Here is a 144,179-nt window from a genome sequence, read left to right as displayed (position 1 = left end):
GACAAAGAAGGCACGACTTAAGTAGACTAGGTGAATGCTTGAATATGAAATAGAGTTTAATCTAAAAATGTGAGGTAAGCTTAATTTTCTTTGGAATTATTCTTTCCTGTGTCCTTCCGTAGACGGTGTGGTTCCCTTGTCTTTCCATTCTGTGACAGTGTAGGGCTGTGAAGACCGATAACCAATTATTATTCATTTATGATTATGCTTGTTTGTTTAAATATTAACGATATTTTATCCTTATTTTATCACCTAGAGCTCTGAAATGTTCCTGTTTTTCCTGGGTTTAATTCATTTTTAGTTGAAGATTATTGTTGTTTGCAGCTTTCTTTCTTTTTTTCCTTCCTTTTTGTTTCATTGCTGCATTTATATTAAAGTGATAGCTATCTTCAGCCACTTCGGCCACCTTGCATGGTTGGACAGTTGTCTCACGCAACGGTTGTAATTAATCCGCTTGATAAAATTGGAGACACGAACGACGAGAAGAGTAATGAGTGAGGGAGAGAAAGAGCAGGATAAGAAGAGAGGATAAGGGGTGAGGAGGGCGCTCGAGGCGTGCTAGAGTTACTGCACAATAACTCTAATACACAGTAACCCTAATATACAGTGACTCCAATTCACGCCATTGGCACCGCCATCGTCATTCTCATGCTGTCCCGCTTACAACGCATGCGCGGCTTGCGCGGGGTTGGTTAGATAGCCTCCAGAGGGGCGGAGTACGCTTGGCTAAAGAACAACGAAACGAAGGGGACGCACCGTCAGCGCTATGCTCAGTCGCCTGGGTGGTGGAGGCAGGGCAGTGGCTGCCTTCTGCTGCTGGCATGAACGATGCACACACGCGCGCTGTAAGCGCACCATAGCATTCCAGCAGAGCTGCTACTTGTATGATCCGGTCTCAGCAGTAAACGTCAAGCTAACGTTATCTTATATGTTACTTATAAGACTCGAGGTCTCCTGGCCTCGACGACCTCCCTACATCTTTGCTAGCTGCTTTCTCTCTAGTGCGTTGTAGCAGGGCCGCTCTCCCTTCTGCCCAGCAGCAGTCGCCTTGACTCCTGCATCACGCCAACATGTCGCACCCTTGTGTAGTCCGGACAGCGTCCGAGGAGTTCAAGCGCAACGTAAATTTGGCTATAGCTGTGAATGCTTTCCCCATCGGGTGGAGCTGCCTGTTTTTATTGCGATAGCAATTATATGGACAGTCCAGATGCATTTCTGTCGTCGCCGTCGCCGCGCTGTTCTGTATAAAGTCAAAGGGAGTGAAAGCGTGCGAGGGGAGCTGACGATCGCGGCTCAATATCGCCCGCGCAGAAAGGAGAGGTGCTGAAGGAAGCGCGCCGTCTTCCGTCGAGCGCAAGGCACCCAACATTGTGAGGTGACTGGGGGAGGGGAGGGACGGGAGCGGCGTTCCACTCCGGATGCAACTGCGTATGTGGCGGCTACACGCGGTCGGGCGCGGCCGTATCTTGCGAGCGATCTTCGTTGGGTGCAGAGTCTAGGTGCGCCGACCACCTGTAGCTTTGTGCGCGCTGTGTTTTCTCGGCGCTCACTTCGCACGCTGCTTCTGCCGCGCATGGTCACGTCAGCGCTTCGACAGTCAAGTGTCCGCGGTCATCGAGTGGGATGTGTTCATGTTTGCTGTTGGCGCTTACACCGTGGTTGTTAATTTAGTTAGCAAGCGAATCTTTACAAGTTGATACGTCCGACAAAAGTATCCTTACTTCGTATGGCTGTCTGCTGATTTGCTATCGCAATCGATGATTCGCCTTTCTGGTGAAACTGCGACTCTTTTATTGTGTTTCCTTCAGTCACCCTTATCATGACCGATTTGCCCATGGCCCATTATGGATGGGTACGTGTCATCTTTGAGGATCACCATCAGTAGGAGCTCTTTTTATTCTACATGCTGGTATATTAATAAATGGTTTGCGAGACAAGTGGCAAAGCAGAATATAAGAAAGCTGCACTTTAGCGCTACGTGTGGTAATACTGCACTGGAAATGGTACACAGATGGGGTGTGCCTCCCCCCTTCTCCCTGGAGCATGCACAAGCGCGTGGGTCTGTGCACGCACCTATACATACACACGCACACACGCACGCGTGCACACACGCGCGCGCGTGCGCGCGTCTTCCGCTTTGATCGACTTAGTTTGTCAATATATCATTGACTGCTATAGTAAACCGTATACCGCTTCAAAAGAAAATGATTTGTACTTTTCTATTAAACGCAAAGTTTATTTCCCAGTCCGGCACTGTCTTCTTTTTCTTATATAGTTGTATCGAGCTTCTTCGTGTTTGCTTTTAGCGCTCAATTAAACCAACCTTCTCATTTGCCCACTTTTAAACCGCTCGTGCGCTGAATGTTTAGCAAGGCGCACTTGTGCAAGCTGCACAGAATGGCCTGGAGAATACATCAGCCAGTAGTGGAAGCGCGAAACAATTGAAAGATACAACAGCACGCGACAATTTCAGTGCGGTAGCAGGAAATAATTTATTTATGTACATGTATTGTATATGGCGAGCACTCACAAGAAGCACGGACTGAGCATGGGTGTACAGAAGACGCAGACTTCATGCTCTCTGGGAGCCACGAGGAACACGCGGCACGTACGAGGTTCACAGGAAGAATTGGAGTCGCTGGACGGTCTGGTCGGTCGTTGTCCCTTTGCGACCTGCAGTAGTTGGCGTGGGAGAGACGACTCTAGACAGTCACAGAGAACACCGACTGGAACGGGCAGTACCCATTTAACCAGATGTATAGAAGTTTGTTTAATAAAATTCGCAGTAAGCAACAACGGTTCGTAGGAATTTGCGTCGGACAATTGTTACAGCGAAAGCTATGTTGCAGCCCTTCATAAAAATGTTTTAGGTGTCAATGAGTGCCGTAGTCCTTCTTACGATCAAAAAACTTTACGAGTAGAACACAGCACTGCTCGATCAAACATCCTCTGTGGTATGATGGTGGCTACCTTAGTTTGTCAAATTGTCTCACAGAGGTGAAGTGTTCGCGATTTTATTATAGTAAAATCTTTATTACGTTGAATATTTGTGTAAGCATGTTTGGGAAAACAGGTAAATTCCTAGGAAAATGGCACGCGAAAAATTAAAACTAATGAAATATTCCGCGCTGTCTTGAGAAACTCAATGCTTCCCTGCAATTACGGGTAGCTTCAAGACGGTAAAAAGCATGAAGGAAGCTTCGTCTCCACCTACTCCTTTTCCGACCACTACAGTCATATAAAGAAAGCCTGCAGCACACAGGGCGTATACTGTTTAAACATTAGCGCAAGCAATGTTAACGCACCGCGAGTAGTTAGTTCCATCACGAATCACAGTCGTGTACTAGAATAGAACACGTCGCTGCCTCAGCAGCAGAATGCCATGTAGTCGCCTCGGCCACCTCGGCGAGTGCTTATATAACGTATTCCAATTAGATGTTCCCTTACTGCTGAAAGGAACTTGCATTCGCGCAATGCGCAACAACGCTACTAACGAATATGTCCCTCGTTATGACGCCGCGAAATAACTTACCACCAGCAGCCGTCACGTTCCTAATCCTAATCGTTGAAAACAAAAGAAAAGAAAGATGCAATGAACAAAGTATGTATACAATGGATCCTGACTCAAGGAAACGAATCCGTCTCTGTACATCAGTGGCATCAATTACGATACGAGTGTCGAGATTTCTAGCCTAACTCAACCTCTAAACAAGAAGCAATTCGCACGTTTTTCTGCGCATTTACCAGAATTACATAAGTATACCATTGACATAATGATTTTCAGTGATCACGAATCCCAGCAATCTTAAATATCTCCTCAACATTATCTAGCCGAACGATGAAATATTCTATAAATTAGACGACGAACTATTTCAGCTTCAGTGCTTCGCGAAATCGGAACTTTCTCAAAAATGAGCGGCCCCCTATGACGTAGATCTCTCCGCCCCCGCAGTTCTTCACCCTGACTGTTTAAGATGCACCACATTCTACTGACCCTAAATAAAATATTTAAGGTTCCCAATAATGGGGCATGTGGTGTTACGTAAAACCAATGCTCCACGAAGTAATTTTTCATGACACCGTATCATAAAGGAAGCGCGCATATTATACGGCAGTTTTTATTTCTAGCGTATTGCTTCAAGTATAAACAAAAATAATACGGCCTCTTGGCTAAGAACAAAGTGTAATAAAATAAAACGTAAGGCGGCCCTGCTGCAACTAAGACCTCTCAGTTCAGGTACTTGAAGCTCGCCAATTTGCTACTGAGGTGCTGATGCAAATATCGGAATCTTTGACAAATAATGAGTGCTTGTGGCTCTTGATAAGCGTTATTTATTGGCTAAACTTCGACTTATGGTAATGCCGTCAGAACTAACCTCTACAGCAAGCAAATGGGCACATCATTGTTTGTTTTGTGACTTATTTGGCCTACCTGATAACGACGTGAACGACGTTTCCTGATAGTGTGCCTTCCTGTTTTAGAACTGTCGTCGCGTACTAGAATAGTCCAGCGCTCTGCCCGTAACCCTTTCGCGGGCTATTTATCAAACAGTGTTTGCATGCGATTCCTTATCATACCGCGGCACGGACGCTGCAAAGGAACTAATGGTGAGTACAACGAAAGTGGTTGGTTGCCGCAGTTATCCTCAGCAGCCCCCGGAAAGTGCACTGGAGCACGCGAGACGAACGTATTGCCCACAAGGAAACTACTTACGTCAAAAGGGCGTGTCTTAGACCGACCATTGGTCACTCATCGAAGTACGCCCAGACTTGGAATTAATCGGCTCGGCGTCAAAGGCATGGTCTCGGTGCCTGAAGATAATATCTTGAACAATGGTATAACTCGCAGCACGCTTAACATGATCGCGTGTTCACTGTAGATCCTATTTAAGAATGAGACTGAAGTGTGGGGATGATTGGTGGTGAGATTAGAACTAAAGACATACAAATTGGCATCCCTTTGAAGTATTTCATGCCCAGTGCCGGTGTATCTGCCTGTCGCTTTTGTTTTAGGTACCCGCCGCGGTTGCTCAGTGGCTATGGTGTTAGGCTGCTGAGCACGAGGTCGCAGGATCGAATCCCGGCCACGGCGGCCGCATTTCGATGGGGGCGAAAACACCCGTGTACTTAGATTTAGGTGCACGTTAAAGAACCCCAGGTGGTCGAAATTTCCGGAGTCCCCCACTACGGCGTGCCTCATAATCAGAAAGTGGTTTTGGCACGTAAAACCCCATATATTATTATTATTATTTGTTTTAGGAAATAAATGTTAACGTAACGGTGCTAAGCCAAACGTGGGTTAAAAAAATATCGCCTAATTGATTTTTGTCTACGTGAAGTTGGTTCCTGGGCTATGAGGAACAGTATGAGGAATGACTCCTGTTTATTTAGATTGGATGGGGCACCCTAACGCGGTAATGTGAGAAAACGTGCATCTGTTTGTGATAATAGAGAGTTTTAGAATAGGGGCCCCAATAATTTGGGGCCCCAAAGAGCCTTGCGGGTGTTAGCGTTGGGGCACGCAGGAGTGAAGAGCTTTAGAATAAGGCTTTGCGTTTGCGGATAGTGTCTTGCGCTGACAGTGCCACTACGGCGTCAAAGAAGTGCTATTAGAAATAATCAAATAAAATACAGCATTTTTTGATAGGAATAGTCGTCTTGACTTGCGGGTATTCGCGTTTAACTACAATTTATAGGTTATTCTGTAAGCAGCAAACAATTAGTTGCACTTAGTTTTGAGCAAACCAACTTTACGTGCCTTCACCAGCCAAGCTTAGTGGTGTTACGCCTACGAGCCATAAAATCCACTATCGGATTCGGAATCAGCGGCATCTAATGAATCAATCTTCATAACACACGCTAGTTGAGAGAAAGCGATAACCGCAGTCACTTCTCCTAGCTTCAGAACTTCACGCGTTACCACGAATCGAAACCAGTTTGGTGCTAGGTTAGCGCCGTCGCTTCGATGGGCGCCGCCATGTTCGCTGACGCAAAGCTTTTGGGGCCGCTATTTGGGCTCCCGCTAAATCGGTGAAATAGCGTTCCCAACGCAAAACCCAAACGCAGTTTGCATCTCGCGCATGTGCAATGGCTTCGACGCTATTTCTTTGGGGCCCCAAAACATTTGGGGCCACTATTCTAAAACTTTCAAATGTGTGTGTGTGTGTGTGTGTGTGTGTGTGTGTGTGTGTGTGTGTGTGTGTGTGTGTGTGTGTGTGTGTGTGTGTGTGTGTGTGAGTGAGTGAGTGCGTGCGTGCGTGCGTGCGTGCGTGAGCGTGTGTGTGTTAATGTCGAGATAAGCAACATACGATTAGTGCATTGGTGTAAGAAAAGCACGGACGAGATTGATAGAATCAGAATGATTGCAGGCGTAAGTAAATATACAGTATAATGATATAATGATAGAGGTTTTAAATACGAAAGATCGAGATCAGATAGGCGAAACGCTAGACAGCGATTGATGTAGTAAAACCTGATTAAATCAAGCAGGCTAGGGGAGTATTTGTCCCCACACCACTTCAAAAGGGATGCCAATAATAATAATAATAATAATAATAATAATAATAATAATAATAATAATAATAATAATAATAATAATAATAATAATAATAATAATAATAATAATAATAATAATAATAATCGTGCGGGCTCTTTGTCACTTTACCCCATAAAAATGCGAGTGCATAGCTGGTAAATAGAAAGGACGCGGGCGTCAGCACAAGCTTGCACGTACGGTGGTATTCGGAATGGTTGTCAGGTGAGAAAAGTTCTAGCCGTGGTGTCCGTGTCCACCGCCGATACCGTACGCGGGCACGTGCTTTCCGTTGGCCGAGTGGTAGGGTGCGGCGGCCGGCAGGCTCGTCTTGGTGCCGGGCTCGTTGGTCTTGACCATTGCGCGGAAGCCCCACTTGTCGGCCACGTAGTGCACCTGCCGGTGGCGGCCGTCGATGTCTCCCAGGTAGTAGGAACCGTGCACGGGGCCGTACGCGGAGCCGGTCTCGTGGCGGCCGTTAATGGCACCGTGGCCGTTGACGATGTCGTAGCCGAACCGGTAGTGTCCGTAGTCCTGTACAGACTCTTAATATAAGTATCTCTGAAGACAGAATTTCATTGTAGAGTAAGAAGAAAAGATGTAGAAAGTGCATGTAACTTACTGCAAGTCGCGCGAAAATTATTTGTATGTGTGGCCCCAAATCGTTTCACTGGTCATGAGAATGATAATAGCTCCGTTTTTGCGGATGATAAGGTGTTTTTACGCAGCGCGAGAAAGCATTTTTAACAGGCAGAGCCCAGAGAAAGGGCTAAAGGAACGTATGAGAAAGTTACTAAAATGCCTGCATGACTGGATACGCACACAGATCTGGTCTCTGTAAAATTTACTTTCATACAGGGCGAAACTGTATTTACTAAGCAGACACCTCTTGCGAACTTTTCCCTGTGTAATTGAAGACTTGAAATGTTACGAAAAGGAAGGACATAACAAACGCTTACTTACATCCTGTTTCCTGTACTGTTTGCTGTGGCCTCCGTGACCTCCGTGGCCTCCGTGGTAGCCTCCAAGAGCAACAGCCACCAAGGCAAAAAGAATCGTCGTGTTAAGCTGAAATTACAGTGGGACAGCCTTGAGTTGTACATCCAAGATTAGGTCAAAGTTGACTGTCATAAAGCACGTCCAGGGCCAAAAGCACCTGCCATTTTGGTCATATCATAAGAAGCCTTATGATATGACTAATAAAAATCGGGACCCTCGATTAACCCCCTCCCTGTCATTTTGGTGTCATACAGAATCAAACGCTTTGACTGCACGAGGCTAAGTGGACTACGAGTGAGTCACTCCTCGCCGATGTCGTTTCATTGAAGTCTTTATTCAGTATTTTAATATAGGAGGCCTCAAGGGCCTAATTTTAATACGACCATTTAAACATCTGGGCAGGAATGGACGAATCATTAGTGAAAAATATCGGCTCAAGTGGTCACACCATACGCCATGAATGGCAAAAGAATTCATTAAGAATAGGTAACGGAGAATCTGTATAGCAAATCTGTAAAAAGTGATCTTTATTTTTTTATGCAGGAATGGGCTTTGTTTGCCCTGCTGAGAGCAAAAAATCTGTTAAAGTCAACAAACTGAACGACGAGTGAGTAAGGAGAAGGACAACGAACTCATCTAAAACGGATGCCTGTAATTGAAATGGTACATATCTCACAAGAATGTTGTCACGATAATCTTATGTGATCCCGCATCCTAAGTATGCGCAAATAGGCAATTATGCTCTACGTGTGAACGCGGAAACCTTTACAAAGGTGCGCATTTTCAAATTTTTCTTGAAACCTGTATTTTTTGTTCCTAAATAATGGTATTTTGCTCTAAATTATGCTTTTATCAGGTCTAATGTAACAAGCGACCTAATGCTTACATCAATCGGAATGAAATTTGCAGGTGCCAAGAATATGTAACGGCGGCGCTAGGTGCCATTTCACCTCAGGCATAACATAACTGACATGCGCTGAAATTAAATGCACATTGCACCTCCACATATTGTAACATCGACGCTATTTTCAGATGTAACGAAGCAAAACAAAATATCCAATATCCACGTGGATCGATCTTCCCATTATTTATGCAAAGAGCGCCGCTTGCTTTAAATATTAGAAAATGTGCAACTAGATAAACGTTACCGTGTTTATAGTGTAGTGAAGCATCTTGGGGCTCTCCGCTTGTATTGTACTCCACTGTAACATACTTGAGCTACAGTATTGTTGGAAAGAAACCCGGACACAGCACAGTGTTCAAATCAAGAACAGGGAACAAGACTATAAATATTAGCCGGTAGTGTAGCCACTGAAAAGGCAGGAAGCAGCCAGAAAAGAAAATCGTGCACATGTCGAGAAATTTGCTTAAGTGGCAACCTCATGAAATTAATTTCCGATGCATCTTTCTTATGACGTCAGCGCGTCTATTTTTAGCTGGAGCTCTGACGTAAATGTGTCCCTTGAACATGCTTATTGACGTGGAATGGATGGCGTATCCATTTCCGCCTCCTTTATTCGGTAGCATTATGCTTAAATTATTCAGCCAGTGCGCTTTGGGAAAACACTGAAACGTTTGTTGCTGATAAACTACCTTACGATCCAAGATTCTTGAGCGCGCCAAATAGAATTCAATAAGGAGCATGCAAGTGTTCATGCGGTGATTTTTGTTTAGATTGTTGCCGCCAAAGGCTTCTGCTTCTTAATAACTTCACGCAATGTCAATTGCCAGTACTTTTGCTGTATTAATCGAGGTTGCGTAGCGTTTCAGACATCTGTGCCGAGACCTCTCCCTCCTTAAAAAAGAAAAACGCAGTACTTTGAATGAATTCTGGGGTAATACGTACCAAAACCGCGATTTGATTAAGAGGCACGCCGTAGTGGGAGATTCCGCATTAATGTTTACCACCAGGGGATCTTTAACGTGCCCCCAATGCACGGGACAAGGGCGGTTTTGCATTTAACCTTCATCGAAGAACGGGCACCATGGCCGGTATTTGATACCGCGTCCTCGTGCTTAGCAACGCAACATGCAGTACTTTGCTCGTCATCCTGATTAATGGATGTGTCCGGGGATACGTGACAGGACTCAAGGTACTTTTCGGAAACTAATGGTTCAGTAAGCTCATATATAGATCGGCCACCGAAAGCTGACTCATTGGGTGTGCCAAGTGCATTCAGCTCAACTGAAAAAGGGATGTAGCCTTTCTGCGTCGTGATCTGAAGTGGTGTGCCATCATCAACAGCTCATTTATGTCCACTGCCCAGGGTGAAGGCCTCTCCCTGCGATCGGCCATTACTCGCCTTACGCCAGTTTACCCCATCTTACGCCTGAAAGTTTCCCAATGTCATCGCGCAACCTAATTCTCTGCCGTCCTCGACGGCGCTTACCTTTTTTTGACACCCTTCCTGTGACTATATAATAGACCACAGGCTATCTGCTTTACGCATTACACGGCCTTCCCAGCTCCACGTCTTCTTAATGTCAACTAGGTATCAGCTACCCCCGTTTGCTCCCTCATCCGCACCGCTGTCTTGGCGGTTGGAACCCTACAATTCCATTGAATAATGTTGCCCGTCTCTGCCCGAGGTACAAGCTCGGTCAAATTAACGTGTAAATAAGGTTTCTCCGTCGAGGGCTTCTGTGCAGGCGTTATATACGTGTCGCCGCCCGTGCTGTTGCGCTTGAAGGCGACGTCACAACTGACGGGCTTGGGGATTTGCATCTGAACAGACTTTATCGACTTTAGTGTTGCTCTCACCGATCAATCAGCTTGGGAAGGACTTTGGTAAGGCACAAAAGTGCTGCAATTTATCCATGGCGAACTGCAAACGTTAGCGTAGGAAGGAGACTAAACATAAATTTGTGACAGCGCGATTTCACGGTCAGGTGCGCTTTGTAGTCTGCAGGTATTCCAGCGGGGATGTACGGCAACCTCGTTCCAACTGGCGGCACGGAAGTGCAGAGCTCGTCAACGTAGGCCCATTCTTGACAAGCTTTGCACTTGATCGGAGTAAACGAAGCTGGTCGCACTCCTGCAATGACCTACTAACAAAAGCAGAAGCCCATTCCAGGACGTCACCCTTTGCGCTTTGGACTCGAGTCGCCGAGAAGGAGTGCATTGTTTGGCAACCGTAAGGAAAATTCCTGCCTGCAATGCGGTGCGAGCCACGTATCTCGGCGGTGCCTTACGCGCTCTGTGCGGGCGGCGGAAGTGGTCGCGCCGCTGCGGAGGGCGGCCAAAAGCGTGCCTGCCTGCGCGGCGGTGCCCGTTCTCTCACCTGACTGACCATGCTTGCAATGTCCACAGTGGCTGGTGCGGATGAATTGGCACGGCGCGGTGCTCGGCTTTTATAGCTGCCCCAGCTGTTGCTTTCCCTTTCCAAAAGCCATTGAATCGTTACGAATTCTCGTTTGTCAGGTGCTGATTTCGGAAGACTGGCCAAGTCGCTCCTGCCAACCTCGCCCGGGCCACCTCCGCCGCCGCTATAGAGTGACGTCAGTGTCTGTACGCTTCTCAAAGAGACTTTCACAGAAATCGGGATCATTGGGCTTCTTATACATCTTGCTCTGGATTTGCTTCTTGAGCGGGCCCCTGTAGTTTTCAGGTTCTTTCCCAAATTGGTAGCAATCCATCGGCCTCTTCAAACACACGGCACATATATTTCCCGCAGAGTTGGCGGCGCTTGGCAGGAAAATGTTGCCACGCGAGTGATAAGAAAAATGTTGACAGCTGTTGAGAGAGAGAAAAAAAATAATGTTGGTTCTCGAAAGTAACGCAGTAAAGGCTTTCAGTCCAGGGCTCACTAATGGCGTTTTGCAGCGCTGTAATTATTTGGACGAATTAATGGAGCAATTATTTATTTATGCATGCATTACATGAACGAGTGGGGATACTTAAAGTCTTCAGGTCTGTACTGGGTCATGTATTTGCGCATACTGCTCAAAAGAAGCTCCGTAAACTGGTCTACTTGGTCATCAACATTGGTTTTGTCTGTGACTAGTGGCCACTAGGTGGTGTATAAGAAATCACATAAACCAACATAATCACCACGCTTGAAAGCAAAGCAAGATGATTAACTTATGGCACTTCAGCAATTCTACCTCACCGCTGGCTGACACAGAGGCTGTTATCTTAAGTGACGGATGAAACTTATCGGGGCGCACAAGGGAAATGTCAGAACGAGAGACATTTATAACTGGAGCTTTCTATAGGCAAAGGTCTAAGACGTTACTACGGGAATTGGCTATCAAGTTATGCTGATCAATCAATCAATCAATCAATCAATCAATCAATCAATCAATCAATCAATCAATCAATCAATCAATCAATCAATCAATCAATCAATCAACCATATGTTTAATTGATTCGTTAATTAATTATCGTTCCAAAGAACAACCCTAAGGTCTAAGTGCGCCAGCATTAGTATATAAAGAAAACTACAGGGTAATATAAGGAAACACACACACAGACACAGGCTGAAGAAAAATAACAATTAGGAAAAGAAGTGTGTACACTAAAGAAAGCGAAATGTAAACACAAAAGAAAAAAGAGTAGAAAAGCAGTTAATGAATGTGTAAAACTGAAAAACAACCCAAAGCTCGGAAAAGAACAATGACAGCCATTTATGAAAATTATCCAGATCATCCAAATACGCTTCATAAAGACTCATTATTCTATGGATAATAATAATAATAATAATAATAATAATAATAATAATAATAATAATAATAATAATAATAATAATAATAATAATAATAATAATAATAATAATAATAATAATAATAATAATAATAATAATAATTGATTGTAGCGTTGTACGGCTGAGAACAATGTTGAAGGTTTTATTCTAGGTCATGGCGACTGCATTCCAAGGGGTCATTCCAATGGGCTGGTTCCAAAAACACCAGTGTGTATTAAGGCGTTGGATGAGGAACCCTAAGTGATCAAAATGATCTTGGAGGCCCCAACCCATCATAAAGACACTCCCTTATAATCTACGTGCTGCTTTGAGATGTAAAGCCATGGCGATCATTTGCACAAGCCAACCCTCATGTATGTACCGCCCAATCGTAGCACAGCCGTATCCTAAATTTATCCCATGAGTAATGGGCCATTAAAATAAAGTCATGAAATGTGTTTTAAAAATTTTGTTACCATTGGGCGAACATAAAGCAAGCGTCTTCATCAAACCGCAATCTCTTTGGTGAACTACGCGCACCGTATCAGTATTGAAGTTCTTTGTAATTTTTCAGTGACATGGGATCCACTGGAAAATTATTTAATGGCTGACGAATTAGTTAATGGTGCATACCACAGTGTAGTGACGTCGAGCTCGTCGCTATTCGACCCAGCCTGGCTCGTCACCCGTCGGGCTACCCTTACACAACATACGGACTCCCGGACCGCGTGCCATCTTCCCCTGCAACATGTCCCGGACAGAGCCTTCTTGAGAAAGGACTGCTCGCTCTTACTCAAGCTGAGCATAGGATGTATGCGCACAGACCCGCTCTTCCGGCAGGGTCGGGCATACCTCTCCCGAATGGATTCACTGTCAAGCAGATGAGACCCTGGCTCACATTTTTCCAGAATGCTCAGATCACAACGCCTAAAGTAGCTGGAGACTTCTGAACGTCTTCGACTTCGCGGAGGACAACGAACTTTCCGCCCGCGTCTAGATCCACATGGCCTGTCGTCCCATTCTAAATCATAGTGTTGGATGAGCATTACCTCTTCCTGTCCGTGATGTTTCCTGCCGACGAGCTGGCCACGCGCCGCACTTACCTTTCCTCTTCCCCTTCTACTTTTTCTCTTTTCCTATATCCTTCCTTCAACACCGCGGTCAAAGTGTCCACCAGTGCGTGAGACACGTTACCCCGGTTTTTCCTTTCTATATAGCCACTTACTCCTCCCCCTCCTGTAGCATTTCTTCCTTGTGTCTTCTTGTCTCGTGGATATTGCGTTCGTGTTCGTCTGGGTAGTGCTTGAAATGTGGCATTAAAGAGGGAACTGCTTTGCACATACACAAGAACATCTCCAATTTGCGAACTCCTAGGAGCATTTGTTTTGCACTTTACCGCTTTACAAATGATATCACATTATTTTTTTCTAATCATTGCTTGCGGTATGATCAATGTTTTAAGCACAATTATCATGCTAGAGAAGATGAATAGTTGGTGACACCTATAGATTACCAATACATCCTTAATTGCAGTTGATAAAAAAAGAGAACGTGATCTCCTTCGCTTCGGCTCACGCAGCAGTGAGACGGCAACAGTTACGTCACTCATAGGCGTATGCTGATTACGTGACAGTTTCTTTCTTAGGCATTGCCGTTTCACTTTTTTCTGGATTAAATTTGTGGTAAACATTATACACCGTAGAATTGAACAAGCTCAAGAAGTAGCAATTCTCTAAGTAGTTGCAAAGTATTCGCATAATGGGGCTTCAAGACTACCATTAGTATCAAACGTGTCTCTATTTCGATCAATAAGTAAAATATACTAATCTTTATAATTGCTTGCCTAATTACTACCTCCTCGGTAATGCATGATGTACTACTTTGGCAGGTAGTAAAAGCCATCCCGAGGTTCTTATCTATCACATATTTTCTATATTTAAGAAATTTCGAAAGCACCTTCGGAAAAACTTTGTGCAGTAGAACTCTCAGCTTGTATAAGCCGAAGACAAGAAGAAGCGAAAAAAAAATTTGTTTTTAGGAAGACAAAGAGGTGAGCCCGAGCTCCTTGTGTGCTCTAACCTGCTATATTCGGCGTCTGGGGAAGGGACAAGGGGAACGAAAGAGGTGAGGGTGTATTTTAATGACAATTGAATAATGCCTCTTTAGCGCACGCGTTTAGAGCGACTGTATAGCGCACACAGGAACATCGCGTGCGAGTTCGCTAAAATACCCATCGTGTTTGCCCTGGGCCTTGATTGCACGTCATCTACAGCTGCTGTTATAAGCCACTAGCAGTTGCCTAGATCCGTAATTGATCGCTTACTGCGGCTCTGATGAGCAATTAGCTTTCATAAGTTACAGGTATCCGCACCAGACAAAGAATGACAGGGCAGTGGAGTTGGAACGTGAAATGTCGATAACTTCACACGCGAAGCTAAAGTAAAAATGGTGATTAATTGATTGGTATGGTATATTAAGGCAGAATTTTTCACTATGTTGGCTAGACTATCATTACACCTAAGTGTTATATTCCCGAGTCGATAATGAAGCAAGCAACCTAAGAATTGTGCATGCACTTGTGGCCCAATAGATACAACATCGGCTTGTTGTGCTTGGGAGGCCAAAGCTGGATCCCAACCTCGGGAACTTAATTTTTGTTGATGCGAAGCATTCCTTGCCTCATTGCTGGCACTTAGCGGTAGGTAAGTTCCTGTCTTGCCTCGCTCTCATAAAAAGAAAAAAAATGCCTGACCGAAGGCGGAATTGAACCTCCTCCGTCTAGCACAGCAGTCCGGTGCTCCAACCACTACAGCCACGACCGCACTTTTCTATGTCTTTAGTGCCAAATTTAACAAAACGTCCGCCAGCTTGTGTAAGGCTAGTTGAATTTATGAACTCTCAACAGGACGGAGGAAGACGAAGTGCTTCTCTTGCGGAACACATCTCGCCCGTCTCTGTGATTTTCCGGACTTCTCACCGCATTTGTGGGGTATACCGCTCCTCCATCGCGGTGATGGATGTACAACACCCCGAGGACCCTCCCGGTTCCCGTTCATCCGCGGACAGCGGTTCGAGGAAGTGAGGAAGCACATCGAGTGATAGCGAGGACACAGAGCTGTACTTCGCATCAGGTGACGAGTCCTCGGAAGACAGCTTTCGACTTCTGCAGTACCGCAAGGCCAAACGAAGAATTCTCAACGCATCTTCGGCGTCCAGCTCGAACACCGTGAAAACAGCGCCTCGGCGATGGCCTCACTCCATCCTGTTTGTGCCACAGAACGCTACTGACAAAATGCGCGTCCTCAACAGGCAAGTACTCTCCTTGTATGCAGAAAACACCGTGCCGAACGAGATCAAGGATATCAGGCTAAACACTAGGCGAAACATCCTGGCAATCGATGTGATGAAACCGAGCGCGCTGAACATACCACAACATGTAACGCAGTTGGCCAACATCAAGGTCCGTTCTATCGTGGCATCGAATGGTGCCACAATAATAGGAGTCATCTATGTCATTGACAATGAAATACCTTACGCAGACCTCCCAGTTCTAATAAAACCAGCAAGTGAACACAACGTCATTGTGCATGTTGGTCGCTTCGGCAACGCACGTTGTGCGAGGATAACGTTCAAAGGCGACTGCCTTCCATCCTACGTGAAGGTTGGCCACTTTCGCCACCCGGTTCGACCATTCATTCCAAGACCAATGCAATGCTTCAATTGTCAGAAGATTGGCCATGTGAAGGGTGTTTGCAGAAATTCCGCCGTGTGCCGTAGATGCGCCGAACCCCACTCAGAAGGCAACTGCAACGCAACCACGTTGAAGTGTGCTAACTGTCAGGGCCTCTTCACTGCGCCTCTTCCAAAGACTGTCCCCAGATCAAGAGAGAGATTACCATTCTTAAACAAATGGTGAGAGACAACTCTACCCACAAAGAGACCGCTGTGGAAGTGCGGCGAAGATGACGTTACCGTCTAAGGTCGTCACGACGGAAAATATCAACTTTTCAGGAAAAGTCAACACGTCAAGCAGCACTATCAGCGGAAATTTCCAGCACTTCAAACACCGATGTTGGAACGGAGAAAACTGCCAGATTTCTCTCTGCAAAAGAATGGCCGCCACTTGCGCGTACACGACCAGCAGAAGAGCTAGAGAAGAAGCCGCCACCACTACAGCACGGTGCTGTATCCGAGGAGTTGCGGAAAACAGATGAGCAAGTGATAGCTCTTATTAGGCCTTCATTCAATGCCATTGGCGTGTTGCTAAACAACATGCACACACCGTCTGCCAGAAGCGCACTTCAAGTACTGGACGCTTTGAGTCCGGTGCTGGCAACCCTTGAGTAGATCATGGCTCCCCAGCCACTCTCTTTTAGGGATGAGGTCCGACAAGCAGCTATTTTTCAGTGGAATGCCCGCGGACTCCGAGGGCGCATTTCGGATTTCCGTCGGTTCGTGTATGCCAAGATGTTCCTAACTTTACGAACGGACGAACACCGCTGCTGGCAGCTCAGATTCTAGGCCCGAGGCTGCAAGAATACCATCAAATCACGTGGACGCCGGGTCACGCGGGTCTGGAGGGGAACGAAAGGGCGAACGCCCTAGCTCGAGCGCTAATCAACCGAGCGGGGCAAGACCAATCGTCTCATCAATCCCCACCCTTTACCTTCATGCCCCTGCCATCCAATTATTGCGACCGACTGGAGATCCAGCGACTCAACCGCAGGATTTATCCCCCGCCTCACAAAAATCTCAGCACTGAAGATGCAGTAGCTCTCCGACTTATACAGACCAACACATTTCCAAACCTACACAGATACAGTAAAATGTTCCCACATACATATCGCGACATCTGCCCCTGGTGCGGCGACACACGCCCTACACTTTTTCACATCTATTGGGAGTGCGAGGGCAAACCTCAACACTTAAAGACACCTAGCACGTCATTTGAGCGGTGGGAGGTACAGCTGACCGGCGATACCCTGGCGGGACAAGAAGCTCTCGTCCAGCAAGTACGTCGAGCAGCCACGGCCAGTGGAGTCCTGGAATGAGGACCCCATCCACTCGACCTCAAGAGCAACCACCTCGGTGGTCCAAATAAATGTTTTTTCTCTCTCTCTCTCTCTTCCCATTATCATCATTTGCGAGCCAAACTTATCCAACACGATCAGGCTTTCTAGATACGAATCGTTATGTCGTCAACTGTTGTTGAAAACAGTAAGGTTTTGGTGTTTATTCGCCGTGACCTCACCTACATTCATCAGCCTGTACCACCTAGTGACGATAATCAATATATATGCCTAAACGTAACGAAAAAGAATTTGACCTTTACTTTTGTTGGCGCTTACCTATCTCCGTCAAGTCGATTTGATCACAAAAGACTACGAAACATCCTTTCCTCAGCTCCCAATCCCTGGGCCATTATTAGAGATTTCAACGCCCATCATACACTTTGGGGAAGTCCGAAGATCAACGCGAGAGGCAGAGCTCTGGTATCTTTCGCCTCCAGTGATGAACTTTGGCTGCTGAATGATGGAAGTCCTACGTTTCTACGTGGCTCCACATACAGCAGCTGTCTTGACTTGGCTTTCGTCTCACGAAGCCTTGACAGACGTGCTGGGTGGTTTGCGGACATAGAGACCCACGGAAGCGAGCATATCCCCACGTACGTCAAGATCAGAGGATTGTCCCCTTCCCAAATACGGGATACAATCCAAAGAGTGGACTGGACTAAATTTCAGTCTATCATGGAAGAACACTGCGACGCCAATCCATCTTTCGACTTGGAAGAGGCAATCAAGAACGCGGTGCAAGACACTATGCGTACTCTCACATGCTCTTCAAGACTGACGGAATTTGATGTGGAACTAGAATGATTTTGAGCAATCCGTTGACGTGCTGAACGAAGATACCGACGTAGGAAGACAATGGAGGATTTACGGACCGCCAGACGCACGCAAAAGAAGATTCAGCGCCGGTTAGACAAGCTCGAATCGCAACGTTGGACTGCCTTCTGTGAGTCGCTAGACCTACACAAGCCTTTATCGCAACTTTGGAGAATGGTGCGCGGTTTCCGGACAGTTCCCGGGCAAGGATTCCCATTCAAGGATCTTGCCCTCTCTCAAAAGAGATCGGAGACTGACGTGGCAGAGGATTTCTGCGCCAGATTATCTAGCCAACTCACAGCTACCAACATTCCATCACCTTCGAGTAGTTCTCCGCCACTACGTGATCACCGCATGGAGCTACCATTCTCAACCTATGAACTTAAGGCAGCATTAGCTTTTTGTGGCTGCACACCAGTGCTAGGACCTGACGGAATTTCCTACCGAGCTCTGTGTCACTTGAGCCAGTGAGCGAGAGGTGTTCTCCTTGAGTTGTACAATCAATCTTGGAGAGATGGCACGCTACCAGCAAGCTGGAAGACAAGTTGCCTTGTTCCACTGCTGAAGCCTGGCAAGTCGCCATTGGAACTCTCATCATATAGCCCGATCGCTTTGACAAGTTGTGTGGGCAAAGTATTGGAGAGGATGGTCCTAGGACGCCTGGAGTAGTACTTGGAGTACCACAACAGCTATCTGGATGCCAAGGCGGGCTTTCCACGTGGTCGATCATCGATCGATAACGTCGTCGACCTGGTCATCTACATTCAGCATGAGAAATGCCGTAAGCATCTCTGCGCTTCTCTGTTTCTCGACGTCAAAGAGGCGTATGACAACGTTACGCATGAAGCCATCCTCTCTGCTCTCGCAGAGATATAAGTGGGGGGTCGGATGTTTCAATGGAAACTGAGCTGTCTCCCCATGCGACCCTTTCTTGTAAACACCGAGGAAGGGCATACTTCTCTACATTATAGCTACCGCGGCGTCCCCCAGGGCGGTGTACATATCCCTGTGTTATTTATTCTAACTCTCATTGTTCTCCTTGAGCACGTGCCAAGCGCAGTCAGGTTATGAATGTGCGCGGATGACATCTGCATATGGACGTCTGCAGTAACACGCCCACAGTTGCGAGCAAGAACTCCGTAATCGAGGCCTGGAAATTTCCTCCGAGAAATGCACACTAGTGCCATTTACGCGCAAAGCCACGGCAAACTACAGCGTAATGATAAATGGCCAAATAATATCACGGGTTCGGTCGTACAAGTTTCTAGGTGTCATAATCGACAGGGATTTGTCATCGAGCCCTCACGTATCATACGTGAAAAAGCGGGTGACAGGCATCTGCCACCTGTTCAAGTTTTTCACTGGCAGGACCTGGGGAATGTCGACAAGTGCCATGTTACAATACTACTGGGTGCTTTTTATAGGCTTTCTGCGGTACAGCTTGCCAGCAATAACCAACACAGGTAAAACGAATCTACGCACAATACAATGTCTTCAGGCTCAAGCGCTCCGGATCTGTCTAGGCCTGCCGCAGAGTGCTTCAACAGTGGCTACGATAGCAATCGCTAGAGACCACCTTGTCAAGACCCATATTGAAATTGAAGTGCTCAGGACCCATATAAGGCATCTAGCCAGGACTCCTCGTCACCACTTTGCCTCTCTACTAGCGGACAGATCACGCACATATTTCAGCCAAACGATAACCGCATATCATGAATGATTGCCAGCTTGTTTCACTGCGGCTGCGAGACCTTCGATTTCTCCATGGTGCCTCGCTCAGCCAAAAATCAACCTCACTATACCTGACATGGCGAAAAAAGCTTATTTATCATCACCAGCCCTTCAACAGCTCACGTTACTATTTTTGTACGAGAACTACCGTGACTCTACGCATATCTACACTAATGGATCTGTCCTGCCAAACATCTCCGCGGCGGCAATCCTGATACCAGCGAAAGTTACAACAATCAAATTTAAGACGACTCACGCGACAACATCGATGGCAGCAGAGCTCGCAGCGCTATTTATTGCCCTTCATTTCATTGGTGATGAACCGCCACATTAGTGGACGGTATTCTGTGATTCAAAGGCGGCGCTACAGTCTCCACTGTCACCTTTAGGACGCGGGCCGCACGAACAGCTAATATTTCACATTATAGAGACATTACACCATAAAAGTGATACAGGCCATGAAATAACCTTCCAGTGGCTTCCAAGTCACTGCGGGATTATCGGCAATGAACAGGCCGATAAAGCTGCCCGCACAGCCCATACTGAGGAGCGCCACGTCCCAATTCCACTTTCTAGAACTGACGCAGCACGGAAACTCCGCCTGCTTGCTCGGCAGTGCACCACGTCGCACTGTAATGAGCCACATTTAAGAAATACGCAACTGTACTCCTTTGATCCCACATTATGTATTCGAGAGCCATCACAGCCTCGCCGTGGTGACGCCACGCTTTTATATCGACAGTGGTTGGGCTTTGCCTTTACCAAAGCCTATGCATTCCGCATAGGGATGACCGACACCGCAACATGTGACCACTGCGGCCATGAAGAATCGATTGACCATATTTTGTGCACCTGCCCGCAGTACAATCCACAGAGAGGATGCCTTCGCCACGAACTTGACCAGCTGGACGACCAACCGCTATCGGAAAAAATAATTTTACCCCATCGAAAGGACCTAGCGTCACAGAAGAAGGCCGTGCAATCACTATTACGCTTTTTGCGATCTACCGGCCTTTGTGAACGTCTTTAACTGGAACGCCTTTTGTGTGTGCGTGTCTCCATGTGTACGTATTTTTTTGTTTTTTGTTTTTTAACGCTTTCCTCTCTATCCTCTTTCTGACCCCTATCTGCCATCCCCAGTGTAGTGTAACGAACCGGAGACTGATATCTGGTTAACCTCCCTGCCTTTCCTCTTCATCTATCTCTCTCTCAACTGTGTAAGGGCATCCAATACTTGAAGCGCTTACTCTTCAACGCCTTCGTGTTTCAGCACATCTCTTAGTTTCGGGAAATTTTCAACAAAAAGAGCGTTAACCGATCATGCCTGAGGATCATCGTTTTGGAAATCCACATGTTACCTCCATATACTACATAGACCGAGAAGCATCATAAGGGAGGCTATTTCCTTGAACGAGGCGAAATCTTATGCCGTGCGCTTCTATTGGAAGGTCCTTCTGCAGTGTCCTTTGAAGGCCATCCCACTAGAAGACAGCGTCTAAACAGTCAAGGAAACCATGCTTTACGGTCTCTGGTTTCTTGCACAAAAGACAATTGACTACTCACGGCACAAACGTACCTCGTTATTCGAGCCAAGTTTTTACTGTCAGTGTATCCGTGCGAAGTTTAAAGAAAAGCGTTTTGACCCCTGCAGGCACTAACACATTTGTGACGCGTTTCAGAACATTCTTTCCTAATTATGCCTGATGAGTGTATCTATATATAGCCACCGGAAAGGTTGTGCCTGCCAGATCCTTTAAGGTGCGCTTCCTGGGCCCATTGCTTAAGTACTCAATATGAAAACCTGTTAATAAGAAACTGATAGGAAGACGCAACCTCGCATACGTAACGGGATACCCGATACGGACCGTTTTCTATGGTGGAGACTGCAGATTCTGGTGTGGCTACTGTCAGCATTACTTGTACGTATGTACGGATAAAAAAACTCGCCGATCTCTTAAGAACAAAAGCCTGCTCGTCACCTGTTTTAAGAACAAGTGACTTAATCCTAAACTCCCTGCCCTTACCTTACGAAAAAGATTAGTCCGCAATGTTCGTTCGTACTTGGAATTCCACACAGATGTTGCAAAAACTCTATGAAATCGCCGGTTATTGGTTCTTGTGTAATGCAGCTTCTTGGAGGACGTACCGTATTTTATCTATTAAGAAAACGTTTCATATTTTGGCTCGCGCAAATATTGGTAAATGTCGCCCCGCCCAGTCTAAAGCTTTTGTTCGCATTTCCTAGGTTCTGTGCGTCCAGAACTGCGTATTCGCTTTATACCCATCTAGTGGGACGCCCAGGTATGTGTTGGGTACTGTGCTTCCCAGCATGTTCTCAAAGAACATTGGCGACTTATGCCATGCAGCATACCATAATCCCAAACTCTTGTCCCTGTCCAAGAGGCTACCTGTTTGGTCATGTGCGGTCCGTGCGTGATCCACAGTGCCGCTATCACGCTTTTCCTGTCAGTGCATATGATTTCCACATCATCCGCATAGGATAGGACTCGTATGGACTCGCATAGTACTCGTATGTCACAGGACTGCAGCCTAAAACCTTTTAATATATCACTGTGAATTATTATTCTTATTATTATAATCAATGCGCTGTGAAAGCTCTTCATTCACAACCAGACTTGTCGTATAGTTTCGATACGCCATTCTGACTCCTTCGCATAATACATAACACAAGCCAACATGCTTCAATATTCCAAAAAGAATGTCATAAGACACCCGGTCGAAGGCTTTTATAAGCACTTTTATCATAGCTGCTCTTTTTAACTATGTGACACAACACTCCATAATACTCCTTGCCACGTGAATATTTGTAAAAAATGCTTCTACCTTTGATCCCGCAAGTCTGATGTGGGCCTACCATACACACGACACCTCGCAACCTAACAGCGAGAACTTTCAACGCCGACACTTTATCCATTTTGAGGGTAGCAGCCACGCACTGCTTCACCGAGTGTGTGTTGCTTCAGAACTGGCTTCACATTGTGAAAGATATGTTGCTAAACAAGTATCATTTAGTGACCACAGTTTGGTAGTTTTGGGGATAGGGTCCAAAAAGAAGAAGAAAATTGAACGGGGCCTTTGGAAGTTTAATATAAGTCTGCGAAAAAATGAGAGGTTCCTCGACAACATGAAGAGTGAAATCAAACATTTGGTTCGTCAGCAGAAGCAAGAAGAACTTGATGAATGAGAAAACTCTAAACCGAACATTAAGGTGAAAGTAATAGAAAGAGGTTGCCAGTTTTTAATGCGCATGGAAGAAAGGTGCTCGTGGTCCCACCTAGAAACTATAGTTCAAGGAGAAACAAGTAATATTGAGTCATGCATAAACGAAATAAAAGAAACAAAGGCGAAATTCGAAGATATAAAGGTAGACAAATACAAAGTTGCAATGGTTCGTGCTAGATCTTAGAAACTTCTTGTGGGTGAGACGCCGACAAAACGTGACCTCTCAGAAGAGAAAACTTATGGACTAGGCAACGAAATAGCCGAGATAGAACATGAAGGCACTGTAGCTCGAGAACAAAATGCAATTAAGCTAGCCTTTGTAGATTACTACAGAAATATCTTTACATATAGAAAGTCAGGATCCAAACTTTCACAGAGACTTCTTACCTGAAGTATCACAATTAGACAGCGAACAAACCATTTCATTGGAAAGAGAACTCGACGTCAAAGAGGGTTATAAACAACCTAAATAACGGAAAATTGCCTGGTCGAGACGGTTTAGCGGTTGCCTTTTACAGGGCAATTAAGACGCAATTCGCACTGACCCTGCAGCGTGTGTTCCCTGAAGCTTTTTAAAGAGGTCGATTACCATCCTCATTCGTACGAGCTCACACGGTGCTGATTCCGAAGCCTACTGACGAGGCTCAGCTTCGGTCAGTACAATGCTACCGGCCGATAACGTTAACAAATGTGGACTAGGCCACGATCGCACGCATGCTTCTCGCGTTCCAAAGGTTGCCGGCTCTTTGAAACACTCAGCGCGTGCACCACGTGCAACTTTCTCGTCTTCTTTCCTTGCGGCAGCTCGCGCTTTGAGGCGCTGTGTTAGACTGCACTCTATCCTGGACCGGCCTACTTTCCCTCGTACTTTCCTCGTAGTCGTTTACGCTACAGAAACTGTGCGACGCGGTACCAACTTCATAATTGTCCAAGTAAGTTAATTACTTTTTAACATTTCTTCCCTGGAATACAAATTCCATCGCCGTTTGATTATAAATCAGATGGCATAGTCATAGGTACGTACCATTGTACAACACGTAGTTGTTGAAGGCGTCACAATCCGCGTTTATCTCGTTTACGCCCGTCCACTACCCATGTAGAACCCAACAATCGTCATGTCGTAAGCTTCCGTTTAACGGCCCGTATATAAATCATGGGTTTGGTCCCATGCGATCGTCATCGACGTGGTCGTCGTCGTGGTGCGGTCGTCACACACACCAACGCTCCGAGTTCACAAACACAAATATTCAATTTACACCAACACATTGGTTCACCTGGTGATGGTTTTCAGAACCCAAAATAATTATGGGGAGCCAGGCAGCTGCAATATGCTTCGCAAAGCATGGATTCCCACAGGGGGTGGGACCTGCACGATTTTTTTTCAAAGAGGCTATACACGATGCTAGACAGAAAGTGCTTGGTATACGCCAAAGAATGCTTCGAATTAAAATCAACTGCACATGAATGAGCATAGCCCACCTGGCGAAATTTAATGCAGTGTTTGAAAACGCAATGAGTTTGAATGACCTTCCCCAGGCAGGTTGGCTACCACGGCCACGAAACGAAATTACAGGCAGCGTGTTTCATTATTGCTATATTTCCATTGCTCGCGCGTGTACAATGACCCGGTTATGTGCTGTTGCCGAATATTTGTTTTACAGTGCGTCAATCAAGGTAGAATTCCAAGTTTACAGTTTGTTTACGTCTTTTTTCTTGTGCATTAGTGCAAAACAGATGTGATTTTGCTGCGGAAGGAAGACGGCTACACCTATAGCACCGCGCACACAAAAATGCTGCTCACCAAGATACGCAAGATTAAATGATAATTATTGCACAGCGGCAGATAAATGGCCTGGACATTAACGTTGTCGCAAAATAATATTTAAGAAAGTCCCAAAGACCACCGGCGTCATAAAATGCTGAATGTTTTGTTTTTTAATGTTCAGACGTAAGTGTGTAAATAAATTTGTTTTTACCCTTGATGCACAAACAAGTCTGCTTGATTAATGATATAATGAAGCTGGCCTTACGTCCTGATCTTTTCTATTCTGTTAAAAGAAGGCCCAAATTATCTTCCTGGTTCATCCAACCTAATTTAAAAACGAATGCGAGCGCTGCACCTGCTCGGGCGCATTATAGGCTGTTATCATTACAAAAATAGACTTGACACAGTTACGCTCTGGTTGAGTCTTGAATATCTTGCGGGACCTCTCAAGATCGGGTTGAGTATCTCGGAATCACTACAGCACTATAGGAACAGCGACGATGTATTCCCGATCTAAGCAACTCCTAGTGGCGTATGACAACAACCACTGATGACGTAGAATTAGGGCACGCAGCATGCACGAGAAAGGTTCAAGCTAGAATGCACTTGCCAAGCAAACAAGAACAGAGAGTGCAAGATGTTACGAAACACCTCGAAGCTTTTCATCGCCGCTCACGAGCTGCATCCCGCGACTGTCCGCGCTACAGTAATGGGACTTGCTATCTCCACACAGCTCTCAACGCAGCGTCTAATAGCTGGGAATATGGAGCGATCACTCGATCGTCACTAGCCACGACAGTCCCCTAGCTGCGCAGGGCTAGCGCGTACACACTCCCCCCATATATATATATATATATATATATATATATGGAATGGACGGCCCCATGTTTGCAATAATAATCATAATCATAATAATAATAGTAATAATACCTATATATACATAGATGCGTGGATTCAGGTAAAACACACCACAGCTTCGTTCCTCGTCCTTCTTCACACAGTGGAAGTTCTGATGATTTTTTTCTTGCTGGAAACTGCCGATACCGGAGCGCATGTCGGTAAAAATGTTAAGATATGTTACGCGACCGTTTATGTATCTGAGCATGGCTGCCGGAAATGAGCGCCGGCCTATGAGATTCGTTGGCGGCGCTTCAAAGCTTGTCGCTACCTAAAAAAAGCAACAATTATCTAGAGACCTTAAGTAACGCTAAAGGCAATAAGGAACCACGGCGGGTTGTCCAAAGATCCAGAGCACGAACGTTTTATTACAGCGCATTGCTTAAACAAATTAGAGCCGAAAGTACGAGAGCGGCCACGCTGAAACAAGGGAATTTTAAACAAGGGAAGTTTAAACAAGAAAACGTGGAATAACGTTCTTTTTCCTTGTTTTACTTACAAAATAACACCACAGAATTGAACAGTAAGAGTAACTGTAATTTGAGAGATTTCTGTTTAATCTAGGGTTACATCATACGTCTCAAGTTCGCAATATTTGTTTTCTTTTAACACGACTAGCATTCTTTGCCTACTTCAGCCGTATGTAACCTATCTATCTATCTATCTATCTATCTATCTATCTATCTATCTATCTATCTATCTATCTATCTATCTATCTATCTATCTATCTATCTATCTATCTATCTATCTATCTATCTATCTATCTATCTATCTATCTATCTATCTATCTATCTATCTATCTATCTATCTATCTATCTATCTATCTATCTATCTATCTATCTATCTATCTATCTATCTATCTATCTATCTATCTATCTATCTATCTATCTATCTATCTATCTATCTATCTATCTATCTATCTATCTATCTATCTATCTATCTATCTATCTATCTATCTATCTATCTATCTATCTATCTATCTATCTATCTATCTATCTATCTATCTATCTATCTATCTATCTATCTATCTAATGTTTGCATGTAACCGTCTTCCCGCCTACGTCGCTCACTGTGTAGTTAGTGGTAGAATGGCTAACGCACTGGGGTGCTGTGCTGACGTATACAGGGTTCGAAACCAACGATCAGACCAACTTTGATCACTGAGTAGATGGCAATGTGTACATTGTACAATGCCACAATGCGTACAACGAACCTGTATCATGCCGACATGGGTCACTGTTGACTCGGGAGCGCTGCTCAAAGGAACGTTTTGACGCCGACTTCTAGTGCTGGGTATTTGCCACGCGGCCTGTGCTGTTCTAAAATGAACCTCTTTGATGCCAACTTGGGTCGCTGGGTAGGTGCCAGTAGGTGTGTGCCGCTCTGCAATGAACGCCCTTGACGACAACTTGGGTAGCCAGGTGCGTGCAACGGGGAATGTGCCGCTCTACAATACCGAGAAAGATGCCTTAAGTTTCTCCGATTCTGAGCGGAATCCAACCCAAGTCACAAGGTTACTTCACGGACAGCAACCCGACACATTAGCAGGCTGCGCCACAAATGCACTGGCAATGTGCCGCTCTTCAATCGACCTCTCGCCAACTTGGGTCACTCAGTGTGCGGCAAGCGAGGGAACCATTCTCGGCGCTCACAGGCACCGGCGCGCCATGTTTCTCGTCTCGGAGGCCACGCGCGGACTTTCTCCTCTTTCAATCTCCTTTCCCCCTTTCCCAATGGAGGGTAGCCTACCAGGCTCAGCCTGGTTAACCTCCCTGCCTTTCCCTCATGTCTTCGCTCTCTTTCTCTCTCGGCAGTGCCACTAAATGACGCAGCGCGTCAGGAAATAATTGCGAGAGAGTAGCCCGGTTGCCGCATGACGCGTTCGAATGCTCCGATGCGCCATGCATTTCGGAGAACTCGCGCAGGCTTCGTGGCGGCAGCGCTAGATGACGCGGAGTGTCATGAGGAAAGCGCGGGAGAGGAGTTCCCGCTGCCGTACACGCCACATACGTAACTCGTTTAGACGGTGGCATTACGTTGTGTCTCTATATTGATTCAGTGTTAGTGCATTGCCATCGACAATCATCGTAGGATGGGTTATGTTAGAATTTTTTGTGTTTGCACAAACAGAAGAGGGTGCAAACAGACAGAGACGTTTTGCGAGCACAGAACGCCTTCGCAGAAGAGCCCGATTAAAGTGTTTTGCTTTGGGAACAATCTGTTCGACAGCAGGTTTCCTTCTTTGATACCTGCTATGGTCCTTCATTGTCCTTCGTATTTTTGTGTGTGTATGTGTGTCAAAGAATGGTAAATGTTTGCAAGTGGCATTTCAAGGCCAGCCACAACAAAATTTCACTTTGGTTAAATTGATTTTAAATAAGTAGTATATAATGTTAAAGCAATCTTCACAAAGATGTACGGTTTCTAATTGCAGAATTTTTTATTAATAGGCTGCAAATATTCCCCTACGCAGACAGCGCGTGCAGGCTCGTCGTTAGCGGATGTGACACAAATTCCAACACGTCGGCTCCGAGATTTTTCAGCGCCACTTAATCATGGAGGTCATGGATGCCGGCCGGTACTCAACGCTCTGGCTCAAGCGTCATTTCTGGCGAGCGCTAATCGCTGTGCTTTATTCAATTTCATCATCAAAAGCATATTTTTTTGCAAAGTTTTTATGACGCATCCACTCCGATTTTTATATGCAAAATTTTGCACGCAGGCCGCGCTATATCTACATATAGGCTTCTTGCGCGGTCTTAAATTTCGTTGATATCGGTCATTAATTTGGCTACCGAGAGACGTGGCTACGCGACAGCTTTCAGTGCCATTTTATTCAAATACAGACGTATGAAGACCGACTTCTACGTCAAGGCGTCTTAAGAGGGGCTATGGGCCACTGACATCACCCTTTGCAGCACCACCGCGCTGACTGAGTGGCTATCGCATTCTGCTCCTGAGCTTGAGGTTACGAGTGCGATTTCCGGCCGCTATGGCCGCATTCCTACGGGCCAGAATGCAGAAACGCTCGTATGCTGAGCTTGTGTACGTTGAATATCCCCAGCTGGTTTAAGTTAATCCGGGACCCTGCACAACAGCGTCTGTTTTAGCCGCAACTTGTTTTGTGGTGCTAAATGCCCTAATTTATATCGCACTGCAACGCCTCTCTGCAGCACCCAAATGAGGTACTCATCGGAGTGTTTATTTTACCTCACCTTCCAAAACATGAGAGAGTGCAAGAGAGAAAGACAGAAAAAGAGAAGCGATTGGTTTAAAGGGAAGTGGACATGATGCTGACCACACTGCCCCTGTGTAGTGTGCGGCCGACACGTGAACATCAGTCAGAAATATGGGGAAGGGAGGAGAAGGACAGGACAGAGACAACGACATGCAGAAGAATAAGTGTAGTTGACGTATCTGCTCACAAAAGCTGATCGCCAGACGATAAAGGAGGTTAGTAAGGACGCGGAAGGCGACAAATTTCGCTACCGTGAATAGATTAGGTCAGAGCCGACATTCAAAGTTCAGACCGGAGTCCAGGCATCCAGAGCAGATATTCCACAATGTCGGAAGAAAGGCTATGCATGCGGTCGTCGAATGGCGGTTGGCGGGCTGCGGTGGACGTGGTGCAACAGACTCACATGTTCTAGCGTATCCGTCCACGTATACTGGTGGCACAAGCCCGTCGTGGTGTGACAAGAGTGGGAATCAGGATAAAATGGCGAACTCATTAACAACTCTACTTCGAGAAAGCTCGCTAAGCGCCCGTGGTTGGAAACAGGTGGCACTGCGGCCCGCACGCGTCTGCTGCTGCATACAAGCACGACACTTCGGATTACGGGTCAGCCTTGGTGAAGAGTTAACAAGCGTTCACCCATGGCAGTGGAGTTTGCGCAATTTTTTCCAAGAGTACTAGCAGGTTGATTTTTCACAAAATCACTTGGCGTTGTCTAAACATGTAAGTCAATCAGGGAATTATAAGTGCTTTGCTGTAATTGGAACCAATGATTCACTGCAGCCTGGCGATTTCATCAATCGTGTCAATGCAAGCAAGATTGCGCTGGATGCACATGTGCATCAATGAAACACAAAATATTTTCACGACGATAACGAGGTGATAAAATACAGCAAATAATTTATATGTTTGGTTTCTTTTTCTGTCATGCTCAATTAAGTTATACATATCAATTTATGATTTATATTAAGTGGTTAGTTAGTGGTTGCTGCGTTTGATATTTAACAGTAGTAGAGACATAAGTACAGGATTCCAACTAGAGTGAGAGCAGTTCTCTTTCTATAAACACTGTACTGCAGTGCGTGGAAGAAAATTCGTTGCAATGCTCACTGAAAGCTCGGCAAACGCGGTGGCTTTCGCACCCACGTGCTTTCAAGCGATCAAGTTTGAATTCAGTGGTTTCACCAATGTTACTGGGCCAAATAATACGTTATGCACTCCCAGGGCCGTTCCCTGGGTAAGCCTATATTACCATTGGACCACTCGCCATTCCACTAGCCCAGTTCGGAAAGTTGGTGAGAGCATCCTTGTGTTGTCTTCTATCTTTTTGTGTGTGTGAATGGAATGGCAGTGAATTACAAAGACAATCACGGTTTATGTTCACTTCGGTAATCATATATATGCTCACGCTTGGATGTAACCTCACAGGAATGTCGGTTTCTGACTGCGCCGTTATTCACCTCTAAGGACTTCCTTGCCTCCCACGCTAGACACTGATGTCCCCTGGTCAAAAAATATACTGAGCCATGGACAACGGTATTAAATTCTAGATGCGGTCATGGGTGAAAAAAAAATAACGCACTCCTTAGGCTTCCTGGCCTCGCCTTGGCGCTTTCAAGCACAGTGCAAAAACACTTTCTTTCGAGCGCGTGGCTTTCTCCCCTAAGGCCCTAAGTGGCCGTCTTGTCGCTTTCCGCACGACGAGCCATGACACTTATGCGTGGGCTCAGAAGCATGAACGGCGAAACAAAGAGCAAGTGCCTTCTGAATTATGGGTCTCATTCGCGCCCATTTCTATACCAGGTGGAGCCGTCGTTTAAAGCACATGTGCAAAACGCGCCGAGTGTCCCGGAAATCCGAGGACTCGCTCTGAAAAGCAAGAGTTGTGGTCTCCCCTCGGACGCCTTCTACGAGACCGCACAAATTCGGCGATAAAAGTCACGAAAGCCGGCGCCCGGACCGCTTTTGTTCAGCTGGCAACGGTTGACGGAGCGCCGCTTCAGACGACCGCCCAGTCCGGCGGCCGGTCCTCGCGTCAGAGAGTTGTTATACAAACACGGCCGCACTGCATTTATTTCTACTATGCCCCCCCCCCTTTCCTTCTTTCCTTAACCAGGAAGTGAGCGGCGCCTTCCGTTGCCGATCGCCTCAGATTCACCTGCGGTAGCAACGTGCCCGAACGCCGCTGTGTTCACAGTCCGCACCCATTTTGACGCGCATGCTATAGTTGATCGTATTTTGCTTATGTCGTTTCATAGGTGTCGGAAGGAAGCCCCAGCATACGCGCACGTACCTATCGGTATTCACGAACCACAGCATAAACTGCCCTTGTGGCAATGTTTACAAAGCACAGAAGTTTGCTGGCAAATGTACATTGCTGTCATTTTGATTGCGATGAAGTTTCAACTATGACACTGAGAGTTCTGGAGCTCTCGCACCTGCGCGTGGTAGGTGCTTCACGTTGGCGCTCTTGCCGCATGGGGAAAGTGCCCTAGCATTTTCACCATGAACTGTATAAAAACAGTTCTAAACCTAGAATCATGCTCGGCTTGTGTCTTTTCATAAAGCGTAAGGTCATGCATGTTACATACGATGCCTACCGGATCCGTCAATCTGTGACGTTTTCTTAAAACGTTATACGGTGTTTGCCAAATCAACAATCTGCCAACTATGCTATGAAGGTTCGCGACTCCTCTGAGTTAAGAGTACCATATACAAGATTTAGCTGCAAGTTTCGAGAGATGTTGAGCCCCAACAAGTTTTGCGAGGGCATGCTCACTGATGTTAAGGCGATGAACCTGTCCTTCTGCAAACTTGTTTGGTTCCGTCAGGTCAAGACAAACTCACACTCTGCCATTACGTTTCTAGAAGACCACCATACCTGAGTACTAGTCTATTAAGTGATCAGTCGGCTCATTTACTCCAAGGTTCACAATTTCTTGCAGTTTGGCACGGTGTGATCTGACGTGTCTTGCGCAAATCATATACGTTAAGCACATGCCGAGCCACATTAAAGAAAGTGACGTAGACGTACTGGTGTGAGCAAATTGTAAATGTATTTACACGTTTCACACATCAAGCGCAGACAGGAACATTACAATTCCACGGTATCACAAAAAACACAAAGTAGGTAACAGCAGCAAACAAAAGGAGGTGTTCCTAAGGTCCATTGTCGTTATGACATGGGCGAGCACATTGGATGTCTTCCTTTCTCCGCCTTGAAGATTACTTGTCATTGCTTCGTCAAAGAGCAGCTCGAAGGAAGAAAGAAGAAGGATGGAACTCAGAAGCAGGTCTGAAAAACAGGAATTCAATGATCTCGCACTGAATTGGCTGATTTACAATGTGGGAAGAGCAACTACATACATTTTCTTGCACAACACCTTACGTAAAAGCAAGACGCAGCTGAAAGAAGAAATGTCGCTGTAGAAAAATTTCCTGAAGCTAACCTTCTTCTGTGAGCAACGTCAGACTTCACAAGACGGAGCTACTTTGTGCAATGACGTAGCACATCTGTTTCGTAGTCAAGAGTTGAAAACATGTTTGTGAGAGACAAGTATTTCGCACTCAGATGTACAACCACTGGCAGAAATGCAAAGACGAGCCCTCGGCTGTGACCGGAAATTGCCGGCTGGTCAACGTTACTATAATTTTTTAGGCAGCGGCACATATTGCAAAATAGAATTGTTGTTCCCCTGGTCACGTAGAGGAACGTTTGGGATGAAAATATTAGAATGTAAGTACTTTTTAATACTTCAGCTAACTCAAATCTTGGTACTACAGTGCTTTGTTACATTAGTATTGCAAATTTATTCTTCTGCTTCGGAAAGGCTCTGCTTTTAATAAATACAAACAAACAAGCTGATAAACTTCGCACTGCATTGTGTGCGGAAGACGAGCATTCAGAAGTGACTGTCTCTACTTCTACAACACTTAAATTTTATTTTTGCCAAATATACAATACACTAGTCCCGTTAGCTATCTAATATTTGGACGCTAGAAATCAACTGCCTCTAAAAAGGAGAAAATATACTTAAACAAAGGAGGCACAGCCTTTAGTCTATAACTTTCTCAAGATTGAAAGTGTGGATTATATCGGAGGTTACTAAATTTCCTATTCTTTGTTGCAAGAGACCATGAAGCGTGCTTTTTAAAATTACATTTAGATCATGCTGCTAAATCTAAGCTCACTTTTTTTCATTTTTCTGTCGCATTTTCTTTTAAAAACTACAAGACCTAAATTTTTCTTACATTCAGCTTATAACATGCTGACTCAAGAATGCGCAATTGTCAAGAAAAAGCTGTTTGCTACCCTTTCCCGAGTGGCCATAACGCAGGCTTGACACCCTTAGAGAAAGTGATGAAGAGCAAGAAAAATGCAGTCGAAAAAGGTCGTCATTCAGTACTAAATAAGTTCTCCTTGTCTCTATAACCTCTCGCGGACTGACTAGAAAGTGAGCATTATTACGTGAGCTATGCTGATTAAAGAAGCAGTGGAAAAATAATAAAAAGACATAAACAGTGAAAAAAAAAACATTGATTTCATTTGGAAGCAACTAGTCAAAATAAAACTTCATTTTCTTGGGCATATTGGCTGCTGTAATTTTCAGAAAACAGAAGAACAGACTGCACAACAATCAGCTGCAGTTACAAGGTTTTTAGCGTCTATGCATGAATTTTTTTTTCATTTCTATGGCCTTCCATTTGTTCATTCCTTTCTCATGCGCAGGGTATAGTTAACCGAAACCTTCTGCTGTTGTCGTTAACCACACTGTTCTTTTTTTATTTTTTGCTTTGTTTTCTTTCTGCATCTAATCAGTGTGCCAAGGTAAATGTAAAAGTGTCTAGAAAGTAATCTGAAATCAACTTCGCAGCACCCACACGCATACTTACAGGGAACGCGGACGGGACAGCTCACAGCAACTTGAGAAAACATTGAAATATTGAAGGAACGACGATAATCTATCCGTAGAAGCCGTGGCCACCATAGCCACCGTAACCACCGTATCCGCCGTATCCGCCATATCCGCCGTATCCGCCATATCCGCCATATCCGCCGTATCCGCCGTATCCACCGTATCCGCGGCCATATCCACCGTATCCTCCGTAACCGCCGTGTCCGTAGGCAGGCACCGCCTTGCCGTGCGCCGAGTGGTAAGGAGCGGCCGCCGGCAAGCTGCTCTTGGTGCCTGGCTCGTTGGTCTTGACGACGGCGCGGAACCCGAGCTTGTCGGCCACGTAGTGCACCTGCCGGTGGCGGCCGTCGACGTCTCCCAGGTAGTAGGAACCGTGCACGGGGCCATATGCAGAGCCGGTCTCGTGGCGGCCGTTCACCGCGCCGTACCGGTTGACAATGTCGTAGCCGAAGCTGTAGTGGCCGTGGTCCTGAGAACAAGCACGGCACACAGCGTCGTCCGTCACTATGCTGTTATGCTAGCAGTGCTTGTGAGTCACTGAGATACTCCGCCGTACGTATGTAATATAGTGATTACTGCTTACTGAATGGGAGGATTAGTGGCGATGATATTATTCAACGTTAATTTTCGCACTGTGAACTAAAAAAAAAGGGGGGACAGAATGATATGAACTCCGTCCAACCGTGGGCATATATACAACACAGTAATGACGGCGCAATCGTCGCGCTGTTCAAAACACAATTGTACTTGATTTTAAATTGCGCGGGCTCTGGGAGGAAGTCAGGTATGACGTAGATGAGGGGCTTCGTCTTGCCTAGCATATATGTATATAAGAAAGAATGAACAAACGTTTTGTTTCCTGTAGGTCTTACTGGAACCACCATGGTGTCCGTAGCCACCGTAGCCTCCGGCGAAAGCTACGGCCGTTAGGGCCAGCACCACCGTCAACTGTAAAAAAAAAAAGAAGAGGAAGAAAAACAAATAGAGTAGAGCACAGGAACAGGTAATGCTGATCTCATATGAAATCTCGAGGTATGTTGTCGCATCAAGCTGCGTTCTAGAGCGTGCTGTAGGTGCGAACACGGGGACTTCGAATGACTACTAAAGAAATCAGATGCACGTAGGAAGCCACATATGTGGTGTAACGCTACTATGCATGCATTCATAACTATGCACTGGTGCTTGAACGTCGCTTAGCCGGATCTCGTGGGACTACCTGCCGGTGAGGCACCCGGTGGTTAGTCACTGCGAGACGTGTCGGCGAGGTGAAATCCCCAAAGTCCGCAATCCGCCACCGTTCCCAGCGGCGGAGGCGGAAAGCGAGCGCGCCCGGTTTGCGGCTCGACCCGACTCGAGGTGGCCGCCGGTGCCGTGCGGTGCCCAGCTTACCTGAGCGATCATGTTTGCAATGGCGAGTGCAGGTCAGGACTGATGGTTGTCAGCGAGGAGCATGCTTTTATAGCGCCGAGTCAAGCGAGAAGCGTGCTCTACAGAAACGCCCTGCTGTTTTGTTTCCAAAAGGGCCAGTTTCCAGTCGGCCCGGGTGCCATTCGCGAGGAATGCCGCCCTTCGTACAGCGTTTTCTGCGTCACTCCCAATCGAAGCCCAAGTCAGGTACACATAAGAAAAAAGTGCCACTTGACTGGCGGCCTTGGCTGACTTCGGCAACGCGGGCTGCAGCAGACTTGAATCGCAGCCTCATGCTCTGAAATCGGAGCCCTCTCCACGGCTTTTCTTTTCTTAGGTTGAGCGGTGGCTTTAGTTTTTCTTACGATAAAAAAAAACATCAGAAGAATAACGGTGGCCCTGCCACGTGCAGCCGTGTGGTTTTCATTGAGACCCGGCGCGCCTCTAAACTTATAGCTGCATTCATATATCTGGAGAACGCGTAGCTTTGGGCGTCGCGCCATTGTCTGAGGCAGCAACAATACTAAAAGAGACCGCAGTGGCAAGTTGCTGTTCGCGTCGAAACACAAACAAATTCCAAGGAAGCGAAAGTGATTGCCTGTTTGAATGCAGCGAGAGCTGCGAGGGCCATCATACACCGCACGAAATCGAAGAGCGAGCTCCGTCCAATGTCCAACGGACTTTGCCTACGCTCAGGCTCCGTGCGCGTCTGCTCGCGAGCGAGACGCTGAACCTGCGTGCTACCTGTGCCAGCAGGTGGGCACCGGGATGACACGTGCTTATAAAGCATATCCTGGAATAAGGCTTAGGAAGATGGAAAAGTAAAGACACATGAGGGAAAGGACACAATGCGAAGACACATAAAGCAAATTAAGACCAAGTAAAGACGAGGGAATAACCGACTATCTGTTGCTCTCACGTGATTAGAAAGCATAGTTTTTGGCTTATAAGTTCCACTTCTCAAAGTTGACGCAATCGCGGACGCAACTTATTTCGAGCTCTTAGAAACAGCTAGTGCATTAATTCGAGGAAGCAGTGTAAGGTCACGTGACGTATACTGGTTGAAAACGTTACGCACAACAGAGGGAAGATAAGAATGCGTTAGCGTCTAATCAAGATGCGGCATTAAAATAAAAAAGTGCTATTTTCGAACCTGCACTAGTAATAGGGCAGCTACTGTATTCCAGGGCCCACACTCACAAAAAGAAGTTTATACGCTAGAAGTGTTTGTAAGAGCAGCTGCCTGTGAATCATGGTGCTGGATTTGTATTATTGGTGAAGGCGGCCGGCCAATGACAATCAGTACTTGCGAACGGAAAGGTTTGAGAAATCAGCTGCAGTTCTCTTCACTAAAAAATTAAAAAAAATGAAATTATGGGGTTTTACGTGCCAAAACTACTTTCTGATTATGAAGCACGCCGTAGTGGGGGACTCCGGAAATTTCGACCACCTGGGGTTCTTTAACGTGCACCTAAATCTAAGTACACGGGTGTTTTCGCCCCCATCGAAATGCGGCCGCCGTGGCCGGGATTCGATCCCGCGACCTCGTGCCCAGCAGCCCAACACCATAGCCACTGAACAAACACGGCGGGTTTCGCTTCACTAAGAACTCAAGTATTCGTCTTCAATATTGGTCCTTGTCTCGCGCTCTGTACTTTATTGTAGGATATGCTACTAGACATAACAAGAGATGCTTGGACAATGTTATCAAACGAAAAGAATTGCTCTAATATAACGGTTCAACAACAAGGAAGATGGAAGCAATAACAACAAGGAAGAACACCTAGCAGTTTGCTCAACGCAACGTGGGAAAAGGAAACGCAAAAGACGAAAAAGATAAAATTCCACAATCGCAAGTGACAATTTTGGGAGAAGTAATACTTGAGCAGTTCTTTTATAGGTTTGTGTCATCAACGTGAACGAAGGGCTCTTATACTTGCCTGAAAAATTAATAAATGGCGAAAATGTCAGCCCACCTGCACTGCAGGGTTATCAACTGGTAGACGCCGGATATATATATATATATATATATATATATATATATATATATATATATATATATATACATGAAGAACCAAATCGCTTTAATGGACTGCAGACAATTCTGCCGGCGTGCTCGCAAGCGCCTACATATTTATTATTCTGCATAGAAAACGCGAGCGGGAGTAGGAAGGCCCTAACGGAAAAAATTCAAGAACATGGGATTTACAGGTGATATCATTGTGATGGTATTCATGAAAATAGGTCAGAAGTTGTCGATAAAGCCAATGTCTTGAAGGATTGAAAAAAATGAAATTAAGCTTGACGTTGCTTCGAAGGAGAAGGCATAGGATCTAGTATGCTTCCTAGATCTAGCAAATTTCGAGAAGCAGACCGAATTCTACTACGCCAACATGTCCTTCCGTGTCCTTAATCTAACGATTCCCCTACAAAATTGGTTCCACAGTTTCTAACGCACCACAGTCATCACACTAAGGGTAGGTGGTCAGTCCAAAACGGCACAGGTTGTAAATGCGGCGTTCAGACGACGCCGATGATATAATGCCTCAAGGTGGCGGGGAAGCTGATGTGGAAGTCTCGTTTTTAAGACAAGGTGAACTTAGTGGAGAAAGTTATGTTCATGAACCGACAGACTCCACAGGTGATACCTTTCCACGCGGGCGTATTTCTTTGCCATCGCTAACTAGCCTGCCATTGAACAGTATATTCAATTCCATTCAATTATATTCATCTACCAGAAAATATCCTGGCTGGACTCCTGGGCTAAAAGCTGCCAGAAAACAGCTTGACGGTGTTCAGGAGACCACAAATACATGGCGACATGTGGCAGGTCCACTGATAACAGATTCTTAAAAGCACCATACACGAAAGTTATTTACACAGATAGTAGAATATCGTTATGTATTAATTAAGAACGTGCAGTCTTAAGCAAAAAAGATTTGTCTGGAATTTCCTAACTGCAGACATTTGGGGGCAGCTAGATGCGTTTTTTATTTCCGTATATGCCGCAGTGAGGAATCTGTTCGAATATCGAAGTGGGGCCAGCGGCTGTGGTTATATGATGATTGTAAGCAATGTCTCGGGTTACTGGATGTTGGTTAATAATCCTGCTTATGTTACATATGCTCTATATAGGGCCATTCATGTGTTGACTTGCTGCATTTCATTATACGTTTGTATACCTCCCTGTGACCCCCCTTTAGGCATTAATAATAATAATCATCATCAGCCAATTTCTATGTCCACTGCAAAATGACGGCCTCTCCCTGTGATCTCAAATTGCCCCGGTCCTGCGCCAACTGATTGCAACTTGCGCCTGCAAATTTCCTAATTTCCACATCGCACCTAGTTTTCTGCCGTCCTCGACTGCGCTTCCCTTCTCTTGGCACCCACTCTGTAACTCCAATGGTCCACCGGTAATCCATCCTACGCATTACATGGCCTACCCAGCTCCATTTTTTCTCTTAATGTCAATTAGAAAATCGGCTGTCCCCGTTTGCTCTCTGCACCACCACCGTTCTCTTGCTGTCTCTTAACGTTACACCTAACATTTTTCGTTTCATCAATCTTTTCTTAACAATTTCCTTAACATTGTCAGCTCCTGACTGGAAGCTTACCATTATCGTTGAAAAAGAAGGTGTACAATCAGTGCATTTTACCGGTGCTGACACATGGGGCACATAATTGGAGACTGACAAAGAAGCTTGAGAACAAGTTAGGACCGCGCAAAAAGCGATTGAACGAAGAATGCTAGGCATAACGTTAAGAGACAAAAAGAAAGTGGTTTGCATCAGAGAGTAAACGGGTATAGCCGATATTCTAATTGACATTAAGAGGAATGCCAGGTCATGTAATGCGCACGTTATATAACCGTTGGACCATTAGGGTTCCAGAATGGCTACCAAGAGAAGGGAAGCGCAGTAGAGGACGCCAGAAGACTAGGTGGTGCCTGAAATTAGAAAATTCGCGGGTGGTAGTTGGAATCGGTTCGTGGTGGACAGGGCTAATTGGAGATCGCAGGGAGAGGCCTTCGTCCTGCAGTTGACATAAAGTAGGCTGATGATGATGATAACTTGTCCTCGAGCTTCTTTCTCAGCCTCCAAGTTTTTGCGCCATATATTAGCACCGGTAGAATGCAGTGTTAGTGCAATGATTTCGTTACAATGATTGTGGTAAGCTCCAGTCAGGATCTGATGTCTACCGTATGCACTCGAGCCCAGTTTTATTCTTCTGTTAATTTACTTCTCATATTCAGGCTCCCCTGTGAGTAACTGACCTAGATAAAAGTATTCCTTTGCAGATTTTAGAGGCTGACTGGTGATCCTGAACTCTTGTTCTCTTACCAGGCTATTGAAAATTATCTTCGTCTTCTGCATATTAATCTTCAACCCCGCTCTTACACTTTCTTTGTCAAGGTCCTCAATCATTTGTTATAATTTGTCCCCAGTGTTGCTGAACAAGACAATGTCACCTGTAAACCGAAAGTTGCTATGATATTTGCCGTTGATCCTTGCTCCTAAGCCTTCCCAGTTTAATACCTTGAATACTTATTTCAAGCATGCAGTGAATAGCATTGGAGAGATTGTGCCTCCTAGCCTGACCCCTTTCCTGATAGGTAACTTTCTACTTTTCTTGTGGAGAACCAAGGTAGCTGCGGAATCTTTGTAGATATTTCCAGAGATATTCATGTATGCCTCCTGTACTCCTTGATTACGTAATGCCTCTATGACTGCTAGTATCTCTACTGAATCAAGTGCCTCTTCGTAATCTATCAAAGCCATATAGAGAGGCTGACAGTAGTGTGCAGATTTCTCGGTTACCCGATTGATGAGATGGATATGATCCATTATAGATTATCCCTTCCTGAAGCCAGCCATGTTCTCTTTGTTGACTGAAGTCAAGTGTTGCGCTTATTCTATTGCAAATTATCTTGGTGAACATTTTATATAATACTAGGAACAAGCTAATGAACCTATTATTTTGAACTCTTTAACGTCTCCATTTTTGTGGATTAGTATAATGTTGGCATTCTTCCAGTTCTCTGGGACCCTTGAAGTCTTGAGACAGTTCGTATAAAAGGCCGCAAGCTTTTCGAGCATATCTCATTCATATTTGATTATATCGACTGTTATTCCATCTTCTGTCGCTTTTCCCCGGTTCATGTCTTGCAAGGCCCTTCTAACTTCATCGCTATTTATAAAAGTGACCTCTATATTCTGTTCATTACTACTTCGAATGTAGGTAGCGTGGCTGCATTGGCTACTTGATGATGATATTCCGTGATCCGTGGCTGCTTGATGAAGACATTACCCTACTTATCTTGCAGTACATACTTTTTAGCTTGTCTTATGCCAAGTTTTCTTCTCACTGATTTCATGCTGCGTCCATGTTTTACTGCTTCCTCAGTCTTCCTCTCGTTATAGTTGTGAACATGCCTTACTTTCTCCTTATTGATCAGTTTTGACTGACAGCTCCGTGAATTCCTTCTGATCTCTTGAGTTGGACATCTTTATGCTTTGTCGCTGCTTTATTAGGTCCTTCGTTATTTCGAAGAGCTTACCTACTGGTTGCTTTGGTGCCTTACCTTCCACTTCAATTGCTGCTTCTAAAGCCAGCCTAGATAAGATTTCATTCACTACCTCTATGTCGCCTTCATCTTTCTGTTCAAAAACTGCATATTTGTTTGCCTTAATTGGTCTTACTTCTGCTTTTACGTTTACTGCGTCTAGGTTGGCCTGTTTCTTCTTGACTAATTTTACTCTTTCTTTCTTCAGATTGAGGGAAATCCTAGATCTCACTAACCTATGATCACTGCACTTTACCCTACCTATCACTTCTACATCCTGCACTATGCTGGGGTGGGCAGAGAGTACGAAATCTATTTCGTTTCTTTTGGAAGTTAGCGCTCACTCTGTTTTCCGTTACCTTTCATTACCCCTCTCACCTTCCTTTTTGCTCTTTCTTAGCTGCGCTACAGGCTTAAAAATGTCATGACATACCAACTCGCCCTAACTGCCACGCTTTTCCTGAAGAAGGTATTCATTAGTCGGACTTTATTACTGTCTGCTAATTCTACCAACATCTCTTCTCTATAGTGTTCCTAGAATCGATGCCGTAGTTGCCAATTGCTTGTTCACCAGCCTGCTTTTTCCACACTTTTGCAATGAAGTCGCTCATGACTACAGTGTACTGAGATTGCACTTTTTTCATCGCTAATTCAACAACTTCCTAAAATTGTTCTATTTCATCATCATCGTGACTGGAGGTTGGAGCGTTATCTTGCACAACCTTTATTCTATACCTCCTATTCAGCTTTATTACGACTACTGCTACCCTCTCATTAACGCCGTAGAATTTATCAATGCTGCCCGCTATGTCCTTATGGACTACAAATCCTACCCCGTATTGTCTCTTATCTGGAAGTTCTTTGTAGCAGAGGGCGAGGCCGTTAGATAGTGCTGTATAAGCCTCAACAGTTCTTCTAACCTCACTCAGCTCAATAATATACCACGCAATGCTTGATAATTCCTCAAGAAGTCCTGCTAAGAGAGCTTCACTCGAGAGGGTTTGTGCGTTGAAGGTCGCCAGGTTCCGTCCAGGCATTGAGGGTGAAATAAATAAATAAATAAATAAATAAATAAACAAATAAATAAATAAAAAAAAATAAATAGAAATCCAGGCCAGTACTTAGCACCGCTCGCTAAGTATGCCACACTTAATTTGTGACGTCTCGACAGCTGCACGCGCGCATTACTGCCGGCTTTGCACATCCTCACTTACGAAAGTGGCGTTTCTATACCTGGTATCTCTTTTGCAATTTCATGCACACTGTGACGCGAAAGTCTGCACTCCACACACCTCAATTTTTCCGTAAGATATCTTCAAGTGGGTTAAGTCTGCCTATAATGCTATAAATAAAAGCGTGACCGATTGTGGGGTCGGACTTGTGTGTTTGATCATAGCAGACCGCTGCTCTCACCATCAAGCCAGGACCACATACAAGCTTCTGTCGTACCAACGTTGATCTTTTAAATTCCTGCCACTTCCTTGCCTTTGGAGTCGGCCCACGTTTTTCGTCAGACGGATACCTACAAAGTGTGTAATATCCACTTGTAATGATATGGCCACCAAAATTATGCAGGAACCATCGACAATAAGGGCCAATGTAAACGAATAGCCCTATTCTTCTTGGAAGCTAATTGTTTTATTAAAGGATGGATGGGCTCGAAGGCGTGTACGTATTCATTGAACTGGTGATATTTAGGTAACGTGAACACATCTGTAGCGGTAAGTGAACAGCACGTGTGTCTCGAAAAGTTAGAGTAGTTGGCGTTCGACGACGAAAGTGCCCCGCCATTGGTTTACGGGAGAACATGCGCGGCCTGTGCGTCGGCGGCGGTCCGGCCCCCACCAACCACCGGCCGCCGGCGGGAACGGGCGAAAGCGCCAGAAAAGAAAAACTATTAGGCGCTCGTCCCGTGTTCCTGCTTCCTCCTTGTGTCGTTCTTGCGCTATGTATCCCAGTTTACAAGAAAAAAAAAACTATTGGCCTTAATGGATGAATGAATGAATGCACTCGACGGCATGTACTTGGAATCATGTACATGTAAAGAAACTCCAGGTGGTCGAAACGTAGTGGTCCGGAGTCCCCCACTACGACGTCCGTCATAATCCCCACTCATCGCCGGCAGTTTGCTGGTATTTATGAGAAAAGGTCAGAAGTTTGCGATGTCACGTCGGGGGTGCCGCAGGAATCAGTCCTTGGGCTTTTGCTGTTTTTGATATTCATCAATAACTTCATCGAAGAATCGCCTGTTACAGCAAGGTTATTCGCAGATGACTGATTTACCAAACACTTTTAAGCAGCCTTCTTGAAAAGTAAACGAGTGTCACTTGTGGCAGATGTCGCTAAATCTTCAAAAGGCAATATGCATGACCATTACACCCACATAAGTGCCAACCGCACCTATTCACATACACATTGCTAAATGAACCACTGAGTCGAAGAACTTAGTACAAGCACACTGGAGTTACGATTAGGTCAGGCCTAAGTTGAACGCTACACATCAAAAAAGTAGTAGGAAAAAGCAATGAGAGATTGAAATATTTTTGGCATGTCCTTAAATTTGACTCCACGGCTTCAAAACAGATGCTTGTGATGCTTCAATGATGCTTCAGTGATGCTTCAATAAGATGCTTGTGAGCTCACTATTAGAGTATGCGTGCGACGTGTGGGACCCCTGTGAAAAAGACTCTGTGTCAATGTTAGTGAACCTGCAAACTCATGCACTAAGGTTCATTTTCTCGCAGTATCGGTGGCAAGATGCAGTAACATCACCTTATGTGGAATCGAACTTCCCCATACTTAGTGTTTGGATTAAGCAAAAACGGCTTCTTCTTTTCTTTTCGATCATCAAAGAGCTAGCCCTGCTCAATAATCTTCTGCATATAAATTAGACAAAATCTCGAATATACGCAATAAACAAAATAAGTGCGTTAAGAAATGCCGTCTTTTGCAAAGAGTGCTCCAAATACACTTTTTCACTCTCAACAACGCGTGATTGCAATTGTCTTCCAGCACACGCCTTGTGTAAGCGCAAACAGTTTTTCGCTCTTTCTGAATATTGGCAAGAGTAGGATGCGTAATTAGATTGCTCTATTTTCTTGTTCTGTTGTAGTGCGTACTGCATGTTGATTGATCATTGTTTTCCTACTCCGGCCTTGGTCCTGATTCGGACGGACAGTATTTGCAAATAAAATAGACGAATAAACAAATCAGATCGCTGTTATGGCACTTAAAACCCCTGCATTAACTTTTTTTTAAAGAGAACAACACGCACGGCGACACAATCACACGCAGCGCCCCACCCCTACTTTCTTTGAGCAAGGCAAGATGTTGAACGTGCACTTGCTGTCTCTTTCGCATGTTTGTGCACTCAAGTCCAACAACATTGGGAAAAAGGAACATTTCTTGCTCGTTCCGCTATGAATAACGTTTCCACCGTGTAGTTGCTGTTCATATATTGCACTGTTAATATTTCTTCCGCCCTCCGGCATTCTGTGCGCTAGACTCACGGTAATGCGTTTTAAAAACCTAGTATGCTGCTGACCTCGTTATGAGCAGCAAGCTGATCAGTGATTTTGCGTGTCTGGCAATGAAACACGGTTAATAGAGCGAGTTTCCTCTCGGCAAAGCTGTGCGTGTACATCACGCATGGATGCGTAGGACAAGCCGTTCAACGTTTCTTCTGACTTCATTCTCTCTCCCCCTGCCGCACAAGGGACCAAATTTTCTGGATATAACAATTACGATGTGTCCTAATTTTGTGGTCTTTGAGAGGGGAAAAATATAACTTACTCTTTGATACAGCCGCTGAATGACAATGTCTTTGCCTGTAGGAGTAGTCTGACTCTCGGACTTTATTATTTTTTCTGCAGTCGATGGTCAACTTGTAAGGCACAACAACTTCGCGCTTTTGTTAATTTACTTCGTGCTCTCTTAGTTTCATGAGCTCAGTTGAGATAGTCTGTACGAGCCCACAGTGGAGGTAGGAGTTTGCAACTGAAGGGAAGGAGAAATGTACATATACATGCATGCGCATATAGGCACGCCCTCAACGACGAACGAACGCTCAAAGTATAGTACCTGAATTTTTGGGACGCCAAGATATCGCGCCAGAACCTTCCGCTTTACCTACCTTAGCAAACTGAAATTTTCTTATAGATTACTTATGTTCAGAGGGATTAAGTGGTTGTGGCAATCTATTGAGAACAGGCTTAATAAATCAGGCATAATATATGTAAACATAACGGTAAATTGAAGAAAAAAGGAAGGCAGAATACAGGGTCTACTACAAGCGGCAAAGCACGCCCAACGAACATCAGTCTAAAAACGTATATAAATATAGTCGGGCTTTCAAGATGCCGCCAGGAATGGTGCCAGCGTAACGAAAGCCCCCAGAACCGGTAGGTACAAGCTGTTGCGAGGCAGTGCAGCAGCAACAAACAAAACTTTCGCCACCGTTTAATGGACTTCGGGAACGTGCTGGTTTCTCGGGCAGTACAAGAGGGCGCCAAGCTACTGGAGAAGCCTTACGGCCGAGCACAGGCATGACAGTAAAGAGAAATGCAGAACGAATGTACAGCATAATAAGTCCAGAACAGCTCTTTGAATGTAAGCTAGAGCGAATAGAAGTACTTGAATTACGTTCCGAAGACGATATACGCGTTTGAATACTTCCTCCTTCATTTACTAAGGCACACAAGCTATGACGCAGCGGTACCAAAGTGACAGGGCCATCTTCATTGGAAATCGATGAAGCTTCTTACAGCGAAGCTGTTTATGCGGACCCTGTGCCGTCACTGTCGGACTTCGCTAAAAGTATCATCATCAGCAATGGCTCGAGCGTCGTCGCCTTCTTCCACAGTTGGCTCCGTTGCCGCTCGTCATGCCAGTGTAGAATTCCACTTCTCTTCTGTCGTCGTAATGGGGAGGCCGCGTTTACGGGGGTATGAGCCATTGCTTAAGGGGGTATGAGCCCTTCATTGTCTTACCCGCAGAGGCTAGTCTGCATTGCGCTCAGACAATGCACCTACATAAACTGGTTGAACTTGACCAATGTCATAGGGTAATACAGATTCTACCACAGACAGGAAAATGTGGACCCGCAGCTGGCAGGTGAAGTCACTAGACTTCACAAACACCCTCTGACGACTTTAACAAAGGCTTGCCCAGAAGGTCGTACAGTGGATCCTGGTGAAGTTACGTTGGCATTGCTAAACGTCCTTTCTCTAAACAAGCACGCCGTCGACATGATTCACGATGAGGTTCTTCAGAAAGTCGATGTCACCTGCTTCACGGATGCGTGGAATGTCAACATATCACAATTTAATGGATATACTGCACTAATGCTAACGTGCAACCCAGATAGACCTGCTGGAGGAGAAGGGATCTACCTCACGCGCGCGCACAATAAAGAAAGAAGAGCACCGGGGAAAACCGTAAAAAAAAGCACTTCTAAAGCATCCTCACCACACGAAGCACGCAAAATCGAAAGTGAGGTGAAAGAATGGCGAAACAAAAGATTTGCAATATAGACTGCTTGCGAAGTTGGACTTGCATGGGGTAGCACTTGTTGTAACTAACACAGCTTTGCTTTTCGACCATCATCACCGCCTGGAAAAGGCGGTGATTTTTAAAGGGTTAGACCCTATAACGTAAAGCTATGCCAAACTTTTCTATTCGACTTCTGCAATCAGCTTCACGATTGGTCAAAAAATTTTCGGGCCACCCCCACTTCACCTGTCTGTTACACCATGTAACGAAAACCGCGGCAGTGGCAGTGTACCTTCCTCCTCTCTGTGGATTCGTGTATATATATATATATATATATATATATATATATATATATATATATATATATATATATATATATATATATATATATATATGTTCTCAGGATCCACAATAAAATCCTTGTTGAAAGTTAGCGCTTGTCTTGTCTCGACTTGTCCCTCGTCCTTACTGCAGTAGTTGCTTGTATCACAGTTATTTTTGAACACCACAAACTGCACAATATATATATGTGAGAATTCGACCCTATTGAACGCCAACAATGGAACGCAGCGACAGTGCTCACGGAAAATTGTTTACAGACCTTCTGAGATTGCGTCAAACATCCCCCAAAAGAAACTAAAGGACAAAAAAAAACCCAACAGGAAAGACTAAACTTCAATATTACTCCTCAAACTGGCTTTGCAGGGACATGAATGGAGCAGTGATAATTTATATGCGAGCGAATTTGTTAACTAAATCTAGCCCCATTGCTGAACCAGCGTTTCACGACTCTATGCGACGCCTTATAGGGCGCCATAGACGGCGCTATAATGATATCTGACGCGTGCACATTGCGTGTGGCAGATATTCGTGTCAACCCATGGTGGCATGTAGATCGACATGAGTACGCCGATGGTGGCATGACGACTAAAGAACAGAATTTAAATTATGGGGTCTTACGTGCCAAAACCACTATCTTATTATGAGGCATGCCGTAATAAGGGACTCCGGATTAATTTTATCCACTTGGGGTTCTTTAACATTAACCATATGCACGGTACATGCGCTCTTTCTTTTAGGCTCGTCGAAATGCAGCCGCCGTGGCCGGGATTCGATCCCACGACTCCGTGCTTAACAGCGCAACGCCATGGCCACTAAGCCACCATGGCCGGTGGCACGAAAACCACGACGTCTTAAGGATGATGAGAGGACTATCACAACCGAATGACGACGACGGTGACGTGAAGACGACCACGGCATCTCGATTTCGAACAAATGCAGGTGACGATGACAACGACATTGACAGCGACATGGCGACGGCACGATGACGCGACAAGGACAACGATAACGACGACGTTGAAGCGTGATTACAACGACGGCGAGATGATGAATACGATGGCATGAGGATGATGCAGTGACGATTAGCATGTCGATGACGGCTACAACTATATGGCATGACGACATTGACGCCATGATCACTGCGATGGCATGGCTAAGACGACGAAATCACGACGATGACGATGGCATGGTGACGAAAATGACAAGAATATGGCACGATGACGGCTGCATGATGCTGACACCATGACGGCGGTGGTATGACGACTCAAGTGCTGTCGCGGCAAAATGTTGCATATTACATACATGTGGTAACCATGAGTTAAAGCATGCACGTGTAGCATTTGTTTGTTGTGGTTAGACCAGATAAGGTACGTTAACAAGATGTTGGTTGAACAAAGTGCTTTGGCTTCGGGTGCCAACAAGTTCTTTGAGAAGCACTTCGCACGGAACGAGTTTGGAGCAGCGTGCAGCGCATAGCGATTGGATCCTCGTTACAAATGCTGTCACGCAACACAGCTTCTCATGCGCTCTCCACATCATTTTCGATAGATTGGGAGCAGTTTCCTGCACACACTCTAACACAGACACGCACCACAGGGCAGGCAGACCATTGTAAGCTAAGCACGTATGGATTCTCTTAGGGTGTTCCAGTCAGGCGTCCTACAGGAGCATGTGAAAAATGAGATCGGTGGTTAATATATAATTAATTGCGAAAGTCACTGCACACCAGCCACTTACATTTAGGCTTGTACTCATTACAAAAAAGAGTAACCGAGAACAATTAATTTATTCAAAAAGGTAATCGATTATAGTGACCAATTACTGCCCCACGAAAGTGCCAACGACGCTTTGTGAGCTTGCGACGCGTAGGGCTATATTCCAAGAATATGTGTCTCTAAAAGTGGTCTCCTGTCTGATCGGTTGAACACACTCCGCAGAACGTCGCGTTCAATGTCATAAAAGCTCACAAAAGCACAACACGTGCTGAATGAATGAATGAATGAATGAATGAATGAATGAATGAATGAATGAATGAATGAATGAATGAATGAATTCTGGGGTTTTACGGGCCAAAACCACGATTTTATTAGGAGGCATGCCGTAGTGGGGTACTCTAGATTAATTTTGGCCACCAAGGGATATTTCCGTGGCCCAGATGCACGGGAGACATTCGTTTTTGCATTTCGCCCCCAACAATATGCGGCCGCCGCGTCCGGGATTTTATCCCTTGATCTCGTGCTTAGCAGCGCAACACCATAGCCGCTAAGCCACCGTGGCGGGTACAACGTGTGCTCGATCACCTCTTCACAGTTGCACGAGTCACAGATAGGTGTGTTGGACATTCCAATAAGGAATTGGTAGGCTTTCGTAAAAGCCACCGCTAACGAAAGGCGACACAATAATGTTGCATCACGGTGGGAGAAGTGCGATGGAATCTGCAGCTTCAATGTAGGATCAAGCCAGTGGAGACAAGTTAACAGTTCGAGGAAAGCAGGGTGGTCGCTGCGGAGTACATAAATAGAGTATGTCGATAGTTGCTACGAGTCTAGAAGGTGACTCGACAGTTAGTGGCACTGCAAAAATAGGAAAGGCGGAGGTGCCGGAAGACGCTGCCTTAGCACTGGAAATAGCCTCCGCGGAGGCTATATCGTAGTCAGCGACTCCAAGACCGCCTTCAAAAATTATGCCAAAGGAAGAATCTCGTCGGAAGTGCTAAGAATTTTAACTAACTTTTGTAATGATTGATATGTTTGCATTATATGGGCACACCTCCCTCCCCGGAAAGAAATAGCGCACAACCTGGCTCGAGGTCTGACAGACCCAACAGGTCATACGCAAATACTGGGAAAGCAGAGAGACCGGATGACCAGCTTTAACGAGATCACCAAACGCTATAAATTGGGAAGGACCCGTTTGCCTCGGCACACTCCTCGCTAAGTAGACGGCAAGCGACGGCATGGGGCCTCTTACCAACAGATACATATCCGAACCCGGTGGCCTACCACCGCTACTACCCGGACCTTATAGGGATAGTTGTAGATTCTGTCAAGAAAAGGTGTACCTACAACATATGGCTTGGGCTTGCCCTCGGACACCCACACAGAATAAAACACATAAGACCAGAGAGCAGTGGGAGACCGTGTTGCTCAGCTCTGCAGCGGAAGACCAACTCAAGGCAATCCAGCAGGCTCAAGATGCCGCCAGGGCCCAAGGGCTCGAGGCCGTCATTTAGGTAGAGATGCCTAGGTGTCATAAACCTACTGTACTAAAATAAAGTTTATTCGTCCTCCTGCTCAACGAAGTTTCAGTCTTGGTTAAGGTGTTCTTCCGAGCGTGAAAGAAGCCCTCTAATACAAGCAAAGCTGCCGCACGACTGGCCGCTCGAGGCACTTTGCGTGTTTTCGCGGGCTTCTTTCATGTTCGGAAAACATTTTTATGTAGCTTGTATCGAGCAACAGTATCGGGAGTTTTTGGTGTTGCTCTACAATTTCCTCATCGACACCTTTAATCTAATTATAATATTTGTGAAGTTGAGTAATTGATGAAGACTAATGATCTAATTAGGCGTGATGGAAAGATAATAATCTGAGTATATCTCCAAGCGACGACAAAGAACATTAGCTTGGTTGTGTCCATCTGCGTGGCATTTGCATACTTTTTATGTTTTGCTCAAGTTACGTGACACACCCTGCATACTATACCGTAATACCTAACTTTAGGTAATTAATTAAATGTAATTCATTGCGTACAAGTTTGCGTTACATCTATGTATTAAGATTCGGACGTCTGTGCAAGGTGAATTATAAATAAAATGGCGCATTCGCTGTTTTGATGCCGCGAATTGGTATACAACGCTGCTCTTTACTAATAGAGAAAGGAATATAGGGAATGGCAGGGAGGTTCACCAAATGGGAATATTCTGTATGCCACTTTGCTCTGGGCGAGGGAGAAAAGGGGTGGATAAAAAGGTGTTAATTTGCGACTGCAATAAAATAGTGATTCCATTCTAGTTCCACTCCTTTCTGGGTTTTGTCAATAGTCCGAGCCTAAGTTTTCATCTGGATTCGTCGGTCGTGACCGGTGTATGGTAGGAAATAAATAGGCAATGAACTGAAAAGAATCCTTGTTCTGAGCTGGATGAATCTTCCTATAGACTCTTACGAATAGAAATAACGGGCAGCCGTCCGTGCATAAGTGGGCTTTATTCTTGGGGAGGTTGACAAACTGGGGTCTTGTTGGAAAACCGCGGATATGCTTCTTTTAGTACCATGTTATTTTTTTTTCTTGTAACATTCTTATTTATTTATTTGCTACGTGCTTTACAATTTAACCTACTCCCATATATTCGTAATTTGGCTAGCAAAACGTCGCCGCCATATTACGTGTTTAGGTCAACCTGATACACCAACTCTAAAAGAAATTTAACTGTCCAAAGCGCGTCGGGTTTGGTATAGTTGAGGTAGTATACAGCCCCAGATTGACGATGCTACACGTCATGGGCTCGCGATCCCGGAGGGTAGCGAGGAACAGCCCGGCCTCGAATTGGCAGTCGTGAGGTGGTCCTCCTTCCGCGCACACAGCGTAGAACGATTTAGTTTTGTTCGGCCCATTGATTACCGTCTCTTTCCACACGTTGCCTACATTGGCAGCCTCGAAACTTCTGTATACGTCATGAATGGTTATGTGGAAGAACGCCCTTTCAGTATATCTTGTTTCGTCTCCTGTTTCAGCCTATACTCCCCCGCGCTCCAGCAGAAAGGAGCGAGGACCATATTTAGGTTGCTTACATATCAGGCACAGGTTCACAAGTTTGAATAAGGGGGGTTGCTCATATATGCACTTATTGCAACATCCACACACAGGAGTCGACGTTGATTCATGATACTCGGCGCCCCTTTTTGCAGACTGTTTTTCTTTTTCTATTTCCAACACTGCCATTCCATAGCATGAAATTACCATGCGTATCCAGCTTTTCTGGACACAAGGGTTTAGTTCGCGTGAATGCCACCACGTGGCGTACTCACCTTAAACTTTTCAAACTTCCCGCGGTGACGCGTGATGACGTCAACCAAACAAAAATAAAAAAAGTAAAAGCTATCCCTGCGCATTGAACTTCGCCACAATGCTTGTCCCGCCGGCGTTATCAGTGTTCTTGATCAAGCGTATTCGCTCGTCGCCTGGAAATTGCTTGTCATCCAGCGTTTACTCGCGACGAGCAATTGTTGATTCTGGGCTTTTGATTCGGTTCTTTTTTTTTCTTCTCTTTTCCTTTTCTTTTTCATTTTTTTTTCATTCTACGGAGTAAAGAAGCTAGCCTAACCGTCAGAAGCACTTCGGGGCAGCCTTTCTTCAATCGGCATACATTGTTAACGTCCGAACATCGCACCGCGCCTACTAGAGACGCCGTCATGGATGGATTTTGATTTTCCCTTATCGAATTCGTTAAGGTGCACACAATTATTTCACTAGCGACTTTGCAATGCGCACTCATGGGCTATCGCTGCAGCTGCAAATCTAGATGTGCTTAAGTTTTAAGACATATACATGGATATGTCGGTTTTTCACCTTGACACAAAAGTCACGAAACAAGAGTTGAGCAAACTGTCCCTGTGTCGTCGCAGGGTGTGAGAGGGGGCTAGTTGGTATTCCATGCTAAAGTGACCAGCGCAAGAGTTGACACGGGACACTAAAGAGGCGACAAGGATAAGCGCAAACTTCCAACTGGGCGCTTGTCCTTGTAGCGTCTCTCTATTTTCTACTCTTGCGCTAGTCACTTTAGTCGCTAGTCACGCTAGTCGTCATCCGTTAGCATGCTATGGCCGAAGCTGCTCGCAATATTACGTCACATTTACTGGCCACCAGGACAGGTACACCCTTTTGTACGACATATACAGTACTTGCAGTTAGTTTCCAAAGTAGTCTCCTATGGCGGCTATCCACGTGCGTGAAGCAAGAACGCTATTTAAAATTATTGTGCAGTAATATATGTGGGATTTGTATGTTCTCCACATTGTCGACCATGTTGCCGTTCCGCCTTTATTATATAGCCGCAATGTAGACTAGCAGCTATCGAACGCCATAAAGGCTATCCACATATTCAACCCTTAATGACCATCGGTTACCTTCCCTCCTCATTACATGTCCTGCCCATGCCAATTTCTTTTTCTTGATTTCAACTAAGATGTCATTAACTCGCGTTTGTTCCCTCACCCAATCTGCTCTTTGCTTATCCCTTAACGTTACGCTCATCATTCTTCTGTAATAAAGAAGAAGAGCACAGGAACAAGGCCAGCCAGATCGTCTCTTCCATGCCTGCTGTGCCACCAGTGGGTACCCGGCGGCGATGGGAATCGAACCCACAGCCTCCCGCAGCCGAGGCGGGCGCTCTGCAACTAGGCCATGGCTGCGGTAATGAAGAATTGTAATGAAGAAGAGCACAGGAACAAGGCCTGTCTTCCATGCCTGCTGTGCAACTTCCTCCCGCACGAAAGCTTGGATTTGTGTGAGCAAGGAGGAACGATCAGAGAAGGCCGTCATGGAAGAGAGGGCCTCGTCAGCCACTGAGGGGCGCCTAGTCAACTCGCGCTGCCTCCTCAACTCGTCATAGCTTTGGCACAAGCTTACGAGCTCTGCTACAGTGCGCGTGCTCTTGGCTATCAACATTTGGAAAATGTCATCGGCGATGCCCTTCAAAATGTGCTTCAATTTGTCATTTTCCGGCATAGACGCATCCACACGTTTGCATAGGTCGAGAACCTCTTCAATATAACAGGTGAACATTTCACCGGGTTGTTGCGCTCGCTCTCGTAACCGCTGCTCGGCGCGCAACTTGTGGACGGCAGGGCGACCGAAAACTGCAGCGAAACTGGTCTTGAACGCGGACCAGGACTGAAAGTCGGCTTCGTGATTCTTAAACCACAGGTGAGCCACTCCCCGCTAGGTAGAATATGACGGCATTTAACTTGGTGGTATCATCCATCGATTGTGCAAGCTCACCCGTTCGTACGTAGCCAACCAGTCATTGACGTCCTGTTCGTCCGTACCGTTGAAAACCGCTGGATGGCGTTGCGGGACAGCGCCAGAGCAGGCAACGGGGGGTGGCGGCGGCGTCGGCTGGGTAGAGTCAGGCATGACGGGAGGCAGAGGCCGAGACCGGAGTTCCAGGGTGTAGATGTTCTTGAGTACCCCGAACCTCCACCAATTGTAATGGGTGCACCTAACAGGCAGGTGACGCAGAGCAGGAACAGCTGGTAGCTCGAACGGCTCACACTCGTGCCAAGCACTGGCGATCCGGCTGGCCCACTGGTTGCACAGCAGGCATGGAAGAGACGATCTGGCTGGCCTTGTTCCTGTGCTCTTCTTCTTCATTACACCTCTTTCAATAGCTCGTTGCCTCGTCCATAATTTAAGTAGAATCCTTTTCGTAAGCCTCCAAGTTTCTGCCCCGTAGGTGAGTACTGGTAAGACACAGCTATTATACACAGACTGGATTCCAAGGGAAGGGAAGTGTAGCAGGGGGCAGCAGAAAGTTAGGTGGGCGGAAGAGATTAAGAAGTTTGCAGGGACGACATGGCCAGAATTAGTAGGTGACCCGGGTTGTTGGAGAAGTATGGGAGAGGTCTTTGCCCTGCAGTGGGCGTAACCAGGCTGATGATGATGATGATGATGATGATGATGATGATGATGATGACATATTCAAGGACCTCACGCGCAACTCCTGACACTTAATTGTATTCAAGAGTTGTGCGACTGCCCAGGACATCCTTAACGAATGTTACATAACGCATTATGAGGTTTTACATGCCAAAACCACGATTTCATTATGAGGCACGCCGTAGTGGAGGATTCGGGAATAATTTAGACCACTTGGGATTTTTAACGCGCGCCTAACCCTAAGTACGCGGGTTTTCGCATTTCACACCCATTGAAATACGGCTGCCGTGGTTGGGATTCGATCCCGAGACCTCGTGATTAGCAGCCGAACCGAATACAAGCTAAGCAACTACGGAGGGAAAGGAATGTTGGCAGTAGGAGGAAGGTGACAGCCGGCCCGTGAGACAATTTGTTCCCATCCTCATTGCTGCAGAATGGGTAACATCTGTCCAAGAATGACACCGTAGAATGCACTGTATTCAATGTGATGGAGTCCGCGTCCAATATTTCAGACCCGAATCATACTGTAATTACTGACGACCAGGCATCTCGCTAATACGTGCCGTCGTTTAACAGCTGCTGAGCGTTGGCGTCGGCCACAGGACCTACTTGACCTTTGTTCAACACTTGCCGACATTCTCGCCTTATTTCGCACCATTGCGTTTCAGCTGAACTGCTTCAACAGCCGATTTATTTGTGTCAGAATTTGGCCACCCTGTCAACGTTATGGTTTCCTATTTTTAAGTCATCTTTTATATTTAGGCTAAGGCTGTCGTGAAATTTCCAGCGGCTTCACCTTTCCCAAAATGCCCGCATTTTTGTCGGCCTCTGTTAATATTTGGGAGGATTTTTAATAGACGTGGAAACCATTGCATGACCCCCTGACCAAGCTGCTCAAAAAGTCATTTTATATCCCTGCGGTTATGCGCAAGCTTCCGCCTTCTTGCCGTTCATCAACCTCGTGATTTCTCTGTCCCCTGTATTCCATTTTGACGACTCCATTCCCACGGAAGTTGGCGACGATATGTCCATGGGATTAAAGCCATTTAAATCAATTCTACTGTGGATACGACAGCCGCTTATGCTCACTGTGGATGGAAATGTTGCGCTAATGAGCGCCATTCTGAAGCATCTAAATTGATAGTCACAAAATTATGCGGATCCCACGTATGTGCGAATCGATGTAAGCAAAGCTTTCTGTGTTTGTTGTCATTGTTAAACGTAATCTCCACAGAGTAGTCAGGCACCCTCTAATGAAATGCTGTCAATGTTTGCCTGATTACGCCCACCATTGTGATGCAGATAAACGTAACTCCAACTCATTTTCTCAGAAATAAACGCTGAATGAAACACTGACGTCATCCTGAACAAGATGAACAAGCGCCCTAGTGCTCGATCTTATGCCCCTATTCGTTAGCTTATATTCGTGATTTAGTTATTTGGAAGGGGGGGGGGCGAGAGCGATGTATTCTTATTCCGTAGAAACATCCTTCGGACGTCTCTGATGTGCTCGTTTTTATTCTCAAGTACCCAATGAAAACTGTAATAGCTGCAACTTCATGATGTCCTGGTGGAAGGCCACCATGGCATGTCGCGCAAGTATGACCGCGCTGATTCATTTAGGTTGGCATATACTATTTGGTGCGTCATACTTCACCACATGCATTATTCAAGCAGAGCTTGAAAAGGGTGGCCAACTCACTACGTCCCTTTCCCCTGTTTACTTCCGCAAAGTGTGTGTCTATCGCTGTGGTTACCAAATACGCCCAGCGGTATGCTACCACTCAAGCCTTTCTGTCGGCTGAGCAACTGAAGTCGTAGGCTTCCTTCAACACGGCGTCGGCGTTCAATATGGCTATCCTCAATTACTTTTCGCGAACTTCGCTCACCGCCTTCTCTCCAGTGTCATCTCTTACACTACTCGCGCCTGCTAGACACAACACAAACACGCAACGACCTTAATGAAGTATCTATAACACGCTAGTTGACATGCTGTCGACGTATATTTCCGCTGAGCACCAGGATTGGAGCGTGGTCATGTCTATGGTGACATTATCGGTCTACAGCTTCGCTCAACAACACCGCTCGTTACTCACCACTTTTTTTTTGCCGACAAGAGTATAGCGTATCTCCTCTGAATGTACTTTCGGCTTTAAGTGGGACCTTGCACGCCCGCTTATTCTGTTACGTTGACGGCGACCGTTGTCGTCAGGCTGCCGCCTACTTCTGAGCGTCGCAGTCACCAGAGTGCACAGAATGCTGTCTTCCCAAACAAATCACCGGGATTCGAGCCCATCTCCCAAATGCAGCATCTTGCATTTGGGAGATGGGCACTCTAACCATTACGCTACCACCTGCCTCCACCAATTTCCGTTTATCTGCCTTCCCACTTCTCGTTTTTGCCGCAGACGCAGGAAGAACAGATGCAGAAACGAAAAAAAAAGTAAAGATTGCTTGAGCCGCCAGTGACGCATGACTTTAACTTTGGCAGGTTACCCTCATTGGAGCGCATGTAGGCTTGCGGCTTCGTGCAGATGGTGGGTCGCCTTAGTTTTATTGTAAATTTGCTTTCACCAACTCTTTTCAGCTCGAACTGAAACGCCAGACAAAAATGAGACCTACCGTTGAATATTTTTCTTGTTTTCTAGGTTTAAAGCAAAAGTGCTCATTAACACAAATAGTGATTTTTTTAAGAAATGGCATAAGGATACAATATTTCAAGGTCATGTTTTGTCAATACGGCCCGGCACCACGTATCGACGAAAGGGCATCACAGTGCCGATGCACGCGGCAGGTTACTGAATGAAGAAAACAGGAAACGACTGTTTTTCAGTTCTCGCAACATATTGTACACAGAACACAAGGCACCCACCACCATGACATTGTTTTTTTTTTACAACAGCGACACACAATGCCGAACTGATATACTTCCTAAAGGGGTCTCATTTGATTTTTCATCGCAGAACCGCAAGCACAGTTGCGTCGCGCGTGCTTGCAGCAATGTACTGTAGCCGTGCTCCTTTTCCTCTAACAATATGGCCGCCGGTGTCTTCAAGCGCTCCCGTAGCTGGCAGATTGGACTGTCACTCGAGAAGTTTAAATACATAACCTCTTTGCATAGAAACGACGGCATGATTGTTAAAATCATTTCTCTCCAGACTGATCTTGATGAGCTAACTCATTGGTGCGGTAGGGCAGATGGTAATTAACGCAGACACAACTATACATCTCAAGTTTACTTCCGCTGCTAAGACGATTCCTAATGCCCACACAGTTAATAATACTATCATTGAAACTTCAGCGTCGGTAAAATACCTCGGTGTATATTTTAGCTCTTATTTATCCTGGACCACTCATATTGAACTGATTACTACCAAAGACTTAAAAAAACTTGGTCTTCTTAAACGCCGACTACGCCAAGCCAACCTGGATACAAAACTACACGCATTCAACGCGCTAATCAAGCCTGTGATAGAATACGCACCCGTGATCTGAAACCCTCATTATACCTATCTTGTTAACATGTTGGAATCTATACAAAACAAGGCTGCTCGATTCATCCTTTCCGTTACTCTCGGTACCAAAGTGTAACAGTACTGAAAATATCGCTCCGTCTCCCGCCTCTGGTCATGCGCAGAAAACTCAGCCGTTTATCTTTTTTCCATACTCTCTACCACAGCAACACACCATTGGCAAGTTCACATCTTTTCCCGGTGCCGCACATATCGGCTCGTGTAGATCACATGAAGACGAAACCCATTTTCGCTCGGACAGAACGATAGAAATACTCACCTCAGGTCCTGGCTATTGAAGAGTGGGATTCGCTTCCTTCTAGCATTGCGGCTATCGCTGGAACACCATCATTTCAAACAGCTCTTTGCCCCCCCCCCCATACTTAAAAAATTCCACTGTAGAATGATGTGCGTTTTTTCTTTCGTTTTTTTTTTCAGTGTGTGCGTGTGGGCCGTAACGTTCCGTGGAATGTTAGATGACATGTTTTGTAACTTCTGAAGGTGCGATTTTTGTTTTGTTTTGTGGGATTTGCTACATGTGCATTTTTTCAGTACGTGTTCATAGCCATTTCTTCCCCTGTCAACTTGTACCTGGCTTATTAACTTGTTTATTCCTGTCTTCAGCCGTTTATATTCTGTGTTGTATATTGTTACGTTTTCTTTGATGAGTCCCCCCCTATGTAACGCCCGCATTGGGCCTTTAGGGTATTGAAATAAAATAAATATTGTTGGCTTGGATATGTTTGGCACGAGGCCCAAGTCGGTACCCTGTCTTCTAACGCGTTCTTTTGTTTTCGTCTCTGTCTTGAAGGGACGCGCACCGTAACATGCTGCAATGGTGATTGCGTTGCGCGTATGTAAGGTGAGAAACGCGGTTCTAAAATGTCTGTTCAGTAACTTGTACAGTAAACCCATGTTTATAGTATTCGCGCAATAGTAAGAGTCACGAGTATGGCAACCGTAACCGCAAGCGCCACGTTATAGTCGTAACTTGTCGTGACAGCGTAGTTGAAATCCACTGACCCTGCCACTAAGAAATACGTGGCGAGGTATGGCTGATGAATAATTACTGCGAAGATTGGTTTTCAGTAAACGTTTGTTACCAAGAATGGCGGGTGCTTATACTACCGCAAATGACGGATGCTTGGCGGTGACTCCAATCATTTACTCCCCACATCACAGATCTACACTAGAATTCAACTGGTTTCACCAACTCTTGCATATATTCCCTCGCCCCTAAACTGCGACTTCGCCTGCCACCCGGCCTCCAGCTTTTCCTCTTTGTCCCCCGCTTCTTTCCCAATCTGCTTAGACGTGCTTCCACTGATGCTTGGTCTTCTTTTTTCTCAATAAATGAAGGCATTCATTCATGCTTTCCTATGTTACTGCAGAAAATAGCGTGTCTTTATCTACATAACCACCCTGTCTCTCACCTGGACTCTCCAATCGCAAAACAAAGTTGCGGTGCTGCAAATGACTGGGCGTCACATATACAATTTTCTAGGAATGGCCAGTAGCACGGCGGGCAATTTTCGGTGGGTGACGAGACAGTATATAGAACATCTTCTCTGCAATATCCACACTCAGTGCTCTGCTTCGTGAGCTACTATTAGCCGCTACTACGAAGTACGAAATGAAAGAAACCTAGCTGGGCTGGTCAGGGACAGCTCTTTTTGGATTCGTGATGCGTCGATATAAAATATATATATTTCGTATATAAGCCTCAATGACAGCGATATAAGCGAGGTGAGTTACGCTAGCTCGTTGGTTTTGACTAACGACGCTCTTCACGCAGCACTTTCGTCTTATGCGTGTTTGCGAACGGGAATGAAAGACAGGAGGGTAACACGCCTTCCTGGAATTAAACATTCGGAATAACTCTTTGTTTGACGGTTAGACATATGTTGAGGGCCCCCGATACGAACCACCTGCAAGTCTGTATCAGCTTGCAAAGAGGAACTCAGATTAAACGTTGTCAAGAGGATAGGCTTTTAATTATCATAAAGATATCTTTATTGAAATTCCTTACCATGAGGTGAAAGCCGACTAATAAGCATTTATATTTTCTGTGTTATTAAAACGTCCTATTAATAAAAGGTTGCTGTGCTTTACAGCCTCCTAAATTAGGTTATAAAAAATAAATTGATGCGGTAAGTGTGTAAACGCAGACGCAAGAAAAGGCCTAATCCGTTTCCAAGTATTCACTCAATGAAGATGGAGCGCCTCTATACTCTCACATTGTAGGGATGTCAAGAACAAAACACTTCCAAAGAGTGAGTCATGAATATAACTCATTATAAGGTGAGCTTGCGCTGGAAAAGAAAACGCTCAAAGCGCAACGATGGCTGCGCGCAAAGTGCTTCCTCTGATTCCGATCTACGGATCAAGGCGTCAGTTCGTCAGATTGAAATGGTCGTACATTGCAGCGCAATCTCGGGTCCTCAAATGTGACGGCGAATGTAGGCCAGTATTCGCATCACGCACGCAATCTGATAAGATAACGCTCTTTCGCTATTGAATCCGTGACAACATACTGGATATTAGAAACACATGCAGGCGCATCTTGAGCTAACTGATAACTCTGGAACTGTGGTTCGACGCTAAAAAAAAGCCTCCCCCCCTAAAAAAGGAATACAGTTGCATTCAATATTAGCTGAAAAATAGTGCTTGTCGTTTAAAAAGGGCCTCCATCACTGCACAGCGGCGCCGACATACAGGAAATTCAAGCGCGAACTATCAAACCAGCATATCGTGGTTCAATGTATCCCGATAGTCCAGGGGCCAGTTCCACCACGGCTACTGTGTCGGAACTCATATTTCATGTCAGCATTATTTGTCACAAAATCACAGTGTTTTTTTCTTTAGATCTTATCATTAGACAGCTAAAACACATCCAGCGAAAGCCTCATCTTAATATTTCAGTACTTTTCGTTCTAACGTACACATCCGTGCTGATTCATATGTTACAAAGCACTGAAAATGTACCCTATGCTTTCCTCCAGACAGCAGTTTTTATTCCATATGATGCCAGGAAACCGAGCCTGATGCCACCAACGCTCAGGAACCTAATCGGGAGCGCGCACAATGTTCTCGCACACCTTGTGGGATGTACCGTAGCGCTGAGGTGCTTCTTGTATAATATATGAGAATAGGTTGTAAAGGCAATTGTGCAAGGTTTGACACATGTGCTTAAGCTCGTGAAGTTGATTTGTGTCAAGATAACCTGTCCAAGCTTTCACACTTACTTTATAAGAAGTCTACAACACCATCAATATGCCGGCTGCTTTTAACTGCACGAAACAAAACTATTGAAATGATACAAACAATGTTAACATCATTTTATCATTCGAGTGTTCAGATTGGTAATCTCTAGATGCGGAGTAAGTTGAGAAGTTGTTTGCGTAATTAACAATTAAAAGCTACGTTAATTAAATTTTCAGTAATGGTTCTAACGTGGCTAAAGAAAATGAGAAGTTTGGAGCCCGTCCTCGAGATTATGCAGCCAATCGAAAAACTTTCGACTAAACATGCTTGTGTAAGAGCCATGCAAACAAATATTTTCCAAGTAAACACTCTTGGAAGGCGTAACTGACGCAGAAAAGGAACATCTGTAAAGCCACAGAAAGAACAGCAGTTCACGACGGGACACAAAGGAGGAACCACACACAAACTGCGCTAACAACTTCAAGCGCTGTTTATGTGATAATGAAGCAGCTAGACTGTCAGTCATTCCTTCCAAACCTGTAAAGTCAACCTGACCACATCTAGCCTTTCGGGATGCTGTCATCAATAGTATGGCCCCGCGAACATATTCCCCGTGGCCTTATAGTCGCCTTCCATTTTTATTCATGCTGTTTTCTCGAAAGCAAGCAGTTTAAAGTTTTGGTGTCATCGCGGCAGTGTACGTGTGCCGCCGAAAGCTTGCTTGGTCGCAGAAGCGATGGATGACGGAATGATGGTGCAGATTTAGCGCGCCGCTGGCATCAAGAAAATGCGCGGCCGCCGAGGGAAGGAAGATAACGAAAGTGAACAGCTTGGTAGCTGCTCACGGAGCCGTGCCGATGGGAACGGTGCCATCATGACGAAATCTGAGCCGGCGATATTGATGGATGCAGCGTTTTTGTTTTCTTTTATTATTCTTTTTTTTTTACAGCGAAGTCGTTAAGAGGAAGCTTTAGCTCGGGTGCTCCTATCTAAATACATGTAAAACGAGAATTCGTTTTTCTCGGCAACCACTGCACTAAATTTGACTGGGTTTGCTGCATTTAAAAGAAAAACTTAAAATCTAGTGACTGTTGGTTTCGAATTTTTCAGTTAGGCCGTCAATATTTTATAAAAAATTGACAGAAATTGCAAATTTTCAGAAAACGAAACTATCAAGTTTACAACTCTGTAACTCAACAAGAAAAAATGATATCGCAATTCTGTGAATTGTATCTGATACCGCATCTAAAGCGGACAAAATTGATATGTTACACATGAACCTCAAAAAATGTAATAATATGTAATTACAACTTTTGCAGAACCCTCGTAAACAATGTAACAAATTCACGTAAGATGTAAAATGACATATAATATTTGTCCGCTTTGAATGATCTAAGGGATGCCGTTTACAGAACCGCGATATCTGTTCTTGATGCAGAGCTATTAGTTTGTAAACTTCATGCTTCTATTTTTCCGAGCTTCCGAGCTAAAGCTTAGGAAGCTTTAGCTCGGGCCCAACTCCGACGCGGCCTATTCAAATATATGTAAAACGCAAAAACGTTTTTATGAGATAACCCCTGGACCGATTTTAATGAATTTTGTTGCATTTGAAAGAGAAAGTTGTATTCTAGTGACTGTTGGAAGCGGAATTTCTATTTAGGGCTTGAATTTTCTTAAAACGATTTTCAAATATTTGACCGTTTGAAAAAAATAGAAGCACAATTTTTAAAAATTGATAGCTCTGTATCAAAAACATATATCGCGGTTCTGTGAACGGCATCCATTAGATCATTGAAAGCGGACAACTCCGATATGTCATTTTACATCTTACGTGAATTAGTTACGTTGTTTACAAGGGTTCTGCAAAAGCTGTATTTCCATGTTAAAAAATTTTTTGAGATTCATGTGTAATATATCTATTTTGTCCGCTTATGATGTACTATTAGATGCATTTCACAGAATTGTATTATCATTTTTCCTTTAGGAGTTACGGAGTTGTAAACTTGACAGTTTGGTTTTTTGAAAATTTCGGATTTTCGCCAGTTTTTAATAAAAGATTGGCGCCCTAACTCAAAAATTCGAAACCAACAGTCACTAGACCTTAAGTTTTTCTTTTAAATGCAACAAACCTTGTCAAAATTGGTGCAGTGGTTGCCGAGAAAAACGAATTCTCTTTTTACATGTATTTAGATAGGAGCACCCGAGCTAAAGCTTCCTCTTAAAAGGAAGCTTTAACACGGGCCCTACTCCGACTCGGCCTATTCAAATAGATGTAAAACGCCGAAACTCTTTTCTTAGATAACCCCTGGACCGATTTTAATGAAATTTGTTGGATTCGGGAGAGAAAGGTAAATTCTAGTGACTATTGGAAGCGGAATTTCTATTTAGGGCCTGAATTTTGGTAAAAGATATTCAACAATTCGAAAGTGCAAAAAGTACACAAGCACGAAGTTTACAAATTATTAACTCCAGATCAAGAACTGATATCGCGGTTCTGTAAACAGCATCCATTAGACCATTCCAATATGCCGATTTATATCTTACGTGAAGTCGTTACGTTGTGAACAAGGGTTGTAGAAAAGCTGTATTTCCATATTACTAATTTTTTTAAGATTCATGCGTAATATATCAATTTTATCTGCTTTAGATGTGCTGTTAGATGCAATGTACATAATTTTGATATCAGTTTTCTTTGCCGAAAGAGAGTTGTAAACTGGATGGTATCGTTTTCTTAAAATTTGCAATTTTGGACAATTTTGAATAAACAAATGATGACCTAATTCAAGAATTCGAAACCAACAGACACTAGATTTTAAGTTCTTGTTTTAAATGCAACAAACCTTGTCAAATTAGATGCAGTGGCTGTCGAGAAAAACGAATTCTCCTTTTACATTTATTTAGATAGGACCACCTGAGCTAAAGCTTCCTCTTAAGGGCTACTTTCTCCACTATCGCGTCCGCGTGTAGAGCCAAATCCTGAAGGCAGCGTAATACCGGCCCGACCCGCAGCGGTGGTGAAGCATGCGTTCAGCGCTCCACATATGTGGGCTGATCCCGAATGTAACGCCATGCCGGGGAGACCCGCGGCGGAGATGAAGCAGGCGTTAAGCACGCCCCATACGTGGGCCGATCCCGAAGACAGTGCAATGCGGGGCCGACATACGGTGGAGGTGCAGTTCACCATTAAGGGACCCACATACACAGCTTTGCAGGTCATGTTTCTTCACAGAGTGGAAGGGCACTGAGATTTTTTAGTTATCCGCATTTATCCTGCATGCGTCTGCGATGAAAACAAGAAGCAGGTATGCCTGGAAAATCTAAGGTGGTGGAAGCAGGTGGTAACGGAGAGGTTAGCATACTCAGCCCCCTGCACGTACTTATATCTCCATTGACATGGGTTCGTGGTAGTGATAGCGATCAAAGCTCTACTTTTTCTGCGTACTCTAGTCATTGTGAAACTAAGGATGTGCTTAGCATGCCCAGTCACTGAATGCAAATTGCAGCAGTTACGAGTGGTGGAATCCCGCTGGGGCTGATTGTGAAGAAAGCTTCCTTTCTCTGTCCACTCTCGCGATGGTGAAGCTAAAAATGAGGAGGAGGCCTAACGGACACAACGTTGATCGTCACCATAACAGAATGGATGGACGACCTGCGGAAGGACAAGGCACACCAAGTTTTTAGCATTTAATTTGTCCTACAGTAAAGCGCTACAATGGCTAGTATGCCCTCATGGGAATGGTAGACCGAACTGCTTCTCACTGCTAACACTGGAATGATACTAAGAAAATACTCCGTCCGCAGGCACCACGCTACACTGAAATTAGCAAAACAATGTCAGTTTATAAACTGATATTGCCAATTACCCTAGTAGCACAGTATGTTACTGCAACGTTGCAACAACATTGCCAATGTTGTATTATGTTGCGCTAACATTCTTCAACATTAGATAATGTTGCTGCAATGTTACCAAGCAACATGCTGATAACGTTGCTCTAAAGTGGTCTTTTTCACATTGCAGCAATATTGTCAAATGATGAATAAATGTTGAACCACCTACGATGACATTGCTATAACATTCATGCTATAGGCTATAATTGTCTGCCCTCTCGGGCTATTTCTGAAGCCCAAATAGAAAAGCCGGTACCAGCTAGATCACTTCTCCTCACCATTACTACATTAATTTTTTTTATTTTTTGCTTCGAGCGCAAGCTTGCATGTGGTGTGCATACAGCTGGCGAGCAGTGCAAGTGTACTTAACTATGTCACACTGATGTAAAAATATATACCTGTATCGAAAATATTTCTAAACAGCTGAAATATCTGTTTTTTTATTAAGCAGGCGGTCTAAATAAAAACTGCCGAAAAAATTGAGTTCTGGTTTCACTGACGCTCCGCAGTCTAATGGCCATGGAGATCATCACAAATCCAAATCGCGGTACAGCCGAGAGCCCATTTCCTTCTTCCATGCCTTCTTCCATGCGACAGCCAGCCCTGCGACGCGCGCTCATCTAAAAACGTGCCACTCAGCGGCAGTCGTGTCAAAGTCCGCGTTTTTTGTTGTTCTAGCATAGTTTTTTTTGCAGTCGCCGTGCCTGTGCTTTTTTTCTTGTAGCTTCTCTGCAATTCAACTGAAATGGCGCAGGCTTGCTCCGAGGATGACCTCAGTGGTAAGTGATTTCTACTCATTGTTGTGCTGTAACACGTGTTGGTTGGCACAAAGCCATGCCCTTCGTGATGGTTTTAAGTGCTACATTCGTTGCATCATGAAGAGAGTGAAGCGTTCACTAAGTGAAGTGTCCATTCGGCAACGACGCCGAAGAATAGCAGAGGCTGTTCACGGCGAACTAGAAAATTGTTTGGCCGTTGTTGATAATGGTCGTGACAGCAGATTGTGCGCATCAGGAGCAGAGCAGGATCAATACGCCTTTTTGTCGCATAATGTCGTTTTATCCTCTTTATCAGTGCCAGGCGAGGACGCAGATGAAAGCCGCAGTTCCAACTTGTCAGATTTTGGCACCTCTAGCGGCATCTCTGACATAGGAAGTGCAACGTCAGACTTGTCGCGGATTTCTGACGATGACGAGTTGGTGGAGTGTGAAGATAGGATGACACCTGAGTCTGGTGCAGCTACTCAGTGTCTAGAGTACGACTTGCGTGTATGGGCTATTAATAGTAAATTGCCTGCTTCACACCTGAATTCCCTGCTTAAAGTGCTCAAGCCATACCATCCAGAGTTACCCTCGGATGCTAGAACATTGCTAAAGACGCAGAGGCATACTGATCTGGCAGTGATGACCGGTGGTCGTTACCACTATTTTGGAATTTCTCGTTCTTTGGAAGAACATGTTGCACATGTTCCTGCAGATTGTCGGACATTGTCACTCATTGTGAACGTAGACGGCCTTCCGCTCTCCCGCAGCTCGAGAAAGCAATTCTGGCCGATTCTCGTGCTTGTAAAGGAAAGTTCACACTCCTCTCCATTTGTTGCTGCTCTCTATGAGGGTGACAGCAAGCCTGGAGATGTGACCTTGTACTTAAGTGATTTTGTCTCCGAAATAAGGAAGCTGCTTGAGGAGGGCCTTATGTACAATGGCAAGGTCTATGCTGTGAAAATCCATGCATTTGTGTGTGATGCCCCAGCAAGGGCTTACATCAAATGCATTAAGGGCCATACAGCCTATTTTGGATGTGAAAGGTGCACTCAAAAGGGTGCATACTCTGCACTTGACAGGAAAATCATTTTTGATTCCCATGACAGTCCCTTGCGCACTGATGAAGATTTCAGGAGCTTTGCCCAAGAACATCACCACCATAGCGAGTCTCCGCTGCAGTGTTTTGGTGTTGGGATGGTCACACAGTTCCCACTAGACTATATGCACCTGGTTTGTTTGGGAGTAATGAAGAAACTACTCATTTGTTATTGGGCTTCTAAAAAGCCATCAGCTTCAAAAATGTCATCACAGTCAAAGCTTCATGTATCCACGATGCTTGCTAGTTTTAACTTGTATGTTCCAAGTGACATGAAGCGCAGGCCACGATCACTGCAATTTTTGGAGCAGTGGAAAGCGGTTGAGTTTAGGAACTTTCTACTGTACTATGGACCACTTGTCCTCCAAGGAAATTTGGAAAGAAAGTTTTACGACCATTTTATGAAGCTTAGTGCTGCTATTGCTATCCTTGCATGCCCAGATTACGCAGTGCACAACGTGGACTTGGCGGAGCACCTTCTTCAAGAGTTTGTAGCTGAGGCTGGCTCCCTATATGGAAAGGGGATCTATGTCTATAACGTGCACTCATTGTTGCATCTAGCTGACGATGCCAGAAGATTTGGCCCTCTTGATGACTTTTCAGCCTTCGTTTTTGAAAACTTCCTTTATAAACTTAAGACCCTAGTAAGGACGAAGGCTCGAGCTCTTCAGCAGGTTATCAAGCGCCTCAGTGAGAAACGCTTTCTTAGTAATGTTTCCACAGGTTCTCTCAATTCATACCCAAGACTGTCAGGAGAGCACTCTAATGGACCTGTGCCACCAGGGTTTCAAGGCAGACAGTACTCTTTGCTAGAGTTTGAAGGAACTGTGCTAAAGCTTGGCAGGCTGGATAATTGTGTCCAGCTTAAAGAAGCTCACATTGTATTAGTAACTAATATGTTGCAATCGGTGTCGGGGGCCAGCATCTGTGGGCACTATTTCACAACTTTGGCTGACTTGTATTCGCAACCATTGCCGTCTTCAGAGCTCCTGGTTTTTGCTGCTAAAGACCTTTCACAAGATCTTTCTGTGTGGCCTGTTGATGAAATTAGAAATAAATGCATGTGCTTGCCAAGCGGAGGAGATAATTATGCAGTATTTCCTCTATTGCACACATGCCATGGTTTGGTCCACTGAAATGAATGGACTAAATGAGACAAGTATAGCCTGTGCTGGTATACTTGCTAATTTAAACTGTTCATTTCATTGGACCTGCTCTTCTCAAGGTCATGAGATTGAATCCTTGCCACAGTGGCTACATTTTGATGGAGTGAAAATGTGTGTGATGTCAGTGCATGTTATAAAGAACACTGAGTGGTCAAAAATTAATTGGCAGCCTTCCGCTTTTGTGTTCTAAAAAATCCATGTGCAGCTTCGAAATGTGAAACCTCTCATTCCACCATATCATTACCTGCAGTACAAGTGTAGCAGTTGCATTGCTGAATAATAGGAAAGGCAATATTTTCGGGGATCACTGGTTGATTTCGTAAAATATAAAACTTGCCTATCAGGGTAAATAAGGCACATGAATTGATTCACAATGACGTGAGTTTAAAGGCGGGCGAGAGGCATATAGTGGAGGGCTGCTGATAAATTTTAACCACCAGTGGTTCTTTAATCTGCACTGACATCACTCGCCACATACATGTTTTTCACATTTCACCTTCATCAAACTGCACCCACCGTGGCTAGGATTCCATCGCATTAATTCAGTTTTCTTTGTTTTATAATTTCAGGGGGGAAGACATACAGCATCGTTCTTTTTGAAGATGAAGATGAAGTTTCCGTCGTGCCCACTTCGTGGATTTCAGAAAACACAGTTAGGTGGCCACCATTTAAGAGCACCGCAAAGATAACTACTGCCATCAAAGAGCAACAACCACCATCAAGCGACTGGACTAGCTACAGATGTCGAGTGTTGTGGACATGTGGTAAGCTTCTTGCCCAAGTTTCTAAAAACATGTTCAAGTTGGTAGCTTAAGTTCGTGTACTATCAGTAAGATCGGTAAATTTTTGGCAGTATTGTTAGCTAAACTTTGAGCTTGAAAGTTATCTTCGTTGAACCTTATAATTAAGGTATCTACAATTTGTTTACTCTTAGTACCAGAACTGGTTGCTTTTGTATTGAAACTAGTGAAGGTGGCAAATTTTGAGTAGATGAATATACTAAACATATTAATTTGGACATGTCATTTTTATATTATGCTGTTATTTCTTTCACCACTCAGTGTTCAACAGTTCTATAAATTTTTTTGTTTGTCTTTTTAAAACTAGTGCTTTGCATTTCATTTCTTTTTGGGCAATAAATATTACATTCATTCTTTTTAGGCAGCTATGAAAGTGCTAGACAAAAAGAGCAGCAAGCAGAATTCACATCAGATTTGGCCTCAGATGTTGAAACAATTCAGCAAAGGCGGAAGAGGCGGCCACCAGCGCGCCTGGAGTCTTCAGATGAAGAGAGCATCGACTTTCCTGTTCCTCTACGAGGACAGTGCTTTAATTCTTCGCAACAAACTGCGAAGTTTGTTTCACGACCACCACCGCCAAAAATTGTGAAATTGTCACGGTTCAAGCCCCAGTCACTTGCTTCACAGGATCCCCAGATACAAAAGGCCCCACCTAGCCGGGAAGTGGCTTTAGATGATGGCGATTCTTTTGCTGAAAAAAGGAAGCTTGACCAAAATGGTAGGGGCTGCTGTCAGCCTTTGGAATCATTTATTATGCTTGCCACATGAGTTGCAGGTCGCAAGAATTTGTCCAACTTTATGTACAGTCTGGTCAGGTGCTTTTTAATTCTGTAAAGGTTATAGAAGGGCTATAGTTGATTATTTCATAAGTGGAGCGTATAGATAGACGACAGCAAACCTTTATTTCTGGCCGCCATACAGGGAAGGTGCAGGTTGCATGATCATGCGAATGTTTCTACATTAGGCACTTTATAGACAGTGTTGCTCTAACATTGCCTTACTGAATGTGTTTAATTTTGGTGATGCATCTGTTGGTGTCATATGCAGGTGCCTGCCGCATTTGTGAGCTTTACCGTAGTAGGATACAATTTTAAAAAGAAGTTGGTAACACTGGGCCATGGTTCACATTCTCTATATTACTCTGCTGGCCAATCAGTACAGTAAATGAGAGCAGCTTTTAGTGTTTTAATTTATCAAGCAAGCATGAGCATCAAAATTCTTGGTCTTATCATTTCGTCTGGTGATTAGCTTCTTGTTTAGGTCACAAAAGCTTTAACAGTTGACTACATTTTTTTGCAGTGGAATTCGGTGTGGGGGTCCCAAATGTGGGCGGAGCTTCACTGCACTTAGGTTGCATCCAACCATGGTGTTACAATTTAGCATGGAAAAGTTGGTCTGTTCAGTTGTAGCAGCCACATGATCACATATTGGTCATTGCCATAAGTTAATCTTATTTAATTTTATTCATTTACTTAAATATTCTACAGCTCCATGTGGAGCTATAGCAAAAGTGGGAGTGGAATGTAAATAGTAAGTCTTCAAAGTGCAATAGGTCTTTAATTTATTTCAGTGCGTTTACAAGCAAATATGTTCACTGTTATTGTAGATCCCCTAAATTTAGTCAATACTTTTTGGGAAAACGCACTTATGTTAACAGTAGAATATTTGCATATGTTTAATTCACCATTTTTAAGTCTGACTGTTGAATAATTTGTTTTATATCTGCATTTCTTATACCTTTCATTGCAGCACGAGTACTCTGGCTGTGTTAAGGATCCTGTGAAGTTACGTGTGCATGTTTCTGCATGGTGTTCTTGTATTGGAAATGCAAAGTGTTATTCATGCAACTTAAGTTAGGCCCTTTGCAGATTATTGGTTAAAGAAAGAAATGGCAGGAATCCTTTATTTAACTGTTACTACTATTTCTTAGGTGGATTGCTTTGCTTGTAGAAAGAATGAAGACATACTTAGGTTACTGCTTACATAAGATTAAAACCATTACAGTGAAATGTTTTAGCTTGGTCAAGTTACTTTTCTCTTCTTTGTTTTAGCCATGCTTGGAAAGTTGCTCAAGGAGGTGAAGGGAATAAGAGCTCAGGTAGATGGCCTGGAAAAATCCATCCAAAGGATAGAGCAAGCCATCACAGAAAATAAACAACCGTGTGCACAACCTGTCAGCAGTGCCATTCTTGAACTGCTTCCCCTGGCAACTCATCAGAGGCTGGAAGAATTGGAGTGGCAGCTTCATGATGAAAAAAACAGGACAGACCTCGTAAGTTAAATTTTTGCTCTGCAAGTACACATGCATGAAATTTTATGTGGATGTCTTTTTTTTTTCTAGATGGCCCATTTATCGCGAATCGGTGGCACATCAGTGCAAGATTCTGTACGCAAAATTATGCGGAGATGCATGTGTGACACGTTGGCCCAGGACTTTTCTCTGACTGGGAGAAAAGGAAAAAGGCCATTTATTGGGCTATACCTGCTCCAAGTCCTCACAGGTGCTATATTTATATATCTCTCATGTGTAGCATGCATACGCACATTCGCATTTCAGCATGCCATGATTTTTAGCTGTCAGTTAACAATGCATAGGCTTGAAGCACTGAATGCATTTCCTGTGTAAGGAACATAAGCACTATATTTTTTTATACTGATAGCATGGGCTTTTCCTGGCATGCCATCACCCTGCTGGTTTTCTGCTTTGCCTATTATAGCGAAGGGTGATGAGGCCGTTGTTCAGCACAAGCCATGAGGCTTTCTCTTATCTTACTTTAACCCTCTTCTCCAAGCCAACCAATGTAGCCTTGTCTTTGATGATTCATTCTCTCTTTTTTTTTCATTTGTTTTTCAGAAACGCTGAAAAGCAATTTCGCACAGGCCACGGAGTCACAAATACATCTTTCGATTGCCGAATGGCTCCGTTATGCACCATCAAGACAGAAGAAACGGTAAGAGACAGTTCAGTACTTTAATGATTGGCAGTTATAGATCAGCAATTTAGAGGCGCCAACACTAAATATTTCCTAATAAATATGTGCATTTTATTGCATGCATTACTGGAGTTTAAATAACCTCTGGTTTTAAGTTGGGGGCAGACAAAATAGGAAGTGTTTTGTTAATTTGGAAGATATCTTAGTGCAAGTATATATGTTATTTTACTTTTCCTCATCCTTGATCCATATTTTTGAGCAGTGTCAGCAACCTGCACTTAATGTTGCACTTTTTGTTGTTAGAGGTTTTGCTATTGGAAGTGTGTCCACCAAGATGCTTATGATAGAAAATTTTTGGTTCTTTACATATTTATTTATTTTTTTGCAGGGATGCAGCTTCGCCTTTGATGTCATGAATCAGACCATCATCATGAGCAGCTGGAGGCCACCAGGGGACAAGGGGACAAGAAGTTTCTAGATGTGCTGAATTTTTGAGGCAAATGTTGACAGTACTTTAAATTTGTAGTTTTCCAGTGCAACGGCACATGGCCAAACAAGGGATGAAGGAGACTTGGAAGAAAACAGTGCAGCAACAGGGACAAGACAGAAGACTGTACAGGTGCTGACTAGCAACTGAAGGTTTATTGAAAAGGAAAACATAAAATATACTCCCTTTACAACCTAGAGCACGCATGGTCTACACCAACAACTCTGATAAGCTGTCAGCTTCAGTTTTGGTGGTCAGCTACAACAGTTCGCAGTGATGAACGAGGACGGATGGGGTCCGCAACACATGCAACACATGCTATTCTTGTTGTGTAAATAGTTTACTGAAGTGTTTGATATTTGTAACATGCAAGTTCAGAGGTGTGTGTGTTTTCATGCTATGATAATGCGCCTAGTAACTGTTCAAAACATTAGCTATGGTTTTTGTTCCTGAGTAGCCAAAATAGGCTGCATGTGTGCTGTTTTGTAGATTGTTGCAAGTTTCTTTGTAAAGTAATTAAATAATATAATCATATTTATAAAGTAATTAAATAATATAAATCATATTAGTGAAATGTAAGCTCACATGGCACATTTTTCAAGCTGTGCTAATGTGTTCATGTAATATTAAGTGTATTATATGTCTGCTTCCTTTTTCTAAGTTATATTTGTGAAACTAGCTGTATGCCAAGCTAAAGTGCAGTTATACAGCAGTCTGAAGCTTGATGCTAGTGTAGTTGATTCAGTTCTTGACAAATAAAATAGCGTTATCAGAAACAAATGATGGCTACTTGTGATGTGCACCCATATATATAAATCATTCTAATTGTCAGAATAACCACGTGCAGTGGTATCTTCAGGTTACGGCTGCTTGTAGCATCTAGATGATCAAGAGCACTAGTAGAGAGCTGATGAATATTACATAAAGAACTTGTTTAGAGTAAGCGGTCTGAAAAGTATGGAAAAACAATGTGTTGTGCTGTGCAGCCTTGTAAGTATTTGTATTCTATAGCACAGCACCGCATCACTGTGTAGCAAGGAGTAATGGTCAGTTGCTCATTCTTGCGACCTTAAACTGCCGTAACCGTTGTGGTATGAGGATACCATTGCAGACTGTTTAGCCTTTCACGAGATTATTTTATTGACCAGCAACCATTGATAGCTGAAATATTTCAGTGATTTAGAATGCGGTCTCAAAGTTTCTGAAATGTTATGACAGCATTGCGGCAATATTGCAGTGACATTGTCAACGTTGCATGTGTGCAAATAAAAAGGTGTAGCAATGTTGCATTTATATTGTCTCCAGAAGTTGCTTTAACATTGACTGAAAGTTGATGTAACATTGGAGCAATATTGTCTCAACGTTGTCTTATGTATGTTGCGTTAACGTTGCAAAAAGAGGACGCTAGCCACGTTAAGGCAATGTTAGAAGCTAACGTTGTGGCCACACTGAGGCAACAAAGCGTGCTACTAGGGTATCTGGTGTCCTTCTTGTGTGTGTGGAGAACATAAAGGTCCTGGCAATGAAATGGTAGTATTTTCGTTTTTGCTGCAGTTGCACACAAACAAAATTCTTTGAAGTTATGCGACAGCGATCTACCGGCGGAGAAGACCAATCCACAATATAAAAATAATTGCTGGTTTCAGATCTTCCAATTTACTTTGCGCTTAGCTACCATCTGTTATATTTTTCTTTTTGTGCTCATATAAAGAAGAAAACTCCACATTACTACAATATCAACAACCGTACACAAAATAGACTGGCTCTGAAGCTGTGACCACGCACCGCACTTTTCTACATTTAGCACATGTAGTATTGGGCAACACGTTTGAGCAAAATGATTAGGTTTTCGGTCAAAGCACTGTGACAGGCGGGAAAAACTGGTTGTCATGCCCGGTCGAAACAATACCATCTGAAATCTTATTTACTTATATTCATTTTTGAAAAATCACTATAACCATTTATACATTTGCTTCGTATGAGTTATATACTAGCTTGCCTCGTCAATCTCAAAAATCTATTCTCTTTTCGGGAGACGGCCTACGTGAAAAACGACGCAACATGACAGTAAAACATCCAGCAAGGCTCTATCCAATGATTGGCGAAATAGTGCGTTGAGAGCGTGTCGACTAGCGTGCGAGTGAAAGTTGAATTATGATAGTTGTCAGCTTGTGTTGCCTCTAGCACGAGCGAGTAGTGTTAGCAATGACATTGGTGCGAAAATGGTCAGCTCAGTCTGCGATTTGTTCATGTGATCTCCGCATTGAACGTCGCAGTTGTCACGATAAAGTACTTCTGTGACATTATCAGCCCAGTGGGCTGGGAAGGCTCGAGTGGTAGCTCACCTTGAGGAGTATTAGGTAACAATTATTAATATACATACTTTGCGATGATGAAAAAGATGCAGAAACACCACTGGTGTTGTCTAACTATCCGTAAACAGGCCCCCCAAATTTCAATTGGCCCACCCCCAAACATTAGATAGGCCCACTCCGAAATTTCAAGTTGGCACACCCTCAAATTAAAATTTGCCCACCCCCCAATTTTAAGTCGGCCACGCCCGATTTTTTTTTCGCCCAGCCATAAACTTGGAGTTCGCCCATCCCCAATTTCGATTGGGCCACCCCTAATTTTCAAGTTGGTCCACCCATGAATTTCCATAAATCGTCCCCCAAAATTCCAGTCGACGCACCCCAAAATTTAGGTTGGCCCACCCCCATATCGCCCCCAAGTTCAGATTGACCGACCCCGAGATTGCCCCCACATTTAGGTAGGACCAACCCCATATCACCCCCAAATACAGATTGGCCCGCCTCCACAACACCGCCAAATTTATATTGGCCCACTCCAATACCACCTGCAAATCGAGGTTGACCCACCCCATAACAGCCCCAAACTAATGCTGGCCCACCCCTCGATCACCTCAAATTTAGGATGGCCCACCGCAAATCATACCCCAATATAGGTTAGTCCACCCATCACCTTCCCCCTCCCCCCCCCCCAATTCAGCTCGGCCCAGCCAAACATCACCCCCATGGTTAGGTTAGCGCGTCCCCATGTTACGTTCAAAGTTAGGTTGGCCCACCCCCTTATCATCCTCAAATCCAGGTTGGCCCACCCCCATATCAGCCCCAAACTTAGCCTGGCCCACCCGTCTATCACGTCAAATTTGGGATGGCCCACCGCAAATCACTCCCAAATTTAGGTTAGCCCCCCTACACCCCCCTCGATTAATTTGGCCCAGCCCCATATCACGCTCGTGATTAGGGTGGCCCACCCCCCATATCACCCCCAAATTTAGGTTCTCCCACCCCCATATCATCCCCAAATCCAGGCTGGCCCACCCCCATATTCCCCCAAACTTAGGCTTACCCACCCCTATATCACCTCAAATTTAGGTTGGGCCACCCCCATATCAGCCTCAAATTCAGCTTGGCTCACTACCATTTCACCCCAAATTTAGGTAGGACCAGTCCCATATCACTGCTAAATTCACCTTGGCCCAAATTATGCTGATGCCACTTCCAATTTCAAGTTGGTCACCCCAACCCTTTTTATGAAGACCTATATATTTATATGGGAAATGCGTCAAGCTTTTGGCGTTACAGGTACGATATTGAACGATTTTGCTACCAAATTGCAGGGGTACTCGACAAAGAATGCTGCGCATTGAAAGCAAATGCACCGAACGAAGGACATTCATTCAAATGTTTTTTTACGGCCACACCTACGGATTGATACCACTTGGCTGTAGGGAACACATTAACAGTAGCTACTAATCCAGACGCTGCACATCTCCTAGTTGGTGCATTTCTTATTTGGATGATTATTTAGAAATAATTAACGTTCGGGCAGCGACTCAGCCTAGCAGACCCTTTGTTCCACACGAATGTTGCATAGGAATGGCACTGGCCACCGGGTAACATTGTGGCACAGCTGGACGTCATTCGCTCGGAGTGTGTGCCATTAAGGACAGCCGAAAGTCGAAGAAAACGGACCTTCCAGAAGAACGCAATAAGAATAGGCATCTTGTTCTTGCAGGTTCCACGCTACAAAGCACGAAAGTTTTTTTTTTTTCATAACACAAAGCCATGCACAAGCTTCTAGTTATGTTGTCCAATTAATAAAACCTTCATAAAAGCGATGACTTAACAAATGAACACGATACTGCTACGTTTTATGAAGGAAAAACAGAAAGCATAATATTTCAAGAGCACCACTGGAAAACCAGAACCGAAAGCAATTCTTGAGTTTTGTGTTTATGCTATTTGGTAGGAGACTATAAGCCCTATGCGGCTTTAAAAAAATGCGCTGCTGAAAAACCAAAACCGAAAGCAAATCTTGGGTTTTGTGATTCTGCCATCTAGTGAGAGACTACAAAACTAGGTCCTATGCTGCTTAAAAAAAAATCCTGTGAAGGAGGAATCGAACCACGGCCGCCGTGATGCGGGACGAAAGGTGCTCGCTATTCTACCACTCGGCCACGGCTACCGAGGCTTCGCCAAGGGGTACGCTCATGTTTTTATAGATACCACGGCAATTTTCATGACAGTGTTACAAAAATCGCTTTCGGGAACAGTCTTACGCCATATGTGGAGAGTCGAGAGAGGCATCAATCGAAAGCTGAGTCTCCGGACTACATGCGCTCCACTGCGTATTACGGTAGACGGGATAGTTTTATTGCAGTCATCGTTCTTGCCTCAAAAATCGAGCACAAATTTTCGTCGTTTCCATAGGCTTCCATTGCTAAAACTTTAACTGCTGTGGGAACAAAATTTTTACGTGCCATAAAGTGATCACTGCATTTGGCTCGTGTGGACTGTCTTCCAGAACACGTTTGTCACCTGCGTTTTTCAATAATGGGCCTGCAGCTTTTGTTATTCGCAAAAAACCCGCTCGTTCCATTGAAAACGCGCTAGCTTTGTGCTGGGCCCGCTTGGGGCGCTAGTTGGTACGTGTCCAGAAAAGCTGGATATGGTGCACTTAGCTCTGTGCCGGTTGAGGCTGGAAACTATACGCGATGTCTACCCAGCGTGGTTAAAGAGCAATGGAGGTTTGTTGACTCCGCGCTGAGGGAAAATCCGCAGTGCAACTCGGCGTATGCTCGCTACCGCTTCGAGAGTCACGCAAGCCACCGGCGGTACACAATGGCCGCCGTGCCAGACAGCGCCGCCGGCCACTGCGCCCGGGCGCGGACGAAATGAGAGGAACGCGTGCCTTGGCCCGATCCACGTTACGTCAGTGGCTGGCGTGCGCGGCGGAGGCCGTTCCGGCAGCCAGCGATGGGATTCCGGAGCTCCACGGGCCCGTGTCCAGCGGGGCAAGGACGCTGCGTTGCGCCACTTTCGAGGTCAGGTGCGGAGCCCGGACCACTTCCAGTCGCCGGCTCGGTTGGCTGCGTAAAGTATACAGCGCACGCACCGAGTGGTTCCCTGTCGCACTCTTCAAAGTCTTACTGACATCTGCCTGGGTTACTGCTAAAAAAACGATGTTCAGGTGGTTTCGTCTTTTGACTCAATGGGACAGGTCCACGCAGAAAAAGATTCGGAAAAAAAAACCCAGCAGCGTTTTACAGCGAGGTTGAGTATAGAGTCGATCAAAACCAACTTTACCTTTAATAAAGGAACATGATCACGGGTCAGACACACAGGATCAGCACGCACAGCACGCGCAGAAATTTCTTGTGATGGAAAAGACCAGAAAAAATCTGAACGAACGAGCGGGCAAGGAGCATCACTAGCAACTAACCATACTCAAAAGCGACCGATACACTCTTTAAGGAAGTTGCTAGCGTACACAAAAAGCATTTCACCGAAGACAGACCAGATAGCAGTGGAACTTCAATTCCCAAAATGCACGATTATCTTAAAATAAACGCTAAGAATTCATCTCATTGCTGCGCAGGGCCACAGACGTATCGCTGATACAAACATATCCCTTCTTTCTGATGTAATATGCCTCCATGAATTCACAACAATAGGTACAAATTGCATGTTCTTTTCTCGGCACCACGGAAGCTCGCTGGCTTGTGCTTAGGCATTTTAATGTCGCAGAAGCAGTCCCTGGGTGGGAAAAATCATGCTAGGCCATAGCTTGCCTGCTTGGTTGGCGGGTAGTGTACGAAATCCCTCTCAGTTGTAGTAAGGTTTATATTGACCATACAGAGACTGCTGCGTAAATGACATAGCAAAAGAGCAACAGCTTTCAATCAAAAATAACATTTCTGCATATTTGCCTATGCACTGTGGTTCCTGCGCGTTTGAGCCCCACGTTTTTCTCATTTTCGAATACTCGGCAAAACCAAAGATGCCTTGGTAAGGGAGTTAATGGAGGCATATTACATCAGAAAGAAACGAGATACTTAGGCGATGCGTCTGGGACCATAGACAGCAATGAACATGAACCTCTCGCGTGTATACGCGTATATTAGGATAAGCATACATTTTAGCAATGCAAGATTCATGTTTCATGAATATCTGTCCTGTTCACGTGCGCAAATGTGTTTGCGCTTACTGGTACCTTCCTTACAGAGTGTACCTGTCTTCCCTGAATAATGTTAGTTGCGGGTGAAGCCCTTTCCTGCCCATTAAAGCTTGTATAGATATATCTCTGTATTTCCTGTTTGGACGTTTCTTAACATATGTTCGTGTCTGTTCCATAGTAAGAAGTAGGAACCAATTATTAGAAGCATCTTAGAATTGCAGCAATGGCTCACTGTCACTGTCTTCCAATCTGAACAAGCTGGATGTTTTGTCTCGTTCCGCAGTTCATACTGTAAGTAATTTCTCGCAGCCAGAGAACGAACACACAGAGCAAAACAAGTACCTGTGTTCTTACTCTCAGTCTTCGTTCCGCGGCTGTGCTGAACTTTTTCTTTATTATGGGGTATATAGGAGATGTTGTCGCCTTTGATTGGAGGCGGTTACTCCTTTTCACATAGGGATTTAAATAAAAAATCAAACATAATAAAAATAATGAAATCATAACGACACAAATTCCAGTCACATAAGTACACTAATGCCACACTGTACCTACTGCAGACCCGGGTGCGTATCACTTTATCCACCCCTTTCATTAACGCGTTTGTGAAATTCGCGAATGCGACCTAGCACACACTGCAGTTCTGAAAATACTCTAATAAGCTAAATTTGTTCAACTGTAACACTTGTTTTTCCACAACGTTCTGGAAACATTAAAACATGCTAACAATTTTACTTTCATTCATTGTTGAGCGAGATCGTACACACAGATCATAGTGGGAGGTCTCCTGGCCCTGACGGCTTCTGCACGCGAACTCACGTGTGCCGGACTAATTTCCTAAAATTATGGCTGAAATTGCTCTCACAAAGTCCAACATTCTGCGAAGCATTCTTACCGCGAATTCAGAACAAAGATTCTGCTCTAAAAACTCGACCCTTGTTGAAATTACGCCTTAGTCCTAGCGCTGGAGGTGATTCCTGCCAACATTTCCCGCCATCATGTCGGCAGCCCATGAAGTGCTCCTTTGACTTTATTTTTTCTTTATTTTAGTGACTTGAAAATCCTGTATAATTGAAAAGTACGCCACAACCGAAGAATGGAAACGTTCAATAAATGCAGCCGATTTCGAACAACCAGGCCAGATGATATAGTTCCAGTTTGACACAAGAAAACATATGTGGTTCAATAAACGTTGCAGTTCATTTTCACAGATTGGACTACATCAATGACTGTGTACATCAATGACCATATCGATGACACCGGGTTCGACGGGACACCGTGCCGGCTCGCCGTTGTGAGAAACAGCTGTTGCGCAGCCGGTGTGCATGCCAGAAGCGTAATACCGGGTCAGGAAACGAGGCGCCATGTTCAGCTATGGAGGGTGATGGTTATCATGATGATCCTTCAAGAAGCATTTGCCCGGCTCTTACTCTTACGCCGGAAGAACTTGCAGTCCAACCTGCTGCAACCTAAGCGCCAGCTGCCGGCTACCCTACCTTTGAATGACACGGCGAGGAGGATATGGGATGGTGATGCCGGAAGCATCACCGAAACCTTAACGAATACTGAGTTGATTGCTGCCATTGATGATGCAAAGGCACACTCATCGCCTGGACAGGACAACAAGCTCCCCAAGTTGCTTAGCAATTTAGAAGGGGATGCCACTGATGCTCTACTTCATGTTATGAATACAGTCTGGATTATGGAAGTAATTCCGCCGTAATGGAAACATTCGGCAATAGTGCCCATCCCGAAGCCAGGCAGACCACCAACCAGGTTTTAGACAGTCCGCCCAATTTCTATGACTCCGACAATTTGCAACTATTTCAAGTGAATGTTTTCCACCAAACTTTCATGGTGGTCCGATCATTGCAATTATCATTCAGCTCAACTAAGATTTAGACAGTATTTGGGTAGGGAAGACGCGGATATCAGTTCCAGTGCATGAAGTATTACACGTCTCTCCTCACAGCTACAGTAATGGCTACGAATAAAGCGAAGGTCGTGTGATGTCCAGCACAAAACAATGTTTTAAATAATAAAGTATCTCAGACTACCACTTCGAGTAACAAAGTTGATGTGTTTAATTGTGATGTCCAGAAGATTGTCAGTTTGCGTGAGGGGCATCAAGTTGGGTGGCAGACTTCGAACCACCGAGTCCCGCAGGACTCCGTGCTTGCGCAGCTGCTACTGGATAATGCCAGCCTGTCAATCACATATTAAACTTCGCCTAATAAACATTCCCAACATCCGATTTCTGATTTTATCTGACGAGATTACACTGTCCTCAGCACCCAGAGAGGCTCGTGATACCCTTCGTGCGTCTGCACAAAACTCTGGGCTCAGTATATCAGCCCGAAAGTACTGCGGCTTAAATATCCGTTCTTCGGGCTCAAGCGTGAGATGGCTCGAAAATGGCCCCAATACGTAGACTGAAACTTTGCACTTGGTACGGAGAATTGCATCAATGAGCGGGTGTCTTGTACTGATTTGGCTTACCAAATAGAGCGCCTATAGCACTCCAACCGCGCACAATATACCAAGAGCAGTTCCACCGATTGACAAGAAATCAGTGGATGACACTCGAAGTAGTAAACAGGAACGCAAAGATGGCACTCACGGCTCTGTTATGATTCAGCCCAATTTCTACACTACAAGATTACAACCACCTTAATACCATATCGAAACCTGTCAATGAGCGTGAAAATAATAATAATAATAATAATAATAATAATAATAATAATAATAATAATAATAATAATAATAATAATAATATAAATGAAAGTTTAAGAAGGGGAAGAAAGAGGAAAGGAAGAGAAAGGTGACAAATCTCAAAGAATAAAGCTTGCCCTATTCCCCTTAGTGGCTGCGAGCCATGACAGAGGTTCATCATCATCATCATAAAGTAGAAGACACACAGTACAGGCCACACAGTTGGGCCTGTCACTGCAGGTCAAGCTGCTAAATAATGTTAAAGTAGAAAAAATAGTGTCTTAGGTCTTCTCATTTGAAAGAAACTGAGAAGATGACATATTCCGTCAGGTGTGGTTTCTTATTCCGCACTACACGGGGAGCCTCTCCGGGCTACCATGTTGGACGATAATTCACCGTGGTGTTGCACTACTCCCACCACTAATAAAGCAACAAAGCTTCGGCGACGTGCTGCAGCTTCCCGAGTATACGAGACGACTGTTCCTCGTGGTCACTGCGTGACTTACACAGATCCAGCTGCTCACTGAGAAAGCTGAGTCACTTTCTTCAGTCAAGCGTACCCCGAAACTCAAGCTACTGGATGCTGCGCAACATAAAGTTCAGACGCCTCACTACTTGAGCTGCAGGCAATACATGATGTATTCGAAGACACCACTACGTTGAATGGCTTTAGTGTTGTCGACACCTACGCTGGCTTCCTGTGAAGTTCACTGAGCTAATACTGCAATTTCTACATGAGGAGGAACACTGTCCTTTTATAAACATCTATGTCACAGGGCAAGCGGCGCAAAAAAGAAAAAAAAAGAAAAAGAAAGCCAATGGACATGGCAGCTAGGTGCCCTTTTAACATTTTTGCGTTTTCCTTTTTGCGACCATACGTAGTCTCGAGAAGCACAACTGTGCCACACGTGCCTCTTTACAGCGACACAGAGCCACGTGTGCAACATAGCCCGAACGTCGACCTACGAAGCACGGAAGCGACGAAACGTGCCAATGCACCCCGCGTTCGCGAAAAGAGCTTGGCCGTGGGAGCTAATACAGGGTGTCTCAGCTATGTCGGGCCAAACTTTAAAAAATATCTACGTATCAGTTACCATAACGCAACGAATTTAGTGGTGTTACCTACCATCTTGAGCAACTGAAAGTATTGTTTACTATGAGCGTACGTAATTCATGAGCGTAATTAATTAGACAACTTATAAAAAAATAATTTAATCACAGAATCTTCAATGTAGAAGGTTTAGAGCCTATTGAGAAATGTTCGAAAAAATTTTTGCCGTGGAAATAGCTGCTGTGGTTCTCATTTTTCCTCACTGTAAGCAAAGCGCGCAACATTTGAAAATGTACCACGTCAGATATTAGTGCCCTCAAACATTCGACGAAAGAATCATCGGTGCTGCATGCAGACCAAAGGCACGGACAGGCTTTGAGAAACTGAGAAACATCGGATACAGTGGTCTTAGCTTCCATTCTTGCCGAGATAGCTGGTTGGTTAAAGCGATGGGATACACGATAAATAATGCATGGCCATTCTTGAAGCTGTGCCAGTGTTTTTTGCTGTTGACATAGTAAAGGGCGAGGAGGTTTCGGCGCTGGATGGCGATGTATCGGAGATGATGGGTGTGGCCATCTCCTATCATTTTTTTCTGCAGCTTCTTCATGCCTTCCCTCTGCGTGTAGCGTCCATCCTTCGTTAGTAGAATGTTTGAGGGCGCTAACGTCGTTGCACGCAAGCGCTAGTCAAGTGGTAATTTTTCAATTATCGCGCACTTTCTTTGTAGCCCGGAAAAAATTAAAACCACGGCAGCTATCAGGACGGAAAGAAATTATTTATATATTTCTCGATAGACTCTACAACTTGTACATTAAATATTCGCCGTTTAAATTAAGGCTTTGAAAGTTGGCTATTTGATTATTGTTAAGAAATGATTGAGGACCTTAACAGAGAAAGTGTAAGAGTGGGAATGAAGATTAATATGGTGCAGACAAAGAGAATTTTGAATAGCCTAGTAAGGGAACAAGACTTCAGGATCGCCAGCCAGCCTCTAAAGTCTCTAAAGGAGTACGTTTATCTAGGTCAGTTATTCACAGCGGGAACCTGATTATGAGAAGTAAACGCTTACCACAATCATTGTAAAGAAAGGTGCACAAACACTGTATTCTACCGGTGCTAACATATGGGGCAAAAACTTGGAGGTCGACAAAGAAGCTCGATGACAAGTTAAGGACTGCGCAAAGAGCGATAAAACGAAAAATGTTAGGCGTAGCGTTAAGAGACAGGAAGAGAGCGGTGTGGATCAGAGAGCAAACGGGTATATCCGATATTCTAATTGACATTAAGAGAAATAAATTGAACTGGGCAGGTCATGTAATGCGCAGGTTTGATAACCGGTGGACTGTTAGAGTTAAAGAATGGGTGCCAAAAAGAGCGGAAGCACAGTCGAAGACGACAGGAGACTAGGTGGGGCGATGCAATTAGGAAATTCGCGGGCGCTAGTTGGAATCGGTTGGCGCAGGAGAAGGGTAATTGGAGATCGCAGGGAGAGGCCTTCGTCCTGCAGTGGACATGAAATAGCCTTATGATGATGAAGATTATTATTATTATTATTATTATTATTATTATTATTATTATTATTATTATTATTATTATTATTATTATTATTATTATTATTATTTATTAATTAATTACTTGAGCTCATAGTAAAAAAAGTACTTTAATGGTCAAGAGGACAGCGAACAATACTAAGTTGGTTGCATTCACGTAACCGGCCGTGGTTGCTCAGTGGTTTTGGCGTTGCGCTGCTAAGCAGGAGGTCGCGGGATTAAATCCCGACCGTGGTGGTCGCATTTCGGTGGGGACTCGAAATACAAGACCCCTGTGTACCGTGCATTCGGTGCACGTTGAAGAACCCCAGGTGGTCAAAATTAATCTGCAGTCCCCTTTTAATGAGTTTAATAATAATGCGCGTACTTTAGTCTCTTTCGCAACAACTTCCATTCATACTCCAGTGACCGAATCAGCAACGGCACGGACCTATCGATGCTTGCGTGGCATCTCTAAAAATTTGGTTGCGGCAAGTATGGCTTTTCTCCCTCTCTCTCTCTTTCTCTCTCTCTCGCACACATACACACATACACACATCGCAAACGCCCCACGAAAAAGAGGCTGCATTAGCGCAAAATACAATTGGAAAGAATCCGTAAAGAGTTAAAGATCATTATAAAGTATCGCGAAAACAATTATGCTCGCCAACAGTATCATACTACTCCTACATGACCAAGCCATTTTATCTAAGCAATAAAAATCACCGTGGTTCGTCCTAATGTTGCACTGACTCCGTGATTGGCCAATGGACCTCGGAGCGGCGTCTTTGAAAGCTGCAGCTGAGGGCAGCAGTTTCGCGTCGTTGAGCTCCGGGGCCGCCAGATGACTGCATGCGCCACGCTCTGCTTTCGGTGATTGGAAATGCAGCGGAAGAGAATAACAGCAAGCTTGCTCTCTCACTTCAACACCTTGCATCGTGAATTGCGTCGATGCGTGTCTTTATTTGCATGGAAGTGAAATATGGCGCTGTGCTCCTGTGATATTTCTTGTGATATATTAAAACTTGCAGTAGCATGCCCGGCCCTTCGCACCGTTAACTTCTCCGGTTATCGTTAAAATTTATATCACTAGCGTGGACGTTTTTGACATGCTGGTTGATGTAAACGGTTTCCTTGTGATAAATTCTTCGAATGCGCAAGTTCTGTGCAATGCGCTATGCCGTGCGAATAGAATGTCATGCCAGTGACTGTTCAAGAAGCTATTGCCGCGGGCTAGCAATCAGGCATAGCGCATGCGCCAACTTTCCGAGCCCTCTAACTCAGTGGACCTAAAATGGAAAATATCATATCTTTTTGGTCACTACTTTATATGTCGCTCAGAAGTAGCGAGAAGACCAGCACCGTTTCCTACTACGCACTTATGTCTATGATTACGAGAGTATTTGAATACCTGCCACCATCGGAATAAGGCCTTTGGGGGCGGGATTAAATCCAGCGTCTGCGTTCTCAGTAGCAGAGCGCTATATTCGGCGATGCGTGCATATTTCTTCAACATGCGAGGTCCGCGTGTTTCAGATAGAGAGAAAAAAAATTTATTGTAAAACAGCACCTAGTGTGGAGTTTTCTTGCTTTGAGAGAGAAAAGGCTGTATAGAAAGACAGGGAGGTTGCCCAGAGGTAATTCAGGTTGACTACACTGCACGGGGCGGGGGGGGGGGGGAGTAGGGGGATAAAAAGAGAAAGAGAGTGGAAGGGGGAGATGGAGATAGAGAAGGACAGACGTGCATGAACAAACCGCGTACACGATAGAGCGGTATTGAGCGGCATTCTTAAAGTCTATCGTGAAGGCCCGTAGACCGCAGGAATCTTAGTAACGCGAGTAAGGCCTTCTGCACGGATGTTCTTTGGGAGCACTGACCTAAAAAGCTTTTAGTTCTGATAATGGACGATTGTCCAACTTGTCCAGCACTCTGCACCATCACTTGTTTCTGGGCACTATATCGCGGGCTGACACATATAACGTGTGTGAGCGTCTCATCACTGCTGCATGGGTCCCCAATCCAATACATGGGATATTATTAGCGTCCAGATAATAGCAGAGACCGCTTACGAACGAGATGCTTCGTGAATTCATCCATACTTTTGAATTATACGCATTCATTCGCATGTAAAACAGAAAGACCTCCCCTACCTCATGCTTTCTTCCTTCGATTTAACTGCATTTATACTCCGTTCGAAAATATGTTTTTATATATACAGTGAAAGCTCGTTAATTCGAACTTCAATAATTCGAATTTATGGATAATTCGAACTGTACGATTTGGTCCGGCCAAGCTCCACAGAAGTCTATGTATAAAAAAGTCCGTTAATTCGAACGCGAGAAGGTTCCCTCACGGATAATTCGAACTGCGCTCGCCTGGAACACGGCCAGAGAAACGCGCCTACTGTCTACACACAACGCTGTATTGCCTCCGAAACGGAGAGAACGGCGAGAGAAGGCAAAATCGGAAAATAATCTAACCGACGAGGGGTCAGCCAGAAGGCAGCGGCGGCTGCCGCCTCTCCGTTCTACGTAACATCCGAGACTTCTTGCCCGTTGCGAATCTCGGAGGCTTTGCAAATCTTGTACAGCTGCTAATGCTGTGCGGAGATGGCACGGCAAACGCCAAAACACAGCGAATCAAGTACGTCGCAGCTGCGCTTGCAATCAAGAACCAACGAATCAGGGCCTTCGCCACCTTCACATGTTCGGCGTCTTTGTCTCGGCAGTCTTGATCGGTTGTGTACCTCTGTTTTCAGCTTAGGAGGTATCGGCCGTCGCGATTCATTGTGATGGTGTTAAGCCTCGGCTAACGTTCGTTACGGTGGACATCGCTGGTGTGGCGCAGTCGGACCCAGAGCTTCGACTTGAAGATGGCGTGTGCCGTGACACGCCAAATTTCTGACATTCCCTACTGCTTCCAAATCGCAGTGTACTGTTGCTCTCCTTCACTTTCGTTAGTTCGAACTTTCGTTAATTCGAACTGAAGCGGCTTCCCCTTGCGGTTCGAATTAACGAGCTTTTACTGTATATATATAACAAGCAGACTGACGTTGACAAATGACAACGGACGAAGAGGCAGAAAGCGTGCCATTACCAGTTGCTTTCTTTGGCGCCGAAGGCCAACTCATATACACATGAGACTGTTGTAACAAAAAGCATTTGCGTTAGAATTGTTCTTAATAGGTAATTCCAGCCAATCTTGATATGTACAAATTATTAGCTAAGGCGTCTGGCCAATGGCAAACAGTACTTAAGAATGAAAAACTTTGTGAATTCAGATCCAGGAGCCAATTTTAATATGATCCGTGGGCAAATACAATACAGGTATCTGAACGGTGGATTATATTTACCAGCTCTGCCGAGGATTGGATTTCACCAGAAATTTAACGAAATGTGAAGATCGTATGTGCTAACTACGTGAGGCTTTCGGCATGCTTTCGGCTCATTACATTACATGTCGCCAGATTAGGTGAATGCCTATTCCGACGTCAGTGTCTCGGGCTGTCGTTGCACTCGGTTATGGTGACGAAACTACTTACGAAGGTTCTGTGGCTATTTCAGAACGCGTGGTAATGTCGAAGTGGACAAGTTATTCACCACGATGCCGTAAAAGCAATGGCCGTAAGACATCAGTATTAGAAAAGGGGTGACGTGTCGCGCATAATTTTACTCTCAATTGGCGCATTGATCCATCGAGATATATAAATCCTATGGAATATTATCTGCTCAGCCATAGCTTCGGTTAGCGAACGGAACTAGCCATACAGTCGAATATAATTTAGAGGTAAAAACGCGTGAATTGCCTGCTACAGGCTTCCCAGATTGAAGAAATGTTAAGTTTAGCACGTCTATTAAAAAATAACAACAGAAACAAAGAGAACAGTGACCAGTTTTTGCTAGTTTTAAAGAAAGTGTAATATAGGTAGAAGCATGATAATGTGTGGCCTTGTGTTATCAGATGAAGTCTCTTCTTGCGAGTGCCGAATTCGCGTGGCGTATTTACTGCCTTCTTCGTGGAACCGTCGGTTCGTCAAAATATTTTTTTTTTCCGCACAGAAGTAAATGAAAGATCGCGAAAGGCTGCGGAAAGTGACGCAATTTTGAACATCCGCTCCCGATGATAATCGCTGTGATTGCATGGCTGACCAATTAAGATCGACTTTTGGTGAACCAGTTATCAGGAACGTGTTTAACGTCGCTTTTTTAAAATACCCAGGGGTCCATATATACTCCCCACTGCACAACCCACCGCATCCTTTCCGTATACCACACGAATTCGCGATAATTTTCCATGTCAAGTTGTCGTGTTTCGTTCATTTAAGGAAGGGCCTACATAGCAATTGTCAGCGTCATTACAGTAATGGTTGACTTGAAAACGGCATTGACTTTCGGATAAAACTTGCAAATCTCTTTTTGCTGCACTTATACTACATAGGGTGTCCCAGCTAACGTTAGCCAAGGTAGTAAAAGAAAACAAAAAGCCTCTGATGACTGACTACCATACATCTTAATGAGAGCAGCATTCCAGGCAAGTTGGTAATTCATTACTCAAAGGATATTGAACAACAAAAAAAAAAAACGACACGGACGTAAGAGAAGACACGCCAAGCGCAATATCGCGATTGCGCTTGGTGTGTCGTCTTCTCTTACGTCCATGTCGTTTTTTGTTGCGCAATATCCTTTGACCATAGATCTCATAATCGCAGTTTGCACCATGACCTGTTTATAGCGTCTTCCTTTGAGTATATTGAATAACGTGAGCTGGGACTCGCGGTATTTAGCAACGTCACGCTGAAATGACGCCAGACGCAGATGGTGAGCGCAGCCAGTGGTGTTATTTCTTTGTGATATAAGTTTAATTTGCGTTTATAACGGCGTAACGTATCGCCACTCTTAAAATCAGCACTGAGAAACATTCTTCTTTTTCTTTTTTTACTTTGCTGTTTAATGCGGAGCAAACTGTCTGACGTACACGGATCCGAATCGTTGAACTGTAATGAAAGCAGCAATTTCAGGGCACAATGGAGGGCAGAATGAAGTACGCACGGCGGCTGGCGGCGGTGCGCACCGTTTCATTGTGAGGCTTCACTCGGCGGACATCAAAGCCAAGCAGCGCAACACTGGATCTGTCTCAGATCACGCGTTGCTTCCGCTTCTGGTTTGCGATGCACGAAGAAAGAAAAAAAAATGAACCCAGAATACGCATTCGTTTTCGGGGCTAAGCGGCTCGTGGTCGGTCTTGTTATTTTTGACGTCCGACACGGTGAAGTGGCTGCTGACGCCATGAAATGAGTGGCAGAGGAACAAGAATTATGTGCACACGTGCGCAAGACCGCTTTCGTGCACCTTTGCTGAAGTAACTTGATTCGGCTAGGACGCCCGAGAGAACTAGGAAATGGTTGCTTTGCATAGAAAGCGTTATCATCCGCTGAGGGTATCTTCAGTGCCGGACGGCGAGCATAGTCGCCGTTACACTTGAATATTTAAAATAGCTCAACAATGGCGGCCTCAGAATCGACAAAGTTCACAGCGCCTTTCTTCTTAACCAACGCCGTTCCAACCCACGTTACGTGCGCACTTGCGTTCGCATTGTGCATCTTCTCGATCTTTTACAGCGAAGCTGTTAGCCTCTAGTTGGTCGGGATTTTTGGTGTCCGTCAGGAAAAAAAATCGAAACGAAAAAAAAGTGCATATCTCCATATCTAGAACACAAAGATCAGTATTCATTTCAAAAAAGAAAAGCACAAAACAAGTGTCAAAACCGCATAAAGGGTGACAAGGCGGCTGTGAACAATGCAAGGCACGTTACTTCTCTCCGTGTGTGTCTCCCGGTAAAGATTACGGTTCCAGAAGCTGCTTCGGTGGGAAAGGGGCAACAGCAGCATACGAATCAGTGAGTGACGTCACTAAACTTCATATATAAAAGGGACACGTGCCTAGCAACTCATCGAGTTTATTGCAAGACCGCTATCGGTAGGCCGCGCAAAGGCTCCCGAAGAGCAGAGTGAATACGATAAGTGTCGAAGAGTGCAAAACCGTAATGCTCAAAAATGGTGTCGTGCTAAGACTAGGCAGAACACGAGTCAATTTCTTCCGTTCTTTCTTCCTTTCTTTCTTTCTTTCTTATAGTGAATAAGGTCCGCCCACACGCTGGAAAACGCGCAAAATTTGACTCGCTACGTGCTGTGTTCGTCTGCAAGCGGATAACATGAATGACATCGCGGCTGCTACGCCCTGCTTAGCACAGGAGAACAGGAACCTTGCGTGTGATTCTCACAATGACCTGATGCGTGTAGCTCGTGTCAGCCTTGCGCATGCGAAATCTTCACGAAAGCTATATACTTGGTTGATGAATTTGTATATTTATGGACCAAGGCTGGCCGTCGAGGCGGCACCGTATGCTGTACTGTCTTCGACGTTCGTGGCTTATACGACCAGCGTTTCGCGCCTGTTTTTATGCCCGATGTGTTTTCCTTTCCTAATTTCTAGGTTTTCGTAGTTTGTTATTTCTTCTCGTAATTTTGTGAGGTGTGTGCGCGACCGGCCCGTTTCGTTATCCCTCCTCTGTCGCCCTCTACCGCCTTGCTTCGTGTGCGAAGAAAAAACACGGAAATGGGCGATTGTCCCAGGAAACACAATTACCAGCACGCGCTCCGCTTCGCTGCTTCTCGGGCGGGTCACTTCGAGCTGTCTCTCTCGTACGCGCTCTTTTTTTTTTTTCTTTGCCGAGCTCTAAAACACGAGCGCCCGAAATCAAGCACTGCGCACGGACCTACCCGCTTAAGGGGGGAAACGAAAACAGTAAGAGAACCAACTTACCTGCTGATTGCTCCTTCCATTCTGGAGAGAGCCGCTTTCCGCCACAATTTTTTGTCCCTCGCATTTTTTTTTCTATAATTCTCTTGCTGTTGTATGTTTCTCTTTGTCCTCAGACTTGCTTGTTCGAGAGCGCGAAGGTAAAATAAAAACGCATATATAGGAGAAGAAACATACAAGTTGCAGTGTTTCCAGAAACCCTCTGCTTTCTCGTTTTACACGAAGAAAAATGAACACAGGGGAGAGGATCAAGACAGCCCTCCGCGTCGCAGCTACACGTTAATATAAAAAAACCCAAAGAAACTCGTGAAAGGAGGCTAGCAAACCGCCTGTGCTCTTTCCGCATCGGCCGTAATTCACGTAGAAAGGGGCGTGCTGCAATAGGCGAGTCTTAGGGAGCGAGGAGCGCGTCGTTCGCAATATTCTCGCTTCTGGAGGCTCCCGGAAGGTCTTACCGCTTAAGCATACTTTCTTCACGACGCCGGCTGCTGCACCGCAAGGTTTTCCAGTCGCCTGCGTTGCTATAATCTGTTTTAACAATGTTACGCTACGGTAGCACCGCCGCCTCTGCATGGCTGAGTTGCAATCTTCCAAATATTTTGATGACTTGTAAAACAAACCTTCTATCTCTATAATTTTCCAGCTGCTCAGCTTGCACAGTTTACCTTTCTTCTTTTCTCGTCATGTTGACTGTGTCAGATCATCATCAGCAGCAGCAGCCTGGTTACGCCCACTGCAGGGCAAAGGCCTCTCCCATACTTCTCCAACTGTCCCGGTCATATACTAATTGTGGCCATATTGTCCCTGCAAACTTCTTAATGTCATCCGCCCACCTAACTTTTTGCCGCCCCCTGCTACACTTCCCTTCCCTTGTAATCCAGTCCGTAACCCTTAATGACCATCGGTTATCTTCTCTCCTCATTACATGTCTTGCCCATGCCCATTTCTTTTTCTTGATTTCAACTAAGATGTCATTAATCCGCGTTTGTTCCCTCACCCAATCTGCTGTTTTCTTATCGCTTAACGTTACACCCATCATTCTTCTTTCCATAGCTCGTAGCGTCGTCCTCAATTTAAGCAGAACCCTTTTCGTAAGCCTCCAGGTTTCTGCCCCATACATGAGTACTGGTAAGACACAGCTGTTATAGACTTTTCTTTTGAGGGATAGTGGCAACCTGCTGTTCATGATTTGAGAATGCCTGCCAAACGCACTCCAGTCCATTCTTATTCTTCTGGTCATTTCAGTCTCATGATCTGGATCCGTGGTCACTACCAGCCCTAAGAAGATGTATTCCCTTACCCCTTCCAGTGCCTCGCTACCTATCGTAAACTGCTGTTCTCTTCCGAGACTGTTAAACATTACTTTAGCGTTCTGCAGATTAATTTTCAGGCCCACCCTTCTGCTTTGCCTCTCCAGGTCGGTGAGCATGCATTGCAATTGGTCTCCTGAGTTACTAAGCAAGACAATATCATCAGCGAATCGCAAGTTGCTAAGGTATTCTCCATCAACGTTTCTCCCCGATTCTTGCCACTCCAGGTCTCTGAATATCTCCTGTAAACATGCTGTGAATATGACCGGAGAGATCGTATCTCCCTGTCTGACGCCTTTCTTTATTGGGATTTTGTTGCTTTCTTTATGGAGGACTACGGTGGCTGTGGAGCCGCTATAGATATCTTTCAGTATTTTTACATATGGCTCATCTACACCCTGATTCCGTAATGCCTCAATGACTGCTGAGGTTTCAACTGAATCAAACGCTTTTTCGTAATCAATGAAATCTATATATAAGGGTTGGTTATATTCCGCACATTTTTCTATCACCTGATTGATAGTGTGAATATGGTCTATTGTTAAGTAGCCTTTACGAAATCCTGCCTGGTCCTTAGGTTGACAGAACTCTATGGTGTTCCTGATTCTATTTGCGATTACCTTAGTAAATACTTTGTAGGCAACGGACAATAAGCTGATCGGTCTATAGTTTTTCAAGTCTTGGGCGTCCCCTTTCTTATGGATTAGGATTATGTTAGCGTTCTTCCAAGATTCCGGTACGCTCGAGGTCATGAGGCATTGTGTGTATAGGGAGGCCAGTCTTTCTAGAACAATGTTCCCACCATCCTTCAACAAATCTGCTGTTAGCTGATCTTCCCAAGCTGCCTTCCCCCTTTGCATAGCTCCCAAGGCTTTCTTTACTTCTTCCGGCGTTACTTGGGGGATTTCAAATTCCTCTAGACTATTCTCTCTCACATTATCGTCATGGGTGCTACTGGTACTGCATAAATCTATATAGAACTCGTCAGCCACTTGAACGATCTCATCCATATTAGTAACGATATTGCCGGCTTTGTCTCTTAACGCATACATCTGATTCTTGCCTATTCCTAGTTTCTTCTTCACTGCTTTTAGGCCTCCTCCGTTCCTGAGAGTACGTTCAATTCTATCCATATTATACATCTTTATGTCAGCTGTCTTACGCTTGTTGATTAACTTCGAAATCTCTGCCAGTTCTATTCTAGCTGTAGGGTTAGAGGCTTTCATACATTGGCGTTTCTTGATCAGATCTTTCGTCTCCTGCGATAGCTTACTGGTATCCTGTCTAACGGAGTTACCACCGACTTCTATTGCACACTCCTTAATGATACCCATAAGATTGTCGTTCGTTGCTTCAACACTAAGGTCCTCTTCCTGAGTTAAAGCCAAATACATGTTCTGTAGCTTGATCCGGAATTCCTCTAGTTTCCCTCTTACCGCTAACTCATTGATTGGCTTCTTATGTACCAGTTTCTTCCGTTCCCTCCTAAAGTCTAGGTTAATTCGAGTTCTTACCATCCTATGGTCACTGCAGCGCACCTTGCCGAGCACGTCCACATCTTGTATGATGCCACGGTTAACGCAGAGTATGAAGTGTATTTCATTTCTAGTCTCGCCATTTGGGCTCCTCCACGTCCACTTTCGGCTAACCCGCTTTCGGAAGAAGGTATTCATTATCCGCTTATTATTCTGTTCTGCAAATTCTACTAATAACTCTCCCCTGCTATTCCTGGAGCCTCTGCCATATTCCCCCACTGACTTGCCTCCAGCCTGCTTCTTGCCTACCTTGGCATTGAAGTCGCCCATCAGTATAGTGTATTTTGTTTTTACTTTACCCATCGCCGATTCCACGTCTTCATAATAGCTTTCGACTTCCTGGTCATCATGACTGGATGAAGGGGCGTAGACCTGTACTACCTTCAATTTGTACCTCTTATTAAGTTTCACAACAAGACCTGCCACCTTATCAACCATCAGTGCTTTTGATCTTGGCATTCGCCTCTTTCATCTTCCTGTGCTGCCCTCTGACGCACGCCGCTGGAAACGTTTGGGAAGGGTGTCCGGGATTTCGCCGGTTGATTTGTGTACCTGCGCCCATGTCGAGCGTACGTCGGTTGTGCGTTTCGTGGATCGCGATGGATTATTGATGCTATCTGCGGGGCAGCATGTCGTCCATCCATCGACTATACTGGGGGAACAGGCCCGAGTGCGCTGTTGGGGCAACAGTGCGGCCGATAAAGGCGCGCTGAGTTCCGTCTGCCGACGCGGCTGCCTTGGGGTTCGTTGTCGCTGATGTCTGCGCTTTCACATCGCTTTCTGTATTCCTTTTACACATTAACTAAACATTTCACATATTCAATAAGCCTTCGAGCGCCGCCTTCCAAGTGGGATTTTCCAAAGCGGTGCATTTGTTTACATCTACAGCTACAGCTTCAGATCGCTGTTAGCTTCGGATATTGTAGAAACGGTGCATCGCTGATTCTCAAAACGTAGCAAAACATGCATATCTGCGCATTTGAGCCATAGCTTTCCACCCTGAGACGAGTCAATATGAGCAGCCGAGCCACTTAACCAACTGCAACTGTGATCCAGACCCATATATATTGTGGGCTGTTACTACTGATTCTCGCTTTTGTTTAACTTCATACTTAAAGTTTGTGCGTACCATAAATTATTATCAGAGAAAACTGTGCTCGGCATAAGTCCTCACTTGTAGGCCGTGTAGTTCTATCGCGAAAACGCGGCTGCCATCGCTGACACCGTTGGTAACTGAGCGAGTTTATGCTGCTGTAGCGAATGCACTCTCTCTTCTTTCCCGGTTGACTCAGAAATAAAGTCTTTCTCTGGGATTAAGAAATGTGTCAGCATAACAACACACACAGACCCACCATCTAGCACCAGCGTCGGGAACGGTGAACAAAGTACAAGATGCTGGCATAGTGCTGTGTTGCCGCTTGCCACTTATTGTGTACGTGCCGTGCGAAGTGAAGAGTAGTTGTCAAAACCTACAGCTGAACTATAAGAGCGGTTTCCTTCGCCCTGACTGCTTATTTTTTAAGTTCAGGTCCATCGGTAGCGGGTGCACGAACTCGACGGGGTCAGGCCTAACCCAACCTTCGCTGAACAGGATGAACATTGGCTCAAACTTCACGTGCACGGCTTGAGAGGACTGAAGCTTGTGCATTTCAACTTCGAAGGCATGTCGACGTATCTTGAGCGCGAATTATTGTATTTACAAGTGAATGAGCTGCAGCTATCGCGTAGTCGGTTCGACGGCTGATCGCGCAGAGTTCCGTCAAGCTGTATGGTCGGCACGCTGATTTTGTCGGTGCCGTCGACAAGAAAGCCCGTCGCGCTGTATGACAACTCGCACCCGTCTGTTGCGTCGATGTCGGCCTATTATGATCAAATGGTCTCAGTGACACAGTGCTGAATAGTCGTCCAATCGCCGGCGTCAGCCTCTTGTCGGTCTCGTATCCACCCAGTGTTACCATGCCTTAACCGAGTACGTGAAGTCAGGCATGCGCTGCCACCACCAGCAAGAGTGGGTTGACTCTGCAAGAAGACTGCGTCAGCAACATGTTTCTGAAGTGTCGCCCAAGTGTAACGCAGGGATTTATCGATAAATTTGACAGCCATCAATGCAGGTCGGCAACTAAATGCTTCACGGTGCAGTCCGGACGAAGCCCTGACCCTTTTATATTTTAACGTGGAGTTGCAGTCTTACGCTACGCACGTTTTGGGCACCGCACCGACGTCGAGCTACCAGTAGAGTTTCAATGCGGTACACAGCACAAGTGTTCGCTGCAGTGAGCGTTCGTGCGATTTTTTTTCGGGGTGCTTTCCTTCGGTATCTGGCCGCGCGGCCGCGCGCGCGTCCCTTCCAAAACGTTTCGCGACTAATCTGCTAGGGCAGGGCGCATGCGCCGTCGCGCCAATCCGCCTTTTTCACGGCGCGACGGCATGGAGTGGTCGGTCCCTAGAATCCGGGATTTTGCCTCGCTTTTATGATTCAGGGCTCCGATGGACCGAATCAGAGAAGTGTTCGTTCGGAAGGGCTCTTGGCCATTGTCCAGCCTCTTTCCCTAATAATATGCCCAGCATCAGAATTGGCTCAAACTTGTTCTTACGATCAATTCTAGCGTAAGAGCTTTTGGTGAATATAGACTCTGGCTCGTTACAAACAACGGGAAACAAGCTTTATGTTGATTGAAAAGAAATGGCTCTAGGCCTTAGTGTTTATTGAAGCAAAAGAAAATTTCAAGAATTTCATCTTAGAGTGGTCAAACTGGTCCTTTTCGTTTGAAGACGTCGAATAGATGGAATAAATACTCCTCAGTTCGCGAAGCCTACTTATAAAAAAGAATTAAGTGGATCCAACGTGTATGTGGTAATTGGTGTTAAGCGAAGCTTTCTTTTATGCTTGCGCTAATATTAAAGGAAATGCTATTCAAATCGAAGGTTAATCAGGCAAATACAGTGCAATGGTTATGCAAAAGTAATACAACGACGCAAATGTTTTACTGTAGGGGCAGCGCTCATTACGTCATCATCATCATCACTATCAGCAGCAGCATCAGCCTATTTTATGTCCACTGTAGGACGAAGGCCTCTCTTTGCGATCTTTAATTACCCCTGTCCTGCGCCAACCGATTTCAACTAGCACGCGCAAATTTCCTAATTTCTTCGCACCACCTAGTCTTCTGCCTTCCTGTACTGCGCTCCCCTTCTTTTTGTGCCCATTCTGTAGCCCTAATGGTCCAGCGGTTATCTAACCTGCGCAGTATGTAACCTGCCCAGTGCCATTTTTTCTCTTAACGTCTATTAGAATGTCGCTCATTACGATGCGGCACAAGTGCAGATTAAATGATTTAAGAGGCGATACAACACACGTGTCTGTTACAATCTTGTGCTGCACATATCTAGCACTCACAAAATAAGTTTCTTTACGTTACGCATCGTCAGAAATGTCAGTTTGAAACTAAAGCACCATTTCATGCGGTGGCACAAGCGTCACGTCAAGAGTGCATGTGACGCACAGAACGAAGTCGCGCCTCGCAATTTTTCGACTCTGCTCTCCTTGTTATTGGCCTTGTTGTGATTTACTTGGCACAAAAGGTATAAGCGGTGCGTGCTTCAAGAAATACGAGGCGTGACGAGAAATGTTCAACGTCTCGATCCGTCTGGCGAACCCATGGTGAATCGCTTCGCCGGTTCTCGGTGTGGGCAGTATTGACTCACTATAGGACATCTGACCTGATACACGTTGAAGATGCCTATTACAAATGTCGGTGACCACCGGCTTTCCGGCTTTGTTTGGTCCCCTGTGGATACTAATGGCGTCCCTTTGTGGCTTTGTCGCAGCCACGAACCACTGCCCCGGCTGCATACTGAACGAAGCGCACAGTGAGGAAGTCTTTGGTGACCTTTTTCCATTGCCACAGACTGAATTAAAGGGCGAGGATACGCGACTTCCACCACCCCACACTTCACTCGAACAGCGCACGCGTCGCCCGCACCGCAAGTAAGGTCGGCCTCAATTTCGGGTGGTAGCGGTAACTTCACGGGGCGCACAGCGAGCTGCTGTAGCAGGCTTTTTTTTTTTCGTAAATTACTACGCAGGCACAGCTCTACGAACTCACATTTCTCTTGACACGTTCCGCTGGAAGACAGCAATCGGCCGTGGATCCGCACTCTACGCCGCCGACAGTACGAGGATGCCCGTTTCGCAGAGTTAAGTTACCAGCTTGGCTGTCCGGAGCGTGAGCGTGACGGCTCCATAGACATTGAACGAACACGTCTCAGTTATGTCTCAGATAGGATAGGCATAACAGGCAAGGAGTAGGTAATAGCTTAATGAAATAAGCCATGTTTTCTCATCAGAGGAGTCATGCATCCCCATTTGATGCCTGTTGCGCATCTGAACACATGCAAGGTGCGATTAACACGTTCCTCAATTGACCATATGTGAACAATCCATGAAAATGGTCTGCAAATTATTATTTATAGAGAACAACGGCTCCTAATAACAGGAACAGTAATCTGGTCATTAGTGAGTTGAACATCGTTAAAACGACTTCTGGAGAAGGGCAAAACAGCAGACTTAGCCGAAATATCAACGCCACTCTCCATTAATAAAGGTGTCATAATATCATATCCGCCTGCGTCAACCTAGGGGTTGATCTTCAGGACATTCATAAAGTTCATCGTACCATACCATACCATCAATATCTTCCTGAGCTATTCCTTATACTTCAGTACAGTTCATGCCCGAAACCCCCAGTGAAATGTCATCCGCATAAATAGAAATAATAACGTATTGCTCGGATAGCTGCTTCATTATGGCAGCAAATGGCACCAGAGAACACGATGCACAAGCAACGAAACCGAGAGGATGGCAATGCGCCTTGTGATCCTCTCGGTATTGTTGCATGTCGCTCATTTTCTCTGCTGCCGTTTGCAGAAATATCAGCTTTTGAAAAATGGCCACAAATGGCGTAGTACGTGCAGAATGACGTCAAAAGCATCGAATTTAGAATACTTTCTTCTGGCACGCCCTGTTTCAATTCATATGGTGTGCTGCGTCCAAACGGTGGTGCTCTAATTCGGTTTTAAAATAATGGCCTTTTTGTTTTTGCTTGTAGTCTTTTGAGTTGCCGGCAACAGGACTGTCAATCTTCGGAGCTTGCAATCGGGTGTCCAAGATTACTAAGGTTAGGCTGTTGTCGAAAGTGTCTAACAGCGACAAAGAGATGTGGCAAGGTAGTGATCTGCTGTATTTGTCTGTAAAATGCCGGTTTGTGGAAAAGTACGCAGCTGATGTATGTACACACACACACACACACACACACACACACACACACACATATATATATATATATATATATATATATATATATATATATATATATATATATATATATATATATATATATATATAGTGTTCAAATTCTAAAATGTAAAGACGGAGAGAGCGAGAGAGAGAGAAGAGAGAAGTGTGGCATAAGATTTCGTTTATACATAATACCGTTAACAGGAGGAGGGAAATGGAAGTGTGTAGGCTGCATTTAAAGGAGAAACAAATTAAAGGCGTTCCATTCTGTGTGATCATATGACAGTGATAATAACAAAAGAATTAAGCTGGCCTCGACTGGTCGGGGTGCGGTACACCAGTAGACAGCCGAAAACAAAGACGTCATTTACTGCAACATCGCACACATAACAATAATAATAAATGAATGTGCCTCGTTTGCACGACGCCCTCACCCTCCTCGGAACAGAAAATACTCTTTCACTCAGAGCTCAGGCTTCAGGAATACTTACGTGGAGTGTACTAAATAATACTTTCTAGTACACACTAATTCAAGTATTTCTGGCTTGAGTTTCCATGAATGACCTGCTAGAAGTGGTTATCCCCCTTGATGCCCGATTTATGTAAACGCGAACAAAAAATTTTAATATTTGTGGTTTACTTGGTTTATATGCCGGTAATTCGCGGCAGTGGGTATTTCGTCCATAAACACCCATGTACTTAGATTTAGGTGCCCGTTAAAGAACCCCAAGTGGTCTCAATTTCCGGAGTCCCCCACCACGGCGTGCCTCATAATCAGAAAGTGGTTTTGGCACGTAAAGCCCCATAATTTAAATTTCGTCCATCTTTGGTGAATGTTGAGAATTTATAAATGCGGGCACGTGCATGTGCATAAAGACTGTCTAGTTATTGTCTTCTTAAACGCTTTTTATCTTGAGAAAACTAGGAATTTCGGTCTTCCTAGTTCAAGTGCTGATGGAAATGGAAGAAGGGCTTCTTGTGTTTCTTTCCCTTGGTACAAATGAACAGTCTGTTCTTTTAAGTTAGGTTATTTGGATCTCTGCCGCGTGTCTTTTGCAAGTGGTCAGTGCGCCCTGTCAGAGTTGTCGGACGATCCTACCACTGTCAACCAGATGTAGGAGTCGTCGGACGACCTCGCCGCTGCCACCATTTGAAGGAGTTGAAGGTCGTAGAGAGGAACTCGGAGAACAGGATTTATTTACATTATTTACACCTTAGACAAGACATACATCGACAGTCTAGCGTGACTCCCATATACGGAGCCCACAAGACTAACATACAGCAAACAGCTTACGAGCACACTCCAGCAGCCGACAATCGCTGCTTATAAGCTCTCTGCTTGACGTCACAGTTCGACGTCATTGAAGATGACCCGCCCTTTTGGAGGAGGGTGAGGGCTAACATACACGTGCCGCACACACACACTGGTGTAAAGGTCCGGAGCTGACGTCAGAGGGGCTTCGTAGAACTCTGCTCCGTCCCGGGTGGCGCAGCCGGGTAGTACATTGACTGGTGTCTTGAAAAGCTCATGGGGAGGTTCCGCCAATTACCTCCCCTCGAGAACTCCCTTGAGCTGACCCCGCGCCACGTGGCTGAAGTGCGCTCGAATACGCGAAAATTTCCCATGTGACATTCTCAAATGGTATGGACTGATACTTCTGAATGAATTCTGGGGCTACGTGCCAAAAGCACGATTTGATTATGAGGCACGCGGTAGTGGGGGACTCTGGATTAATTTTGACCACCAGGGGATCTTTAACGTGCCCCGAATGCACGGGACATGGTTGCTCTTGCATTCTGCCCCCATCAAAATGCCGCGACCGCGGCCGTGATCTGACTCCGCGACTTTGTGCTTAGCAGCGCAACACCATAGCCGCTGAACCAGCGCAGCGGGTCATCGATACTTCTGTCTAAATTCGAACACTGTGGATATTTGAAAGCGCCTAGAATGTCAAGAAACAAAGTGTGAACTTAGAACAGAATGCGTTGCGTCGGAGTCTCGAAATTCGCGCGCAAGTCGATGGAGAGGTCTAGTCAGCTGGAGCCTGTCCCGCCACCTATCGCGCATACCAGAAACTGAGGGCGACAAAGCCTTTGTTGTACGGACTAGTGCGTTTGTACTCACGTTATGAGGACGGCTGGCTGCACTTGAAGAGGGCCGGAAGTAGATAAATAAAGAGTGGGCGCTTCTGCGCCTTACTCACGTGTCATCTGATGGTTGCTGGGCTTTGAGAAAGCCTTCATGACCTAATTATACTGGCATCACAAACTTGTTTTCTTGGAAAAAGGAATTAAGGGATTCAGATACGTCTCAACTAGGAAGGTGGCGCAACGGCGCCTTTCGTGGAGAGATAACACATTTTCTTGTATGAAGAGTGCTGCCCGATTACAACTCGAAGCCCTGCGTGCATGCCTAGAGGTGAGAGGCCTGGTTTTCGCAGAAGATTTTTGTTACGGCTAAAATTTAATACGTACAGTGTCTCACTTCGTTCCCGTTTCACTTATGGCGTAGAACAATTTTTCTGAATTTGTTCTGCGATGCAAGAATTTTAAAGAGAGAGAGAGAGCGAGAGCTGCAAACATTTGTTATGAAAAATTTCCTTCTGTGTGCTTTTTTTATGACAGTGCTTGTTTCGGTAGAGCGCTGCGTTTTTGTTATGAGTTAAGCCCTGAGAACGAACCGTGATGCAGAGCTGGTTCACAGAATATTGTCTCAAACATGTTTCAACGCTCTAAAATTAACCTTATACAACCACTGACACCCCCAGGATACATTTGCACATCGAAATCACGTACTCTTAAAGTTTCTGCGACAAGGTTCCAGGATTGTTTTTATCGAAATTTACGGCTTTGGTAGTTATATATTTATTTATTGTACCCTCGAGGTACACTTGTACATTGCAGAGGGAAGGGTGAAAGGTGACAGACAAATGCAGAGGCAATTCTCTCTCTCTCTAAATATGTATACAAAGTGCGAGAGATTTCAGTGTCGACAGCAGACCCCGGCGTTGCGTACATTCTTTCATTCCTTTTGAATGCTTGTAAGAGAACTGCATCATCCAGAGCAACACCAACACGATATATATATATATATATATATATATATATATATATATATATATATATATATATATATATATATATATATATATATATATATATATATATATCAGAGTGAGAGAGAGAGAGAGAGAAGCGGATTGGCAAATGATCTTTGCAGTACGTATCGCCTGGGATCGCTCCGCCGCCGCTTTCCTGTCGGCACGGCGCCACACCAATAACGGAAGCGGCACTACCGTAAGCCTGTATGCAGTTTTCCTTTTGACTTCTGCAGTGCGTGTTAGTTTTTCGTGCGCTTCACCACAAAACCTGCTTCTTCGAAGGAGAGCGGAGAGAGCCGGCGCGCAGCGTATTTGTGAGGGCGGTTAAGTACAGCTGCATTAACGGCCGCAGACGAATAAAAAAAGACATGTTGTGTTATGTAATGTGTTAATGGCATGTTGGTTCATTGTAAAATATGCATTGGAGGTTAGAAAAAAGCTAATGTTCATGACTGGGAGAAAAATACTGAGAGCGGACCCAGGTGACACGTGCTGTAATGATCGCCTCCCTTGCGGATTACCCGATTTCCATTGCAATAAGAAAGGCTGAAAATGTATCAGTGAAAGTTATCTTTGTCGCCTATAGATCTGGTGTTCAGTGGAACATAATGAACCATTACGGTCTAGTGTTGCCAATATTTTCTGAAGTGTGTCGCTGAAGTGAGACAAAAAATTTGGAGGACGCTTAACCTTCGCCTTTAAGGGTGGAATGCGCTAGCATTCAAAGACACCAAACTGCTTCTCAGGCTTCCCGGTAACTGGAGCTTATGTAACCGCAATGTTTACCGGGAAAGTCACTAAAAAATTCACTGATTCCGAGATAGAAAGCTTTGCAGTAAACAGACAAAAATTTCACTGAAGCTAGCGAGAAAAGCACTCAAATTGCAACACTGATTAATTACCGGTAAATTATAAAAAGCAAACCTGATTTTGTGTTTTCAAAGATAGTTACATTATATGGCCCCAAAAAATACGGGATGATGAAAGGGATGGTAGATTAAACTTCTTTTGTACTGCCCAGCGACAGCTTTCTTAGCAGGCTTGCAAGACACGTCCCGCAGGCGTCTCGCTTCGCAAAGTACGGTAACCCTGAACTGCTTAGCGTGGCCGGCCGAACGTCATCTGCTACAGCACGTGGCGGCAATGCCTGAAAGACAATACTAGATGCCCAAGCAGGGGATATGCAATGAAGAAATTGTACCTATGTGGGCGCAATTCTGTGTGAAAACTTGGCATCAGCTGTTGTATTGTGAGATTCGTCAGTGTGAAGCTGGCAGTACCTGCTTTCCAAACTGTGTGTGTGCGTGTGTAGGCGGGGGCAGCAATGGCCTACTTTTACCACTTTTCACTTTCACTTCTGACTGGGCGAGAGGGACATGCCTCCACCCGAACTGGTAGATAAAGCTATGACAAACATGTTGTAATGCGCATACAGGTAAATATAAATACATCTCACTCGATGACCACGAGCGCTCGCTGTCACAACGATGGCGTTATGAAGAGTGCCGGCAGCGAGAAGCGAACGCTTCGTGCTGCCTCAGTTTCACCGCGAGAACACCTTTCACGACCAAATAAATGAAAACAGTCTTGAAAGTGCTGGGAACCTTACGTGCCCTATTGAGGTTCATTTGCACTATTGACAGACCAAGTAGCCCGAATCAATGCCTAGATCAATAATAGCAAGGCTACTGCAGACTTGCACAGGTTGGGAAATTTAACAGCTGTTACAGAGTAGACCCTGTGTGCTATATAAATACCGGTGATGAGTGTCCTGCAGAACCAATGTGGCCGAGGCTCCGCGCGCAGCTGGTGGAGATGCCGGACCCCCATTATCAGGCCTTCAAGTGACGTAATCGAGCGATATTGGTTGGGACTCCAGGCGCCGTATAGCCTGATTCCAAAAGTGTGTGTGTGTGGGGAGGGGGGGGGGGGGCAAATGCCCTACTTTGTCCCCAGTCCTGAGAGTGCCCCATCTGCCCCCCTCCCCCCCGGTAGATACGCCTATGTAAAGAATACAATGCCAATAAGTAAAAAAAAAATATTCCATGAAAAGGTCAAAGGCAAGCACGTGAAAGTTATTGATTAATAAAAAAAGAATTGTCCCGCAAGTTTTATATAAGCAGCGCAATAGAATGCAGCGCAAAATATGGCAAGCACTTAACGTGATTGACATCAATGTCCTGCTATGTGATTATTAGAAAGTTGTGTCACTCGTTACCTAATTGTCTAAACTACCGACAAGTATACAGGTTGGAATGCAACGTGTGGTGTTTCTTTTTCGGGAAAAAATATTCACAAAATACTGGATATAAATTTTAATAATGCGAACTTAGGAAACACGAGTTCAGAAGGAATTGGGGTTTCTCCGCGATGTGCAAAAATTGAGTGTTTCTCATATGACAGGGATGTAAAAAATATTCACTGTATACTAGGCAACCATCCAATGAGCATGCAATGAACCTATCCTAAGATGACAACATCGGTCTTGCAAGTAGTGTTAACGCGTACTAACGATTTAATACCTAAAGAAAGGCAGGGTGCAGTACAATGAGTAATAATTCGTTCCCTTTTCTGTCGAAGTTTATACCTATAGTTGTTTAATTTTACTGTCAGTTCTGTAGAAGAGAGGGCTCCGCAAAGTGCTCGATCTGCCGAACAGAAGCACGACTCACCACCTATATGCTAACTTTGCAAGCAGAAATATCTTTAGTTATTACATACAGGTTATTTAAGTGTTTCGAAACGGAGCAAAATATACATTTGCGGTCGTTATACAAGTTAGCCTATATTGGTCTGCCCTGTCCATCACCATAAACCACACTGGCTACTAAATTTTACGAAGACTTATTATGGCCCTTAATGTGTTGGTAATCTATTACCATCTATAATAAAAAAAATAATCGCTTGCGACTTTTACTTTCTTCAGATTTACATTGTCACACCTCTGAAAATTGCATAACTTTACAGATTATTGATTGACGCTTTGCTCTTCCAACGTTGGTACCTCAACCTAGTCGCCGAGTTCATTTAATAATTGTGGATAACACCACGTGATCTAACTTTACAGGGTCCCCTGTCGATGTCTTTTTACACTTATGTTGCATTTGTGTTCTTGGTGCCTTGTGAGAGATGTGGCCTCATTAGTAATATAGCGCACTTATTACTGTTGTTTGTCTGGCGTCTGTTGCCACTGCTTTTTGTATAGGTGGCACGAACCTACTCAAGCAAATGGCCCGTTTTTGTTCTCGACCCCTCCAACATGTGCTGATGGAAAATAACATTATTGTTATTATTATAGATAAATCAGTTCAGCGGAAATTCGCAAAGTGTATGAATTAAGCGTTTAGGAAGGGAACGTTGGTGTTTATCTGAAAGTAGCACAAACTTTCGTAGGCAACCCATTCGGGTGGCCTTTGAAATGCTTTTGTGGTGGTGACAGGGGCAGTTCCTCGAGCAGGAATTATTCTTTTTTAAATGCGAAGCATTTGTTGACGAACATTTGCTCCTTTGACAGTATCTATAGCCGGCTATGTCTCGGTGCTGTCATAATCGCTTCATTAAATTGGTATGTACCAATATTGGCATAGTATGACAAGAGAGTATGACGAACATAACTGATCGGCCATGACATGACTATCATGATATGGGTCATGTAGGTCATGAATCAGCCGCCTACGTCTTGGTGCTCTCATGGTCGTTTCGTTAACTTGGCATATACCAAAATTGGCACTTGACAAAAGTGTACGAAGAACATAAATGACAGGTCATGACATGAATGTCATGATATGGGTGTCATGTAGTTCATGAAAGAGCCGCCCTACGCATTGTTGCTGTGATGATCGTTTCGTTAACTTGATATATACGAAAATTGGCATAGTATGACAAGAGGGTAGGAAGAACATAAATGACTGGTCATGACACGAATGTCATGACATGCGTGTCATGTAGGTCATGAAACAGCCGCCTACGTCTTGGTGCTCTAATGGTCGTTTCGTTAATTTGGTAGGTGCCCCGCCCCCCATTTCGCATAACATCGTTTCCCATAGGGCATGGGATATGCCGGCTTTTTTCCAACTGCGAGGCTTTCTGTCTGAGAACCCGCAACCCACAAACTAATCTGGATTCCGGCACACACGGGGATAGAAGGAAATGAACGGGCAGACAGCTTGGCTCGCGAGATCACGTACCGAGTCGAGCGGCCACACGCCCTGGGACAGCACTTCACCGTGGAGATCGGCTATTCAGAGTTACTGAACTACCACAGAGGCAAGAGAATTAGATACTCCCCGCCACACAAAGCCTTAACACAGCAATAAGCAGCTAGTTGGCGTAGGCTGCAAATGGGAACCTTCCCTAACTTACATATACTAAGCAAAGTGTATCCTACACAATTTAGGAACACATGCCCGTGGTGTGGGGCAACCCCCACGCTTTACCATATAACCTGGGAGTGTAAACGTAACTACACATTTCACCAACACAAAACCCCGAGTGCGGAGCAGTGGGAAAGCCGGCTCACCAGCTGCGAGCTCGCCGCCCAATGGGCAATATGGTGCAGCACGCAAGCGATCGAAGCAGCGCGGCTGAGTGGAGCCCTGGACTAGGGGCCCAACCCTGCTAAGAAGGTCAAGCGTCTGCAGCGATGAAGACGAAGACCGAACGCTAAACCCTTAATGGAACAAATAAAGTTTTCTCTCTCTCTCTCTGTCTGAGAAAGCTGTATGGTACTATTTGTAACTTCGTGCTACTTGCTAGTGAATGCTAATTTTCCGTTGAAATGTAGAATAGGTCTGTGTAAATGAGCTGATAAAACTATTCCAGGCAGCTGTATCAGTCTTGTGCATTTTTAATGGCTAATTTATTTTCCCCTAAAAAATAATCACATTAGCCATCAGACACAAGCTTACTTGTATACAGTGAATACCGGAACTCAGAAACACGAGGATCTAGATGTTCAGAAACATTCCAGGATAATTTCGGCATAATCGGTTTTTTAATTTTTATTTTTTTTTACAGGAAACTCTCTCTATGCTCAGTTGCGCCCCATTTTCCGGTCTCGCTCTGCGCGCTTCGGAAGGCGAATCAGTCATCCGTAGTGTTTGTTCAGAGTGTTTGAAGCCTGATTCATCCAAATCCATTCTGCCTGATCACGTGCTACTACAGTTGCCGCTCGATTATTTTCCTACCTTGCGATCCTACGTTTCATTTCTCCATGGTGTCTTGCGTTGCTCACTGCGCTGAACTTTCTGATTTCGCTTTCTTTCTGATGTTCTTATGGTAAATTGGCATCATGAGTCATGCACACAGTCGCAGATACCTGGCGCTGATCATCAACCATCTCGTCGTTGTCTTCGTGAATTCCCTGACGCTTTCTGCAGGTAAAACACCATGTTCAATAGAAGCAATATGAAGCACGGACCACTAAATTTGTTGATACGGAGGGAAAACGTAGATAAGTTTTCGGCAACCAAACTTTCGCCATGATTTCTCATAAGGGTGAACGTGGGAGAGATTTCGCTTAAGCCCGGACAGAGGAACTTCCAGCTATATTAGAAAGGCTTCGCCCTGCCGTGGACTTACGTACATGCTGCTGCTGCTGCTGCTCGTGATGACAACGATGATTTTCAAATAGCTTTTGTTGCAGTGCCGATCGTACGTACCACAAGGGGAACGCAAAATTAACATGCAGTTAGACGGATTACTAAGCTGTCGCATGTTTTCCACTAGGTTATTTTCCCAGAACACTGAAGTAACATAAATTTCAGTGCTTCACCACTGGCTATTGAATGAAGAAAAAAAACGTAGTGGCCAGCTTTTTCCGCTCGTCTATTTATATATCCTCTATTTTCTTTTTTCAGATACCAGTACGGTGTATCTTCCGGCCCGACAAGGCTCAGGTAGCCGTGCTACTGGTAACGACAATGGCGTTTTTTACGACCGAAGTTCAGGGTCAAGTAGAGGGTCCACCTGGAAGAGCCAGAAAATGGTCCCCAAGTTCTCAAGCAACCCGCATGTCGCGGCCTCCCAGCAGACGAAACTGGAAACAATTATGCGGAGACCGTTATCATCGCCTAATTTGAATTTATCGGTGGCACGTCGCGCACAGGACGGCTTAAGGGGAGCGAATCGCCACTCGCAGAAATCCCAGGGTCTCGTCGCAGTTGCTGGAGTGCCCTACTACCCTCTAGCCGTGGGCTTTCACAGGGTTTATACGATCCCGTACCCGTGGGCATATTACGCTGTCTATCCCTCATGGAGACCTCCGGCGACCCCGGCGACCCCTGCGACCCCTGTGGTCAATGTACCTGTCGTTGTGCACGTTCACCCCCACGTTGTACCAGTTCAAGTGACTACATTTGTCTCGAACACGGATGGTGGCGTGGGCTTTGCACTTGGTGACGGCTCAGGAGTAGCAGGTTCAAACAATCCGACCAATGACGATGGCATTGATGCTGGCTTTGTGCCTACCTACGGCTGTGGCACAGCCAAGGCTGCTAACTGCCGAAGCTGAGAAATAATTAAAAGATGTGATCGCATGTGCTTTTTCTGGCAGAACATGTTATTTAAAAGTTAATATATGCTTTTTTCATGAAACCAATCAGCATTCAACTAGACACTTAATTAAGCATACGGAGGTTGATGAAGATAGAGGTGTTGCTGAGAGGTGTTACTTCGCTGTGACACATACAGCTGTAACAGTAATTTTTTCCGTGCAATACGACTGTGATTCGTTTAATGAATGAGAGTGGGCATAACTACGCTAGATGATGGGATGTTATCTCTCTTTCCTTTAGCAGGTTTGTTTATCTAAGTCATCAATCTCTACTCACCCCTCGTCACATCGTAGAAGCAATAATCCCGAGGGTTTGCGACATGTACTACCGACTGAACACGCCTACAGCTGTAGCAAAAATGCTGCTAAGCAATATACTGATGTATCATCCTTGTGTGGTCTGTCCTGTTCCGCTACCATCGGGCCACTATACTTACAAGTTTCGCAATAAATAGTTTGTTCGCATACTTCTCGTGTTTCTTCCACTCGTAACTTCCTGCAACCGCAAGGACTTGACGACATTCGTTGGGTTCCAGTTTGTGAAATGCTTGTGAACACAACAGCATTGCGTCAGGCTATGAGAAATGTGATTTATTTTATTTTTATTGTGCCTTTTCCTAATGGTAAGTAAGTGCCCCGGGTTTGGTGTGGAACTGCTAAATATTTGGACTGTTTCACTTCATTTGTCACAATGATTCAATAAGAAATTTAACGTCATGAAGAAGCAGGCGACACACTGTATTTATTACCAACATTTCGAAACCATAACTATAACTAAAATAAATCTACAAGTGTCGTAAAAGCTAGCAGCCGTGGGAAACCTTGATGGATCATATACCTGACGTAGAATGTTAGTGCACAAAGTACATTATCAAGCAACTCATTCTTTGACAGTAGTTGTTGCGTTTTGTTGCATGTTAGTTTTCAACAGCGATTCCAAGTTAATTTCTTTGGCGCTGCTTCCTATTACACATCGGCCCAGCATTTGACAGTCGCTGGGAAGGTGAGTACCTCTGCGATTTTTTTCTGCTAATATGAATGCACGAGGTCGCGGGCTCGACTCCTGCCCGCGAAGGCCAGGCTCCGATAGGGGACCGTGGATAAATGCTTGTGTGCTAATATTCTCGTGCAGGTTAAGGTAACCTAAGTTAGCGCGTTTTATCTTGAGCCCTTGAGAATATTTCTGCGAGGGCCCCGATTCAGCTTTAGGACTTAAGAGCTCATAACTAAATAATAGTTTTTCCGTAACACTTCGTATTAATTTGAAACACTTAGCTGTGACGACCCCCTCCCCTCATGTTGTGCCAATATCATTCATAGTCAGTACTACTAACAAAAATGTAGACTACAGCCGCATGGGATAGTCAGCGGTGGTAGTGAGCGTCTGTGATTGTGTACCTCTGTTCCCTGTTTCTCTCTCTCTACTTTGTTCTTATCTTTATACCTGCGCCGCCCTTGTTCCCCAGTGTAGGGTAGCAAACCGGATTTTCACGTCTAGTTAACCACCCTGCCTTTAAATTTTTTTCTGTCTCTCTTTCATGCTTAGCGTATTAGATATATGCACGCATAACGTTTTTTGCATATAATGATATATTGTCTCGGGCGCTACAAGCAATTTTTTTTCGAAATTGTTTCTTCCGTTCTGCTCAACATGCATTATCGCCAATTTACCGTGAAGTGTCGCACGAAATGGATTTTGCCAGGGGACAGTTTCATCTGAATGCATTTATTCGAAGCTGCAGCCGTATCTTAGCAGTGAGAGAATGTTCTTTTTGCTGTCATTCGTTCAACTCTTGTGTTGTAGTCCTTCTTTTTTTGTCAGAACTTCCTCTAACCCCACGCATTCTTTTTCTTTTTTTTTTTCACGCATGTTAGCAGCAGTTGTACCATCATTACTTTGTTTCAGATTTGTTCAGCTTTCATCGCGTCGCAATGGCACGTACGCGACTTCAAAAGCCGCTCTTTCATGTGAACTGACGCTTTCAAACTCAGAATTGTTTAGCGTTCTTCAGTGTCCGGTGGTGCTTTGTTCGCAGTCAAGTAAATGCGGTTCTAGCTCACACTGCACCTGCCGGAACGTCAACTGAGACTGCTTCTGTAGCATGCCATGAAAAGAAGCTGCTGCATTCTTGCGCGTTCACTGAACAACGCAAGTTTTTCCAGTGTTTCATTTTTTTTTATTTCTTCCTTGCATGTGTGCTTAGAAAGTTTGTAGGCGTTTTCAATGTCACACGTTTCGTCCCTCTCGGCTTAGGAAGGAACGTATAGCTCAGTTCATGCAAATGCTTCTCAGACGGGCCTTGATCTTGAAAACGGCTTGCTTCGACCACAGTCGTCTTTCGAAGATGCTTCTGACACACCTGCAATTTTGAATGCATCAGAATTCCATTTCGTTTCGAAATGACAGCACTTTGGACACTATGGCTTCTAGCACTCATTCTCTCTCCATGTTTTTCAGCGGGTAAGTGCACCATACCCACTTCTGCTGTCCGTGACTTAAATTTATTAGCCCATTATCGCGTCTATATTACATAAATAAGGATATAACACTCTACCGCTGCTATGTTTTTAATTAGGGCTTCACACAGGGCTGTATATATATAAATAATGTATAATGAAACGCCGTTACATGCTTTTCTGTATTGGTGAGCCGCACAGTAGGAGTAAAGCGCGAAGCCTTGCATCTATGTTTACTGTATTTGTACAAATATTCTTATCATTTACGTGTATCTCAAAATTTTACCTAGTATCTTAAGTGTCCCAAAAGTCATCACCTGGGTGGTATCGCCGCCCGCTTCACAAATGTGGTAAATCGTTTATCTTCAACAGTAACGTTGAAGTATAAGAGACGCAAATGTAAGGGAATAGCAATCCCTATTTAGCTGTTGTGTTAGCTCAGAAATCGTGACTATGTCACATGTACAACTGTGGTTAAACTTTCAGCATGCTTACTGTGGGAAAGGGAAGAGGGGTAGTAACAAAGAAACGTGTATAAATTTATGACTCGCGTATTTTTATGCTATATCATGATGAATGAAACAAATGTGCAGATCCAACGCATATTTTGAAATTTACATGAATCGAAGCTTTCGTGCAGTGGTTAATAAAATGCAATAATTTGCCCATTTAATTTCTGCGTCTTTGGCGTAAAGCAAATATGCACGCGCATGTGGTATAGCGCAGCCGTGCTACTCAATGTGACAACTCTTATATTGCCCCGTATTTCTCGATTTCTTCTTATTAATTTTAAATGTACCGTCCGCTTGCTGGCCAATCTCCCGCTGTGGATGTGTCTCAGTGTGGAACTCGTCATAATCAGCAACAAGCGGCGATCAACTCAAATATGTAGTCTGGATTGACATGATAGAAGTACACGTGCTCATTGGGGCCTAATGGTTAGAAAAGTAGGCGCAGAAAGGTGAGAAAATTTTCCTTTGTTAAAGGAATTGTTCCCTTGATGACGTATATCCGTTGCAATTAAGATATTTAGGTATTATTGGTTTTATTACTGAGCAATTTCCTAGAGAAGAAGCTCAGCAGCCGGGACACGTATAAGGGTAGTAAAGATGACAGTGCTGTGCTGCATGCAAGCGGCTTGGCAGGACAGTAGCAACACCCAATCAGCAGCCACGGTCATGCGAGTACGGGTGGGCTCGCAAGGAAAGCGTTCGCTTAAAAGCGACATGAAAGATGGAAACTGCATTGACGACTGGACGAGCGTGTCAGATTCTATCGTATCGCCGTCTTTCCCCGAGCTCGTTGTACTGATCACGACCGAAATCCAGCTACCGCTACTTGACGTTCTCTGCTACAGAATGTCCCACGTAACTTGAGCCAAACAATAAAAATCTCCACATGACATGTAGCTGGACAGTACCAAGGTAATGGTGTTTGCCGCTGTCGCTTTAGAGATACTCATTGTACTTTTTTACACTCCGCCTAACTATGTAGTTAATCAGTTATAGTGCGACATTAGTGTGCTTATGCTACCGGAACTAGTGTTGTTATGATTTCACTATTTTTGTTACGATTTATTCGTTTTTTTTAAATCCCTATGGGAAAAGGAGCAGCCGGCGCCAATTAAAGGCGACAACATCTCCTAAATACTATGTAATAAAAAAGATAATTAATCCTAATTATTTAATAAACTTCTCACATATTATAATTATATGAAATGTGCCGACGAGAAAAATGTAGAGCAATGTGAAAAACTCCAGATACAGCTTTCTGTTGCTCAATACATGCTACATAAATGTGTTTTTCCGAACGTGCGAGAACACCCGCAGGTATACGCAAAATTGCCGCGCGACTGGCCGCTCCAGGCGCTTTGCGTGTATTCGCGGGCTTCTTTTGCACTCGGAAAAATACATTTATGTAGCACGCATCGAGCAACAGAAAGCTCTATTGGGAATTTTTCATGTTGCTTCACAATGTCCTTGTTGACACTTTTCCTCTAATTATAATATTTGAGAAGTTGATTAATAATTAATGCTAATTATCCAATTAGGCATAATTAGAAAAATATTGTACGTATCTCGAAGCGACAGAAAACAACGTTACCTTGGTTCTATCCAGCTACCTGGCATTTGCATATCTTTAATAGTTGGCTCAGGTTACGTGGGACACCCTGTATATGCAAAATGAAATATTTACGTATAGCTACAGTTCACATGCGGAAATTCAGAAAAAGTCATATATTTCTCTCGCAGTTTCCTTGCCATTAAACGACACTGCCCAGCTCTTTGACCAGGCTGACACCTGCTGTAGCGTTCAACTGCCATTCATATGAGCTCTATCATTGAACGGCACAGATATGCAGTTCGCCTCCCGCAGTGGCTTCTCTGGAGTGGCCGAGGTGCCGGGCTTGCAAAGCTACCCAGTCCAGAACAGTGAGCATAGCAGGACGCGGCGCTCCAGGCAGCCGCATGGTGGCCTTCTCGGCTTGTCACCGCCTGATCCCTGGTATGAAAACAACGCCGCACACAAAAACGGCCGCCTGGTGCGAAGTCCTGCCGATTCTACTGCCCGTCTCCTCTTCCCGTATCTGACACCGGCGGTGGCGGTGGCTCCTGGGCTGGCCACGTGTGGAACGAGCGTCGCCTACCAGCTAAGCGTGTTCGGCACGCTGAGACCCGTTTTAGTGAGGTATTTGTGTGTGCCTACTCGACCTCCTCCACCACCACCACCTCCATCGCCTCCACCGCCTCCACCTCCTCCACCGCCTCCTCCGACAAGGCCACCACCTCCACCTCCGACTCCACCGATAATAATTCTCGTGTTGCGAGGACTTGCCGTGGTCCCCGCCAAATAGACAAGGGTTCCGTGACATCCGCGCACATCGTAGCTTCGAGAGGTCTGCGCCAGATATTCCATTGATATTTTAAAGCGTTTTCGTAAGAGTGCTTTTATCTGAGGGACGGGCGTCCGCTGAGAAGGAGACTGAATGGTCAGAAACTTACTTACCCCCCAAAGCATTTACCCACGCCTCCTCTTTTTCATTAATCACTACAAGAATAAAGAAATAATCCCATGTTCTTAGAGTTACACCTAAGCATCATGCTGTTCTCTTGCCGATCGTAGCGGCGGAGCCCTGCTGCCACAGTTCTTGCGAGAGGGCTGCAGGTAAAAAATGACAAGACATTGTTGAATTATCTCTATAAATTGGGCTCTATCGATATCGGACAAGTATAGTCGAAAGAACTGGAAGGGTCGCCTTAAATACAGGTTGGAAAACACTTTCTCGTTGTCGCTATATTCGCACTCAATCGAAGCATGGAAGTAAAGCCTTCAGCACCGGACGCCTTTTGTGCAAGCTTCGAAACATTGGAACATACATGCATGGCCGTGGAAATTGTATCAAATATAGCCTGTGCAAAAGAGCGTATTCAACTATTATGGATGACTGGGTATAGCTCGTTGAGACTAACATTTGCTATTCATATATGTTGGAGCTCGGCGCCGGAGATTATTCGTTGCGATGCTATGAGGCTGTCTTAGAACATTCGAACTTTGCTGCCAGCAGCTAACAGTCATTGTTACCTTCCGACAGCAAAGATTCAGTGTGGTTAGGGATTTACGGTTCAAGCAACTGTTTAAGTCGGCTCATATTAGTCCTTGACAACGATAGTAACATCTAGAAAGGCTAAACTCAATTTTCTTAGGCAAATTTTCAATGTTGATTTATGAAATGAGGGAAGCGAGTGACCTTTCAACGAAGAAACCATGTCCAACGAAAGTGTTGAGATGTGTTGCTCCGTTTGCCAATTATAGGTCATAAGAATTGTGCTGAGAATTTGTACCTGATTGGATAAGCAATATTCTACTAGGCATAGTAGCTCGCTATATTCCTGCTTATCTGAATCGATAAATCGTAACTAACCTTAAAAAAAGGTACGGCGCACATGTAGAGGGTGCTCTCTTCGCTGGCATGTCGGCCAGTGCTGTGTGGTGCAGTAAGAAAGCAACCGCTGTTCATTTTTTTTTACATCAAGCACAGTGCATTGTGCACTATTTAGTATGCCTTGTTATGAGAGTACACGTTAGTTTCTGTCTAACATAGGGCGTGCTATAAACCTCATAAGGTAATCTCACATACGGAAACACCTCACACCCTGGTTACCTCACTGCTTTTCTCGCAGAAGGCGGTAATTTCAGTTAGTCGGAGCAACTGCTAACCTCTGTCTTCGAAGGTTTTATTTCTACTCATCCTCATGTACCATGACGTAATTTAGAACCAATGATGGAAGATAGTGTACGTCAGCTATCCAGCATTTATTATAGCTCTCGAGCTCCAGGTCTTCAGCTGCATCTGAGTATTTAGACATGGAGCTGCCGGCGCCATGGAGCGCTTGTGAAGCAGACGCCGTCGAATCTGAGGACCAATATTCTGCAGCTACTAATCGCAGGTTGAAGAGAAAGTACCGCAATACTTCATGTACTGGTGTGCCCGACTTCTATAAGAAAACGTACGGAAGGGTACGCATACCACAGCCTGCTTACGCATTATGGCTGCGGATGTATTTAATTCTATCAGCAGGCAAACTCTAAATGTCTCTTTTCACAGAATAACTCCGGGTGACTCAGAGAGACCCGAATGAACCCCAGAAAGAACATACTGAGCGGTAATGTGTCGCTCGCAACGCGCCGGATGCTCTAAAGAGTACGTCACCACTAGGAAATACGTGAACACCAGGGCGTTCATTTATCTCGCATGACAGCAGCAGAATCGCTGGTGTTATATCTGATGTGGACGTAAGTATAAATGACAACAAGCTACCAACGCTACTGTCATCACCTTTGCGCACTGCGGATATTCATCGATTTAGTCGGTCCAACCGCATAAAGCTTATGTTTAAATTGGGACGCTTTGTTTCTGCATACATTCCTAGGCCCTTGCAATCTCGCAAATGTCCGAAGCTATAGGACATGTGAACGGCACTTGTACAAGCAAGGCAGCTTAGAGCACTGCACGGACATGGCCCTGGTATGCTTTTTGAAGCCCGATCCCAGATCGGCCAGTGATACCAAGCCCAGGCCCGCTCCAGGCCCGCTCCAGGCCCGGGTGTTCATCACTAAGCTTAGCCAGAGCTCGTGTGCGCCTGATCAGGCCCGGCCTGTTGGTAAAAAAAATATCTTATTTTACTTACAGATCATACAGTATGTGTCAGCCTCACCTTCTCGGGGTCTAATCAGCTGCAGTGTATAAGCAATACAAGGCTGCAATCTTTGTTTTTCCCACGGGAACATCGGTGATCTGGCCCATTTCCTGTGCTGCTATTTTTCTGCTGGTGCGCACGAATTTATCTTGATTTGGTCCTACGGTTTGGTCCTACGAGGTCATTTAGCATGTAAATATATATGTAGATATAGAGAAACAGGCGAATGAACGAGCATAAAGCATAAAATAAACGCACAAGTAGAAAAAGACGCCCCTTGCTTTAGTGCTTAATAACATAACAGTATCAATATTTGTAGCAGTGCTATCGCAACCAAAAGTGGTAACGGGGAAATGATTTGAGGAGTTGAGGAGTGGTTTTCTTGAATATTTTATTTTTCCTTAGACGAAAACAATGTTCCTTTTGTGGAAACAAATTAAAGTTTGTATTTCATTTTTTTATTTTCTTTGCTAAGGAATCACGTGTCACTTCAGCTTGCCACAGAATGCCTTGGACCATGCAACGCATAATGTTCACGTGCGCTCGGAAGTACACCTTAGGCCCTTTAATGAGAGGGCCCGAGTCCAGCCCGAGCTTGTCCGGACCCGTGCAGTGCTCTAAGACAGCATGAGTCCGCTGTGGTGGTGACCACGAAGATGAAGGTTTTACAAGCATTCTTGATAATCACTAACTACAGCGAAACCCACCAGGCAACGTCGAAGGACCCTCCGGAATTGAAAATTGCTTTGTTGGAAGGGAGACAGTAACCGAATCACATCGTCACAGGAAGCGCTCACAAAAGCACAATCAAGAAGCAGAATTAATCAAAAGGTGGCCGGTGTTGTCCGAAGAGCCAGTACAAACTTCTCTACAACCTTGCGCTCCAGTTCCAGGTATGTCATATCTGGAAAACAACGATGATGCTATTCTGAGGCGTTCTCTAGCTGTCAACAGAGAAGTCACCTGAGTCACGTCTGGCGTACAACGATTCTGCTGTGTGGGGCTGCGATTTTTTAACGATGCCTTTTTCCGATACTGTTTCTTTTCAGGCTTTTCCCACATTGTCAGTGGTCAGAGTGATGCTCCGCCAGCGTTACCAACGTTATCAGCCGGACATGAATGGTGGGCGATAAGAGCGGCATTATCAAATTGAGGAGAAAGCATCGCTATGAAATCTCGGCCTCACCTTCTCTGCCGTCACAAGATCGCAGTACAGAAGTGGAGCTGTTACGACAAAAACAAGGGTCGCGATTATGTAGCGATTTCTTCGCTAAGATTTTGTTATAACCGGTTCTTTCAGTGGCCTTGCTTATCACCTTTCGCAGGTAATACATGACTAATAATTTCATCCAATCAAGGATAAAGGAGCAGAGAACTTCAGATTTATTTCTCATGGGCCCATTACTCGAGTTTCTTGCTGCAAAACACTGATTGTTGTCACACACGATTACTTGAGTTTCCTAGCTTTAATATTGACCCTTTTCCTGGAGCAGTTTGTTCTAGAGAAACGAGATGGCGCTTTCGGCAGCGTGCCGCCCGTAGCCTCAGCGACAGCGCACGAATACGAAACAACTACCGCTACCACCTTGCTTCTGTGTGATCAGCTGTCGAAAATGCACCCGAGTTTTCGCTAACGCACTGTGTTCCAATCATGCTGGATTGAATCATGTAGATTGAACACGCGTGCACTAATTGGCTGCAAAAATATTAATTGGCATATTAAAGAATGAAATGAATCTGTGTGGTCAAGTTCCCGTACCGCTGCTGCAACTTTCCATACGTGTTACCGGCCCCTCGATATGTACGCCTTTCTTCGAGGATGAAGCAATTTGCTCATCCGCCAACGCTGTATCGTTAACCTTCAAAGAGAGTGATTCAGCCCCGGAACGTCGGCAAGGGTGAGTACCACTCGTTAAACAATGACAAAGCGAGTAGCGCCGCTGCCTGTCTCAGTAAGTTTCACGCACAGTATCTACACACATCAACTCAAACTGGCACGGAAACTTCCGCCCACTCTATCGCCGATGTGTCAATAAGTGAATTGGTGCACACTTGAATATATGCGCACCATATACCCACAATAAATGACGGACTACACCGATATAGCGCACGTATGGTCGAAGCTGAATGTACATTTCATGACGCTCCACACGAGTACGTAAGCGAATTACTAGCGATAATACATATTTGATACAAGGTATTACAATTTACAAAAGAGCAACGTGTCATGTCTTGCACAGCAAGAACAGATCTATCGGAACTAAGCCCGTCCCCGAATAATTAGCCAGAAATAATCAGATAGTGGCTGCACCGAGGAAATTTGCTGTGTCAGAAATGTGAAAAGCCGCTGCTTCAAAATATTTGCCAGATAAAGAACGAAGAGCAAAACAAACTAATCCTGATTCAATTCAGGAGCGAAAAGTTTGGATAGCTTGGAATGCATATTTAGCCCCACTTTAGGAACAAGCACCATACACGCTGCTCGCGCTATTCGGACATAGCTTAAGCAGCTCCGAAAGCGCTTTTGCGTGCTCTCTGAAGCTGTGCTTCGTTTCGTCCACCCAGTCACCGTCTACGATATCTCCCGAAACAGTGGTTTGTTAAGCCGCTCCGGTGTCATACACAACAATTATACACACGGATGCAACGGAGGCAGTTGAGGCAAGCAATGGGCGCGTCCCCACGTGATAAAACATGGCAGCGCCTACAGGATCGCCGCGAAAAGGGGTCAAAGTGCGCTCTAATATTACGATAAACGTTTCCATCTTTTCCGTCTTTTGCTGATGTTGTGTCTCTACACTCGTCTGTAGGCACTAAGTATGGACTCGTTGTTTCTACTTTTGATGCTCCGCAAACAGAATGTGGATAATTTCGAAAGATACTTTGAACTAAGTAGAAATAACCAGTCAATATCGTCTTGGATGATACTTATAATTAATATTTGGGCTTTTTACGTGCCAAAACAACTTTCTGATTATGAGGCACGCCGTAGTGGAGGACTCCGGAAATTTTGACCACCTGGGGTTCTTTAACGTGCACCGTGGATGATACTTAGGCTTGGTGATTTGACTCTGACGACAGGTTCGAACATGATTTCCTATAACAGGGTTTTTAATGAAGACGGTTCTTTATCTTCCAGCAAGTCTTCGAGAAGTCCTCATTACTTCCCGAGCCAGGACTGTCGTGGCACAATTGCAGTGCTTTTTGCTTCCAAGAACGGAAAGCTTCTCGCTCTTAAATTTTATACCTCCAGTACTTTCCTAAAGGCTCTTCCTCTGGTCATGGTCCGATTGATTGGTTTCGCTGAATTCGAGCCTTAAGAGTGCGATCGCATTAAAAGTTTGTTTCCTGGGCCCGCACTATGCGAAATAGATCTTACGAATGAAAAGTTTTGCGTATTAGACCCTAGGTCTGCCGTCATGTCTGTGAGTCATGCCGACCGTAAACTGAACATTTTGTTTCCCCTCAAGATCGCCACAACCCGAAATGGCGATCTTGCGCTTCTAAAATATTGCAGCCCCATAACCAGTGCCAGTGCATCATTCCCGATCGTCCTGCAGTGTTGCCATATGGGACTGCGAGAAAAAGTGCGGATAATAACTAATCACTGTTTGTGCTGCTCTTCCGGCTCGAAAAAGTACCGTTGGCCTCTCTGACGTTAGTCGAATCGAATTGAATTCTGGGGTTTTAGGCGCCAAAACCACGATTTGATTATGAGACACGCAGTAGTGGGGGACTCCCGATTAATTTTGACCACCTGGGGATCTTTAACGTGCCTTCAATGCACGGCACGCAGGTGTTTTTGCATTTCGCGCCCATAGCAATGCGGCCGCTGCGCCCGGGATTTGATACCGCTACTTCGTGCTCAGAAGAAGCGCAACAGTATAGCCGCTGAGCTACCACGGCCGGTGACGTTAGGCAAAGCGTTTGTATGAGATCCAAATGGTTTGGTAAAATCGGACAGAACGACAACTAAGTCCGACGACACGGCCTGGAATGGGTGCTGGTAGTAGGCTTTTTCACATCCATTGTTTCTGTCGAAAGGTATGTCCTTCAAAGTGAGCATGGTGAGAGACTGGGTGTTCGCAACGTAGTCTTCGACAAATGAGGAAACTGACGAGCCATCCCGAGGAATAGTGTGGTCAAATGAGGATTGTAAGGTGTCACGAGCTTTCTGTTGCCAGTAGCAGCTTTTCTTTAGCAGTTTTTGCTTCACTATCGAATACTGTCTCACAAGAAATAAACCCGATCTCAGAAAAACTAAATTGGTATGCAGTTCTTATTTTTAATTGTGTTTTTCTGCAGTTTCAACGAAAGATTCGTCTCGGCGAAATGTTGCACGGCTTCCTTGGAGAACTCCTATATCAGGAAGCTCGAAAGGCGCTTCGAAAACAGCCTCAGCTAAGGTTACATTTTCTACAAGTTAGTTCCGGGAACTTCACTCTTATATCTTCCACCCTCGAAGTCTTACGTCAGCCGCATTCTGAAAAGGGTTAATACCAGGGGTGCACGAAAATCTCGAGTCTGTGGTCCCTTCGTTCTGCCAGGAGATGTTCTTTTTTAATATGTTTCATGTCAGGACATCAGAGTAAGATAAAAACATACATCGTTCATGATAGCAGCTTCCACTTCAATACGGTGTCCGTCAAACTGGACTTTCAGTAGCGTCTGCTTTTGCACAATGCAGGTTTCTTTATCCTAGCTGTGAGCAGTAAAATGCTTTCTTCCTAAACATCACTCGCGTCGGCATAAGCTTGGTGCACAATGTTCACGGAGGCACTGGTGTCGCCTTTAGACCTCACCTCTTTTTCTTTCATAACCCTCTGAGTGCACGAAATTTTAGAGCAATGTGCGCATGGGAGCTATTTGGCGAATTATCATGGCGAAGAAACAGCACGAAGTCAACACGACACCTTAAGGACAACGGGTGCATTCCAACATTTTCGACTGGACAAGATACACACTCTCATCTCTTTTGTAACAGCTGATGCCTAGGAAATTTCTTTTGGTTCTACTTGATAAATTTTACCCTGATACGCAACACCCTGTTCAAGTGGTGCAAGCTCTTGAAACGTTTCTCTGTCATTACGCCCGCAACACAGGTGTTTCAAGAAGAAATGGAGTCTGCCCTAAGTGGCAGTCGGGCCCTGAAGTTGCCCTTCTTTCCGAAGTTCTCGACTCATGCCACGAATTTGTGTATATTTCGTACGGATTATGTGGTATATACATAGTCATATCATAAAAAGCCAACCGACAATGACACCGAGGACAGCATAGGGGAGAATACTTGTAGTCCTTCAGTGAATTAAAGCAATTATAAATAAATGGAAATGAAAGTGCATGAAAAAAGAATTGGGTGCAGGTGAGATACAAACCCACGTCTTCGCATTGCGTGTGCGATGCTCTTACCATAATCTGGCTAAAAAAAAAAAATAGGGGCAACGACTTTCTGAGTCGTCCTGTATAAAAGCCAACGCGCTTGGCTCACGGGTCATACTTTTGTGCTCGCCGATATATCGTTGTACTTTGACTGTAACTTTTTTTTCTGGGCACAGGTTCGCCCAATAAAGTGTTACTTCGGGGATTGAGAGTTTTTACTACTCTGGTAGAAGTGCATAAATTCAAAGAAGTGCATGCCTGCGGACGTAGAAATGCAAAGAGAAAAAAATATTTAATTTCTATGTTTCGGCCGGGGTCCAACCTTCATCAAGAGTGCAAATGGAAGCACCCAGAGCTCAGGTATTTTCTACGTAAGAATGAAGAAAAAAAACGTATGGCTACATGAATACCAACACTTATACATTCATTCATTCACACACACACACACATATATATACCATTTAAACACTTCACACAAAAGGGAATTGCCCGCTTTCTGAGCTCCCACTATATCGCCTGATGGTATATTTGTGACGTCAATACAGGCATAATATTTCTTTTCTGACCTCCTAGATAGATGCAAAGTGTGTGGCACCGGAGCCGCACTGCTCAGCTCGAACCTGGAAGACCAGGTTTGGGCTGTCCAGTGGGCCAAGGACGCCGGCGGAAGACGAGAACTCTTGGCCGTAACCTCGGCGGATGCCCCCGCCCACGAACTCGCCGGACGCGTTCTGATTCGATTTTTGGATTGTAAAACTTTATTTGTCCAACAGATGTAGGGAAGGCTTTAAGTTTTCCCACCTAGACGACGGCCAGGAGTCCTTGGACCCTAGCGGCGATTTCGGCCACTTGGAGATAAAGTTTTCTCACTCGCTCCTCAGGCAGGTTAGAAATTATCTGATTGGTGATGGCCACCAGGGTCTCTAAGCTCAACGGCGACGCCAGGAGCCTGTGGCTGTGTGACGCTCCGTAGGTATGAAGAGAACTTTCAAATAGATTACACAGCAGGTGGTAGGAATAAAGGCGTCGTTGGGGATTTCGCATGCTTGTAGCTGTCCGCAACATCAACAGCGGTGAAAGCTGACGATGAACTGTCGACACCCAAGAAGCTCTGGAGAAGTCAATGGGTTCCATGTTGTGCAAATTTAGGTGCGTTTACGGCGATATCTAAAATACGGCATGTGGTCACTAACTACTCTAAGCTGCACGCCTAGGTAACTGAAGCCTTTTGCTGCACTCTCACCTCCAGGCCTTTCCTCTCTATTTCGATCTTTTTTTGCTGCACGTATCCTGTTTTAAGACAAGTATTACAATTAGTACACGAACATCGGGTTGCTTCATAAGCCCTGCAGCCTGTTTCCATAGCTTGTTCCACTATATAATTCACACGCTCCTCCCGAACTGTTTGTTTTTCAGATTGTATGTGTGGTAGTTGGCAGTGTGTCGAATATCCTCTTATTCTCTATGTATCTTTAGAGAACTTATTATGGCCACCGTTGGCCAAGCACGCCCCTTCAGAGATTTGCTTGATACCAGAAAGCCGGATTTATTTCCCATGTATATATAGTTGCCGTCAGACCTAACACAAACACGTAAGACGTGTTCATAGAGGCTATATGAAAAGATACTCGCTGTAAAAAGCACACGTTAGTCTTGTTGACAAGGGTGACAACCACGCTATAGAGTACTTCATACTAGAATAGGTTTTTTTTTTGTCGCGCGGAAAAAATTAAAAGGGTTTCAAAGCTTGATCGGCTTAAAGGGACGCTAAATAAGAACGTTGAATTACGTCGGTAACATTCACTTGTGGAATATCCAATATACCACATCCACTGTGTTCTGAAACACGGTAAGCCAAAAATAATGTAAAAGTGGAAGACCGTATTTCGAGTTCCGTACTGGATAATTGTTTATCGATAAAGAAAGATTGGGCTTTCTGCGTTCAAGTGCAAGCAAAGTTTGAAACTTACGACTCCATAAACTTCGCTGCATATATAAACTGCCGGCGTACGTAAAAGTCGATCGAAATTGATGACGTCAAGGCGACGCTGTGGCTCGAATGTTAAAATTAATGGGAAATAAGAGCTTAATTTTCTCCACTAATTGGCATTTTCTGGCCAAGGCTATGCAAATAGTGTTTCGGAAGAACGCTTAAGATCTGAACGTCCGTTTATATCTGCCTGTTGCAGCATGTGATTTCTGCGTGAAATTCTTTAGTGCACCTAAGCGTCACTCTTTTTGTTGTTGTCAGAATAGTCCATAGCTGCTGTTGTGTCTAATATTAGACAAAATTTGAATAGCGCCTATTTTCTGCCTTTCAATATATGGATTGTCATGTACGCTTAACCCAGAGATATTATATTGGTCATTATTGTGGTCGCGAGGATACGTCCGGTTCATAATACTGTGTTCTTTGAAAATCGTCGCATTTTTGGAGAAATAAAATTCATTTTGAGCATCGGTAACATTTCTAAGAACGCTGAAAGCACGACATGAAGGCTGATATACACGTATATTATTTTTTGCGTTATCCTGAAAGCACAAGCACGGTTTTTGGTCAGATGCCTCCTAACGGCAGAATGGTAAAAATGGAAGTAAAATAAAGTAAAGTAAGGTTGTCGAGTTGCCGCAAAAGAGCGGCACAGGATCATAGCGGGTTCGCGGTCCTTTTTACATGACTGCACATTTGACGCCCGTTCGGGGTTATTGGCCCGGCTGTGACGGCAGGTCCACAAACAATCCCGTAGCTCCGGTTGGGCTGACCCCGTTTGGCTTCAGTGCGATCCGTCAAAAAGCGCGCATCCTGAACACCCTGTGTGTGGCTCACACCGACCATTTCGGTCCCGGCTTTTGACGCTGCAAGAGCTCGCAGCCTAGTGAAAGCATGCTTCTGTCATCGTCTTACTGCCTTTTACTCACCTCGGCCGCCATCGTAATAATGGCCGGTAAGTCACGTTTCGTTTATGTGCCTGAATACTGAGTATACGATTAACATAGCGTGTATGAAAATACGCTGCTCAACTTTTTTTTTTAAAGATGCATGAGCATTCGGTGTTAACATGGAGAGAGGGACCAAGCTCAGCAGTCGGATTCACGAAGTCCATGGTACTCACGAATGGTGCGTGGGAACGCATGCCGAGACATTGTGAGATCGACTGAGGAGCCCGCTAAAGATACCCGACCGTTAACAAGCGCATCCAACGAAATAGAAAAAGCTTACCAACCCGGCCTGCTCGTCACGAGACATGTGTGGGGCTTGTAATAAAGCAGCAGCTTAGCTATTTTCTTGATTTCTTCTGAGGTGGTCTTTATAGAGGTCGGCCTCAGTGTTTACTAATTATAGAACCCCTGTTGCGTAAGAAAGATCTGTAAACCTGAGGCCTAATGCACAAAGCTCCCTATTTGTCGCTATCCGATTGCCTTCGCTAATATCATGTCTCTAACATTAATGACTGACACATGTGTGCGCAAGCGTGCGCATTGCTTTGTGAATACCAATTCTGAGGATTTCCTCCTTGTTTCATCACATCGACTTACAAAGCTTTTCCCCCGTGGGGTCTCTCGATCAACAGTCTGCGCCTTTGCAGTTACCTTTTTTTGTTTGTAACGATTGTCCCACACCAGCTCTCACGAACGCCTTTTTCATAGGGTTGTCATGATGTAAATTAGGACCTAGCTGAGGAGGTGATAAAGTTTTTCGATCTTAGGAACGGTTTGGCGTTTATGCTGCGTTCAGTCTGACGACTGACCACTACTTGATTTTACAAACAACCATAGCGGAAAAACATGGGCCCGCATTCACAAAATAAAAGAGTTGTTAGGCCATAGCTGTTCGTCAGAGCAGGGGCCGGCCAATCATGATGTTGGAGATATTTATAGCAAGAGTGCCATGCCTTTTCCATATAGTTGTTACGAACAAAAAGCTTTTAAAAAATTGATCCCTGCTATTTCAATTGGGTCCAGATTACGATAGTTGGTCGGATTCATGCAACTACCTTTGCTTTAGTGAAAGTGACAAATAGTAAATGTTGCCCTTTTATGCACCGCGTGACCAACACCGTGCAATCAAGCGAAAGCTATGCGTCGCGTCAGCCAATCAGAAAAGAGAACCGGAAGAAAGGTTTCTGCACTGTTTCCCCCAGATTTCTCTCTGCGTGATGCCGAGTGGATCGAAGCGTCACAGTAGAATTAGTAGCGCACCTAGGTCCAGGCTTCCTTCCCTTCCCTAGAACACGCAGCCCGTTCTTGTTAGTGGCTGGATAACACAAGCTATAGCCTTCGCTGTGCACGGAGTTGGTGGGACGGAATATTTTTCTTTTGGCACAATGTAGAAAAAAAAGCGTTGGAACGTACCGTTGTTCACAAGCAAATATAGCTCTTCCGGGAAGGTGCTTATCAATAGCTAGATTTATTTGACCATAAATCTAGCGTTTGGTGCGCTCCTATTAAGTGTTCTTATTTTGATTGAGGTAAACGAGAAGCATTGTTAGACTCATCAAAATATATGGGAGCGATGTCTTTCACCGAATACATCGCACACGTTTGGTTTTGGGACCTGCCCTTGTTTATTTTTTTACAGGTTATCTTTTTATTAATGGTGGCGTGGTACCTTGCAGGGACTCCACGATATTGTGTTCAGTGGCCGTGTTATGTCAGTTTCAGTTTAGTTTATTTCTTTAATTAGGAGGAGACATACATGTTTACTCAAGTATACAGAAGGAGGTCCAAGAGCGTGTGGCTGAAAGGGGACCTCCTGTCAGAAAATACATACATTAAAGGAAATACAAAGCATAAAACAGCAATACAGTAGTCACTATGAGGAAGATTATACAAAGTATATGTACAAACTATAAAGTAATATGAAGTCAAAAGCTAGTCGTAGAATTAAAACAGTAGTTTAAGGCATTCGCAACAGAACAAACCAAAATACTTATAAAGGCTATAAATGAGAAAAAAAAACTAAAAAAAGAAAAAAACGGGAAGGAAATGAGCAGGAGTGAAGTGAATAGCTTAGATATGTGGATTATTTTGGAACAATTGCTTACCCTTTCGATTCTTTTTACCCTTTGTCATTGGCTGGCAAGGCGCCGCGCCTGCGTTGTTACTGTAGTCAGACACTTGCTGCGATAGGTGACGAGAAAAGAAATGAGTCGGTGTAAAATAATCTTGATATTACATGGCACCAGAAAAATCCGCATGTTCCGAAAAGCACTAAGAACGCAAAGAGAATAATGCCGAGAGATATTACGCACAATTAGCTAAATATGCGCATTGATAAGTGCGGCACCTGATGCGAACGACTCCCAAGTGGGCAGTCATGATATTGATTTGATATAGATTATGCATGTACTTCGAACGCTGTACCCCGGTGGAATATCAGTGGAGTGCTGAATCAAGTTGAGTGAGTGAGTTAAATATTCCCGCGACTAATCGCGTGTATTTCAAACGGTTAGCACAAGCAACCGTTCGTCGCTGTTGTTGTTGTTGCCTCAAATGATGGCTCACACCTTGTGACTGCTCTCCAGTACTGGCCACCATGCAGAATATTGTTTTCTTCTTTTTCTTCAGATAACGCCCCACTCAAGTTAAACTTGGGCGACCGTGCGCGGCAGTGCTGCTCCGATTTTAATCTTACACTTCCGGACTGGGATGAGGAAGACCATGACGAAGTTCCGAAGCCGGCAGTACAACAGAGGACACCACATCACGCTATTCGCCCAGGGCATGTGCTCACCATGCGCCAGTCAAGCCTGAACTATCTGCTGCGCCCCTATCAGACGCCGTACGCTGTCGTCATCAGGAGGCCTGCTATGAGACCCCAGAGACCACTGCCATTCCCGCTCGATCCGCCAAGAAGTTCTGCCGACAGAAACGGAAGTCTGCCGGCTACTCCCGTGAGAGCTGGTGGGGCACTAGTCACCTTGCCCATTTATTCTCGCGTAAAATACGGGCCACCGTACTACAGGCCGTACTACCACCACGTCTACAGGGGCGCCGCGCTGGCGCCCATTCCTGGCGGTGGATTCGTGATGCCGTATCCGGCTCCTTCTCAGGCGGGACTGCAACCACCCGCGCAAGTGACGGTGCCGGTGTACATCAACGTGGGCGCGGGCGGCTTTCCCCCCGAGTACCAGCAGGACGGAGATGCCGCGACGGGCTTCCTGCCCGCCGTCGGAGCCCCGCCACTGAAGGCGACCGTTCCGCAGGCCGCTGCCCAAGCAAACGCCTCGGCGTACTCGTGAATGCATTAAGAAAAGAAAAAAAAGCACTTTAGCAAACCGAACAGCTCGGACAAGCGTCCCTCAGATCTCTATTTTGTGTTCAATTGTTCGCTCTCCAGAGAACCATTAATATTCATTTTTGAAATGTACAGTGTCTTGATGCTAGTACGTTTGATTGAAGCGTGCTATCGTTTCGTGAATTTTATGTCTCAGTGTATTAATTTATAAGAACAATAAATGTAGTTTCTCTTCTAAGAATGCGTGTGTATTATGCCATAAGTCCTCTGCATGCTCAACACAGCGCACTATCATAATACTTCATTTATCCCTAGTGAAAATGATGACAATCACTTCAACGGCAGTGGCACACGCCTATCAAGGGTGACTGGTTAAGAATCGCGCACCGTAAATAAAATGACATAATTGGAGTGAAGTAAAAGAAAAACAAATAAATAAATGGAAAAACAAGAAATGGAAAGCAACGTGTATGACTGAGCAGCCAGACGGGCTACAGAGTATGCGGAAACACACTGACTCGCACACTGGTTAAATGTAGCAAGCCAACCACTCTGCTTTTCACTACAGGTACACTTCATAATTTACTCTCAATGCCTCGGCTTCTGTATGGGGGCACCGTAAATAACAGCTCACAACAAGTCGTGTCTCCTACCGTCGTCGAGAGCGACGAATGACTAAGTGTTCTGGACGGCGAAACCACTGGACGCGTGACGGTGAGTTGGTTTGCCTCAAACCATGCCGCAACAAGCTGGGCAGGCATCATCTCATTACACCGCGCAGTCGTAATCCTTAACATATCTTGTGTGATGCTGTTGATGATGGTGGCAAACCCACTATATAGCGCATGCTTTATTAAGGGAAACTGGCCACGAATCGTGAGGTATATTACCATTCGTGAGGTGAGGTATTACCAATCGTGAGGTATATTACCATAACTTGCAAAAAAATTACCAAATCGATAGAAACGAGTAGAAAGAAAAAAAACTTTTCCGTTTTATTTTTTTCTTTCCAGTGATGAAGTCTGCTGCATTCACGGGCAGGCCACGCTTGCATCCACGCGGCAGGCCAATTTTTGAAGCCGCATTCTTAAGAAAAGAAAAATGACGACAATCCAGTTTGAAATGATCAATTTATTCTGTTTGTTGCCCAATAAATGTTATGTGGAAAGGTTGCCAGACTGGACATCTCTAGATGAACGTTTAGAGATTGGACACAAAAGTGCAGTCCCATGAACATCAGTTCAATCTGACATGCTCTGCGGAAATTGATGCCCCCAAGAAATAACAAGAGTTGATCATCATTAGTGGATGGCTGACCAGATGTCACCGTCGAATAAATTTGTACCTATGAAACCTAATTGAAGTGACAAACCCGTGGTTGGTTGGAGATGGAACACAGGGCGGGCTAGGGAAGACTGACCCGGAGAATGAGTAATTTCATTAGAAAATAAACATTTTTCTGCTACGCAAGAAGACCAAGCGTAAACAGCGCATATGATGGAGGGGGGGGGTGAAAATTTTTAAGACTAGCCGCAGCACCTTAATTTTGGCTACCTGTGTTTCTCTAAGGCGCACCTAAATCTAAGTAAAGGAGTGCGTTTGTACTTATATCATATTATTGAGAGTTCGCCTGACTAAATTGATGCCTTAGGGATGATCAGTATATTATCACAGGATGCTTTAAGAAGGGTGTAGGATTGGCCTTGTGGGTCAAACTTCCTTTAAAAACTTGAAGGCCCGAAAATCACGCCATAAGGAGTCACGGAAATGCAAGTGCAAGCGGATGGCTGTGTTTGCGCTACAGCCGGAAATGTTCTATATAAAGTGGCCATGATACAAAAAGAACAAGAAAAAAAATGAGGCCGACCGTTTCAGTACATTACATTTGTAAGTAGTATGCAGCCTTACCAATGGCTCAATATTGCTCGAATAACGTGTGCGTTATTCCAGCAACCTTGATGCACTGACTGTGCGTGCATGGCCCCGTTACGCTGTGGCGCACAGAGTAGTCACCTGCGTAACCATGTCCGGTGCGCACGCGTAAATGAGCTCGTGACACTGCCGCAGTGGACCGACATTGTTGCTAGGTGTGTATTGAACGGACGTGTCTATGTTGGCAATGTCACAATGCTAAAATCATTGAAAACTTTGGTTTAATTCCCGGCGGCAACTGCTCCATTAGTGAGCGATCCAGTTAACTCCTAAAAGAACATTGATTCTAGCTACAGCACTAGATAATGGTCGGAAACGGTAATACGACAACCTGGTGCCAAAACGAGCCACACTATCGAAGTTATCGTGCTATCCACGAGAACGCACAATGACAGCGTCACTGCTTATGTCATTCGGGGCGAAGTTATACGAGATCGGCGCAGCTGCGCGGTGCTATGGCGAGCGAGGTGGGTGGCCATCACAACAATGGAACGTCTGCGCTTGACTTCTGTTATACACAAAATCAGCGCTACTTCGGGGAATGTCAACGTCGCTTATCATGGTATCATACATTTGGAAATATTATGTACATCTGGATGTTCTTCGGAACAGCGCTTATCACTTTATTAAGCTCACTATGACACTTCAATGGCAGTCATGAATGAATATGGGGGGAACAGTATGCAAGTTGGAAAAATCTAGAAGTATCTGAGACGGTGCTCCGAATAGTCGCGATGCGTGTGCTAACGTCGCGTTTCTGTTGAGGAAAGGTTTTGCGTACATAACTGAATAAAAGATGTGTACCAAACCGTCTTTGCGCCTTCTCTGCTCAACCGGTTTCGAGCACATGGACTGCTGACCTGACGTCCGACCATTGGCGTAGCCAGGGTGGGGGGACTCCCTCGAAATTTTCTGATGAATCCTATATTGCCTCCCCCCCTTTCCCATGGAACACAAATTTTCAGGAGAAGGGCTCAGAAAGAGCGACATGGATGATGGGCAAAGGCTGAATATCAAAGCTAGTCGAGGGCTATCGGTGGTTTGAAGGGAGTGGGACGGGGGGTCACGGGGCCTGTTCGCACTCCCGTGCACACGCACAAAAATTTGGAGGACGCTTAAGCTTCGCCTTTAAGAGTGGAAGGCGATAGCATTCAAAGATCCCTGACTGCTTCTCACGCTTCCCGGCAACTGCAGCGTTTTCAACGGTAACGTTTACCTGGAAACGCTTGCCGCGAACGCTATGCACGAAGGCGAGCGTTGCGGTGGAACCGCGACCTCTTTCGTGGGCCGCGACGCGGCGGAGGCGAGCGCCAGCTGGATTTAAGACATGGAACCGGGCACGCCGCTCCGTGGCCCCCAAGACATCCACCGCGCCGGCGCACTGAATATGGCTGACGCCACGGCCGGACTGTGAACGCGGCGGCCGGTTTGTGTGTGGATGAAAGGGTTTCTTTGAGTTTTCGCGTAACAGGAGTCTGTTTTCTCGTATAGTCAAATTACAATCCGAGAGGTTTCATATTGGTAGGTTATGTGCAAGTCGTAGTTTACAATTTTTTTACGCATTTTAGCTTGAGAAATTAAATTATTGCAGTGAATTCCTTGCACTATATTGAAGGCCTGGGTATATGTGGTCCGAAAATCTGTTTGTCTGTGTGACGTCTGGCGCTCACCGCCAGATTAACCGTGAAAAGAGCTTCGCATTATGCACAGGGCAGATAGGCGAAAACTGCGGCTGACTACGCATCAGCTTGTGTCTGATTGTAGAAAAGCGATTACGTATTGTTGAAGAAACAAAGGTAAGGGAGTTTTGCTGACCATTCTGACAATGGCTGACACACAAGGCTTTAAAGAGGGATGGTGCAATAAAGAGGAGACAGCATTGCTAAATGCCTGGAGGGGAGAGCAAAGAAGTACGGAGGGTCTATTTACAATAGCTACAGTATTTAGAAGAACGAATATTAGTGCAATTTACTCATACATTTCGCCTCCCGTGCAGAAGACACATGCTAATGGGCATGAATTGGTGCAAGCCGACGGGCTATTGTATCCCGTAAGATTACAGACATTTTCGGGTCCCTAGCTTCGTTCACGACCGGTGTCGATGCGTTTTCGAAGTGATTGCACAAGTTCATCCACGTCGCTGCAGCCCCCAGGCTCGTATGCCTATATGACAGGCACATAGCGATTACAGAAGGGAAGAAAAAAAAAAAGCTTTATTGCAGGGAAAATTGACAAGCATGCAAAAAATTGCTGAAGCATCCACACATTTTTTTTAAATTTATTTTTAAAGAATGATGACTTTGTCATTCTCTGGAGAAAGACCAGCCTTTGCTTAGTTTTTGTCGCCGGTTGCGCACGAAAGTGCACCACTAACGTGACCCTCCGTCGATAGGAATTGCTCAGCCTGACCTCGATGCTTGCAGAAATATGTGCTACTTGCAAGCATAATTGAGGTGGAGACAGAGAGGCGACGAAAAAAAAAAAACATTTTCGCCTGTAGGACCTCCCTTCCCTTGAATCCAATGTTCAGGGCCGCAATGTTTAGGAGCACACTCCTTGCGCGAATTGGCGCAAGCAGCGTGGTGCTTTCGTAGAGATAAGTAGGAGAAAGGTTTTGCCCGGCGCCTGTGGCAGGCTGAAAATTGCGACGACTCCGCCCAAGGCGCGCCTCAACCTCATTCCGGATTGTTTTATCCAGAATAGAAATTACACACACAAATAAATATGGGACAAGCGTTCGCATAAAACTTCTTGGGCATTGAGCTCCCCGCCAGGCCTTCGTGTCGTCGAAGAGCTTCTCATTTCTGGCACTTAAGCGAATCATCGGCCCGCTGCGCGGAAAAAATGCATTCGATTTGCTTGTCTATTGCGACGAAATATTGCGACTTGATTGTCTAGAAAACGCATAGTAAGCCACCGCCCCCCCTCCTTTTTTTCTTTCCCTTGTCTCTGACTTTTTTCATTATGTAAATAAACTTGAGGGAAGCTTGACTGGACACGTATCAAAGGCGCCAAGAACGAAGATGGCGCAAAAATATGGGCATAGGGAGAGCGTCTCGTCACTACCCGGTCCCTCGACACCACACAGCCATGCCCAGTCACCTAGCTGATGCTCACCTACCCCGTCGTAACACGTGCTGCCTGCTGCTGAGAGCCCATCCTAGCAAAACGTCTCTGCGGTATTCAGAACAGCCAGATCTCAGGAGACATAACACTTTCAAATCTCTCGGAGCTGCTAGCCCTTATTTTACTGCGAACCAAGGATTCCGTAATTGTACAAATGCTTCTAGCATAGAAAGCAGCCCTGCGTGGCGCTGTTTGCCTGATCGATGTCCGAGTATGATCAAATAATGATATGTGTCGCGTGGCGACGTCTATATAATTCCGTGTTGGCAAGTTGTCTCCAACAATCTCTTCATGTCGGACAGCAAGTCACCGAAAGCGAGTGCAACTTGCATCATATGATACTGTCGAAATACAAGTGTCAACGTTCGTTCCTGTATTTTGAATGTAGACGCCGAGCGCGCTTGAGTAATAGCCGATTTGCAAAATAGTGCCCGTCCTCTTACGTGCGTAGTCGTGGCCTAACCACTCGCTAGATCTCGTATTATCATAGACAGACGGCTATCATGGGCTCCCCAAATAAGAGCATTAGAGGAGAAAGTCAACTCCCTAATTAACATTCTTCGTTGATTTGCTGGAGTGAGATGCGCTAGTTCAACCTCTTCCTTATTACGCATTCACTCGGCAATCATTAGACAGAGAATAATAAACTGCTCCTGTGCTACATCGAATATCCTGTAATGTAGAGGAAACAATTCAAAGGTTGCTAGCTTTCAATAGACGAAGCGCCAATAATGACGGCACACTAGGAAGGAACACAGACAAGACAAGGCGCTACTTGCAACTGTTTATTGAAGTCAAAGGAATGATCTCCCATGACTTACTCGCATACTGTGCAGGGCATTTTATCTGATTGTAAACAGCAAGATAAAGGCTTAGATGTTACTTTTGAACTAGCCAAGCATAACAGCTCGCAGTTTTTAGATCTTGACATAACCCTTACTGACAAGAGAGAGAGAGAGAGAGAGAGAGAGACAAAAGGGGAGGAAAGACAGGGAGGTTAGCCAGTGTAAATACCGGCTGGCTACCATGTGCTGGGGAAAGGGGTAAAGGAAATAAAAGGAGAAGGAAGAGACATACAGGACAGTATAGAGAGCCTGAAAGTCACTGATGCACCACAACCCTTACTGACAAAGGTTTCTGCTAGATGTACCGACCCCGTGCCCGCAAGGAACTGTTGCCGTATGAGTCTACACACTCCAAGACTGTTAAACGTGCCATTGCCACTATGTGCCTTGCATCCGCCCTGAAAAAATCGGGCTGTCATAAGGCACAAGCAACTTTGACGAACAGATTTTGAAGGCGAGGAAGGCTGGCTTTCCTTGTTTTATTTTAAACGCACTTTCGGAGGCCTTATTGAAAAAGGTGAAAAAAGAAAGAAAGAGAAGCGAAGAAGGTCAAGCACTCGAAAAGAAAGCTAAACCAGTGGTGACACTGTATTCTCATAAAGTGGCGCATACTCTTAAACACGTCGCCATGAAACACAATATTCCTGCGGTTTTTTCCGCGCCCCAAAATCTTGCTGCTTTGTGCCGCCTGATTGCTTCATTGATTGCTTTATTGACTCCAAGAAAGTAGGGTTTTCTATTAAACATACAAACCATTTTGTTAAGTGTGAAGAAGGGGTCGTATACTGCATACTCCTGAATGGTGGGAAAGAGATATCGGTCAAACAGGCCGATGTATTAATGAACGCCTGCGGGAACATGAGCTTTCATTGAAAAATGGATATGTTTCAAGCTTGCTGCTTCATTGCAAGGCCAGGGGGAATGAGAATAAACTTGTGAAGCAAGGCTTCATGATACAACAACCAAGTTTAAAAGTAAAAATTCTGTGGCGCGTGACTTTTTGGAGGCCAACCAGATTAAGAAAAGTGGGGATGCGTGTGTAAGCACCCCGTCTCTGAATATTTACACAAATGAAAGCATGTTTTTAGACAAGCTTTAGATTTTGATTAAACGTGATTCCCTTCATATATATATTCAGTGTTATCGCAAGTGCGGATTCACATAATCAGTGTTCCTCTTTTTTCGTTCCCCTGTCCCCATGGCTATATAATCAGCCACCTTTGACTTCAATAAACAGTTGCAAGTAGCGCCTTCTCCTCTCTTTGTTCCTTCCTAGTGTGCTGTCACTATTGGTGCTTCATCTATTGAAAGCTATGCACCAACTAGCCCCACAACGTGTTTTGTTGCAAACATTGCTAGCCAGAAGCCTTCGCATATGTCTTGGTGTACAGCGTACATCTGCCAATGCTTTGGTAATTGCTGAGTCCCGCCAACGAACTTTTCATGCACTAAGATTTACGGAAACTTGTCACTTTTTTCGTTTGGCTAGACAACACGCTAATCATCCGCTATGCCAAGAACTTCAGGATAGAACCGCTTCACGCATACATGAAGAAATACAGCGGTGCAAAAATTACTGCGTGCTTACGAATACTGGATTATTTGCGCCACTCATTCCCCATGGCAACTAGCAATTCCGGAAATAGTCACTTCACTTCCCGGAGTAGGTCGCAAATGTGATATTCCCGTAGTTACGATAAAGTAATTTATCACATTTTACACTAAGTACATAGATCACATTCACATGTATACCGATGAATAATGCTATAAACAAAGCTCTGCATCTGCGTTTTATATACCTGCACACCCAGAGAAAAGAGCTTATCAGATTTGCCAATTTAGAAACGTCCACAACGGCAGAACTTTGCGCAACACTTTCTCCTTTACGTTGCATATGTCAGCAGTCAGAACCACTTCGCTGGGTAATTCTGAGTGACTCACAAGCCTCATTGCTGTGCTTAAATGAAATCAGCTTAAGAAAAGAAAACAGCACATTGACATACGAAATACAGAAGACATACGTCATAGTGCAGTTTTTGGAGGAATAAAAAATATCACAAAAATACTAAGTCATGAAATAGTTCTTTCTCGCATTGTTGTTATTGACAGGTACCCTTAATTGAGAGAGAGAGAGAGAGAAATGCAAATGAGATAAAGGCAGGGAGATTAACCAGACTTAAAACCTCCGGTTTGCTACCCTACACTAGGGGAAGGGAAAGGGCAACTAAAGACGGAAAGAAGAGCGTGACAAAAATAAAAGCGTGAGAAAAAAGCATGAAAAGGGACGAAATGGGGTTATTATAGTCTTTCTAATAGGCCATTCATTGAACATGGCCATAATAGGCCATGTTCATTGTGTCTTCATGTTCATGAAGCATTTCTATTTGTAGCATTTTGAGTGCCGCATTCAAGCGCCCAACATCTTCAGTGTGAGCATCTTGGTTTTGTGAACATTTATGCTGTGTGAACTCATGGGTTGCGTGTGAACATTTCGGTTTTGTGAGTATTTATGCTGTGTCAACTGTTCCGTTGCGCAAACATTTATATATATTGCAGTACTGAGACTCTGTACGTGAATGTTCGTTCATATCTTTATTTGTCCAGTTTGGTTACTGTTGACAAGATTACAACATTCCGACGATAACAATCACGTAAGAGAAGAGGAGTAGCCGGCGCACACACATGCACCAACTTCTCCTTGCAAACATTTAATTAAAAAAAAAGCAGCGCTTAGCTCCCCCGTTACCAGCACCGCAACAATTTTCTTTTTTCTCCTACACCGAAATTACTAAGCACTTTTATTTGGCTCGGAGGATCTACCCCCTCCCACATTGCAAACTGAATAGACCTCAAGCTTTGACACTAAGGCTTCTACAGACGGGGGCTTACCCAAACCTCCTACTTCTTCACAAGGTGTACCCCGAAATTCATACAACAAATGCATGTGCACTATGCAATGATTTAGCGAATTTACCTCACATGCTCTGGCGATGTCCCGCGTTACACAGCGATAAAAACAACACTTATTCATGTTGGGATGCGGTCCTACACAGCCCCAACCTCGAAGAACAGTTATGGGCTGTCCAACGGGCCCGCGACGCGGCGGAGAGACTCGGCCTCTCTGTCCCGACGTGGGAGCGGCCCGCTGCGCGCTAGTGCGCGCCCTAAAGGACCCTAATAAAGTTTTTCATCCATCCATCCATCCTTGCCTTTCTTGCTAGTGCCTTTATTCACCCTTACTTCTTCTTCGTCAAGTAAATAATTAAAGGAAACGCCAGTGCTTTTTCCGTTCATTTGAAACGGATAGCCGGCGGAATTTTATGAACCGTTTACAAAAATCCAAGCTTGTTGTCTTTCTCGACTGTTTGAAGTTCTATATATTTTATTTATTTCGTGCAATCTAGCTATTCTAACGCAGCTTCGAGCTCTTCTCCAGAGGCTCTGTTCCTCGCTCTAAGTGCAATCTCTCATGGGGAGGAGCGCGAGCTCGAAGGCTTAAAAAATTCTGGAAAACATTGTTGTCCTAATGGTTCCCGACCCCACACCTAGCCACCGAGAGGAAATGTATTGTTGTGGCTCAAGTGCTTTTGCCATCACCGAAACTAGAAGATCGAGTAGTAAGATCGAGTAGTATATATATATATATATATATATATATATATATATATATATATATATATATATATATATATATATATATATATATATATATATATATATATATATATATATATATATATATATATATATATATATATATAATATAGTCATATCAATGAATCCAACAAACAAACGACACCAAGGGCAGCATCGGGGAAATTACTTGTACTTACTAATTGAATTAAAGAAATAATAAATTATTTGAAATGAAAATAGATGAAAAAGAACTGGCCGCAGGTGGGATACGAACCCAAGTCTTCGCATTGCTCGTGGTATGCTCTTACCAATTACGTCGTTTTGCCACCCACTGTCTGGGGTATGTATGTTTATCTACTAGAACTTATCCCTGGGAGTATTACTGATCAATTGCCTTCCTCGAAAAAGTTCACGTACACGTGACACCTACGGCAGAAAGGATGTTCCACATCCGCCACCAAGGCCATGAGTGGCCGCGCAGGCTAACACTCCCAGGGTTAGTTCTAGTAGATAAACATAAATACCCCAGAAAATGGATTGAAAAACGTCGCCGCCGTAGATCAATTGGTAGTACCATCGCACGCATAATGTGAAGACGTAGGCTGATATCCCACCGGCGGCCAGTTGTTTTTTACTGGCTTTCATCATTTATTTAATTCAATTAATAAGTACAAGTAATTTCCCCCAATGCTGCCCTTTGTGTTTTTGCTTGTTCTCTTATTTGGTATGACTACCCGCCGTGGTTGCTCAGTGGCTATGGTGTTAGGCTGCTGAGCACGAGGTCGCGGGATCGAATCCCGGCCACGGCGGCCGCATTTCGATGGGGGCGAAATGCGAAAACACCCGTGTACTTAGATTTAGGTGCACGTTAAAGAACCCCAGGTGGTCGAAATTTAATGAGTCCCCCACTACGGCGTGCCTCATAATCAGAAAGTGGTTTTGGCACGTAAAACCCCAAATATTATTGTTATTTGGTATGACTAATAAAAATCGGGTCCCTCGGTTTCCTTTCTTCTCGTTCACATATATAATATTCAGGGTGTTTCAGCGAACACTTTAAAAAATCTTTAAAACTTGCCTGGCAGATATCACAATTATAGTTCAGGAGCGGGTCTACTCGAAGCGGCGGACAATACTTGCAAAAAAAAATTGAGGTGCAAAATTGACTAACTAATAAACATTCAGTATTTAGGTTTTTTAATTAATTACATCATGGCCCATATTGCAATTTACAAATTATAGCCATGGAGTTAGCAAGGCGGATCCACTTATAACGAATTTTCAAGATGACACCAGTTTCGAAATAATAATTCCCGAACTTTGTGGAGAAATGTATATGCGCTCCAGTTAATTTGTTAACAAAACAGTGTTTCATGCACTGAAGCACACAAGTACCTGAAACGCCAATGCATTTCTCCGCAAAGTTCAGGAATTTTTATCTCGAAACTGGTGTCATCTTGAGAATTCGTTCCAAGGGGATCCGCCTCGCGAAGTCCACTGCTAGAATTTGTAAATTGCAATATGGGTCATAAGATAATTAGCTAAAAGTTAATTAGCGAATACTTGTTAATTAGTCATTTCGCATTTCAATATTTTGTGCAAGTAGTTACCGCCGCTTCGAGTAGACCCACTCGTAAACTAGAATTGAGCTATCTGCCACAGGCAACCTTTAAAACATTTTGAAAGTGTTCGCATATACTATACACCTCGTATATACTATATAACTTCAAGGTAGAGGTATACATCTATGGTATCCGCAAGGTTATAATAGAAAAGTTGGTGCACTTCTTGACAAACAACTGTTTATTGTTGACGTTACGGCCGGAGACCGATCTTTCTCAATTCAGGAGAAACTATTCAGTGGTAAGAAGAATTGTAGTGTTTTACGTGCCAAAACCACGACCTCATTATGAGGCACGCCGTAGTGGGAGGCTCGGGAAATTTGGACCACCTGGGGTTCTTTAACGTGCACCTGAATATAAGTACACGGGTGTTTTTGCATTTCGCTCCCATGGAAATGCGGCCGCAGTGGCCGGGATTCTATCCCGCGACGTCGTGCTTAGCAGCCCAACACCATAGCCACTAAGCAACCACGGCGGGTCAGTTCAATGATGGTAAGAATAGATTGTTCTGCTTGTCGAGGCAAACGTCGACAATAAGCGGTGCTTTACAAGTGCATCAACTTTTCAGTTGAGATAGATAGATAGATAGATAGATAGATAGATAGATAGATAGATAGATAGATAGATAGATAGATAGATAGATAGATAGATAGATAGATAGATAGATAGATAGATAGATAGATAGATAGATAGATAGATAGATAGATAGATAGATAGATAGATAGATAGATAGATAGATAGATAGATAGATAGATAGATAGATAGATAGATAGATAGATAGATAGATAGATAGATAGATAGATAGATAGATGGTGAAAGAGGGGGAGAAAGGGTAGTGATCGACGGAGCACCCCTGAAATAAATTTCTGGCTGTGCCGCATGCAAGGACAATCGACAAGTGGTCATGAAGGCAGAGCTGCAATATATGTACTTGTATTAAGCTTTAAACGAAAGAAAGATATTACAAGTTATGCGTTCAGGAGACTCCAAATTTATGACTGAAACTTCAAAGCCATTTAATATTAAACTGCAGAAAGCATTCACGTATTCGTGCTAGGTTGTGGCCTAGAACGCAGTACAACACAGTACAACATGTGAGATGTCCGAGGTACCACCTAAAAGCTACATTCAATACCTTGTGTATACCTGACATCAGTAGTTTTGAATGCGCCAATCTATATGAATATAGCAACCCTTAGCGTCACCAATTAGTCTTCTTTTGGTAGTAAGATAGTGCGTATGCGGTTTGAATCGACATATCTTTGCAATCCCATCGTGTGAAGGCGTTCGACCTTTTTGTTAGTTCGAACACCTGCATCGACTAAGTAAAGGTAACGCTCGCATGAAGCTCACATTTCAGCCCTTCACATGAGTTTAGCAGGACGGAATGCAAACTTGAAAAGCAAAAATACTTTTTACACCCGATGAGTATATTTTTCTGGGGAAGGCCACACGGCCTTCCGTGCTTTTTTTTTTTTGTTTTGCCTGCCCAGTCAGATTGTGTTTCCCCTCCTCGACCGCTCTCTCTGCCTCATCTTGGAAGCGGCTGAGCCAACATCACGAGGGTGCTGGGGCTAGTTCCCTGTTGATTCACCCTACTTTCTCGCAGGATTGCTCGGGGACGAAAGCTCGCGTTGTTTGTCCAGACACCTGACGGATTGCCGAACGGCGAAACAGCGCCGCCTTTTATTTTCTGCCGTATGGCAAGCACGACACGGCAGACGTTACAGGCGTCCCGTTAGAACAATAATGATTCATATTTTGGGACCGATGGCAGTTTTCTGGGACACGTCGCGTGCACACATCGTCCCAGTTGTGCGAGAATCAGTTCGTCGATCTTTAATACGTTAGTGAGGCCTCGAAGAGGCGACAAAAAGTACTAGTATGGCATATAATGTCGCACTTGGTTTCTTCATGACGTGCATGATTTCCACTATGCGTAAGTTTCACTTTAAGGCATCGAATATTGTCTAGAAGCTGAGATCCAAGTGAACTAGTGCAGGTAGGTGAATCGAGGCACACTGTAGTACGCTGGTCTGGTGTTAATATTGGCTACCCGAACTTGTTTAACGTGAATCTAAATCTAAGGCCACAAGACTAGTGTTTATTGCATTACACATCAAAAAGAGCACGGCTCTCGTGGCTGGGATCGGAGACTGTGATCCCGTGTTCAGTAACATAACACTATATGTGAAAAAGACCGTGGTACTCGTAAAAGTATAAGTTCTAGATAAACGTATATTACTGCCTGCTTGCTATGAAGGAAGAAAACGACAGAAAGCTTTAGCTATCGCGCAAATAAACAACGTCAATGAGACAGATCATATCTTAATGGTGGTGGTACAGGCGAGTATAAGGATTACATACTTTTACTGCGAAAATCTTGAAGGCACTGCCCTTTATTCTCTCGCTCACACAACGTGCATTCTTGATTCGCGAGCTCTACATAAGTGCATTTTTGCCTGCACCTAGGTCCTTTGAATTACTGGCCTCTTGGATTAATTTGTAATAAATGAAACTGCTTGCATAATTTCAAATAATGGAAACACGTTAATATTTGTAGTCTGTAATCAATGAAAGTGCTTGCATAATTTCAAATAATGGAAACACTTTCATATTTCCAGTTTGTAAATAATGAAACTGCTTGCATGATTTCAAATAATGGAAATAGCTTCAGGCAACGTACCATTTTTATGGTCTTTGTTTTCGTGTAACTATCGTGAAAAAGGCGTGTTATGTTTAAGCATTCGTTAATTAGAATGCATAATTTACGGCCTTTGGCTTACAAAAATTTTGTTGGGACATGTTATCATAACATTAAAACAGGTGTGAAGTGGTTCAATGTGTTTACGAATACTGCTCGAAATTTGCAAGGGTTCATAAATTAAAGGTTAACGTCATCAACTTCTACCGTCAACGCAGGTCTACTACGTTAGATAATTATAGGAGCAGCTACAAAGCACCTCCAACGCAACAAAATGTTGTGGTTATGAGTCCGTACTCAGATATATACAGCGAGTCTCTGACGAACCTATATAATGCTAATAAGTTTCCTTTACAGCTCTGTAAAAAGACAGCGTATTTGTGCATATAGCCTATTCCAGAGGTACCTTTGTTTCTTCAGCCAGAAAACCTGTTTGAAAAACAGTTAGCTTTTTTGCAAGTTTGTCATTTCGCCAACTCTTTGCTTAAGTGCGCTAGTAGGTCCCTGCAGCGTAAGCATAAGGTAGTTTATTTAAACTGCAGTATCTTTATGAATGGGGTTTTCCTTTTGTCAAGCAAACCAAGTTGCAGTGGGTGAACATGTACATCAATCGGAATCGGTTCAATACTGATTACTTCATGGATAGTCATACTGCACCAGTTTTTCTTATTTTTCGCTGCTGCATTTATAAACTTTTATCCTCCCGCACAAAAGAAACGAATAACGGAGGACTTACTATCTAAATGACGCAGAAAAACGCATTCTGACAACACAAGCACGACAAAAGATTGGGAAAATTGAAACGTAGGCGAATGGAAACAAAAGGTATTTTTATGACTCCATAAACAAACGTGCATGAGAGCACGGACGTGGATGAAATATTTATTTACTGGTAGGGTTGACGCCGCCCCTCTCCACATGGCACATCTCATCTTACCGCAGTCGAGCATTTGCCTGCCAGCCATAGTTTCTTATAGAATATTCATTTCTTCATTAGACTTGAAAGTATCTTTCTCTTGTCACTAATATGGTAGTATATATTTATCCTGTTTCACATCTCTTGCACGTGTTTAATTGATTAGCGTTGTCTGAGCAGACACTACGCACTTTTTCATTTCTTCATTAAAATGTAGGTGCCGCTTCCATAGGAGAAAAAGCCGTGCTCCCAGAACACAAATCAAGAACAACCAACGATTCTCAAGTGCATTCCTTAAAACGCAACGCGAGAACCTTCCTTGGCTTCGATGGCGAAAGTATATCGCCTATTTTGCGGCTGCGAAAGCGACCGGATTCTCGCTTGCATCCACTTTCGCTTCAAAACAAGCCAGGTAATCGAAGTCCTCAGAGGCCGTCTCGATTTCAAGCCTTGCCGTCATGGCCAGCCATTTTCAGCGATGCCTACATACCGAGTCCGTTCAAGCCCGAATTTCTGGATCAACTTCCTAAGCCGTGGGCTCCGAACCGTGTAGAAGGCGAGAAGGTGACGCCCTTCTGGCATGGCATCTACGTCGTGCTCCCTGGAGGTGCGCCAAATGCGACGGGTCGATACTGGTGTTGGAGCTTGGTTTGGCCACCGAGGAGAAATAAAACTACTAAGCCGCCAGTGAGCAAAATCCCTGGAGGTTCTACAGCAAAACCTGGTGGTTCGAGTCGGGCAGCAACGAAAGCCACTGAACCCATGTCGGAGAAACCCCATTCAGAAGTAACGCCACCTGGTCCTTTCACAGCGTCTCCAGAGATGAACGTTACAGAAGAGCGCACTCCGGAGAACCCTTCAGCTCAATCAACGCTACCTTCGACCGAGGTGGAGACCTTCATGCCTCGATCAGGTACGGCACTCACTACCCAGGTGCCAAGGTTCACAGATGTGCCCAGCAGCGACCCCGAAGCAACCGGTGGTCAGGAGGTCGAAAATGCCGGTCCACATACAACGCCATTTGGTATTTCTGAGCTCCCAAAGACAACGGAATCGCCGCTCACCACCGCAAGCTGGATTGACGCTCCAATAGGACACGGGGGAACGACCCGGCAGAGTTCACCTTTTCCAGGCACTGAAACTCCCGGTACGGATACCATGACACCCTCCGTGGACATTACAATGAATGAAGTTCGCCCCTCTGTCAGCCAGAGTCCCAGCGGTGTTCTCGTGAACAGAGGAGTAGGAGTAGAAATTCGCAATTATACAGTACGATTTCCTGGTGTAATAAAGGATAACTAAAAGGCAGAAGTAACTCGCGTAATTTCATGACCTGTCAAGTTTAGTCGCTCGTGTTGTATAGCGATCATGATGAACCGGTGGAGAAATAAAAATTTGGGGTTACATAATTTCATAACCGAAGGAGGTTGCCGCAAAAGCCACGAGCTCCTTTGTATTCTTTGCCGTGTGAACAGCCATCGCTCCTAACAAAGGCATGTATGGTTATCATACCCGTCATCATCATCATTATCATCGTATTATCATTA

At 44.8% G+C, this 144,179-nt stretch overlaps 6 protein-coding genes across 14 annotated transcripts; 4 read left to right on the top strand and 2 right to left on the bottom strand.

Moving 5' to 3' along the window:
- Window positions 1–2,467: 2,467 nt before the first annotated feature.
- LOC135900109 (adult-specific rigid cuticular protein 15.7-like) lies at window positions 2,468–10,847 on the bottom strand. Its single transcript, XM_065429555.1, has 4 exons — window positions 10,813–10,847; window positions 7,496–7,600; window positions 6,734–7,066; window positions 2,468–2,673 (listed from the first exon to the last, which is right to left on the bottom strand). Exons 1-3 carry the CDS (start codon window positions 10,822–10,824, stop codon window positions 6,770–6,772), a joined length of 414 nt encoding a protein of 137 aa, XP_065285627.1. The 5' UTR covers window positions 10,825–10,847; the 3' UTR covers window positions 2,468–2,673; window positions 6,734–6,769.
- A 21,159-nt stretch (window positions 10,848–32,006) lies between these two features.
- Window positions 32,007–35,424, bottom strand: LOC135900065 (adult-specific rigid cuticular protein 15.7-like). Of its 2 annotated transcripts, none has more exons than XM_065429506.1 (4): window positions 35,275–35,424; window positions 34,735–34,833; window positions 33,863–34,354; window positions 32,007–32,223 (listed from the first exon to the last, which is right to left on the bottom strand). In XM_065429506.1, the coding sequence occupies exons 1-3, from the start codon at window positions 35,284–35,286 to the stop codon at window positions 33,932–33,934; spliced, it is 534 nt and encodes a 177-aa protein (XP_065285578.1). In that variant the 5' UTR covers window positions 35,287–35,424; the 3' UTR covers window positions 32,007–32,223; window positions 33,863–33,931. The 2 variants fall into 2 exon arrangements, with proteins under 2 accessions (XP_065285578.1, XP_065285577.1); XM_065429505.1 differs by having other exon boundaries at window positions 32,007–32,264; window positions 35,275–35,422.
- On the top strand, window positions 34,754–109,046 carry LOC135900066 (uncharacterized). 5 transcript variants are annotated; one of them, XR_010563784.1, is made up of 2 exons: window positions 34,754–34,888; window positions 107,885–109,046. XR_010563784.1 is itself a non-coding variant. In XM_070526826.1 (2 exons), exons 1-2 carry the CDS (start codon window positions 77,291–77,293, stop codon window positions 108,535–108,537), a joined length of 903 nt encoding a protein of 300 aa, XP_070382927.1. In that variant the 5' UTR covers window positions 77,256–77,290; the 3' UTR covers window positions 108,538–109,046. The 5 variants fall into 5 exon arrangements, 1 of the variants encoding a protein (XP_070382927.1); XR_010563785.1 differs by lacking the exon at window positions 34,754–34,888 and adding an exon at window positions 77,143–77,545; XM_070526826.1 differs by lacking the exon at window positions 34,754–34,888 and adding an exon at window positions 77,256–77,540.
- On the top strand, window positions 65,035–72,573 carry LOC135900064 (uncharacterized). 3 transcript variants are annotated; one of them, XM_065429503.1, is made up of 7 exons: window positions 65,323–65,723; window positions 68,540–68,734; window positions 69,132–69,488; window positions 70,822–71,042; window positions 71,112–71,271; window positions 71,625–71,721; window positions 72,092–72,573. In XM_065429503.1, exons 1-7 carry the CDS (start codon window positions 65,690–65,692, stop codon window positions 72,117–72,119), a joined length of 1,092 nt encoding a protein of 363 aa, XP_065285575.1. In that variant the 5' UTR covers window positions 65,323–65,689; the 3' UTR covers window positions 72,120–72,573. The 3 variants fall into 3 exon arrangements, 1 of the variants encoding a protein (XP_065285575.1); XR_010563783.2 differs by lacking the exon at window positions 71,112–71,271 and having other exon boundaries at window positions 65,267–65,723; XR_010563782.2 differs by lacking the exons at window positions 69,132–69,488; window positions 71,112–71,271; window positions 71,625–71,721; window positions 72,092–72,573 and having other exon boundaries at window positions 65,035–68,734; window positions 70,822–70,961.
- A 1,840-nt stretch (window positions 109,047–110,886) lies between the features above and the next one.
- LOC135900107 (uncharacterized) lies at window positions 110,887–117,347 on the top strand. Of its 2 annotated transcripts, XM_070533606.1 has the most exons (3): window positions 110,887–111,040; window positions 113,391–113,724; window positions 117,284–117,347. In XM_070533606.1, the coding sequence occupies exons 1-3, from the start codon at window positions 110,980–110,982 to the stop codon at window positions 117,312–117,314; spliced, it is 426 nt and encodes a 141-aa protein (XP_070389707.1). In that variant the 5' UTR covers window positions 110,887–110,979; the 3' UTR covers window positions 117,315–117,347. The 2 variants fall into 2 exon arrangements, with proteins under 2 accessions (XP_070389707.1, XP_065285626.1); XM_065429554.1 differs by lacking the exon at window positions 117,284–117,347 and having other exon boundaries at window positions 113,391–113,895.
- A 23,549-nt stretch (window positions 117,348–140,896) lies between these two features.
- On the top strand, window positions 140,897–143,934 carry LOC139059387 (anti-sigma-I factor RsgI2-like). Its single transcript, XM_070537751.1, has 2 exons — window positions 140,897–140,951; window positions 142,850–143,934. Exons 1-2 carry the CDS (start codon window positions 140,897–140,899, stop codon window positions 143,932–143,934), a joined length of 1,140 nt encoding a protein of 379 aa, XP_070393852.1.
- The last annotated feature ends 245 nt before the right edge of the window (window positions 143,935–144,179 follow it).

This window comes from Dermacentor albipictus, chromosome 1 (genome assembly GCF_038994185.2).
Source record: "Dermacentor albipictus isolate Rhodes 1998 colony chromosome 1, USDA_Dalb.pri_finalv2, whole genome shotgun sequence".
Classification (NCBI taxonomy): Eukaryota; Metazoa; Arthropoda; class Arachnida; order Ixodida; family Ixodidae; genus Dermacentor; species Dermacentor albipictus.
This window is presented reverse-complemented; position numbering and strand designations above follow the sequence as displayed.

Excerpts from the sequence above, each read along its gene's own strand:
- LOC135900064 (XM_065429503.1), top strand. The coding sequence starts at position 65,690 with ATGGCGCAGGCTTGCTCCGAGGATGACCTCAGTG. Across the intron at positions 65,724-68,539 it reads CTCCGAGGATGACCTCAGTG|GGGGGAAGACATACAGCATC; the intron begins GTAAGTGATTTC and ends TTATAATTTCAG. Across the intron at positions 69,489-70,821 it reads AAGGAAGCTTGACCAAAATG|CCATGCTTGGAAAGTTGCTC; the intron begins GTAGGGGCTGCT and ends TCTTTGTTTTAG.
- LOC135900107 (XM_065429554.1), top strand. The coding sequence starts at position 110,980 with ATGACAGCACTTTGGACACTATGGCTTCTAGCACTCATTCTCTCTCCA. Across the intron at positions 111,041-113,390 it reads CTCTCCATGTTTTTCAGCGG|ATATGCAGTTCGCCTCCCGC; the intron begins GTAAGTGCACCA and ends TGAACGGCACAG.
- LOC135900109 (XM_065429555.1), bottom strand. Across the intron at positions 7,067-7,495 it reads AACAGTACAGGAAACAGGAT|GACTACGGACACTACCGGTT; the intron begins GTAAGTAAGCGT and ends GAGTCTGTACAG.
- LOC135900065 (XM_065429506.1), bottom strand. Across the intron at positions 34,355-34,734 it reads AGACCTACAGGAAACAAAAC|GACCACGGCCACTACAGCTT; the intron begins GTTTGTTCATTC and ends GCTTGTTCTCAG.
- LOC135900066 (XM_070526826.1), top strand. The coding sequence starts at position 77,291 with ATGCTCGCTACCGCTTCGAGAGTCACGCAAGCCACCGGCGGTACACAA. Across the intron at positions 77,541-107,884 it reads TGCGTTGCGCCACTTTCGAG|ATACCAGTACGGTGTATCTT; the intron begins GTCAGGTGCGGA and ends TTCTTTTTTCAG.
- LOC139059387 (XM_070537751.1), top strand. The coding sequence starts at position 140,897 with ATGGCATATAATGTCGCACTTGGTTTCTTCATGACGTGCATGATTTCC. Across the intron at positions 140,952-142,849 it reads GTGCATGATTTCCACTATGC|GTGCCGCTTCCATAGGAGAA; the intron begins GTAAGTTTCACT and ends ATTAAAATGTAG.